The sequence below is a fragment of the Stegodyphus dumicola genome, chromosome 6, assembly GCF_044657685.1.
Source record: "Stegodyphus dumicola isolate Sdum_Otavi_A_Nest chromosome 6, ASM4465768v1".
Classification (NCBI taxonomy): domain Eukaryota; kingdom Metazoa; phylum Arthropoda; class Arachnida; order Araneae; family Eresidae; genus Stegodyphus; species Stegodyphus dumicola.
This window is the reverse complement of record NC_140773.1, coordinates 50611526-50717651: the sequence shown is the minus strand read 5'-3', so window position 1 is coordinate 50717651 and position 106126 is coordinate 50611526. Positions and strand designations below refer to the sequence as shown.

Sequence of the window (106126 nt, the reverse complement as noted above, 5' to 3'; positions counted from 1 at the left end):
AGAAATTTGCAGTAGTATGTCATTAAATAGAATTCAAACGATATTATTTTTAATCATTCCAATGAAATTACTTTTTTAAGAACATCTTTATTTAAAAATTAGAGGTGGGACAAATTTTAAATTTTCTCGAATTTGAAACCGAACCCTGAAGTTTCTGAACCCGAGTTTCTCTCGAATCGTTTCTAAAGAATCATAATAAGAAGGGAAAAACAAATTTTGCTTAAAAATAAAAGTTTTTTAATTAAAAAAAAAGTTTTGAAATTTCAGTGCAAAACAAACTATAGTTTCTGAAAACGTACTTATAAAATACAAATAACACTCAGTAAATTAAATACGCAATGAAAACTATTAAATCTTGTTATTTTTTACTTCCTTGTACGAATACGAAAAATTTCGGTTATCATATATCGAAAGGAATATCCATTTTTACCGTTCCTGAATCCATTTTTCCCGAAAAAAGTTTATAAAGTAGATTCATAGGAGATTTTTTCGGGACTTCTTTCGTGCCAGATTATTTTTCGTGACGCTTCGTTTATATATGACCCACCCACCTTACCCGATGGCCTTTATCTTCGCAATCGCTTAATACGGTCTCCCAGTTCCTATATTTATATTTAGGAAAGTTTTATACTCGTTATCAAAAAATAAAATTATAAGAAGTTTGACTCCCGTACAACAAAAATTAAACGAGATATTTAATTTTTAAATCTGAAAATTTTTTATGTCATTTTCAACTTGTCTTGAGGAATTGGTTAATCAACTTAATAATAGAATAATTCCAGAAATAAATTTAAATGAAATGCAGCAAGAAATGTGTATAATTTAATAGGCCGTTCAAGGAAGTCATGTGGTATCTACATTAGGTTTTTCATTATAAATTTGCTATTACTTACCCTACTTAGACTAATTGCTAGGCCTGTTATTAAAATATTATTAATTAATTAAAAGTATTGATACGTTTTCCTATGGAATGTCACTTCATGTTCTAGGTCATGTTCGATTACGATTGAGAACACTGTGAACTTTTCAAGATTTATTCTAAAATTTCTTTTGTTTCACATTAGAATTTCAAATAGGCAAGCAAGTTACGATCACCTAAACTGTAATGTGCAAATTTCGAATGTCGCCTAAGGTCGCCTAATAGCTTTAGCAAGGAATCACCAGAATGAGCACTCAAATAACATGCAAAGTTCTGCATTTATTTGAGTGTCAATTTTGATTTATGCCTTTGGTGCAGCATTTTAGAACTCCGCCAAAAATGTCGCCAGGTTTAAATATAAACAAAAGTTTGGTTTGGTTTATTAGATTACGGCAAAGCACTCGAGGGCTATCTGCCTTAAGGAAGGGATGCCTTCGTGGAGGACTTTTTAAGGGAAACTGGCTCGTATACACGTTACACATGGGGAAAACCACGAAAACACCCATGCCACCAGCCCGTTCGCGGGATTCAAACCTCGGACCGAACTACCAGTGTTCAGCGACGTTACCGCTCGGCCGCTGGTGGGCCTATAAACAAAAGGCTATTGCCATTTGTGTAGGAAATTTTTAACAGCTTTCTCAAATATAAGCGCGGAATTTAGAACAAATACAGTTATAATTTTTTTTTAATTTCAGATCAATTAGAGAATATTAATTTCCTTTCAGATTTTTACACTCAACCTAAAAGGATGTTATTTTAAAAAATCCCATAACAATGCAATAACCTGAGAATTTAAGTAGGTATTCTAACACTCATTCGTTCCACCAAAAGAAAAGTGCTGTAGCAAATGTTTGAAATTACTTCTTTTGATTTAAGAATAAATTACCTTTTCATCAATAACAAGAAATTAGCTTAATGTTTCACAAAAAAAAAAAAAAAAAGTGTATGGAATTTTCCTATGAAGAACTCTATTTAAAAACCAGCATTTTATATTATTTTTTGCGTAAATGAATCACGTAAAAAAAAAAGAAAAAGAAAAAGAAATAGCACCTAAACTATCACACAGAATTCAATTTAAAATCTCTATAATTTTATTTCAGTTTATTTAGCACAAAAATAAAATACACGGATTGTTTTACTTTGCTCTTGAAGTCTTAAATAGCAGGAAAACATATAGAAAATAACTTTGTTATTAAATATTACAATATTTATATATTTTTCAGGAGTTTTATGAAAAATTTCCATACCTGGTTATCTCCATATAAAAGTGGATATAGTTCTTCAGTCATATCCATTAATTCATATCACAATCACATCTTCTTTCAAACAATTCCGTTCCGTCCAAGGATAAACACATTATGATACTAATTTAAACACCAGAATAACTGTGTCTTTCCTTTCCCACTTTTTTAAAAAAAGGGTTCAATTATTTTCCGTTTCATTATTCTTCAGGAAATGTACAAATAGATCTTTAACTGTACCATTCAAGAACTTCATTCTGAAGTATAAATATTTCAATAAAGAACAAACTTCATAAATATTTGGAAAATAACCAAACTCTCAATACGATCTAAAAGGACTAGGAAATAAAGTCTGAGGTAACATTCATAAAAACTGTAATTCTGGCAAGATTTTGAAAGAATAATTCAAATATATTACCTCCCCCTTCCAAAATGACATAATTATTTAACTAATCAGACAATAATGTTATAAGGTATTTCTCCCGCCTTCTTAGTATGCCTTCGTGGTGTAGTGGTCAGCACGCTCGGCGCGTATTCGAGAGGTCCGTCGTTTGAGTCCCGGCGAGGGCATTGCTCATTTTTTCACGTCTCCCAGCATCAAAAATACCTAATGTCTCTATAAGGTTACAAGATAATAATAAAAGAAATTGAAACGCGGTATCTACTTTATCAATTATCCTGAAATTTGCAATTTTTGAGACTTATATTGGTACTATGTCGCAGGAACTATTCAAAACTTTTTCAGACGGAGAATAGAAGAATTTTCAGAGTTCTTAACAAGTGAGCTTAAGAAAAATAAATCAGTATAAATTTATGATTCCTTCATGAATGAAGATAAAATAAATAATCTGTACTACAGTAATTTTGTTTTATTCTTAGCCGAATGTAAAAGCCTGATGTAGTTTTTTAAACTTGGCAGAAAAAAAAAAAGTCAAGTTAAAACACAAATAAAAAAAAAAAAAAAAAAAAAAAAAAACTTCTGGCCGTTCATTAAATGAGGAAACCTTTTTCCTTCAAATTCGCTGGATCTGTTATATAGAAATGATACTTAATTATGAAAATAAAAAGTAAATAATTTTGTATATAGAATACGAAAGTTATCAAAATTTGATCAAATAGTGCGTATAAATTTTAAGTGGTTCATTTTGTAACTCTGATAAGCAATGCACTTCTGAGATTTCAAAGATAAAATGAAAGTTTTTCAGCATAAATTAGTAACAGCTTCGTATTTTGCCTCCTCTTAATCTAAACGAAATGAAAAAAAAACAACACCCGAAAGAATTTTTGAGGTAATAAAAATAAATTAATAATTGCTTTATCTATTAATAAAATTTTAAATACTAAAAAGTTCAAATGATTCATTCTGCAAATTGTCTCTAGTTTCGGGTAAACAGTCCGGTTTGCTTAGTTCTATTTTGTTTCATTAATAGATATCCCTTTGACAGGGTATTTTTCCCTACGAGTGCACTTTCGAGTAGGGATTAAACGTCGGCAAAAATTTTGCGATGAAAAAAAATCTTTCAGAAGCCGCAGTAAAATAATTTCCGCTCCAGGACGTGTGAGCGCAGAACAATCAAGATTATAAATCACCGCACTTAACGATTATAAAGAACTCGTTTTTTATACTCTCAGATGTGCGAATGCAACGTTTCATCTTATCGAACGTATGGTAATGTCACCTATTTTTATTATTCCGTTGACAGTGGAACACTTCTGAATTAGTAAATGTTGTTAGACATCCTACGAAGCTAAAAAATGGTTTGTTTTAGGAGTGATAAAACAGGAATACCTGCAATAAAAGTATCGATTTTTTTATTTTATTCCTAGATGAGCATTAATCGTTTGAGGAAGTTTTTTTTTAATTAACACCAAAAAGTAAGTTAATTTTTTAGTTACTTGAAAACTGTGAAACTTGTTTATTATTATAAGATTTAATGCAAACTGACTTCTCAGCTGCAGCAATGTTTGGGTGTTTAAAATCTTGACGTATATATATATGTATGTGATAATAAATCAAAATATGTTATAACTATTCAGGCAAATTTCAATTTAAAATTAAAACTAAAGTCATTTTCAAACCTTAAAAAAATTGAAAAACTATAATCTTACTCTGAAGCTTGCTTTACCGAAAACGATCACTACTGAGGAAAAGAGTGGTGCAAAGAGAGTTGAAAGTTGGAAACTGAGCGCTATTGCCGACTTGCAATCATTCTCAGTAATACTGGCGACAAAGCCTGCTGCAAACTTGGAAAACTATAGAAGTTTACTAAAAATTAAATTTTAAATTCTAGCTTGTAAGTATGGAAAAATGAAGAACGAGGGAATAGAACAGGGAAAATGTTTTCACCCTACTGGGGGACGCTGTAGCGACTTTTATAAAGAAAATGACCTGTTAGTCAAAGTGCGAGAGAAACTATGTTACATATTTTACAAATATACATTACATTTTACGTATTAACAATAGTTTTGCACATCTACCTCTATCCTCTTTGCGGTTTACAGGGCTTCATACAGGGTGGAACAGGGTGAAAAATCCCAAAATACTCTAAATGGCTCCTCAGTGTAACGCCTCTTCTGAAGTGAGAAATCTCCAGATGCTGTCTCTCCTCTTCACAGTGTTTTCCTTTTTCCGCGATTCCTGTTTCCGCGGTTGTCAGAAATGTTCCTGTTTCCGCGAAATCATTAATCTTCATTACCCCCTTCCCAAAAGGGTTACATAATGAGGGGGCCTAGTGGACCCTGGCCTCTTCCAAAATGTAGGAAAGCAAAAATTTTTAAAAGAAATAATTGAAAAATATTTACGATCTCGGAGCTTCACATGAATGAAGCAAATACTGTATCTAGAAGGAGATACAGAGATGTTCAAACTCTGCGATGATTTTGTCAATGAACTAAAAGATTGTTTCCTAAAGTGAAAAACAATATTCTTCCAAAATTCTGCATAAAGGTGAGTTATAATAAAATGTTTCAGAATAAGTATTCGTTGTAAAGCGACGGTCTTTCTTTTAAAACGACGGTCTAATTGGTAAATTTTGGTCTTAATTGCGCTTTTGCAGCTTTTAATTCTTTCCGTTTTGCAAATCCAATAAACTACATTTTCCTTATTTTTATACTGAATTCGATATTGATAACCTTTATAAAGGGCTAAAAGTTTTTTCCTTCCAATAATGTCTAAAACATCCATATTGATTAACAAAAGATGTGAAATAACAGCTAATATTGTAGCAGAATTACAAATGGAATGAAACTAAAGATTTCGAGAGCAGCCTTAACTAAAACACGTCTTCAATTTAACGAAGACTAATTTATTCACAAAGAAACTGCCCAGCTCATCTTAATGACTCATTGTGACATCTCTTGAGGAGCTGTGGCAGGAAGACTGTACGCTCCGATTTCGTGGGAACAGGAAGAATTTTGAAAAACGCGGAAAGAGGAATCGCGGAAACAGAACTAATTTTTTTCATACATTATATATTTTCCCGAATCCTTAACTCTAACACTTTTTCCCTTTCCTCCAAACAAGCTGGCAGAATTTAGAAGTTTTCTCTAATATGCACTGGCTGGCTTACGATACATTTGAATCAGAAACTTGGGAATAAACGTTCGTGGTGTAATTTAAAAGCGTGCCAGGTTAGCAGTCGGAGGTTCAGAATTCGAACACCACGACAGAACTGTTCATTTTTTATCTTTCTTATACCAAATAAACTTGAAAACTCTACAAATATATACACCTTGCTAGCTCTAGCATAGGAATCTGCATCTTTTTTTTTAGGAGGCTTCATAGGAAAGGGAAGACGACAGACACCTGGATTTTTTCAAGGCCAGTAGACAAACAATACTAGGCTCTTCTCAATGTTAACGTCATTTATTTATTAAGTTTGAGAAAGCAAGGCACAAAAAGAGTAACTGCTTTTTAGCATACCTGGAGTTAGTGACGTCACATGAGAGCAATCCTATATGGGATAGAGTAACCTTGAATTTTCAGGTCTTAAATACAGATTCTCCCTTTTTCATTTAAAAAAAATAATTAAATAGATTCAACGCTAAAAGGACACAAATTAAGGCAAATATAGATGTTATGCATACAGAAAATAAAAGTTTCTTCTGTAAAGAATATCCCTCTCCTTACAAAAGGAGCGCACGGCCTTGGATTCGGGATTTTGCTAAACTCAGCATAAAAACAAGGAACCCTAAAATGAATGGAACGCCAGCTCGAGTCTCTTATCTACAAGTAAAGCAAATTAAGACTAAAACTTTAAGCAACAATCATATTATTGAATTTTTTATCTATGTTGAGTTTTCCGACGTCCTTGCGGCAAAATCTTAGTGCTGCAACCTCCCCGTCGTTGAGAGTTCCGCAGAATAAATGATAACTTATCAGAAATTACAATTTTCTTGAAAATTTCTTTTCAAAAATTTTATCAAATTTCAAGATAAACCAATCTAATTATATTCAAGATAAACCAATCTAATATAATTGTGACTTATATTATTCCCAAAGGTAGAAAAGTGGCCAGTGACATTTTAATTGATGTGAACTCGCAGCTCATTGCAGAATTTAAAATTGAGAGACATATATGGGTTCCAGCAATGACAGAAGCGAAGTAGCCCTTTTAAAATGTTTGGAAATCGGATAGACATTTTAAAGTATACTCCGTCTATTCTCCCCCTGGAAGTACCCCGGACTTTTCATTTCTTGATGCTACAAGGAACACCATATTTATTGGTGACTTTAACACCCATTCTCTGAGATGGGGTTATGGTGGTTTAAATCATACCGGCGAGACCTGTTAAATACAAAACATTTTGAACTCATTTATAATGAAGATTATGTGCATACATACTTACATTACAAAGGTACTATAAGGTATTTCTCCCGCCTTCTTGGCATGTCTTCGAGTGCGGTGGTCTGCACGCTGGGTGCGTATTCCAGAGGTCCGTGGTTCGATTCCCGGCGAAGGCGTTGCATATTTTTCATCTTTCCTGTTTCCAAATAACATAATATCTCTACAGTGGCAGTGTGGTGGATGATAATTTTCCACACCCAAGATCTGGGGACTGGGTCCCCTAAAAACCCCAGTTTGAAAGGGGGAGTATATAAGGTATTTCTCCCGCTTTCTAGGCATACCTTCGTGGTGTGGTGGTCTTCACGCTGGGCACGTATTCTAAAGGTCCGCGGTTCGATTCCGGGTGAAGACATTGCTCATTTTTCATCTTGCCTGCTTCCAAAAATAACCTAATGTCTCTACAGTACTAAAACCAGCCCAGATTTATTGCTGGTCACTCCTGACCTGAAGGATATTTGTGAGCGACGTAATATATATTTAGGCGTAAATTTTGACAGAAAACTTTTGCGTAATTCGCATATTGAAAGACGTCATCAGTCAAGTATCAAAAAGACTGTCTCTTCTGAAGACTTTAGCGGGTTCTAAATGGGGTTGCTCTAGATCTACCTTAAATCAAACCTATAATGCTTATATATTGCCTGTCATAACTTACTGCTGCTAACCACTTATTACTGCTTCTAAGAAAAATTCGATTCCTTGAAAATTTTCAAAAGCAAGCCTTCTCCTTGCATCTCATTACCGGAGCAGTTAAATCCACCACTATTGATTATTTTTTGTTATGCTTAAATAACAGGCCTCTGAGTCTAGTAATTAAGGAACGTGCTCTGCTGTTATGGGAGAAAATTATTAGAACTCCTGGTTTAACCATGTGGGATCATATCTCTACTGAGACTGATCGTAATGTAAAGACTCAGAGAGAGTTTGTTCAGGGGGTCATCAATCTGATTTCTCAACCTGATATCGATTTTGGAATACAGAAATTTTTATAACCCTGCTGTCCCATCGAAGCCAAAACATTTTCTATCTGCCTCGACTTAAGTCAGAATGCGTTAAAAGCAGAGGACTGTAATGAAATCCTAAGATCTGTGACATTTGAAACTATGAATAATCATTACCTTGCTTCGCATTGGCTCAGAGTCTATACAGATGGTTCTAGGGTGTCAGATTGTGCCAATACAGGAGCCGGTGTTTTTTGTGAGCTCTTCTCATTGTACTCTGCTGCTGGTGCTCACATGTCTGCTTTCGACGGAAAAAACTCTGCTATCTGATTGGCCCTTCTTCAACTGCAAAACCGATTGAAATGTTTTTCTAAGGTGGTGATTCTCTCGGATTCAAGAGCAACTCTTCAGGCCATAGACACTGCTGGTCCATCCCGAATGAAAGATGTCGACGACTGTATCAATCTTTTGGCATGTTTATATGATTGTAATAAAACAGTTTTTTGCATTGGATCCTGGCCCAATGCCGAATCAACAGGAATGAGACCACTGACTTTCTGGCGAAAAAGAGGGCTTCTGTTTTACAACTAAATAGCCAGAAACTGGCCTTATTAAGACAATAATTAAAAGGACACTAATGAGTTCCTTCTCTCAGAACGTTGACGCTAGACGTTTTCAAAAGCCCTGGTTCAATCATATTCAAGATATTCCTGAGTGGCCTCGTTATAAATCGGTAGCACTGTTACGGCTATTTTCTGAGCATGATTGTCTCCGAAAACAACTTTATAGAATTAACTTGGCTCTTGATCCTGCTGTGCGACTCTGGAGAGGATTTTGACATTTCTTACCTTGCCTCCTGTCCTGCTTTACCTCCTGTGTCCTTATAGAAGCGATATTCGATTACCAGACTTAAGTTGACGGATTAACCGATGTCTTTCCATCTTTATGTTCATTTTTTTCTACGCTTATTTCTTTTTGTTTTAAAGATATCTGTTGTCGCAGATCTACCTTAAATCATTACCCTATTTCGCATTGGCTCAGGGTCTATACAGATGGATTTTTTTAAATATTGCCATTGGAATTTTTTAAAAAATACTTCTTAATTTGAAACTAGAAAAAGTAAAATCTAATAGAAAAAGTTCTGAAGTAATTTTATGGAATAATAAATCCTTATTCAAAGAAAGACAGAACTACAAAACTATCCTGTGTAATACAAAGCAATATTGTCAGAATATTAAAATAATAGAAGACTGCACGCTGCTCAGAGGAGACCATAAACAGGTGGCTCAACTATTAATCTAGATAATTATTAAAATAATAATCTGATGTACTGGGTTTCTCCAGATAACAATAGAACAGAAAATTTCGTCTTTCCTTCTTAACGTTTATGAGAAACTAAACTTGTGAGCATTATAAGGAGATTATAACTAATGAAGGACGACAAATTTAACATTTTTGCTTAGGATGATAAGTTTTTAGCATGTAGAAGACTTTAAGGAGTATTCCGAAACATGAATATGAATATAGTAGTAGAATATGGAAAGAGAAGAATTATGTTATAGGATCGCCTACTAAAATCATAATGTCATGTTTGTACAGTGATTAGGCGCTTTTATTAGAACCGAGAAATATCACGAATAAACACTGCCGTCGCTGGGATTTAAATTCTAAACCTTCGGTTACTAGTCGAATATGCTTCCGATTGTACCACGAAGGCATGCGGTAAGGAACAAAATTTCTTACTAATGTTTTTGTGGTGTGTATAAATATATTGATAATTTTAAATGTAATAAAATTACCAGTACAAAATTATAGCCTACGAAATAATTCCAGATTCTACCAAGGCAATCGCCTTGAATATTCAGCTATGTATATGAATGGCTGCTATTTAAAATAAATTTTCAATGAATGGACTTGAGCACCACCGAACATATTTTGCAGCTACTGGAATAAAAATTTTAAAATAAAGCATAGCAGTACATTACATAGTTCAGATAATTGGCCTCGCCAATATCCTTAAATTTGAGAAAATATATACATGCAAAAAAAAAAAAAGTTCCAATAAAAATATTTCTTCGTCGTTTTCAATAAATAAAACCCAACTGATAAATTTAAATGTCTTTATTGGAAATATTTTTAAATGTATGTTCTTCGTGATTCACTTTATATATATATTTCATTTTATATATATATATATTATTTATTTAATCGCAATATCGATGCCTACACACGTTTCTTCTTTGGCTTTTTCTCTTCGTATTGTTACGTGCGTACGGGCTCATAATATACACTGGTGTGCAAAAATTAAGGACGAGACGGTTTTTTTCAATATAACTTTGTACAAAAGCTTTCCAAATCAATACATTTAATACCGTAAAATCCCCAATACGTAAGGACATGAGTAATGTAAGCAACACTTACTAAAAGAGAAATCAGAGGGATAAAAAGAAGCTTTATTGAAAAAGTAGCATGGAGCGCAATGAGACTGAAGGCCGAAACATCCCTGTGATGGGTGTCCAGCAAGAAACTTCCGGTCTTTAATAGGGGATATGGTCTTGCTAGGCAGGTTTCACAGCGTCTGCCCATGCTGAGAATGAGGGTGTCAATGAGTTGTTGAGGCATTGCTGCCCATTCGTCTTGCAGCGCCAATCGAAGATCCGGAATCGTTACTGGTGGTAAGGTACGAGCTACCAAGCGTCTGCCTAGAAAATCCCATACATGCTCGATGGGATTGAGATCCGGAGATCGTGCCGGCTAATCTATACGTTCAATATCCTCACTCTCTAAGAGCTGTTCGGCAGCTACTGTGCAATGACATGGTGCATTGTCGTCCATGAAAAGGAACTGCGGACCCATAGCGCCTCTAAAAAGACGCACATATGGAAGAAGAATCTCGTTACAATAACGGGTCCCGTTGACTGAACCTGCGTCGAAGATGTGAAGGTCTGTACGACTACCAAGCATGATGCCTCCCCAAACGAGAACACCGCCACCTCCATACCTGTCCCTTTCAATGATGTTCGAGGGATGATTGCGGCTTCCCCGTTCTCTCCAGATGAGTATGCGATGAGAATCGCTACTCAGACTGAATCTGCTCTCATCTGTAAAGAGTACTCGTCCCCATTCATTGTCTCTCCAATTCCGGTGTTCCCGGCACCACAGAGAACGCCTTCTCCGATGGGCAGGCGTTAGAGGTACACACCGTACAGGGCGTCGTGCAAACAGACCCCCACCGTGCAGTCTTCTGGCCACGGTAAAACGCAATATCGGTCGTCCAGTCGCCTGTGTCGTGTGTCTAGCGATTTCTCCCGCTGTCTGCCGCCTGTTTCTTCTGGCCTGTAAGGCAATATACCGGTCATCTGCGGGTGTGGTTTCTCGTGGACGACCACTACTAAACCCCCGGATAGCTGTCCCTGTAGTTTGAAATTATGTCCAAAGTCATGAAACGATGCTTTGAGCAATTCCGAACTCTGCAGCCACACTTGTCACACTGCGGCCTTCCTCCAACTTCCCAATGATTCGACCTCGGGTAAAAGCATCCAGATGTCGTCTAACAGATTGATTATTCGCCATTTCTCTCTGAGGCAGCAACTCGGTGTGATTTTTAACTGCTATACGGCGTGCAATCTCTTTGCCAGAAATACTGATCTTACACCGACAACATGCTTTATACTACTCAGACACTCCCCCAATACGTCTACCTGCATATCTGCGCATGTGCTACCGTACATCACCTTACTTAATCTCCTGATTGGTCTTTCTGTCCGCTCTGCCTCTTCGTTCAGCTGATATGCTAATTTTTCGACTTCGTCCTTAATTTTTGCACACCAGTGTACTAAATGCACACGAAACCAATACTAACTTGATGAAGTATATTTTTAAAAATTAAATAAATAAATTTTTAAAAAATCTGAAAGTTTTCAGATTTTACATTACGTCCAACGGGGCGTTTTTTTAACGTTTTGTGTCTTACCTTTATTTATTAAATATCGTGTTCTTTTCACTTAAACCATAAAATTCAATTCAAGAACAATATCGCAAAAAAATTTTAAAATGATCATAGCTTTAGAATTTCCGATACACAGTCTCGCAAGCTGGCGATATTTTTTTTTTTTTTTTCCTTTTTTCCCGTGCAGTGTTGCTATTGTTTGGTTTGAAATCGTTCAAAAATTCGTTAATTTGTTATAAAATATGAAATCGATAATAAAACAAATTCGAAATTAAAGCTTCCATATGCCCAAATTCGGTGGAGGATTACGTTATTCAAAATTCGATGGCTCTATGTACCGTTGTTTTATCACAATGCAAGAAACATACATACATTTATGCAAGATTCTTCATTATTTAATTTCTTTAAATATAATTCAGGGCGATAATATTTGGTGGCAACAATTTGAAAAGTGAACCGACATTTATAGTGAACCAACGTAAAATGCCAAAACGAAATTGATAGTCCTTCTGGGAATATTGCCCCTTTTGACTAATAAAAACACTTTGTAGATCTCGGAACTTTTCCCACAAAAATACTGGCACAGGTCTTCTAGGTATGACAGAGCCCAATCATTAGATCACGATCGCGGTTAATGTTATAATTCGGTTATTGCTATTGATTTACCGAAGTCCCTCCCGTTTGTGTAGGAAAAAATGGAAAATACATCGCTTACTGATCAAACTATTGTGATCAACATTACAGTTATTATGGTTAAACTATTATGAAATAAATTTTTAAAACTAAAGTCAAGAAATAAAAGATAGATTCACTAAATAAGGTCAAAAAAGATTATAAAAATTGTCAAGTGAATAAGTTGCCAAACAGCTTGATTTCGATTTTAGCCAACCATTTAAGATTAGGCAAAAACTCTAGTTAATTTGTCAAAAAATTAGATTGAGCTTTTCGACTATTAATATTAAGGGTAAAATTCTGAGCAGTTTGTAAAAAAAATTTTTCCTTTTCCAAATTGAAATGTTGTAAGAATATCTATTTACTAGAAAGCCCGGCGGTCATACGAAATGACCGCTGTTCTAGATATTATAAATTGTAACTAAAATGATTTGTGGAAAGGTGTCTGTTAATTCAAACTGAATTACCCAGGGCAGGCGGCGAGGACGCCCCTTTGCTTATCCCACTTCTGCTTACTTAATCGCTTAAAGTAAAGTGCAATGAAGGAACCCACTGGAGGTACATTTCTTAAGAGCCACCGCTTGCTCAATCAAAAAAGGTGACTTAAATAATGAAATGTTAATTCACATGTCATAGATCTCTTTGTACACAACATTTCTTGTGTAGATCTTTCCATCATTTTTAAGCTTGCCTTGCGGAGGGCCATCAAGTATTTTTAATTTTACGTCCGTTCTTTCACGAACTCTTGAACAGGGAACATAAAGATGACCGTGTCCAAATGCAGGCTCACGTAAAAAAATGCCAACACGCTTAAGCGTTTGAGACTTATTGATAGTCATAGCAAAAGCAAGTTTTACAGGAAATTGTCTACGTTTCAATTGAAACGGCAACCCTGTGCCGTTTCAACTTCACCCCACTGGCTAGTACAGTTACGCAACAACCAATAAACTATGGGCGACAAACAGACACTTAAGCCTCATATATGTATGGCGTCAAGTAGCATTATCTCCTCCGAAACGGCTGGCTCCGTGGCTTAGCGAAGCACACCGTTGGATTCCGCAGGTCCGTGGCACGCCATGTTGGAACTTTAATTAGCCTAGATATTAATTAAAAGCTAATTTTCCCCTACATTTTCCACTTTCTTTCTTGGGTTTTCCTATTAGAGGGATTTGGCTACTTTCCAAATTCTTTATTCTCGAATACCTACGGAACGGCGCCGAGTTGAAATTCGAGATGCGTATCCTCGGATTCCAAAAAATTCTCCGAATCCATCGATATCGTTCTCTTCTTCGTACGACTTTAATCGGCCGAGATATTAATTAAAAACTGCGCAAACGTTAATTTCCGCGCTCATTTTTCCGAATGGCAACAATAAACTATCGGCGACACACACTTTAGCCGCTTATATATATATAAAGATATGATACTGATTTTTATATTGAATTACTTAGTCCTTTCCTAATTTGAAAGATACTTTTTGCATCGTTTATTGTTATCATTCGGTTAATGTTATTAATATAAACGTGAGCAAACGTGATCACACTATACGACGCCTACTATATTTTAGTAATTTGCTATAGTGGTCCCGGCTATTAATTCTCGTGTTGATTGTCTGTGTTCTCCTAACCTTTTCCAGCAAGGAAGTTTTTAAGATTTTAATGGTCGCCCAAAAAGGCTTATTACCTTTTTTTTACGCTCTCGCTGAACTCGCAGTCTACTTAGTCTGTCCTTGCACTTACTCTAGCTAAAACAATTTTGTCTTTTTAGCTTTATTATTTAGCATCATTTTCTTCGCATTTAGGCCACATTTCAACAACAAAATCGCAACATTTTTAAAAGCTCCGTTGCAGTATATATTGTTTACAGTCTCCGATGCAGTGTTAAGTGTTGACATAACACTTTTATAGTTTTTTCGGTCTTTTCTCAGTTCATCATATCAATATTCAATTTCGTTAGTAAGATGGCCTTTTTTTTTTTTTTTTTTTTTTTGTATTTTTTTATTAACATTATTTATTAAATATAAAGAACTTCGCACTTACGCCAAATAAAATACCATTTAATAGCAAAATCCCAAACTATTCAGTAACAGCATATCTTTAGAATTACCGATAGAGTGCTGCCATACATATTTTATATTCGGCATATTATTTTTTTTTAAACTAGCCAGCCTAAAATAGTTATCATAAAAAAAAAGAAGAAGTATAAAATGATTTTAATTAGTCCCACTAGTGTAATTTAATAAAAATATTGAACACTTAATTACAGATTTCATGATTTTAAAAGAAGTTCAGTCACATTATAAAGTGGAAAAATATATTCTTAAGAACTGTGTTTATTGCTTTTATTTGCTTATTAAACTAAGCGATTAAAAGCAATAAACACAGTTAACACAATCTGACAATAAATAGTCAATGATCTTTCAGATTAAATTTGAAAGCATCTTAAACATTACTTAATGGCAACATGTCGGCGCGTGGGAGGTAAAAGTCTTTTGTTTCCAGCCGCGGCAACACACTGCTTTCATACAGCCGAGCTTATTAATTAAAACTAAAAGATTAAAAGTTTACATTTTTCTGAATGGCAACAGTCTCCTTCGCTGAAGGCTGGAGGATGTAAAAATGTTTTAATCCGAACAGTGTTGCCACTGCTCGCTGTCAAATTGTTGAGTTTGTAAATAAAAAATTCATCAAAGTGTTGCAAAATATGAAATAAATGATAAAACAAATTCAAAATTCGGGTTTCCGGGTGCACAGGTTCAGGTGGACGAGTACGTTTTTCAAAATTTGATGGCTCTAGATACCGTCATTTTTTCACAGTGCGAGGAAGATAGTACATGCAGATTCTTCGTTACTTAATTTCATTAAAAATAATACAGGGTGATAATATTTACTGGCAACAGTTTGAAAAGGATACACCAGGAACCAACGCAAAACCTCATATGGAGACTAATAGCCCCTTTGGGGCTAAAAAAGATCTAATTTATTCTATGCTGAAAGAATTAAACGGTGTTTAAAAAATTAACATTTATTCGACAAAATATTATAAAATCTTTTTAAACAAGTTCTTTTTGTTCGTTTCCAGAACAATAAGGGTATAATTATATGTTTCACATCAATTTCCCATTTAAAAGAAATGATATTAATTTTTTAATCCAAAATTTTATTTTTAAAAAGAATGCTTTATTGCTTAGTATACATTTTAAAAAGAATACTTAGCGTATTTTATTTATTGAAAAGAAGATAAAGCATATTCCAAACATTATTTGTAGTTTCACTGCAATGCGTTCAAAATATTTGACAATATTTTTAGAAACTGAACGCATCTTATCATTTTTGTGAGACGTTGTATTTCTGAAAGAGATTCTAAAGCAGCAATGATCTTCAAATTAGGAGCAGAACATATACGTATTACACTCAGAAAACATAATAATTAGGTTGCATGTTTCTAAAAAAAAAAAAAAAAATCCTTAACTAAAAGCCTGTTATACATGTTGTTCAGCAGAAGATTCAATCAAACTTCACGACGAGATTTCAAGTCTGGTTTTTAAAATTTATTCATGGACGATATTACTTAGATATAAATTTCATGTAAAAAATTTATACAATTTTTTAAGATATTCTATTCGATGAGAATGCACGTAAAGCACACACAGACTGCAATTTTTTTGGCAAAAATTCAGATTCAACAATAAATAACAAATTACGTATGAAAACTCAGCACATCATTGGCCTTACTTCAAAACTTTCTGCCTAAAAATCCTAATAATCTTATATGCATATAAAAATATGAAATAAAATCTTTTGCTTTTACAAAATTTAAATGAAAGCCTTTTTTATGCAGAAAGTTTCTCAACTTCCACAAAACGGTGAACATGGAATACACTGCTAGTATTCCCTTCTTTCGAATCCTAACATATCTCACTATGTCCTATTCGAATGTTGTATTCCTTTCGCTTAGGCAGAGTAATAAAAAGGACGAATTCTGCAATACCTCCAAAGAGAACTTTTCTGTGGAAAGAATGATGGGAACTGAATTATTCAAGATCTTATAAGGCTGAAGTCAAAAATATTGGTGATATTGTATGACTATGCACGTACTTGTACGTATACTCGCTTGTTGCCCTAAAGAAATCCTGACGTGGATACTACACGATTTACATAAAAGTGTAGCATCACGACAATGTTTGAATAAATTTCTGTACTTACGTGTGTAAGCTTATAAGGCAAAGTTCAACAGAATATAATGAATTATTGAAATATTAAAAGTTAAATTCATTTAACGTATCATAATTACATATGATAAATATAACTGAAAATCATTTCAGTTTCCTTACACAAAGTGTCAAAGAAAGTCATGCATGATACCAGCATCTCGAAAAGTAAGGATTTATTTTTTCAGGTGTATACATGTGCAGTTGTACAGATCAGCGCGCTGATGACTAATATACAAATGAAACTCTTATAAATGGGTCCGATCTCTCACATCTTCTTTATATTTAAATAGTACCCCTGCGCAAAAAATATTCTCATATAAGATTTCATCACTTGACGAAAGCTGTGCCATTGTAATAAAAGGTAAGTTACATTTAACTGGTTCCCTCTTATCATTACATTTGTAACTTTAATATAAACCAGTTTCCCTTAGAAAGTCTTCACCTAACGCATCTTTCTTCTTAGACAGATAGCAGACTGTAGATTATGTAAGTCTGTGGTTCATGCCGCCCAGACGGGAAAATGGTTAGTGACCCTGACTGCCGTACTAAAGTGCACGGAATCGAATCCCGGAGAAGGCATGGATGTAAATTGTCTGTTCCTTCACAGGAGGAAGCGGTGGCCCACCTATTAGGTACCTCCATAATAAAGTGACCACCGCTTCCGGCCTTAGCAGTGGCCAACGCCTATGGCTATTGCCCACCATCGGAAAAAGAAAAGGTCTGTGGTTTTTGTTCGGCTATCGACTCGTCCCGAAGTTCAGTGAAAGTCCTGAGATGTCTCTGAATCATCTTCAGTTGTAAATGGTCCTTCGATAGGCCAAGTCCGAGGACTTTGTTGGCCAGGGAAGAGGACAGAGCTTCTCAGAATATCCATCGAATGAGTTAGTTTCGTTTCGGACGCTATACATTGTGCAGCTGTCGTCTTAAAAGGTCTGTTTGGATCTGAAAAGTCTGTTTATTGATAACCCTAAGTGGATTATCGGTAAGATAATAAAGAAAAAAAAGAGGTATTTACGTATCAGAAGTCTGTTTATACAACTGAAGGTTTAAATGAAAATTAATTGAGACAAGAAAGCCCATTTTAGAATACATAAAACGTCCCAAAAGCATCAAAGATCTACCTTTTGTTTGCACCTCATGTTACAAACAATTCATTTGCACTGAAGACCTCTTTTAACTTTCAGTGAAAATGAATGCACTCTACGTTTAACAGCTTTTCCTGACATTGAATTAAACATATGTAATGAAATGTAACACAGGGCCGTAATATTTGGTGGCGGCAATTTAGAAGGTGATACGCCGTTTACATTTTCGAGACTAATAGTCCTTATGGGCTAATAAATGACAATAGTAATAATAATGTGATTAGCACCACTCGTTATAATTCTAAAGTAAATTGTTTGTTCGAAGGGAAAATACAAATTATCAAGAAGAGGGGGAAAAAATTCCTTCTCTTTCTGCAGTAATATCGTATTTCCTTATCTATTTTTCCCTTTATTTAACTAATTTTATCGTTTGAAAATCGATAGAGTAAAATTATGGGAGTAATAACTTTCGAATAACGTGGTTACAGTAGAGCATAACAAATGAAAAACAGTCATGGATAACCTGCTGTTAACTATCACAATATTGTTTAAATTATCAAAAGAAACCTATATTACAATAAAAATACATAATAATAAAAACATTACAAATAACTGGCTGATATTAAGCGGATATCTCATAGTGATTTGACGTGTTCGGCTCAGATATTCTGTAAAGCCCCAGTGAGACCTCACATAAATGAGTCTTCACCACAGTTCCCAAGAGGTATCGAAAGAACAAAGGAGAAAGAAGGCGAATTAAAGACTCGTATTTTGAAAGAAAGCAGAAGATAAGGCTACCATGAGCTGAAACGTAAATTGCAGAATTAAGGTGAAATCACATGTTTGGAAAGTTACTGAAGTAATTAGAACATCTGCCACGTGCCAGAAGCTTAAAGGAAAAGCTGCACAAACTTTACATTTCAAATATTAAATGCAAGGCAAAGTAAAATGGATAAGATGCTAACACAAAAATGAAAATATAAAGTGAATACACTGAATAAATATAAAAATAATCAAGGGAATACAATTTACCAATAAACTAGCCCTCAGAGGAAAAACCTATTACAATAGAGGAAGCGGAAAATTGTACGAATATTTTAAAGTTTTCAGGACCTAGGACTAAAAAGCTATGGGGAAAAGAACGTGAAAAGATACGGTAAATATGAATGCTATTTGTCTGCAACGCTTGATATACTTTATTTTTTCCTAAATTTACTACTGAGCTTGTTTTCTAATTTTATCGGAATTCCTTACCTCTGCGAAAATTTCCCAAATATGGTGGGTTTCGTTTAGTTAAATATGGAATTCTTAAATTGCTTACTCTCAAACTATATATTTGTTGAAAAAATGAATTATTTTATTGTGTTTAAATAATTACGATGCAACGATAATAATAAATGCCGCGCACTCGCCACACATTACACGACCTTGATTATTAATAAAATGGCAAAATGCCAATAGAATTGTTGGGCGGTCATCAGTTTGCATTACCCAAAGGAATACATTACACGCTTTAGCTTCTTCCTAATAAAATCAATTACTCAGAACAAAAATGCTTTCCAAAATAATAATTAAACTTCCGTTGAGAACTATTAGGTAACTTGCTGTGTTATGCATCTTATTTCTATTTAAGAAAATAATACAGTCGGCTTCTATTAAATATGGAACTAGATTAATTAAGCAGTAGCTTTTCTTTGGGGGAAGGCAAAATTTAAACAACAAATCATAATTTTATAATGCAGCAATATTTTCTCTTATTTGGAACAAATGAGACATCTACTAAACCAACAATAGACAAGTCGATCGCTATCGACTGATTGAGCACGAAGCAATTTTTGCTGGATCACACTCTACAAGGATTTGAAAACGCAACTTTATCAAACGGTCATCTTTCGTATGATTTGATATTGACATTTTGCCTTCCGCGCCAGCCGTCGAAAAAGTAAATTAATCTTCGGTATAAGAATATATACGATGGCATTCGTGTTTCCCTTGTTTCGGATGTTACCGTTGTCTTTTTCACAATGCGGGGAAACATACATGCATTAAATATAACACAGGGCGACAATATTTCGTAGCAACAATTTTAAAAGTGATAGAGTCGTTTATTCGACGCAAAATGCCGTTTAGAGACTAATAATCCCTTTGGACTTAAAAAAAGAAGAAAAAAAAATCTGAAGGCTTTGAGATTTTATATTACATCCAAAGGTGCGATTTTTAACGTTTTGTGTGTTACCTTTAGTTATTAAATATTATGTACTTCGTAATTAAACCATAAAATTCAATTCAACAGCAATATCACAAAATATTTAAGAAAAGCATATTTTTAGAATTTCCGATACACAGTCTCGAGCGCTGGAGATATAAATGGTTTTTTTTTTTTTTTTTTTTTTTTCGTACAATGCTCCATCGTTCCCTTTGAAATCGTTGAGTTTGTTAATCAAAAATTCGTTAAAGGTTTACAAAATTCGATATAGATAATACAACAAATTCCAAAATTGGGCTTTCAGATGCCCATATTCGAGTGGAGGATTACGTTATTAAAAATTCGATGTCTCTAGTTACCGCTGTTTTCTCACAATTCGAGAAACATTCATACATCCATGCAGATTCTTCATTATTTAATTTCCTTAAATATAATTCAGGGCTCTAATATTTAGTAGCAACAATTTGAAAAATGAAGCGCCGTTTTATAGTGGACGACTGAAAATGCCGAAACGAAATTAATAGCCCTTCTGGACAAACTGTCCCTTTAGGCTAATAATAAAACAAAAAACATACAGAAAATAAAGAGGACGAAAAATTTAAAAAAGGAAAAATAAAAATCAAGTATTATATTTCTCTTTAAAAATGTAAAACCATGAAAGCAATAACAGTATATTTTTAAATGCAGTCACTCTTTATAATATGTTTTTGACTTTGTCATTTTACAGAATTATTATATAAAATGATTTTTCAAAAGGTAACAGAATTTGACAGTACGTTATCTGAATAATGCCTTCAATTACGTGAAACTATAATATTTGCCCATGATTTTATTTAAAACAAAGCATTTTAGAATCCGATAATGCATCTGCATTCGCATTATATTTCAAAACTCACCGAAGCTATGTGAAATTGAGAATGATGCTGAACACTGTAGTTTCAGAACTCATTTTATTTAGGGCTCCGGTTGGAATTGCAACTTATCTAAAAAATTTAAAAGTTCCGCAGACGAATTTCGGTGTGCTCCAGGGCAATTAAAGCACTAACTCTGATGTATACACACAAGATTTGAACTGTTAGTTGGAGATATGCAGACGCAGACATCAAATTAATGATAAGATAATAAAACTTAATCCGTATTTTTTTCTGTGGCTAATTTTCAATTAATAAGTATTATTAATAAAATATCATACTGGTTAAATACTATCTTTCCCTAAATGCTCTCTTCTCCACTGTCACTTATTTGAAACAAATTTGAAACCCACGACAAATTTGAAAGTTTTAAAGTAGATCGCTGCACATTTTTTTTTTTTTAATTCAATCATATATATGCAAAACTTAATCAACCCTGCACTAGATAGTAGAAAGAACTACATTCTAGCTATTTAATGACTTCAAAGCCTAGACATAATAATATATCTAAAGTCTTATGTAAATTAGAATATTATTGTTGCGTGCATACAGGTTCGTGATATTGAATGCACAAGTCGATAAAATGTTAATAAAATTCATTATCCCACGAAATAAAACAAAATGTCTCGAAAGCGCGACTTAGGATATATATGTAAAGCATTGTTCTAGCATAGATATTTTGACACAGACTTTTCTGATATAACATATCAATTTTTTTCCATATTTCGATTCTACGACTCAAATTATGCCTAGATATTAAATTTTGTAAAATTTGGTGCGAAATTTACGGAGAAATTCAAAAATTTATCTTGGCACAATTTTTTTTCAGTTTGCGCTAAGAATAATTCAATTGGCGAACTTCTTAATATATTGCAACCAATTTTCCTTTCCCTTCCATTATGACGGAGCGGGAAAAAGGGTACCTCCTTCCTGCCTTTTTATATTGTGCATGAGTGGAATAAAAGTCACATCGTTTCTATTCCAAATAATTTTAGCAAAGTGTCTAAACCACATTTGATGTTTCATCGCTTTCAACAAATATGCCAGTATATAAATTCGCGCTTATCTTCGGAAATTTTGAATAAAAAACTGTAATTTTTTGCAAGTATGCTTAGAAATACATCTACTTTAAGATGATGGTAAAAATTTTATAGATTATAATTCAAAATTTTTTTTGAAAAATTTATAAAAATTATTTAAAAATCAATCATAAAAAATGGGTGAATTTTATTCGGAATGAATCTGAATTTCGAAATGTGAAAGGAAGAATTAAATAAGTTTAATAAAAAAAAAAGAGAGATTAATAAATATATACCAAACTCAATTAACATTGAAGAGCTAAAATTTTGAGAGTTAATTTTTTAAAAACTACTCGTACGATTTTTACAAAACTTGGTAGTTTGGCGTAATATGAGTCGTAGAATTGAAATATGGAAAAAATCGGTATGTTATTTCAGAAAAAGTCCGATTTTGAGTTAAAATACCTATATTAGATCAATGCTATATATAAATTTAATACATACCCTAAGTCGCGCTTTCGAGACATGAAAAACGCAAGTTGAATTTCGTCAATCATCCTAGTAGAACGAGAGATATAGAAATGTCCCCCCTTTTTTGCGCAGTGTATGTTATTACTGTTCTTCCAGACGTCCGTTATCCGGCATGATCTATAATCCGGACCTCAAAGCCACAAACTTACGCATGCGCGTTTATTGCGCGCGTCTGCTACGCATTCACGTAAAGCATTTACCCATGCGGCTTCCGATAGAAAGTGACAGAGAGGTTATTGAAAACGAAAAAATTTCGATTTGCAAGTTAGTCGGTATTCTCAACACAGCAATTACAGGACTTGAACAGTTGAACTTTGTAACTGAACAAGAAATTATGTCTGTTTATAGAATTAAAGAGAAAGTATTAGCACAAAAAACGAAGCAACTTAAACAACTTACATTGAAAGAAATGTTTAATATAGTAAACAAATAAATATTAAGCTTTTTTTTGTAAATTTTAATACCCTTTAGATCATAATTGCTCTTTATTTCATAAATTACAGTTTCATATGAAATTGCATAAAACAACAACATTTCAAAATTCTCAAGCAGTTAATTACACCATTAAGTCAAACAAAATTAACATTTGCAATAGTTTATTACTTGCATCTTCTTAAATAGAAACATAAAACTAGACATTAAAATATGCCTTAATTTTATAAGATAAGTATAAATAAAATACCAAGTGTTTGTTTTTCGGTAATTTCCTATTAGTCCCCCCCTCCCCATAAAATGTCAACAACTACTTTGTCCTTTGTGAAAAACATTCTTTGGCTCTCTTCGCAAGGCATAGATTATTCATAAATAATAAATTGGAACATTTTTTATTAAAAAATAAAAAATTAAATGAGAAAAAAATTTTACGCTAATAATTTCAAACTTTATAATAAAAAATTAATCTCTAAAAATAATAAATTAATTAATTAAAACACTGCATCTTTTATATTAAATTCACCACACAACAGTGTCTTAAGAAATGTAATCTCGTGGTAACACAAATATACTGCTTCCACTGACTGCAACCCAAATCTAGTGCTTCCATGCACCTCTACAAAAACACTATTCACCAAAGAACACGTAATAAAGAAACGCAATCTCATGTCAAGAAATGTCGCAGAAATGCAATTACAAATACAAGGCACTTTATTAACTATAACAGTCTTCTCGGTAATGCTATCAAAATGTAAACAAATGGTATGAAGGTGTTCCAGGCACACAGGAAATAATGTCATCCGAAGGCATACCCAGTAATGAGGACAGATTTTCTGCTATACACTAGGTGCAGAGCAGAATGCTTATATGTGTCCCGGCTTCGAATCCAGAAGGAGGTTTGTTCGTAAGTATATAGTGTCTTTCCACAGGGGGGTCTTAAAACACACAGGGAAATCAAAAGTTTTCTCAGGTTGTTTGCTTTTGGAGGGTCAATAATCGATCACAACTGGACTTGCGAATTAATCAATGAATAACTTACATTTACATAGCATGCAAGCAACGAGTACTGAATGTTTAGAGGTTGCACAAAGTTCATAACAGTTTTTTCAACAGAAACTGAAGCTTCAACCATATAAAATTCAATTCAATAGCAATATCGCAAAATATTTAAAAACAGCATATCTTTAGAATTTCCGGCAGACGTGTGCTGAAGATAAAAATGCTTTCTTCCATACAGTGTTGCCATTGCTCGCTTTGAAATCATTTACTTTGTTAACGAAAAATTCCTTAAACTTTTACATAATGAAATAGATAATAAAACAAATTCCAAATTCGGGCTTCCAGATGCCCATATTGGGTGGAAACGTACGTTACTGAAAAATTTGATGGCTCTAGGTACAATTTTTTTCACAATGCAAGAAACATACATACATTCATACAGATTCTTCATTATTTAATTTTTTTAAATGTAATTCATAATGAAAATATTTGGTGGTAGCAATTTGAAAAGTGATTCTGCACTTTTAGTGATTCAACACAGAATGCCATTTTGAGACTAATATCCCTTCTCGGCTAACACCCCTTTAAGCTAAAAATTACCCTTAATTGATACGGAGAAATTTTTGAGCATTTCTAAGCTACCAAAGCACACGAATACATGAAATCTAAAATAATACTAAAAGAATAATTATGCATAAAGTCCAAATAAACAGAAATAAATACATAACAGAAAGCATAGAAAAGGGTTAGAAAGTAGAGGTATGTCCATACTCTTAAATTAATTTATGAGATAATATATAGTGAATGATGTATAAGACTACAATATGTAAGAGAGATAATCATTATTAATAATTATCAGAAAATACATCTGCAGTTCCTCTGTCTCTCTTAACATCTAAAATCAAGTTCTGTCACTTGCTTTGGCCAATATGAAAGCCCTGATGTATAACAAATTGTTATGCTTTTATTTAGCTCACCGTTGGTGTTTCTTACAATGGTCAAACGTTTGTCACTGATTTTTTTAATTACTTCTCTTGATAAGCTTTCAAGCTCAAATTTTACACACTCACTTTTTGTGGATGACAATAAAAAAATAACTTTTTCAAATTTGATTTATATTTTTTTAAATTTAATACTGAAATGATTTTTCATAAACATTTTTGTTTAACAAAAAAAAATCTCAGAATTTTACAGTTCATACCATTAAATACAGCCAAAAAAATCGTTTCAATGAAATTTGCATGAAATATTTTTAACCATTTGATGAAAAAGAGTGATTTTCAGCTCAAGAATGATTTTTCAACTGAATAACTTGATTGACAATGTGTTCTTTGGCTTATGTTAATAGATTTATTTCACATTCTCTTTTTGATGAAAATAGCAACTGCCCATTTTTATTCATAAAGATAATGGCATCACATGTTTTTTACAGAGATACTGCTTTTGTTTTGTGCATGTAAAAAATGAAACAAATAAGGTACAAAAGATGATGCAAAAAAATTAAACAAATGAGTAATGATGATGATTAAAAAAAAAATAGTTCTCCTTGTCCATTCCCTTCCCAACTGCCAGATCCTAGACTTTGTCTGGATATGATATGCAGAATAGTACATTGTGGTTCATAGTCCAACTCTGACAATTTCATGCCTTTTGATATATATCATGAACACAGGATAGTATACCTTAGAAATGAAGGAAATATTTCAGAAAGCATTCCTCCCTTTAAGTACCTTCACATATTTCTCTGTATTTATTTTAGCAGCCTAACTGAAAATTACTGTTTATCCATGTATCAAATTTTCAACCTATCAAAAAGTCAATCAAAAATTTAAAATCTACACTAATTTAAGAAAGATTGGTTTCTGCTCAATTCTGCATGGGTTTGGAGGTTGTAGAGAGCTTCCCCCTGTTTAGTCCAAATGAGCAATTTGCCCAGAAGGACTACAGTCAAAAGTCATTAATCTGGACACCCATAATCCAGAATCATCTATAATTCGGACCCCAAAGCTACAAACTTTCTGCGCATGCGTCAACGCAAATTTGCGTTGATGCATGCGCGTAACACCTTTATGCATGCGCATGTGCGTGTACGCATGCACGCTTAATGTATAACGGACGGTATAAGCTAAGCTAAAATTATCTACTTATCTATTTCAGTTAATGTTACAGATTGCATTGCTCCTTAATCTTCGAATTGGAACCGGCTTATTATTTTTTACAGACTGTTAAAGCAATTTTATAAAAGTAAGTTGGAACTTTCGATTATGTCAAATAGAATTTCCGATGCTGGATCTACAAAGGGAAAGCATGTTTTGATATCCGTCAAACAAAAAGTGGAATTGCTGCAAAAAATGGATAAAGGCTCCTTTGTTTCTCTAACCATTCCGAAATCTGTTTATCAATTTCAGGCTGCTCTGTGCGGGGGGGGGGGATGTCATGGCGCGCAATGGACTTGAAGTTGATCTGTCAGCACTATCCTTATCTTCAGGGCAGATGTTTTTATTTTATTCGGCTTATAATGTATTTCATCTCGATGTACTCTGTCTTTGATATGATTTAAATTAAATTCCTCGTCATTATAAATATCACGAATACAAATCAAATAGTTTTCTGGTTGGAATTTTCTAATTTCGACTATGCGTAATGTATGCTTTACGCATGCGCGCGCTGAAAGAAATATTTAATAAAGTAAACAAATGAATATTAAGCTTTTTTTGTGTAAATTTTGATACCCTTTAGATCATAATTGCTCTTTATTTCATAAATTACGGTTTCATATTTTCAATTTTATAATTTCTGCATGCCATCTTACCAGATTTAAACTGATAATTCGGAAAGATTGATAATCCGGAATCGCCGAAGTCCCGACGAGTCCGGATTAAAGACTTTTGACTGTATTAATTTTGTTCTGGCATTTTGCGTTGACTCACTACTAGCATTGTTTCACTTTTCAAATTGTTGCCACCAAATATTATCGCCTTCTATTATATTTAAAGAAATTAAATAATGAAGAATCTGCATAAATGTATGTATGTTTCTTGCCCTGTGGTAAAACAATGGTACCTAGAGCTATCAAATTTTGAATAACGTAATCCTCCCGTGAATATGGGCATCTAGAAGACCAAATTTGAAATTTGGAATTTGTTTTATCGTCGATTTCATATTTTGTAAAACTTTAACCAATTTTTGATTAACAAACTCAAGGATTTCAAAGCATGCAATGACAATGTTGTACAGGGAAAACACTTTTATCCCCAGCGCGTGAGACTTGTGTATCCGAAATTCTAAAGATATGCTGATTTTAAAATTATTTTGCAATATTGCTCTTGAACTGAATTTTATGGTTTAAGTGTGAAGAACATGATATTTAACAAATAAAGTACTAAACAAAATGTTTAAAAAACATCTCTTTGGACGTAATTTAAAAACTGATTTTTTTTTTTTTTTTTTTCATATGAACTATGCCATAGCTGCCAAACTTGAAATATGCAAAACTGAGTGGTTCCTTGCACAATCAAAACTTTACAGATTTTTGTGCTGCATGATTACACCATTTCAAATGAATCCAAACTGATTTACATCAATTTTACAATATTCGATTCAGGTTATTAAACTATTTATAATCTAATTCAGATGTAAAATATATTAATATTCAATTAGCTATTCTGAATTTTATGTTCTTCAGTTAATTTTATTTTGTAAGTTTCATTATGTTTTTATGTAATATATACTAAGACAGTCATGAGCAAGAAAGAAAAAGGCAAGAAAAGAATTTCTTAAAATAATTTTAAATATTATGTTATAAATTTAGCAAAATAATAAAATATTATCAACAATCAATGTACACTGAGCAAAAAAAAGGGGGTCAGTTCTATATCTCCCGTTCTACTGGGCCTATTGACAAAATTCAAATTGCGTTCTTCATGTCTCAAAAGCGTGACTTAGGATATATATTAGATTTATATATAGCTCTATTCTAATATAGTTATTTTGACAAGAAATCAGACTTTTTCTGAAATAACATACCAATTTTTTTCCATATTTCGATCCTACGACTCAAAGTATGCCTAAATATGAAATTTTGTCAAATCTGGTGCAAAATTTATGGAGAAATTCACAAATTTATGCTGGCACTTTTTTTTTTTTTTTTTTTTTTCAGTTTGCGCCAAGAATAGTTCATCTGGCAAACTTCTTAATATATGTCAACCTATTTTCCTTTCCTGTGAGAAGGGGGAAGTCACAATCATTCCTTTTTTCAAATAATGTTCTTTATATTATATTTTTAATTATACAGTCAAAAGTCTTTAATCTGAATGTCCATAATCCTGCATAAAATGCATAATGCATTTACGCATATGCATAATACCTTTACACACGCACATATGTGTTTATGCATACGCATAATACATTTACGCATGCACATTTAATGTATAATGGACGGTATAAGCTAAGCTAAAATTATCTAATTATCTATTTCAGTTAATGTTGGAGATTGCGTTGTTCCTTAATCTTCTAATTGAATCCACCTTATTATTTTCTGCAGACTGTTAGAGCAATTTTATAAAAGTAAGCTTGAACTTTCGATTATGTCAAAAAGAATTTCCGATTCTGGAGCTGCCAAAGTATCTACAAAGCAAAAGCATGTTTCGATGTCCATCAAACAAAAAGTGGAATTGTTGCAAAAAATGGATAAAGGCATATCCTTTGTTTCCTAACCATTCCAAAATCTGTTTATCAATTTCACACTGCTCTGCAGGAAGGAGGACGTCACGGCGCGCAATGAACTGGAAGTTGATCTGGCAGCACTATCCTTATCTTCAGAGCAGATGTTTTTATTTTATTCGGCTTATAATTCCTTACTAAATGTAGTATTTCATCTCGATGTACTCCACCTTTGATATGATTTAAATCAAATTCCTTGTCATTATAAATATCAGGAATACACATTATTTTCTGGTTGCAATTTTCTAATTTCGACTATGCGTAATGTATGCTTTACGCAAGCGCTCGTTGAAAGAAATGTTTAATAAAGTAAAATAAATATTAAGCTTTTTTTTGTAAATTTTGATACCCTTTAGATCATAATTGCTTTTTATTTCATAAATTACGGTTTCATATTTTTATTTTTATAATTTCTGCATGCCATCTTACCAGAATTAAATTGATGATCTACAATCGGGAAAAACCGATAATCCGGAATAATTTTCATGATGATATGATGTTCTATAACGTAATTTAAATTTATACAAACATATAGTCGAAAACCAGTTGCTCTTCACTTTAACTGAGAACTCTCGAGAAACTTTGCGCTGATAACTCTGCCCATCATATCCACTGGCACCATTCTTACAACTAGACACAGCTAAGTTGTCTAAGTGTACTCCATCTCCCTCAAAGTTTGTAGGATTTTAGCTGGGACATCCTATATATACTGATGGGTATATATCTTGAACTGGCAAGACTTAGCCATGTTAGCAGGAAAAAAAAAAAAAAAAACACAGTTTTAAGTAACTGCTATCTGAACTAAAAATTAATAAAAACAAAATTTTTTATTAATAATTATTACATTAAAGTATTGCACATAACAGCTCTTCAAAATAGTACAAAAATATATGAATTTTCCAAAAGATAATTTAAATTAATCAAATGCAGTAACAAATACTCAAAAATCTCTTGACAGAATTAATTCCTTGAATAAAAGCTGTCATTCATTTTGACAAACATCTTTCTTCACCAACTACCAAGCAGTTTTCAGAATTACAAGACACAAAAGTGACAATTTTCTCTTTAAAAAAACTTGGAATTTCTACATCACAAAATTCAGAATCTTTCTTTTCTTCCAAACAGCTAGGATACTTTCCCCAACAGAACAAGTAATTATCTGAGGAAATTAAGAAAAAAAGATTAGATCCTTTTTACAAAACATGTACTTACTGGACAAAAAATTAGACCTCTGAGGTAATGGTGTAGGGGCTCAATTATAGCATAAGTGATAACAATTTTTAATTTCAAGTATTTTGTACTTTTGCATATGTAAAATTATTTTGTAAAAGCAATGTTTTGTTAATATTTATATTAATTTTATGTTGAATGGCAACAAGTACTAGTTCATGATAATTTTGAGTTTGAATTTTGATTCTAATGTTTATGTCATTTTAAGTACAGCTCATTTTAATACTTAAAAAATTAAAGCATTAAATTTAACTATTTCAGTAGTCATTCTTGCTGTTTCTAAATTATAATATGATTTGAATACTGGTAGTCAAAGGCTACAGTAGCATGAATGACAGCAACAATTTACCACCACATGAACTCTACAAGTTTGTGAATGATATTCATACTGATCTGAATACATTCTGCTATTAACAGGTCCAGAAGTCGGTCACATTTCTAAAATATTGCCGTCTCCTATAGATTTTATATTTTAAGTAGCAAAAAAATTTTCAATAGGATTTTGCTTCCAAAGACTATGACAAACTAAATGAAATATTTGTTAAAGAAGTGAGAGACAGTTCAAGCCTGGTACATTTTACAATTACAGTTTCTTCAAAAACTGTTTTACTACTGCTTCCCTGAAAAACTGAACTATCAGCAAGACAACAGAAAAAAGAAATACCTTTTTATCAAAAATATGAATAAATGCCTGCTGCTTCAAGTGCATGTTAACTGCAATAACAGAACACAATTCAGAGAATGTGAAGCATTAAACACATAAAAGAGCTACCTTCTGCTCATGTCAACACACTGCATATAGTTTTCATACAGCCTACGATGTATTCTGCACCTTGCATTTTTGCAGCATTTTTGTTATAAAATGGGAGAAATAGAACTCATTAGATTATATGGCTCATTTCCAATCTTCTACTATTCAATTTTTATAGAATTTAGCCCACTGCAGTTGTCTCATTTTGTGCACATATGTTAGCACTAGTTTTTTCCTCAGTACTCCATTCTATACCCATAGCATGAAATTTTCTGTATAATTTTTCTAAAACTGCAACATGTAGTCCATGAATGGTGTTTTCAGGCAGTTCTTTTCTTAACACACCAGTAAAGACACTTCATCTGACAATCTCCAACTTGCATTTCATTTTTGCTTCAATTTAGGTCAATATTTATGTTCAAATTTCAAACTGATCTTCAGTCTAAATCCAGTTTGCCCATGTATAAATGCTTAAATACTTTTGCATATGATGTATATCTAAGTAAATCTTTTTGTCATCTGTGGAAACATTAAAATATTCAGAAGTGGTTAAAAAAGGATATATTATTGTCTATCTCATTAAAATTCATGAAAAATAAAATATGAAGCATTAAAAAGAAATTTAATTTAAAAACTTAAAAGTTTTAATTATAAATAGGAGAAAACAACAAACCTACCTCGATCTTATTATAAAAATACATCAAGTAATAACTCAGTTGCACTCAGAAATTTATTTTCATGACTTAAATCTAATATATTCATTAGTATTTATATATATGGAATTTTTCTGTTAAGAAAACCTATTAGATGTGCTGTATATGTTCACCAGTGGCAACTAATATGCCTATAACTTTTTCCATTCCCACCCACAGATATATAGTGGTTAGCAGAGACAGTTATTATAATGTTGTCTCTCCCTCAGAAGGCAAAGATATATGCACCTATCTACCTCCCTTTTATGCAAAAGTAACTGTCTTGCATGCTGCAGCCTGGGCAATATCTTAGGTGATGAGATGGCTAAATGAAAAATTGATCCAGACATTTTTGATAAACAGTTAACCAACAAGTATCTAGCAATTGGAGTTTAAAAAAATACCAATTGTATCACTGCTTTAAAAGCAAACAACCATTAACTACATAATGTTTTTACTGCTAACGATAAAAATTATAAACTAAGAATATTTATTTTAAAACTAAGATATTAATGAAAAATTATAATTTATTATACATTAAAATTAAAAAATTAAAGCAATGTAAATTACCTTCAGAAACTGCCATGCTGTAAAAATCGCTACAAGCCACCTGACCTATATTAAAATTTTCTAGTTTTTCTATTCTTTGTGGTAGACTGTAATCTAATCCAGACTTACCACAACCAAGTTGAAAATAATGATTTGAGCCCACAGAGAACACTTCACCATTTTCTGAAATTGAGAGATTTATTATTATTGCATGAAAATAATATGAACGTGCAATTAAAATTCTGTAAATCAATTTCTCTGCAATAAGAAATGTAATTGAATAACTGATGAATCAAAACTACTAAATCTCTTCAAAATCTCTTTTTCTCTACAGAGGATAAAGGATAATTTGTGTGTGTGTTACATATATATTATTCTTTAAATTTCCCAAACTTCGATTTTCATTAAATTCAAAATACATGGAAAAAGTTTTAAAAGCCTTTAAAAAATTAAAAATTATACTTTTCATTCCATCTACATTTCTCAATTAATTTATAGCAAAGACACAAGAGATATGTCATGAAATTTTCAAATTTAAATCACTATAGTATCACCCATTAATAAAACATTCAGAAAAATATACTGTATCCTGACCATGAAGGCATTCAAGCATATTATTTTGCAGGGTTTCTATAATAAACGGAAACTAAAGTACTGCAGACCTACTAGACTAATAGCGAGTTATTGCTTCATCTTAAACAACTCACAAAATACTAAATTTTCTTTAGAAGGTTAAAATAACTTTTCTATTTAGACTTAAATTGAACAGAACAGGCATAACTTATGCTACAGATGATACTTCTACTACTTGTAGGTATTCAAATTAACATAATAGGCAATTACATTAAAAAAAAACAGATGATGTAATCTAAGACCTCACTTAAACTGATTAAATTAAACTGGCTCAGAATTTTACTGACACATATTTTAAAACATCGGTCAGCGAGATGCTAAAGCCAGAATACAAGTTTAAGTAGAGCTCACCCAGCAAGACACAGTTGTCAAGCTCTAATCTAAACATTCAAAACCCTCAACTTAAATATACACACACCTAATTTGCATTCTCGTGAAAAATATGGAAAGGAGAAATTAAAAGACTTCAATCATAATAACTAGTTAATTAACATAAAATACCTTGCAACTTTAAAATAAATAACCAAATTATCAACAAGTGTATTATATTCAACTCGCTCTCTCAAGCTGTCAATAAGGAAAATGATTGACTAATGAACAACACTTGCATCAATGTTTACTAATTAGCTTACTTTTTCCTTTTGATTATAAATTAAGGGAATCAATTTTTAAACAACATTTTCCTTCCATATTTCATCTTTATATTTGTGTAAATTTCGACTTTCTATAGTAAAAATAATATTTGGGTTGAGAAACAAATTAGTGCATCATGAAAATGATTTACTTGTCTGTCTTAAAAAAACTTCCAAGTTCTTTAATAGATAAGAAATATATTCAGTTTTAGTAAGAAAATCAATGGAATGATGGGGCAATTACATTATTAACAACAGCATCAGTTTTTGTTTTGCCATGCTAGTTTATTTGTAATTTCAGAATATGAAAATAGTCATTTTGTTAATTTGAAATACAGTTTACCAAACTGTAGAACTGATGATGAAGTGCTAATGATGCTTCCACTGTGTGAAATTTTTCTCCTATAGAAGAATATCGGGGAAGAGGGAGAATTACTCAGTATTGCATAATGTAGCAATAAAAGACCTAACTGATTTTAAAGGTCACCAGTACCCTTATATCCATTTATTACAAAACAGTTACAAACATCTCACTTTAGCTCAGTTTCATTATGATTGCTCTAAAACAAGGATATTTTTGTTTCTCAGAAATTTTACACTTTCTCTTCTTTTGATTTGCATTTTTACTTTCATCATTTTTAATTTTTACATTTAGGAAAACTGTTTTGCTTGACCCTTATCATTACAATACACAAACAGGTGAAATAGTGCAGTAAGTACAAACACAATACAAGCAACCATATACACATTGTTATACTGCTACTAAACTTGTGTCTATGAAGAATTAGATCTTACTGAAGAGAAAAAAAAATTATTTTTCCATGTCAGACACTATACTATGCATGTAACATGAGCTTCCCTTGGATATGTCTGTTACTGGTTCAAATGTACCTCTTTTCTACAACACAAAAATAAATTAGATATTCACTGTCACTCATATTAGAACATGGCCATGTTCCATTATGTTACAAATATAAAATTTTATGCATTTCATTCATTTCTTGTCTTAAGAAAAAAAAAATGTGAGGAAGTTATCCCAACAAATTAATTTCTGATCAGTATGATATTACATGTAACCTAATATTCAAGTTTTATTTCACACCATAACCACCCTTAAACAGAACATAAGCAACAACCTGTTAACACATATTATGTATTGCCAAGATTACATAAATATGTGTAAACCTTAGATAGCTACAAAGAATATTTAGGTAGTAATTAATGCAACTAAGTTATTTACATAGTATTTCCTTCCTCCCAATCTTGCAATTGAAAAGAAAAAGAATTTACTAAAAATTCAAAGAAGATAATACATTTGTGCTGCGCAACAAACCAAGGAAAATTAAACTGACCCTCAGCAAAATCAAAACTTGTAAGAATAACTAATATCAAGTTTTAAAATTATAGTTCATATAACCAGATTATTCATAAAACATGCCAGAAGCACAAAAGTATGATCCAAAACAAGTATACATATTCGACAATTCAAACTTTCTCCTGTAAAAAGTTCCATTTCCTTTAAGATATTCAAACTTGTTTTAAACTTCTATTTTCAATGCGGCAAAATGCTGATATAACATGCAGAGATATATTTGCAAAATGCTTAGAGAGGCAAAAAGAAACATGTATTCTTTTATGCATATTTTCCTATATAGTCAAGAATCAAAATAAATTTTAAAAAGTTATTATGATAATATTTCATGAACTTTTATTCTTATTGTTCTCAATTCCTGAAAGAATGTTTTCTGAGTATCTTAAACTGGATCTGAAGGTCATGAGAATTCATCCCATATAGGTCTCTCCCTCAAACTTTTATATAAACAAACTTTTCACCTCTAAATCTACTTATATGTTTAATAATAATAATAATAATAATAATCTCAGCATATTTATCTATTCTATGTAGAAATATTTTAAGGTAACATTATAATTTTTCATCATAGAGTAAACTATAAAAAATCATGATTTCTTCATTTCATCAAAAAAAGAAAAAGAGAGAAAGACTAAGATACAGAAGATATTTTCTTGAGCTGATAATGCATGTAATAGAATGTCTTTTAATATACATAAAATACTTCTTTGGCAATATCTCATTTTAGATATCCATGCAACAAAAATATGAACACAAATTTACATGTAATCCTTAATGGTAACATCAACAGTTTCATGAGCTAATTATGAAAACCATAAGATTTCTTTTTCAATGCATATGGTACTTAGCTGGCAATAAGGTACTTCACTAGCAGTTGTATAGTTCAGTTGGCTATACAACAATAACCCAAAAAAAATTAATTTAATATTTCTAAATTGTTAATCAACATTGTTGTTAAAAATAGCACAATGATCAATTTTAAAACAACTCTAATACTTTTTTTAACAGTGGCAGTTAGTAGCAGTTGTATAAAGAATAATAAATTTAATTTAAAAAGTCATTCTACAAATTTGCCCTTTCCGGCAATCTATTTTTGCACTGCAAAAATTTTACCTTTGATAACAAAATAGGTTACTATAGTTTAGGTATACCACATTTAGGATGATGTTTCAATCATACTGAAATAAATTTACAGTTTTATTGTTAATTATTTGAAATAGCAAGTGAAGAATATATAATGCACTAAATGGCATATGGGTGTATTATATTTTTTAAACAATAAACTCAATAATGAACACAAAAAGATACACAACTAATACCATCCTTTCCAGCATGCACCAATAACATACAGCTGATCACTGATTAAGGCAAAAATAAAAGAAATTATAATAACAATAATTATACCTTTAAGAAAAATAATAAACATGGGAACTGTTCTGTTATCAGACCAGGTCCAGAAATGTATGTATGTATGTATGCATGGAGGGATGGATGTGTTCATGTATATATGTACATACATACGTATGTGTCTATATGTGTACACATATATACACACATACTTATGTACACATGTGCATACATATATACACTTCTGAATCCAGTCCTGATAACAGAAGAGTACCTAAACATGTATTATTAAAAATCTAAATCCTATTAAAAGATTAAAAGAAATGTATGAACTTTTCTTTTTATATGTACAAGACAAAATCAGTATGAATGATGTAGATATTTACCACAAAGAAAAAGAGTATGAGATTTTCCAGCGCTAATAGAAACTATTTTGCATTCAGACAGAGGTTTAGATTCAATTGGGGTAAATTCTCTTACTTCTTCTACTTGATAACCTTCTCCTGAATCCATACCTAATTTGTTGTGTCTAAATTTAAAAAATATGATTTTAATATCATTAGTACAAAATTGTTTTTAAGTAAACAGTACAAAATGCATAACCCTTCTTTTTAGGCATGCTGAGTTAAGATCAATGAGTAATATTTTTGCAATATTGAAAATATGCTGCTTAAACTGAATTTTAAAAAATCATTCCAACATTTCAATTATATTCATGACAATCCCCCCCAATTCAGAAAGTTCATCTTACATAAAAAAACAGGTAATTGGTATTTAAATTTATTATTCATGCATTTGAATATTTCAATTATACTAAATTTGCAATTTTGTGAAGTATTACATACTACATACCATATGAATTTCACAAAGGAAGAAATGAAAGCAACATTAACAAATAGCCATCATTAACCCTCCACGTACAGCCCTCACGATTTCCAAGTGATATGAAATCTGTCTCATAATATGGGTCACGTGAAAGTAGCATGCATAAGTTTATTTCCCTTTTCTCCCTCTCTCTATTCTTATTATTTTCAATATAGATCTCACTTTTCCTCCGTTTAGCTGAAGCTATTATAATATTCATATTTCATGCTTCCTTTTATACCAAATGGCACTACAGGTTTATATCAATGTAAGGGAAAGCTATTGTTTCTTCACAGCCAAACATGATGGATACTGTTGATTCTTTCATTGTGAAATGATAAGAAAATAGTAAATATGCTTAGTTCTGTTCATGATGTGTCACCTGTATCAGTTTATTCAGGGACAACAAAAGAAAAACCAAAGATAAAAGTGATTTATGATTATAATTTTAAATTTTACAATGGTGTCAACAGATGCGATCAGGAGATGTCGTACTACCCTAGTACCCGAAAAAAACTTTGTAAATATTACAAGAAAAAATTTTTTCCATACATTAGATCGAACAATGTGGAATTCATATATAATATACAGAAAAATAACAAACATGAAAAAATCCCTTCTTGATTTCAAGCTAGCTGTGATCGAGGAAATCTTTGACAAATATTCTTCTTTACACTCATCAATACGGTCTAGAGATGATAGCATGAACTTTATTTGCCATGTAGGGAAGCATTCTGGAAGCCACATACCACTAAATTCTATAAAAAAAAAAAGGAAACTAGAAGGCAATGTGTTGTTTGTTGCTCCAAAAAAACAACAATGAAAAAAGTATGCAAAGACACTCACATTTGGTGTGAAGAATGCAAAGTTAGATTATGTTTAGAGCCATGTTTCAAAGTTTAAAACAATAAAAAAAAAATTTGTATACTAATAAGTGAGTACAAGTAATATTATTATTAGCTGTAAAAATTAATTAGCATGTATATTTATGAAAATCAAAAAGACCATAAGTATTTTTAGATTTTTATTCCATGCAGGATAAAATCATGTGAGCCGTATTGTATGCTTTTTAAAAATTAAAAGCTATTAAAATTTCTGCATTATACTAATTTTGTTTATAAAGATGCAAATAGTAATTTATAAAAATAGAACAAATTTATTTAAAAAAAAAAAAAAAAAAAAAAAAAAAACCACCCCATTTTTTTTTAGGGCTAGAAATGCATCAAAATTGAGCAGTACGCGGAGGTTTAACAAAGGGCATCCAAAACAGTAGACTTGTGAACCTGTAAGAGATCATTTTTGAAATTTCAAAGACAGTGATTTCTTTTCAAAGGACTCTCAAAGTCCTAAAAGATCATCAAAAATCAATCAAATGAATCTTTGAGTTTAATTGAGAAAAATCAGATGCTGCATGTGTAAAATCAAAGGAATGTAATTAAATCATATTCTTATTAAGAATCAAAACCTGTAGTGCCATTTGTTTTTTTAATTTTGTCCAGACATCAAAATGCTCCTTTCTTTGATGTGATAATTATGAGTGGGTTTGTATTAAATATCTATTCTTAAATAACAGTGATGATTAGCAACAGCAGATGCTGCATGTATGAAACAGACATGACAGGAATTAATCATATATTCTCATTAAAAATTAGAAACTGCATTTCTATTTGTTCTTACATTTTGTCCAGACATTGAAATGGCCCTTTCTTTAATATGATAATTATGAGTGAGTTTATATTAAATATTTATTCTCAAACAACAGTGATTATTAACTGGTGACAATTAAAAAACAAGCCATGGGGCTGAAAAGGTTTATTGCATGTCTGGATGAGTTAAGAAACTGTAATTCATTGTGAATTCCTTGAGTTTGGTGAAATAACAAATTGTGAAGTCTACTCTTGGCAATTCACTAGCCTGCATTCAAAAATATAAGTAAGACTACATACAATAGCCATACGAAAAGGAGTCCTACTTTTTCACGGTAAGGCAACTCGTCCAAACAGAAACATGGGAGAAAACACTGAATTCAGAACACCTGCTTCACAGCTAATTTTCCATGCAGGGTTGCTTCAGATTATAATTAATAGACAACAAAAAAAAATTTTGATGATGGGCTATATGGTATGTATCAATATTTGGAGTCTAAGAAATTCAAAAATTATTTACAAATTATTTTCTAGATGGGAAAAAATTATAGACAATAACAGCAATCCCATTACTGACTAACTTTCATGTCTTAAGACATGTTTAAGCTCATGAAATGTTTAAGTTCGTGTCTTTTACTTACTTGACAGTCCTAACTAATGTATCTAGAAACATTTGCATTCAATAGCATTTAAGATTATTAAACTTAATCTACATGGATATGTACTTGAGACTTTAGAATTTTCGATTTCATTTATACAGTTCTACTTTTAAAAATTCATTTATGGTATCAAAACTTTAAAATGTACTAAGGAATCATTTGATTTTTAAAAATTTTTAGTGAAATTTATATAAAAAATTAAACAAATACATTGTGATTATTAATAAACTTGCATATTCACAACATGGACTAGTGAATAATGTGCATAATTATATCGAAGTGCGTGTAAATTATTAAGTATAGGAAATATCAAATTGTAACATTATACTATATCAATGAAGAAAACCATAATTTATTTCATTATGAATAAAAATTTTAGAAACAGCTTGTACAAGAAAAAATTTTAATGTCCACTTCATTTACTTATGTGAAACTCTGAACTTGCAAATTATACCTTATTCTTCAAAATTTCTATTGAATATTTTATTTTTTATGAATTTATACAGTTAAAGAAAAGTCCAAGAATGAGAAAGCAAATGTAATTTAGTGAATTATAAAAGCACAAAATGAAATTATTACTGCATTTCTTTTAACATTTTAAAATGCACATACCGGTTATTGCCACAAGCAAGTAATGATTTATCATCAGTAATTAAAAAAGAACAATCCACTCCACAAAAAACTTTTTCAAGCTTCGATTTGCTTGAAATTTTAACCAGCAAAGGATAAATTTGAAATTCAGCTTTCTTCAATCCAAGGCAACCTATAAATATATGCAACAGTTATTTCTTTTGACAAAGAAATGATAACCAGAAGCAGATTTATGGAATCATGCGAGTTGCAATCATGAAAGCCCTGCTCTCAAAAGAGCTTCAAAACCACTTATTTACTTTATAGCAAACATGCCTTATAGAAAAAGGTTTCCAAATGTTCTGATGCTCCCCTCCTTTCATAAATCTGCCACTTTTAGTAACTGAATATTTTTTCACAGAAAAATAATTAGAACACTAGAAAATTACAGAATAGTATCAAAAAATTTCAAAATGCTTGTTAGCAATTTTATTTTTAGATTTCTGAAAACTAAAAATGCTAGTGGTGTTTTCTATTTATGCACTCCATTCTTATATTAATTATCAAACATTAATTCAAAATATCTGCAAAAGTACACACCTAAAGGCAATAACTTTCAACAATATCACCATGAATAACTACCCAATTCATATGAGATATTTGAATGAATAGATGATGTAGTTAATTTAAAAGACAATTTTTTAATGCCAGAGCTGTTTTTTTTTTTTTTTTTCCCCACTTGAAAACTCTTCTGACTTCTGCCACTTTTCTATGACTTCTTGCCTGACATAATTTAAGCTTACTATAGAAATCATCCACCATTTTATAAATCCTATTTCTCTCCTGAACCCCCCCCCCTTTTTTTTTTTCAGATTGATTTGGTATTTACAATTCATTTCCTTCTGCTAATCTTTAAAAAAAAAAAAAAAAAAAAGTTTAAGAATGATAAGTGTTTAAAATTATTTGCAATGAAATTTATTGTGTCATTTTTAAGTTCTGTTTCATGAGTTTATATACATTTTTCTTGGCATTTCATTATAAAAGTTGAATTTTATTGTGGTACATAACATTATATTCTTTTATGAGAATTTAAAATTTTATCATAAAAAATGTATCTGTTATAATAATTTCAAATTTTTGAAGTTATAAAACATACTCTTCACTCTCTTTTAAAACAAGAATGGGAAAAGAATATGTATTATGTGACACTGGTCTTTTTTACAAGACTTCTGAATTACATGAAAAGGCCCTTTCCTGAAGATATAGCTTTTTTATTGCCTCTCAATACTGAATAATCCTTTTTCCTAAATTTAAATATGTGTTACTTAAGAAAGAAAATAATATTCATTATACACTGACTACTTAAATGGAAATCTTAATCACATAAAAAACTTCAGTTGAAAATGAATAAATAATAGCATTGCAACATGAAAACCTGTGGCAATCAAATATCCATTCAACAATACGACTTATGCCAAGCCATATAAATTATATAGACAGAGATTATCTAACATCATAAAGAGGGATTACTTTCTTCATTCTTCTGCTGAAATGACTGTTGCAAGATTGGCATGATCTTTGTTAATTTTCAAGGTCAACAAGAAAGTACCCAATTTTTTGTCCTCCTTTGATACAAATCAGATAAGTTTTTTTACTAGAGTTATTTCGTTCAAGTTTTCAAGTCAAGAAAAAAATAAAACATAAGTTTCCTTTAATAACTTTCAATAGCAAACTTTCAAAATTTAACTGTAAAAATTAACTAAAAAGAATAATAAATAAATAAATACAAATTAATGTTCTGATTACTTAATTTTATTTCTATAAATACAAAATAAACACATTAAAACAGTAATATAACTCCTGATAGACATAAGAAAAGATTTAAGCATAGTTGTATTTGCTTATGATCAACATAACAAAAAGTTATAAAATTACATATATCATTACCATGAGTATTATAACCCCAGGCAAAAACATCATTCTCATCAGAAAGTGCTAACACATGCCTAGGACCACATGCAATTGATTTTATATTGTAGCTAAAGAGAGCTGCTAGAATTCTAGGCTAGAGAAAAAATAATCATAACATTAAACACAAAGAGTATATAGTGGGAATTTCATCAATGATACATACAATAATATGTTTTACATGATGCTAGAGTTTCATTTAAATCTCTAAAATTTTTTAATTAACATTCAAACACAACTAAAAAAATAAAACTATTTATTAGTAATGTAATCACCATCATTGTCTGCAATCTCTGCCTATCTGGAAACCGGGGTGACAGCACCACATTTGAAAAACTGATGTTTCCTAGAGATATGCAACAAGCAAATGGTGTATTGATCAGCCTAAAGAAATTATGTCTGGGAGTAACTGTGTAATTAATAACTATGTGATTATTAATTATGTTAGTTGGGGTAGGAAATCTCAACTGAATTCCATGATTTTTTTGTTGCATACTTTAGAAAGAATAAAGCTGTGTACATATACCACTTAATATGTTTTTCATTCGATAAATCAATTTTCAATCCATTAATCACAAAATTGCAAATTTAGTATGGTTTAACACACACCTCCATAAGAAGTACTTAAACACTAATAATTTTATTCTGATCTAAACGAAATTTAGAAGTCAAACAACAGAAATCAGCGTTATATTTACAAAATTTTCACAGGACTAGTTTCGATGGTTTTACCGAACCACCATACTCAGCTGCAAAACCGCAAATGAACAAGATAGGAAATAATGATTAGATAAGATAAGAAAGCCTGGACAAGAATAAGCAAGTGGCGCCATCTGTTGGTGAAACCAGAACTAAAACATAATTTCTTTAAAGGCCGAAGGCAAATTTGGATTGGAATTAGGATCGTTAACTAGAACAGAAAGATTTTTATGAATGTGAAATGCCTCTAGAAAATCCAGTTCTCCAATGGAAGATGTTTTTTGAATAATTTTGGCAGCAGAAAAATTGAAAGTGTGGTTTTCGGACCAACAATGTTGAGCAACAGAAGACTTCTGTGTTTCCTTTTTTCTGACATATGCCTCATGTTCCTTGACTCGAAATTTTAAGGCTCTCTTAGTTTGGCCAATGTAAATTAAACCACACTGGCAAGGAATCCTATAAATACCCCAGGAATTCATATCCGGAATGGGGTCCTTGAGTATGGAAATCGGAATTTTATTGATGGGAGAATAAACAACCCGAAAGTTAAATGTCTGCAAAATATGTGCAACTTTATAGCTAATTGATGGAAAGAAGGGAATGACAACAGAATTTTTATAATCTCCTAAAACAAGAGTATGCCTTTTAGTGTGTTGAGATGAGAATTTTTTAACTGCTTGATTAATAACGTTGGGTGAAAAGCCCCTGTCAATAGCTATTGCTTTTAAATAATTTAGTTCTTCATCAAGGGCTAGTTTGGAGGAGCAAACTTGAAGAGCACGGAAAACATAGGAATGAAATGAAGCTAACTTTTGTTTAGTCGGATGGTTCGGTAAAACCATCGAAACTAGTCCTGTGAAAATTTTGTAAATATAACGCTGATTTCTGTTGTTTGACTTCTGAATTAGTATTTATTCGGCATGTTATTGTGTCTTAATTAAACGAAATTTCTTAGAAAAAAGTGCGGCCAGAAAATGATGGCAACAGCATTTACGAGTGGGCTGATATTACAAGTGTCATTTCAAACATATTATATCATAAAGTACATTCTTGCTTCTCATAAAGTACATTCTTGCTTCACATCTCAGTTTAAATTAAATTATTCATATATTTACATGCTTATTAATTCTATTCTATTTGAATAATGAAATATCATATATAGGATGATCAGATACACTAAACCAGCAATTCTCAACCAGTGTTACATAAGAGAAAAATAGGTGGTATGCAAAGAAACAAAGAATTCTGACTATTAAATTCAAAAATTAAATGCCCCAACATCCTGTTAAAGTCTTTCTCTAACTCTCATAAATTTATATGATCTGAGTTTTGATAAAGGTCAACATCCACTCATAGATTTTAGCAAAATGCTCAGTTTTTATATTCACAAACATTCTTCTAGCCACAGACATAACACAATTTGTCATAAATGATATTTCAAAAGGAGTAACACAAATGGATGCTGTATTTAATAGGAAATAAAAAATAAGTTCCTATAAAAACATAATAATATATCATTAATTCTTCTAAAGTTGATCAATTTATTAGCATGTCTACACTTTACGTGACCACAATTTCCAGGCTCACATTGCACTATTTTCAATTAGAATCATATTTTTATGTCGATTTGCTGTCCCTAACAGCACGTATTTTGTCTTCTTTTTACTTTGTATTCCTCACTTTTTTACACAATTTGAGAATATCATCGTTTGTTTTTAAAGAACTTATAATATATTGTGCATTTAAATATTTATGAAAGAATGATAAAACAAACCTAGATTTTCATAATGGAAAAAATGGCTAGGATTAACTAAGCGGAAAAATGATGATTCACAGGTGATGGATAAAGGAGAATTTACTAGCACTACGAATACTGAAAAAGAAAGGAAAACGTTTTCTAGAAAATACAGTCAAAAGTCGTTAATTCGGACACCCATAATCCGGACCTCAAAGCTAAAAACTTTCTGCGCATGCGCTGCGTTGGCACATGCGCACAGGCATTTTACGCATGCGCGTAAGACCTTGACTACTGCGCATATGCGTGTGCACAAGTGCAGAATACGTTTTCGCCTGCGCGTTTAATGTATAACGGACGGTGTAAGCTAAAATTATCTAATTATATATTTCAGCTAATGTTAATGATTGCATTGTTCCTTAAACTTCGAATTGGATCCTGCTTATTATTTTTTGCAGACTGTAAGAGCAATTTTATAAAAGTAAACTTGAATTTTCGATTATGTCAAATAGAATTTCCGATGCTGGAACTTCCAAAGGATCTACAAAACGAAAGTATGTTTCGATGTCCAACAAACAAAAAGTGGAATTGCTGCAAAAAATGGATAAAGACACGAAGAATGTGACAGAGAGGTTAGTGAAAACGAAAAAATTTCGATTGACAAGTTAGTCGCTATTCTCGGCACAGCAATTAACGGGACTTGAACAGCGGAACTTTGTAACTGAACAAGAAATTATGTCTGTTTATAGAATTAAAGAGAAAGTATTATCACATAAAACGAAGCAATTTAAACAACTTACATTGAAAGAAATGTTTAATAAAGTAAACAAATAAATATTAAGCTTTTTTTTTTTTTTTTTTTTTTTTTTTTTTTTGTAAATTTTGATACCCTTTAGATCATAATTGCTCAATATTTTATAAATTACGGTTTCATATTTTTAATTTTAGAATTTCTGCATGCCATCTTACCAGATTTAAACTGATGATCTATAATCCGGAAAAATCGATAATCCGGAATCGCCGAAGTCCCGACGAGTCCGGATTAACGACTTTTCACTGTATAATGAAAGTTATTTATCATTTGGGCTTACTTAGAACGAAGATGAAATGGATCCTTAACCTCAATGGGTTGTCTGTGGTGAACTATTATCCTCAAGGCAAGAAACCATTGTTTCTTAACCCATTAACCGCCAAAAGGAATGTTTCTTTTCTCAAGAACATAATAACAAATACTAAATTAAGCATTTATAAAATTTACATTGAAAATTTAAAAAATGCTCTTACCTGTGGAAAAAGTGAGTGTTGCGTTCATGCAACGTCAGCGGAATAAGACTACGGATGTTTAGTGAGTAGGATTGGACTCGTGTGATGTTTCTTTTGAGTGGAGCACAGGATCACTTTTTAGCTGTATAACGTTTTAAAATCTACAAATCACTTTACTTGTAATTAATTTAATATTAAAATATACATTTTATTTCTTTTATAAATACAGATTATTTCATTTGAAAGATTCAAGCATGAAAAGCTTGATTATAATCATGGTGTAAAGCTACATTACATACTTTGCATCTATAAACAGTCTGGCTATGGTACTCTTTACAACAGTCTTTTGTTATCAACGGACTTTACAATAAAATGTCTACCATCTCCATGCAATGGTTTTTGAATGCTGAATTTACTAGGTCTTCCTGTTGCTGATCTATTTCTGGCTAATTCTACACTCTCAATAGGAGTTTGCAAAAGGAATAATGCATTCTCGTGTCTGAAATCTGAAAGAGACTATATTTCCAGTAGTAAAAAGTGGTGATATTTAGTAAGTTTAGATACGGTCTCCCTTCATATAATTTATCAGTATTGTCAAATGCAAATTCTGCTTCATATTCCTGTACTGCAAACGTGATATCAATTCTCGTACAACAGGAACAGAAATGTCCTTATCAAAAGACCAATACATTTTTTTCTTGAGGTAAAGAATGATATCCTGTAAGCAATTATATTCCAATAAATCTTCTCATATAGGCTTCAAATGCAATAAATTCTGGGTTTTTCTTTTTTTTTTTTTTTTTTTTTTTTTTTCCCCTGAGCATATATAGTTGTCTGTTCAACGAGAAGAGAGTAAATGTCTAAACCAAAAAGAAAATAGAAAATCTGTGCACTAGTTTTACCTTGTGTTTTGTCTTTTATAATTTCTCTTCTATCTCTTTCTTTGTGTTCTTTCTGAGACATAACTAACAGTTCCTTTTTTATCCACTTCAAGATTTCAGTCTTCTGCTTTTTAAACTTTTTAGTATGACTATAACTGCTTTTAGAAGGCTGAAACTTAACTTCTAATGTGAATTTCAACTTCCCCAGAAGTATCATTTGGTAAAATATCATTATCATTATTTAAAACATTGCCATTCCTTTCTTCTTCGTCTCTAGCCTCTGCAATTTCTGGGGGAACAATAACAATATCAGTTTCATTTTGGTCATTATTAACATTAACATCATCTGTTTCTTCATCAAAAAATTTTTGAAGGGCTTCTTCTAATGTAAGATACCTCATTTTAGACATTTTTAAACAACCAGAACATCGAAAGGAATGAGTGAAAAAGGAGATTGACTACCCGTTTCCTGCTGACGTTGCATCAACGCAACACCTGTTTTCCCCTTCCTTCCCAACACAAATATAAACATCTGACTGATGTAATGTTCTGATAAATGGTGACCTTGACTAAAAATAGATCACTCATAAAGACCGAGATTCTTTCGTTAAATATTTTCAGCAAAAATACCCGGTCAAAAATTTTGCTTAAAGTATGAGATTAATTATTATATACAAAATGGTTGTTGAAGGCAAATATTTTTTACAGAAATAATCTTCATAATATTCCCTACACAAAATCATCTGCTGGTATAAAATATCTTAAGTAGTTATATTTATATACACATTTATTTTGACCGTTGCGTCAACACAATACCAGCGGCTAATGGATTAAAAGACATCATGAATCTAAGCATACCAATTCAAAGGATGAATGTAAAGAGGAAATTATCAGAGTTCAAAAGTAGTAAAGAAGTAATGAAAGGTTTTGTTGCTTCATGTAAAAAAGCCTTGGAAGCTAGTTCCCTAGTAAGCCTAAAAATTGCCAAGACAAAGCAGGCTTACACTATTGGAGACAACCTTATATTGCCAGAAGCTAAAGGTATCGTTTCAACATTATTCAATGAAAATGAGGCTAATGAACATAATAATATTGCATTATCAAATGATACAGTAAATCAAAGAATTCACGAAATGGCAAATTACATTAAAAATGCACTTGTTCAAAAAATAAAACACAGTAAGTTTTTCACATTGCAACTGGACGAAAGTACTGATATAATGAATTTTGTTCAATTATTAGTTTACATATGTTTGGAAGCAGATAAACGAAATGGCAAAGAGTATTTTGTGAATCTCTTCATGATAGAGCAACTGCAAATGCAATTTTCAAAGTAAATGACAATTTTATATCTGAGACTGATATTCCTTGGAATAAGTGCATTGCCATATGCAGTGATGGAGCTTGGGCTTCAACAAGAAAACATTTTGTGTTATTTCTCAAATAAAGAAAGTCACACCTGAAACTAATTTTATGCACTGCTCCATTCATTGTGAAGCTTTAGTAGCAGAAACAATCTCCCAAAACATGAAAATTATTTTGAAAATTCAAGAATATTTATGATTTTATGCCAAAAGATGTGCTGCGAACATGAAACGCTTTTGTTATATTCTGAAGTACGGTGGTTATCCAAAGGCAAAATTTTAAATCATATTTTTGAACTTTGATCAGAAATTCAAATTTTCTCCGTGATTCAAAATTTTAATTACAAAAATGTTTATTTAGTGAATTATGGTTGGCAGATTTAGCATATTTAGCTGATATTTTTGGAAACTTAAATGAATTAAATTTAGGATTACAAGGACAAAGTGTTACTTTGTTTACCACTAGAGATAAAATAAATGCAAAGATAAAAAAACTAGCAATAATAATCAAAGAATTGAATAATAATATTTTAAGTTTTTTTTTCACTTTTAGAAAGTTTTCTAACCAAAAATAATTTGAAAATAAAAGAAAAATTAGCATCCAACATTAAAAATCATTGTTTTTCATTGATAAATACGTAGCGTATTTGTAAACTAAATACCGTTTCCTTCTAGCACCGTCGCAGCGCTGTGGTAGGCGTCCCGCACATGCGCACTAGTCTTTCTTGTTCACTGACTTTCAATTGTCGCCTTTTTGGTTGTTCTATGTTGTGTTTTCAGTTTGCTGTGCACATGCAAAATGTTTAAGACAATTAGTTCTCCCGCTGACTATGAGATTCGTGCTGTGATTAAATTTTTGAACGCGACGAATGTTAAACCGGCCGAAATGTATCGTCAAGTGACAGAAGTTTACGGTGAATACGCGATAACTGATGGAATGGTGAGAAAGTGGGTAAGAATGTTTAATGCAGATCGAACAAATGTCCACGCTGAGGCTCGGAGCGGTCGGACTTCTGTTGTCACCGATGATTTGGTAAGGAAAGTTGGTGAAGCAATTCATGAGAACAGACACTTCACAATGACAACTCTTTCAGAGGCATTTCCACAAACTGTTTTGTTCGAAATTGTGTCTGACCACTTGAATTATCGCAAACTGTGTTCCCAATGGGTTCCAAAAATGCTCACTGATGTTCACAAAACAAAGCGACTTGGTAGTGCCCTGACATTTCTCACACGGTACAGTGATGAGGGAGAAAACTTTTTAAACCAAATTGTGACAGATGATGAAACCTGGGTGTGTCATTTCACACCAGAATCGAAACAACAATCGATGGAGTGGAGACACACTCATTCTCCAAAAAAATAAAAGTTCAAAGTGACAATGTCATCACAAAAAATCATGTGTACTGTCTTCTGGAATAGGTAAGACATTTTGCTTACTGAATTTCTTCCCAGAGGTGAAACCATTAATGCGGCACAATATTGTGAGACTTTAACAAAACTAAGGCATGCCATTCAAAACAAACGAAGAGGAATGCTCAGTAAAGGAATTGTGTTGCTCCATGACAATGCTCGGCCCCATACTGCTGGTGTCACTCAATCGTTAATTCGACAGTTTCATTGGGAGCAGTTCGATCACCTGCCGTACAGCCCGGACTTGGCGCCGTCCGACTATCATTTGTTCCTGCACATGAAGCGCGAGCTTGGTGGCAAGCGCTTTGATCTGACGATGACACGAAACATGCTGTGGAGTCGTTGTTATCGAAACTGGCAGAAAGTTTTTTTGACGATGGTATACAAAAACTAGTCACCCGCTATGACAAGTGTTTGATCATTGGCAGAAACTATGTTGAAAAATAGTTATATATAAATAGACATGTATTTTCATGTAAAAATAAAATTGGATTCGAAAAAGTTTTACTATTTTTCTTTTTCAAAACGGTACTTAGTTTCCGAATACGCCTCGTAATTTCAGCATGTATTTTCCAGAGGATTATGAAAAGAAAACTGGATTAGAAATCCATTTTGTTTATTCGTAACTGAATTTTTTTCTTGTGAAGATAAATGCAAGATAAATGCTGCAAAAAGATGTATTTAAAATAAAACTACATAAAATATTAAAAAGAATAAGAAAAATCCCCAAATTTATTTCCTATTAAATTGCAAATATGCAAATACAGTTTAAAAAAAAAGTACCTGGAGTATATCTTTTCGTGACATTAAGCCCAAGCATCCAGATGAAACTTTTCCAAAAGTATATACAACACCAGTATCTAAAATATTAGAATATTATATAAAAGTATTAATAAGTGCTTGGAAAATAATAATGTAAAATTCAACTGACTTAAAAGTGATTCAAAAGTATTATTTGTATAAATAATTTTAAATATATTCTTGCTCTAGTTCAGTGGGCTTCAAATTCAGTTCCAAAGAACCCCTGGGTTCTACGAGTCAAACCCTGAGGTTTCGCAAGTCAAAATAAAAACTTTAAAAGAAAATCATAAGGCACTCACACTAGTTGATGAGTGCTTATTACCTAAAAAATATAAAGATGTGTTTAGTTATTTTTGAAATACAAGCACAGCCTAATCACTAAATATAATGCAAGGGTAAGTAACACAACAGCACACATATGCTATTAATGAGAAAATTACATTGATTTTATATTAAAATTATTTAATAAAAACACAATACTTTAATTATCTTACATAGAATACCTATAATGTATTGATTTACTTTATGTACATTTAAGACTTTTTCTAAGGGTAAGATGGGCTAGTGTGCTGCAGCAATATTGTCTTCTCCCAATATTTATGTGATTTTCTATAAATAAAAGCACCTGAATATGCATTTTTAACATTCAATATAATTTTTTAACTTTTTAGGGTGGCTGAATGGCATGACATTTCATGCATCACTCGGTTAAAAAAAAACAGGTCAAAAGAATATATTGTTGCTTCAACAAAAAATAATATGTCCAGAAAAAGGGGCAACTTTTTTCAGGGAGAGGCAGGAGAATAGATTTATAAGAATTTTACCATATGATAGATGCCTGTGCATGCTTGCATTGTTCCCCATTTTGATCCCACATAAAACATTTTCTAAGTTATCTTTTTTATTTAATGGTGTTTTAATTTCAAAATGGGCCTATTTTAGAATTCAATCTTTTGTAGTAATAATAATTAATCACAGAATATTCCAAAAAAAAATATTATAAACACACTTTGAAATTTTTAACAACTTTTTTTAAGCACAGTTTTAATTTTTAATGCCCATGCTTAATGTTGAAATTTGGTTTTTATTGTTTATTTGATCAGACAATATGCCCTGGCATTAATCAAACATAGTCATGGATCTTTTAGAAAATTTAAGTGAATTAGATAAATGTCATGCTGTGAAAACTAATGTTTAGCAAGAAAAATTAATTTTTAAATGCTGTTGGTGAAAAGAGAGCATAGCACAAATTATAACAAATGTAATTATTTCTAAGTGATAAATCTGAAGGTATTGAGAAAATATAGAATAAAATTTAAACTGAGAAGAGTCTTAATTTAAAAGTGAAAAAAATGTAAATAATAATGTAAAATTATAATTATAGTTTTAAAATCGCATGTTACCTTCAGAAATTTGGCATTTGAGAGGCAGTATACTTGGGAAACTGATATAAATAAATTTCACTTCATTCCACATTATTTGAAAATATGAAAACAGTACATCACATAATCGACAAACCATCTCTATAAAGATACCTATATCAATCAATGGTCAAATGGTTAAAATTGATAAACACTGGTAACTCAACCCATATTCAAATATCAGCTCATGAACTGACTGTATGAGACTTTTTGTTTTTTCTATGAAAAACCTAAATATAAGCCAATTTCATTTAGAAAGTTTACCATAAAGATATCACCCTTTAGGAATAAAAGATTTCATAAACTTTGCCTTAATTAGCAACTTAACCTATGATACTTCAAGCGCAGAACTGAAAATGAAGGATAAAAGCCATTAACTAACTAGCAATGATGGTCTATTTTCTGCAGGATGGAAAAGGCTGACACTACTTTCATGACCAATTCCAGATATACATACCAAACTGCACTTAACACAAAATGAAATCTTATCTTCCATTAAATGTTTTTTGTCAGAGCAATGACATTGTTTTCAATGCAGTGGGATTAACTTTCAACAGGACGTGCCTGTTGTGTGGCCAGGCTAACATGACTGCAAACTAATCTATAATTGTCCTGACCTTAATGACATTGCAGATAGTAATTCTGCAGATGTTGAATTTTTTCAGGGGAGGGGGGGGGCTTGTCTGAAAATTTTACTGGGTTGCTCAATAAAGACTAAGGGCTAAAAAGCACAGGACTGGCATGGGATTAAAAAAAAAAAAGAAAAAAAACTTTGAATGGGATTAATACTTTATTACGGCTTCTCTCAGATAGCTACTCAACATTCACTTTCTAAGACACTGAGACGAGGAGTTGTAGAAAACAAACCAGGATGACTTTATCTAATACTAATAGACTTTTTATTATTGGGATATATTAAAATATACAACAAAATGGATTAGTCATAATCATGCTGAAAATTTCCAAAAATATATATACAGTACAAAGTCCGTAATCCGGACTCATCGGGACTTCGGCGATTCCGGATTAGGGGTTTTTCCGGATTAAATATCATCAATTTAAATCTAGTAAGAAGCATGCAGAAATAATTCAACTAAAAATATGAAACCATAATTTATGAAATAAAGAGCAACCATGATCAAAATTTACCAAAAAAAAGCTTAATATTTATTTGTTTACTTTAGTAAACATTTCTATGAATGTAAGTTGTTTAAGTTGCTTCGTTTTTTGTGCTAATACTTTCTTTTTAATTTTATAAACAGACATAATTTCTTGTTCAGTTACAAAGTTCCACTGTTCAAGTCCTGTAATTGCTGGATCGAGAATACCGACTAACTTGTCAATCGAAATTTTTTTGTTTTCAATAAAGTTCTCTGTTACTTTCTTTACTATCAGAAGCGTGCATGGGTAAACGCTTTACTGGCTTTACGCGCATGCATAAGTTTATGGCTTTGAGGTCCGGATTATAGGTCATTGTGGATAATGGACGTCCGGTTTAGAGACTTTGCACTGTATACTCTGCTTAAGGTCTTGTTTGTATAATATAAAAATTATGATAAGGGATTCATACCAGATAAGGAAACTGTAAAATCTTTCCCACATGCAACAAAAGAAATGTTTACAGCAAATTTTTCATCCACTATAGATGCTATGTATGTATTTTCAGCTGATGATTCTAGCTGATCTGCTTTGCTCGTTGCACTACATGATTTTTGCCTTGCCTTTGGACATAAATAAAAATACATTTGACTATAGAAATTGCTATAATATAAAAAGTATAGACAGCATTATCTGTAAATATATCTCAAATTATAATTTTTGCATTTGTTTTATTTCTAAATTTGAAAATAACTTCAATATTTTATTTAAATAATGCCCAACTGGTTTAATTAAAAGAAGCATTGCATCCTGTAATATAAAACTATCTTGCTAAAATTTCTACACATTTTCTATGCTGAGAGAGACAGGAAGAAATGATTAAAAACTATGATTATGATGATTAAAAAATATTACACTGCAAATTTAAGCTAATCTATAAGTATTGTATTCTATAATGCAACTCTAATTTATTGAAAATTTTTTACATAATTTTCGATACATATAAGTACTGAAGTATGATAAAAAGAATAAATAAAGTAGATTAAGGTTAATATATAAATTATACGTAAAACACTTAAAACAGTTGCTATAATCACAATATTAGATATCATACCAGAAAATGAGATTGGGATTTCCAACTTATAAGCAATCCATTTCGTGTTAAACCAATTTTCTGATTTGACCCCAATGAAACGCTCTTAATATCACCTTTAGGAGGAGATGGAAGCAAAAGTATACTTGAAGATTTATTATCCAGGTACCAAGTATTAAAGTTTCTTTTCTTTTTCACAGAATTTTCATCTGACATAAAGAGATCAGAATCTGAAATATAACAGAAAGATCACATTTACAGAAATAAGAAAACATGAAAGTGGTTAAAAAACATAGATCTAGCATATTTCACGATACAAAATACATAAATATAAATTTAATTGATCTCATTAAATTTAATTGATCTCATACATTTAGTATTGATAAAAAATCTGATTTAAAAAAATTAAAACAATTACTATTTTAAGCCTAAAATGAAATGTGTCTTTTTTAGGTTCCTCACATAATAAAAAATAAATATATATTATGAAATATAATTTAAAATGTATACATTAGAAAGCTTTTGGGGTAATAATGAAATATAAATTACAAAATTAAAAATTATAACTGAATGACAGAATCTTAAGTAACACACTTGTATTTCTTAATCATTAACTATTTAATTTACAGTTTTAAAATAGTAGGTCAGCTTCGGTATTTAAATATTTTATAATTTCTTTTATTACAATTTGCAGCTTAAAGATATCTTTGCAATGGCAATTTTGAAAGTTAAAACATTTGTTTTTGAGCAAAACTTTGTGCGTAATATAATTTAAATTTTAGTATCATACAATTTCTTGTTTTCTTTCTATGACCTCATGAAGGACAAAAACCTGCAGTCCCAAAAATTTCACAAAATATTAAAATTTGTTATTTTGGAAATGCTTTTTTATCTGCAGTTCATCATCACCAATCATATTTATCTTCTTCAGAAATATTTTCTTTGCTTTCTTAATCATGCATTTTTTAGAGGGAACCATAAAAGCCCCCTCCTCCCCACATACTCATGCACCAGAAAAATGACTAGCATTTTCAGTGAAAAGAATTAGCCTAATAGCTACGTGACAACTTTTATGAATATCAGTGCCAGAGCAGCAGCCTGGAAGCAGTAATGTATGTTATGCATGCCACTGTAAGCAATCTGTTTGAAGTTTTTTGTCAGAGTTAAGCCCTATGAACAGCTGATTGGTCGATAACGTAGTATCAGTGGATTCATCGATGTTATGTTGTATATATACATGGAGATCGTGAGCATGAAAGAGTTTGCTGGTTTTCTTTTCTCATCTGTTGTAAGGTTACCATTACAGCCTAGTTTATTTTATTTAAGGTCATGAAATAAAGATTAGTTTTATTTTTATATTAGTCCGGGCATTTATTTAAGCAAAGTATGCTTTTGCAACTGCTCAAATGGCAACAAGCTGAAGTGTGATTGACTGAAGGCATGTGATCTTCAGCAATGAATCCCAATTCAGTCTCAGTGAATGACCAATGCACACACACATGGAGGCAGCTAGGCCAGCGGCCCGATATAGCATCTGTTGTCGAGTGGCATACGGCGGTTACACAAGGTGTGACACTGTGGGAAGCGATTTGTTGAGACACACGATCACCTCTAGTCATCCTTCAAGGCACTATAACAGCTCGCAGTTATGTGGACCACATTTTTACACTGGGTGTACAGCCTATACCAGCAGTTCTCAATCTTTTCACTAACACGCACCTTCTAATCCAAAAACTGAAAATCTTTAGCACCACCACATTTTACAATGATTTTTTCAATTTCTGAATAGAAATATTAAATAATAATAATAATAACAATAATAATAAAATATGAAAGCTTTCTGATTTTACATTACGCCCAAATGGACGCTTTTTTAGTCTTTTGCATGCTATCTTTATTTGCATGTTCTTCACACTTAAACCATAAAATTCAATTCAACAGCAATATCGCAAAATAATTTTAAAATAAGCATATCTTTAGAATTTCCTATTCACTGTCTCACACACTGGAGATAAAAAACCTTAAATAAAGCTCAGATCACATAAATTTAGGAGTCTTGGAGAAAAACCTCAATCAGGATGTTGAGGTTTTAATTTTTGGATTTGTTTTATTATTTTTTCACAAATATTTAAATGCACAACTTATTACGAGTTTTTCAAAAACAGATGACGATAGTTAAAAATACTTTGCTTCTTTGTGTACCACCTATTTTTCTCCTGCGTACCACCGGTTGAGAACCCCTGGCCTATACTATCAAGTCGTCCAGGTGCTATTTATCAGCAAGACAACACTCGTCTACGTACTGCATGAATTTTCCAACAATGTTTTCAAGAATATGACGTACCCCTGAGACCTCTCGCCAATAGAGCATGTTTGGGACATGCTTGGAAAGGAATTACAGCCATCCCAGAATATTGGTGAATTAACTGTCTAGTTGCAAAGATTGTGGCATGATCATGGTTCAAATGTGACCTACTTGATTTGATGCCATGCCGTGTTTCAGCTTGTATAGCTGCCAGAGGTGGCTATACTGCTTACCGATTTGTAACCTTTTTCATGCAGTAATTTCTTAATAAAATAATCTGTTGTTCAGAATTTGTAATTATTTGTTTACATCTTCATACACTATACAAATATTAAGTTTCATGATACTAATTCATTTCCTTCTAGCTGTATATCTTTTCTTTTTTTTTTTTTTTTTTTGTGTGTATGTGTGTGTGTGTGTGTGTGTGTGTGTGTGTGACAGAGTGTATAATATATTTAATATAGATTTTAGAAATATGTGTTTAATTAATATTTCATTGAGAATTTTATTACATAGCAGTAAAACTAATTTAAGCACAATATATGGCATAGTCAAACTAATAGAATTTGATGTAATAAAAATGAAAATTTCTAAGATGGTTGACTTATTTTATGCCTCTACAAAACTGAAGGTACACTTTGATCAAAATTTTAAAACATTATTTACACAAAAAAAAATTATGCATTTACTCCTTTTTAAAAATATTATTTCATTAAAGAACAGTAGCTTAATTTTACCTCTCTAATGAATACACTGTTTAAATCATTGTAGTAGTGAAATGAAAATTAAAATGATTAGAAATATACATATGTATAGATATGTATGTTAGAAATATATGTATATATGTATCCATGTATAATTTGAAAAGACATTGAATCAAAGCTAGACTTAAAATTTAGATCTAAAAGTGGTAAACTTACACATAACAATAGCAAAGACTGTGTTATACATCACTTAAATACAGCTATATAAGAATTTTTTAACTCTAATATCAGCTAAATTAATGACATATTTTATCCTTACACCAATACAACTTTTAAAAGGCTCAGAAACTATTGCATATTTTAAACACAAACATAACATCTAAGTAAACTGTAAATTTGCTTGATTAATTAGTTAAAATAAATATTTTAGTTCAATTAATACAGTTCTTATATTAATTGATACAGACTTACTGTTCCTATAACAATCGTCTTCCTGTATGTATTGCATGTCATTGTTCGTTCCATATAAATTTTGATAAAAGTCACATTATTTATTCCTGCATCCTTCATACTCTAATCACTTAGTGTGCCCATCATTCTCTAATCCACTCCTACAACCATAATTATCTTTACCACCATAATCATCTGAAAATCACATTTCCAATTGCAGCACTTCCCCTAATTCTAGAGCTAAGGGCAATAAATTTATTTCTGATAGTTTTCATTAGTTTTTTCTTACATGTTTTTAAGGGTATCAGGATAAGTTTTCACATATGGTCAACAAAGACTGTGAAGAAGGAAAATAAAAATAAATAACAGATTGCTTTGAGCTCCGATTAAAATTAGGAAGTTCTACATAAAATTAAGGCATTTTTCTGTGCAACAACGTGGATCATGGAAATATTTTAAACCTTAAAAAGTTATATTTTTAGCTAAGACACAGTTCAGACAAGAAGCAAAAAATAACGCATGATTTTTTGTTGTTGTTGTTGCTAAAGAGCACATTTTTAAAGTATGGTGTTCCTGTTGAAATTAATAAGTGTTATTATTTATATAGCATAAAGCTTTCTTGGCTTCTTCATTTATCATTTTTTAACTCCACCCTCCTGGCCTATTAGTGGCTAAGAGATAAAGTTGCTTAACACTGGTAATTTGATCCAGGGTTTGAATCTCAGCAAACAGACTGACTATATAGGTCTTTTTATGGTTTCCTCATGTGTAATATATATATGAGCCAGTTTCCTTTAAAAAGTCCTCCATGAAGGCATCCTTCCCCTTAGTCAGATAGCCCTCATGTGCTTTGATAACTGATGTGCTTGATTCATCTGAAAAATTATTAAATTTATATGGACTGCATGAGATCAAGATATCTTCAAGTAATATGAATAGCTAGAAAAAGACTTCCAAAAAAATAACTATTCTCAAGTTTAAATAATTTCAAATCCAAAATATTTCATTCTACCTGAGGAAAAAAAGTATACAGGAAACTTGACTTACCAGATTCTAATTTTAATTCACTATCATCCAATATATTCTCATTTGCAAATGATGATCCTGATGGCAACCTTTAAGATTTAAAAAAAAAAAATCTATGCATAAAAAGTTTCAGTGCCCAAAAAAGATTGAAACTGAAGAGATTATGAAAAGTAAATACATTAAAAAATAACAAAATAAAATTTTTAAAACATGTAATTCAATTAAATAATACAAATCTTGGAATGAAGACTGCTGACTACTATGAAATTTGTCCTTTGTTTAACCCTCCTAATATCCAAAGATTTGACCCCAATATTCCGAAGTTTCCAAAACACCCACAAGAAGCTATTTTTCTTGCTAATATATCCAAAATGGTCCTATTACTTTGTACTTGGTTTTTCTTTCTCGCTATATGATGACCTAAATAGTTTGGGAAAATTTCAAGATGCATGTAAATGCAAATCCTTAAATTACTAAGACAAATGCTGTTGAATAAATATGAATTGTTTCAATGGTTGGACTACTGTCATTTAACATACTAAATCCTTCACTTAAATTTTCGCAAATGTCTTTTTTATACTTCATAAGAATATTAGAATTGCAAACAACAATTAAATAATAACTTGCAAATGTGATTATGAAATAAATTCAAAATTCCCATCTGACAGAACAGAACACTACAAAATGTTCTACTTTGCAAAGCTTTAAAAAAAAATAAATAAATAAATAAATAAATATTTCACTTTACTTCTATTTCTTTTGACTATATTTATTGGATCTTGAACTATGCAAAGTGACTTTTTATCATCTCCTTTAAACAATCAGTTTACACAGCAACACACCAGTTCCCACATATCTGCTATTACTAGAATGTGTATTTAAATCCATTTTAGGTGATACATAATCTTTTATGGTTCATAGTGGATCTTGCCACTGCTGATAGCCCTGAACGTGAAGCTATCCACAGCACTCCACATCTTGGCATACTGCAATATGATGTTTCTTCTGCTCAGAGATCAGCAGATTGGGGGAAGGGAGGCTGGCAATAACATGCAGCATGTTCAGTTCCAATGAGAGAACTATCTGCATTGGCCAACTGGACTATAGAATGCATCAACAATGTTTGCAGTGTTGCAGATCATCCTCCAACGATGTGCAAAAATTTCTGAATTAATTCCACATTTTCAGGGATAATGCTCTTGGAAGGTCTTCCAGATATAGTTCATCTTCAATGGATATTTTCCCCCCTTTGAAGGCCATATGCAACTCGAAACATTGTGTACAACTCATTGCTTCATCACTGTAAGTTTGTCTAAATACATATAATCACTAACACCCAGGGCTTAATTTCTAAGATTAGAAGTGCCGGAGCCCTATGAAAGACCGTCAGCAGAGAGGAACAAGAGTAAATAAATAAATAAAATGACTATTAAACTCATTAATAAATTTAAAATTAAATAGTTAATTATTATAAAATTAATTAATAGCTATTTAATTAATGTTTATAAATTGTTATTTAACCCGGGAAGACGTGGGGTTTATCGGCACCCCACGCTCAAATTCGCTGGCAATCTCCCCCTATAATGCGAAATGCTTAGGTCCATCAGTAGCTGCCTTCAAGGTCATGTTCTATACCTCTCGACAGGAAACGGCAAATTCCAAGCATTTATTGTTGTTTAAATAATAGTTTAGCGGTGTACCGACACCCCACGCGCGCTTTCGTGTTACTATTTTTCAGTGTGAGCCATGGTGTGTGCAAGTCTCTCTGTTCGGTCTTTTCCTCATTTGACGTATGATCAAGAAACGAAAAGACTTGAAAAATTATTAGAGGGTGTTTCGTCGGATGACGATTCGATAGAAGAAGAATTAGAAGATTCAGAACATAAAGATATATTTAGTGATCATGAGTCTGAATCAGAAGAAGAGTGCGACTCCTCAGAAGTCCTTGGGATCAAACTGACTATTTTATAGGAAAGGATAAAAATTAGCTCCAATAAGAGATTTATTTGAAAATTTTGTCAAGAATTGATAGAAATTATATCATGTAGGGGAATACGTGACTTTGAAAGAAAAGCTAGAACCTTTTCGAGGACGATGCTCCTTTCGGCAGTACATACCTAAGAAACCTGCAAGATATGGTATAAAAATATTTGCTGTGGTTGATTCTAGAACCTTCTATGCTTTCATGTCAGCAGCCAGAAGGGCCGTACAAGATAGTCAACAGTTCTAGTGAAACAGCACAGCACATCCTAGCTCCATTATACAAATCTGGAAGAAACTTTACTACAGACAATTGGTATACCAGTTATGAATTGGCCAATTTCTTACAGAAAATGATTTGATGAACCATAAAAAAAGGAAAAAAATATATATATAATACAGGAGATGTTACATGTGCTGAAGGAAAAAAGACAGAAAATCAAAAACTGTATATGTGAAGTGTAAAAAACATATGTCAAAAGCACTGTGAAATAGTAGATGCTTCATGTATATATTACAAGATATATAATGCTTCTTGAGCCTAATTGATTTGAATATTAATTATATAACTCATTGTTCATATAATAATTCTGCATAATTTGGATTATAAGTGCATTCACAAATAAAAAACAAACATTTCTCTTAGAAATCAATGAATCCTAGACATCTGAAAAAAAATTTTCTATTTGTTATTAATTTTAAAATTAGCATTATTTTAAGCTATTTTATATAATAAATGTTGCAATTAATAGAGAATGCATTCTTTTACCGAATTGTAATAATATGTTTTGTAATAATATGTACGTCATTTAATTGCTTGGGGTGTGTTGACACCCCATGCGCGTTCTTGTGTTACATAATACAGCACGCGTCCTCCCGATTAATCAATAATTATTATATAATTAATTATAATTTAATCAATAATTATTAGATAATTAATTATTATTTATTGAAATAATTAAAGATTGAAGTAATTAACTAATTAAAATTAAATAAAATGTAAAGAGATAAATTGAAATTAAACACGTGATTTTTAATATAATTTTATTGTTAAAATAAAATTTTTGAGATAAAATTTCTACTGAAATTGTTATTCAATTATATAAAAGAAGTGCCGCAGCCATCTTATTCAGGGCTCCGGTACGTTCCGGCTAGAATTATGATTTATTACAAAAACTAAAGTACCGTAGCAGAGATCCGATGAGTTCCGGCCCAATTTAAGTTCTGATCATGGGAGGGGGGGGGAGTTCTTTTATCATCACAAAAATTAAATAAACTTAAAGTATAGCTGATGAAAATTCCCGGGCGAAACAGAATGAGGGTATGAGTGGGTGGAAAGAAAAAATGAGGGGAATCTTGGTGAGAGAGAACGTTTTCTTTGACCGCAGCTCTCTATTGATATAATTATAGCCATCAAGCAGATGGGTGTCAGGGGTAAATGAATCGGACTGAATCAGATGAGAGAGAACGTTTTCTTTGACCGCAGCTTTCTGTTGATATAATTATAGCCATCAAGCAGATGGGTGTCAGGATTAAATGAATCGGACTGAATCAGACTCCTAAACATAAAGTTGTTGGTTACACTTCCCCCCCCCCTTAGTGGATACTGTGGGAAAGACGGTGTATAGGACGTGCTTGAGCAGTTTATCTCAGTATTTCCCTCTTATTGTACTCACTGTCACTTAATGCACATTTAAGAATACAAATTTTCCTTCCTGGGAGGATAACTAACTGTAAGCATCGGTAACAATACATTAGATATAATGGCATGGCGAGAAATTTAGACGTTCGTAAACAAACTCCTCCAAATTTATTGCTTTTCTTAAAGGGAAAGGTTTCCTCATGTGAGTGAAGGGACTTTACTTGAACGTCTCATGTTCTCATGAGTTCATATTTCTAGGGAAATAGAGTATTGCAAGGTCTGCTTGTTGTTACACTAAAACGTTTAGGAGTTCTAAACTTTTTTCCTTTAAATTGTGGTTCAGTTTTATAAAATGTACCAGAGCTCATCTTATTTAAGGCTCAGGTACGCTCCGGCTAAAATTGTAATTTATCTTAAAAATTGAGAAGTGCCGCAATTTAAGCACTGCTAACACAACTATAATAATTTCCAATGTTGATGCAGTGATGTCTCTTGCACCACTGCCTTATACACACAGAAGCTTATTACAACTGCCATGGAAATTTTACAATGTTATTTGCTAGTACATTACTAAGTTAGTTTGGAAACTATTTAATACACTTTTGTAATGATTAAATCCTGTTGTAATGCCAAGTAAATGCAGCCTTTCAAAGAAAAATCATTATCAGAGATAGCTTCTAATATTATGAAGTCAAGGCATTAAATGAATATAAAAAGCAAAAGATACTACCTACATTTTAAGGGACTTTTAAAGAGAAAATATACATCAAGGAATTTGTACAGTTCAGAATCAAATGCTGTAAAAGTTACTGTTGATTTTATAAACTAATAACTGTAATCTTCTTTTATGTAGAGCATCTGTCATTTAAACTGAGATCTAAAGAAAAATAACTTCAAACTGTTAGTGTTAAATAGAAATATAAGACATCAGTTTTTCTGTTTATTTCAAAATGGCCTGCCAAAATAAATACATGCTTTCGAATTCAATTATATTTGTTAAAAACTCTTAAGTAATTTTTTTAAATTAATTAATGCTGCTGAAGGAAAATTAATTAGCATATGATAATTAATTTTAAAAACAAATACCTGTTTTTTGAAGGTATTGAACCAATATCAACATAAAGTTTGAATATAGCATTCATCATAACTGGATGGCACATAATATGAGCTGCTGAGGGTCTTTTATGAGGGTCTAGAGATAACATACTCATCAACAGTTTTCGTAACTCAGAACTGTAGATATCTGGCACTGGATCAAAGCAACCTCTCATAATTTTCATTACAAGAGCAGGTAATGTCTAGAATGAAACATATAATACGTTCAAGAATATTTTTTAAAATATGCTATAACTATAAATGTAGCCAATGGATTAGAAAAACAAACTGACATTAAAAAATTATGTATATATGTGTATATATGGTGAACAAGATAAATTTCTGTATTGCTATATATATATATATATATATCATTTATTACTCTGTATTATTTTTACTCTGTATTACACAAATTTCATATTATCTAGTGACATATCATCATTTCAATTATTTTAAATTATATATGTATATAAATTATACAAATGTATTAATGACTTTATTGAATATGATAAAAGATGACCTAACCAGCAACCTAACATATTTGCCAAGCCATCTCTATGCTTACTTGCAAGAATAAAATGAAAATAGGTAGTGAATATTATTTAATATTTTTTACTTAGAAGTTTCTGCAGCAGATTTTACAGCAACAGTCCTTAATGACAAATTTACAGTTATTTAACTTATTTAACATATATAATATATAATATCAAGTGAATTACTTTGATGTAATAATGATGTTTTTATAATAAAGATATATTTTTTGTAAAATTAATCAAGTATTAAAAATATTTTTAAAGAATTAATATGATGCAGAGCATTTTCTCAAAAATAAATGCTTTATAAATATCAATTCTAAGAGAATTATTGAAAATGTACTAAGTAAACTGATAAAAGATGAGAATTATTTAATTATATACTTTCAATATATATATATAAATACTATTTTCTCATATAAAAAGTGTAAAAATATTTTAATTTAATTATAACATAGCTTATTTTTTAAATTACATTCAACGTAAAAACTGCCCCAAATTTAGTAAATTCTCTTAAAAACTTTATTTTTCACAGTTACTGGTAATTCAACAATCAAAATAGCAGCCACTAACTCATTTTAAGAGAATTAAAACTTATAACTTCATATTTATACACATATCTAATTAATGTATATCAGTTTCATAGCAATTGAAAAGCATGAGAAAAAATTTCTAAATTCAACCAACAAAATATACATATGTACATGGAAAAATATTATACAGAAAACTTACACTAGCTTCAAATGGCCTCTTCAAAGTCATTAACTCATATAAGATGCAGCCAAGTGCCCAGATGTCACTCTTCTGGTTATATCTTTACACTGTTAATGAATACTATTTTCAACAGCATTTTTGAACAAATCTGAATATGTCAGGAAACCAAAAGAAAGAAATCAAGTAGCTTGCACAAGAAAAGAAAAGCAAGGCAGTTAGCTGTGAGGATCATCTAAAAGAAGAAAGAAAAGGTTAGTAAAGGAGAATAGAAAAAGGCATACTGAAAGACATAATAAAGAAGTCAGACTACAAAAAGGAAACTTGTAAAACATATTCCTTAAAGGACATTTTGATTTAAATATCAAAATCACAGCTAAGAAATTTCAGATTTTATGATAAATTTTATTTATTTAATTTGTCATTTAAATCAGTTTGTAAATTTATTACACATACATCTTTAAAAATGTTGAATGATTTCATTGTAAAAATCAAAATCATGATGCTATAAAGTTTTTGTTTAAATAATTAATATTTTAATAAATTAATATAAAATTTTCAACAGAATTTGCAATAAAAAAAAAGAAGAGATTATATTCAGTATCACATGCTTTCAAAGATACTTATAGCAAGGGCAAAGAAAACCTGAAAACATTAAGAAAGCTAAATCTAAGATACTCTTCTGTTTGCATATTTCTTCTCAATGAACATTGTTTTAGAAATAACTATGCAACATTAAGATATTTATTCCTTTTTTATGATAGTCTATGTAAAAATTTCAAGTTACTTTACTTATAATTTTATGAGCATTTTCTTTTTCCACCTGTATGTAACTGCAAGATTAATGTAATTCATATGCCCAGTTGCAAAACAGTATAGTGGTTACTCACTATGACCAATATACCAAAGTGCCCTGGCTAGAATCCTGAAGAAAGCATGGATGTTGTAAATGTATAGTGTTTCACATCCCCTTCAATGTTAACTTCACACTCTGCAATATAATGCATTCATGGCATGTCTGCCAGATATTAAAAATAGATTTCTGCATGGTTCCTTTGTCGCCAGCCTTAATAGCTCGAAGTGATGCTCATGCTTGCCTTTCAACTGAGATAAAACTGTGATGATTTATTAAGGTACAGAGCAAAGGAGATTTTGCTACTGTTCCTCCAAATAATTTATGGTTCACTCCATATAATTTTATGGAGCCTTAAGCTTTAAATTAAAATTCCCCCCCCACTCGTTTGGTGAATTTATTATGAATAATAATACATTGATGTAATATGGCCTTCATTCTTGTTTTGTAATCAAAAGAGAAAACTTATGCTAAACATGTCGTTAACATCAAAACCACGATTATGATTTAACACTGGCACTCTAAATACACTGATCACCAAAATGCAAAGATAATGAGAAAAAATATGCCCAATGCTGTAACTACTTATGTTAATTAAATACAACTGAACACAAAATTGCACTTCCATGCATACATTAGCATTGGAAATATGCAAATTCGGTGATTCATAATGTAGTGCACAAAGAAGGCTTAATGAAATTAGACTGTATGTGAGAAAAACCAGTGGTTTGTGTTCCACTCACTCTAGCATCCAGAGCAGCCCATTTAAACTAGTGCCGTCGTCATGTTCAATGCATCCAAGATGACTGCACCTGAGTATTGTTTACTGACGAGTCCAAACATAGTCTGAACAGTGATTCTAGATGTGTTTTTATCTGGAAAGAGGAAGGGACACGCAACTTGCCTTCCCTTGTCCGTGAAATATCGTGTTTCCCCGATTGCAGTTTAATGATTTAGGGAGGAATCATGACAAATGGCCGCACCAAGCCGCATATCTCTTACGGAGGTTCTATAACAGCACAGAGATATGTGGAAGAGGTATTGGACCCTGGGTTAGACTGCTTAAGGGTGCTGTTGGCCCAGAGTTTTTGTTAATGGATAACAGTGCTCAGCTTCATTGAGCATATGTGGTGTCAGAATACTTGAAAACAGAAGATATTACTTGAATGCACTCACAATCTTACTCAACCGACTTCAACCCGATTGAGCATGTGTGAGATGGCTTATGGTTCCGAATTTCATCATGCCAAATTCCACTCAGGAATGCACATTTAGAAGAATGACTAGCAATTCCACGAGACTTGATCAATGTCTATGGAGTCTACGAAATCAAGATGTGAGGTATGCACATCTGTCCGAGGTGACAAAACACCATATTAATCCTTTCCAATACAATGTACTCAGTCAGGGCAGACCCAAAAAATTCTCTCTGTACACACAGAAAAATGGAAAGCTATAGGTTACTAAAGTTTAACATTTAACCTTCTTTATTAATATTAGGTAGCTGCACAACACAAACTAGTCCATATGTTTCAGCCATGTTTAGTTTTTAAAGATGCTCATTTTTCAAAGAAATCTTCCAAATTTTTTTTAGGCTATAAAAGAAATTGTTTCAAGAACAATTTCTACGTTATTTTCTTGGCTGTATGCTGTTCTTTTTATTCTAATATTAGTTTTAAATTTTTACCTTGAAATCTTTCCAAAAATCAAACAACAAACATCCGGTGTGCCCATAATGGGATCACTAAAACACCAGACCAACAACTGTATTTGCTGTTTCACTGCAGATTTTTTTTTTTTTTTTTTTTTTTTTAAAGCCCATTTACAACAGAAAGGTTGATGCACTGTTGTGTTTCATTTTCAGCTTTTCTTTTGCTTTTTTTTGGGGGGGGGTGAGGTTAGGTTATCCACTAAGGAATTGTTGAGATGTTTTTCTGAAGGTCAGGAGTAATTTTATCAGTCAGATCTTCTGATTTTCACTAGAGTATTTCTCTTTTTTTCCTCACTTTCATTGAAATAAGTTTTCTTAGCTCTACATTTTGATAGTTTTGAGTTGAAAACGTTTATTTAATTTTATTTTATAGTTTATAATTTCTTAATTGTAGATATAAGTTTCTGAAGAAATGGAGTTCAGTAACCTTGAACACATACCAGTGAAGGGTATGAGAAGAAAATGTGCTTACTGTAGCACCAGACAGGAGCCCCACAGATGACCACAGTACATGTGCAAAACATGCAATGTTGGGTTGCACTTCTTCAAAGGTGGTGTCACTAGCTTCGAGAAGTACCACCATGAAAAAAATTAAAGGGAAGTGTACATATGAAATGTAAACAATGTAAATATCATTTTGCCAAGTTACCTTTTTTCCAGTTATTATACATATAATTATCTCAACTAAGAAGTGTTTTTTTTTGGGTGGAGAGTGGAGAGTAGCAGACTTCAACATGATGCATCCTGTGTAATTTTAAATCTGCTACAGTAATCAGAATCTGGTGTTTTTTAATTTTAGGCACACACTTTTACTCTATTATGTGTTTCCCAACAATTCTCACTTCAGTGCTCTTTTTGAAGCTCCATTCATTCAGTGAGCTTGCCTCAAGCACACCCACAAAAATTAAAACAGTAAGTTCTTTCTTTACAAAATTTTACCTGTGAACTCCTCTAGGCCTGATTAGATTGCCTTGAAATTCCAAAGGTAGCGTGCGTACTGGAAAGGGTTAAAGAAAAAATTTTCGCAAGAGGTCACTTAATTTTTCCATCATTTTCCAATTTCTATAAATTTGGTTTTAATTTCAATATTTTGTGAATGATCAATTTCCAAACGTTGAAATTTATATTAACTAATGCTTTTGTATAAATTTCTATTAATAAAATTTCTATTAATATTAATTGTTAAGTATCAGTTACATTTTATTTCTGTCATTATCCTTCAATTTTGATTACCAGGGTATACAACGAGTCAAAAGTTCTCTCGTCTGGTTTGGTAGTACGGAAAGATATGTAGCAGACCCTCAGACTGCTTCTTCCTGGGGTGCTTTCTCTCAAAATTGTGTTGGAAATGGGCAAAATCATACTGTCATCTATATGGTGCCCATGGTTCTTGCCAATGACAAATGCAGTCTTGTACTCCTTGCCATAATAAAATTTGTGTTCCTGTTCTGATTTGGTCAGAAAAATGAAAACAGTCAAAACAACAATTCATATGCCACATTAACTGGGAAGGGTGTGTGCTCTTTTCAGTTACATGAGCATGCGCCCTGGGTCCAAAAGACCCGGCTCATGTTTTTTGAAGGAAAAAACTGTTACTCTTCAGGTAAAAATGTTACATTTATACCAAAATATTATGATCAAACTTTAAAAATATGCAAATTATGAAAGTTAAAATTTTAATTTTAATTTCTATAATATTTTTTTATAAAATAAAAATTTTTAAAGGAATAGAAAAGCGTATTATATTAATAAAGAATTTATTAGGAATTCATTATATTATTATTCAGCCTATTCAGAAATTATTATTCAGGTTTATTAGGAATATACTGCCTGAAAGAACATCTTCCTCGGAAAGCTTCAAGTTTTTCATCAATTGTTATGAGCTCACCAACAGTGTAATATTTCTGGCAGTTATTCAAACTCTTCAAAAAACTCTTATAGGTGCAAGTTTATCTGATTCTTTCTTGATGATGTGAGTTCCTATGTCATCAAAACACAAACATCTTAATAAAAAAAGAAAATGTTTGTAGGACATATCTCTAAAAGCGTGAATCTCAATTAAAGTTGTGTGACGAGCATCTCTTTCTCTTTGAAAGCTGTCAGAAATATATGCAATATAAATATTTTTATGCCTGACGACTTTCAGCAACATTTGTTCACTTAGTTCACACGATTCATTTGGAGTCAGCACATATTTTGCCTTACCGATATTTCCAGGCAATTTAGTAATAATATTATGAGTAGGAGTTCTAACATCAGCTTTAGGCTTTTCTTTTGAAAAAAATTTTTTTTTTCAATAAAGCAATAAATGTCATTCTCATTTTCGTTTTCAGAATGCATCTTGATTTCTGAATCAGTATCATGAGAACTAAAAAATTCATTTTAACTTTCATTATCAGTTTCTTCAATGGAGTCTTCAACAGTTCATATATCTAATAATTTTTGCAAACATAATATTTCTTCCTTATAGGATAAATTACATGACATATTTTCAGCTTTCTGTGCTACTACAAATGAACTTCGTTACAGAATGCGAATATGCGCGCTGGATCTGAAAGACCCGATCCTGTCAAAACAAAACTTCAAATCAAATTTTCAACGAAAAACTTTGGAAACATAAAGACAATGGCCTTGGAGGAGACTACACTGAACCACAACTGCTAGGGAAAAATAGGGACGTTTTGAGAAACGTTTCTTTAATCGGGCGGATCCATTGGACCCGCGGGTTAAATGTTAGTTTTTACAATCTATTTTAATTTCAAAGGGGATTAAAAATATACAATTAAAGATAAGAGATATCTTTAAACAAGAATTTATTTATTTACTTGTTTAGTTTCATAATCTAGCATTTGAATTCAAATCAGAAAAACATTTTTGAAGATTTCCTGCGATGGATCTAAAACGAGCTATCAAATCAGGCAAATAATTGATAGCTACAGTTTTGACATCAAACTCCTTGGAGAAACAATATAAAACTGAACAAATACAAAATTTAGCAACTTAACATTATTTCATTCACTAATAAATTTTTTAATGTGATTTCGAAGAACAAAAAATTTTTTCTTAAAATACATTTATAAAAAAATTCATTTAGAGAATATACACTGTTTATATCTTTCCTAGCATTTTCAAGTTAACTTTGCTTCAAGAATAGATAAGCATATATTTAATTCATAGGCTAAGATAAAATTTACATTTTTTATCAAGCAAACTTATTTTATTGCATCTTGACTAAAGTATACACTTACTTATGAGTTTTTTAAGTGCACTGACTATTTCCAAAATTCCGAATTTTTAACACTAAATATACTTTTTATTTACTCTACCAAATAAAATCTCAAAACACATTTGAACGACTAAATTTTCTTATTTTTTAACAGTTACGGATAATATGAATCTAAAATCTGATGTTTTAGTGAATTTTGTAATTCTGTAAAAATTCTGAATTCAGTAAAAAAATAATCTTATATTCTGATTTTAATAAAAATTAATTTATCAATGACAAAAATTACATTTCATAAAAATTAATTCAAATAAAGGCAAAACAGTGGCAACAATCACCAATTTTTTCCTTCTTAATAGCTAATCTAGGATTTAACACACACACAGATTCTTTTTAATACTTACATTCTGCATAAAGATACAGTAAAATACAGAAATGGTCATAGTAAATCAATGTATATAAATTTTATTTACACTTGTTGAAAGGCAAAATTATCTGTACAATGAAAATTGTCAGTAGATTAAAAAAGTGCTTTATTAGTAATTATCTACTCAAAATAAAACATTCAAAAGCTTACATGTATAGAATGAGTATATTTTGCTCAAAGCAATTGCATTAAAAAAATTCTATAAGGACAGAATACATCTCATACATTACTAGCAAGTCAAAATACTATACGCTATAGGAGCACATGAAAATTAGATACAGAAGAAATGATGCCTATCCAAATTACAATATTATTTATAAATGTTAATGATCTTTTTTATTCAAGAATTTTTTTAAAAATTCAAAGAAAAAAGTTGTGTACTATTTCTAAGCAAAAAAAAAAAAATCATTATTGAATTATTATAAACAGATGTTTAAGTTCCATATCTATTTTAACATTAAAATTAATATATAACTAATTCAACCAACTAAAATATCATATAAACGGAAAAAATACACTGTTTTTAAAAATTAATCACAATATTAGGTTAATACTTCCTTTGTTCCTCAAAACTCTTTTCGAAAAATATATTTATAAAACTAAAGAAAGTTTAAATTCACAAAAATAAAATAAAATTTAACATGTAAAATTATAGAATACATATCAAACAATTTTCATATACATATATATCAAGTTATTTATAAATCTGAGAGCGTTATAATAGTCACAAATTGAAAAAAGAAAGAGTTCCCTAAGTCATTAGCAAGTCAAAACAGGAAAGGAAACAAAGAAATGGAAAAGAAGAATTTTGTTAAGTTTCAAGAGGATACGGTTTACCTTCACATAGTTCAGGAGATATATAACATGGAGTTCCCACCACCTGGAGATATTAAGATAGAAAAGAGCATACTCTTTTTTTTTTTTTTTTTTTTTTTTAGGACACACAGAGAAATTTCAATATCAGGTAGAAAATGAAAGCTATTTTTATATATAAATCTAAAATATATGCATTAACATTAAACAGATATAAAACTTAACATTAAACATAATATAAAAAAATCTGATGTGTACACCACGACTTAATAGTATTGGAATATTAAATTGGAATATTAAATTATATGCATTTTTTCTTGGATTTCATTTAAACTTATTGGATTGAATTAAATCTACTTCGCCGACAGCCCATAAACCACAATAGAATAAATTCATTCTTTAAAATTCACTCTAGTATTTGTTTACCATAGCGACACTCTGGCGCTAGATTCACTTAACAGTATTAATAATTATATAACAGTTAACTTATATAATAATTATATAACGGAAACTAAGTTAACTGTTATATAACAGTTAACTTATATAATAATTATAAAACGGAAACTAAGTTAACTGTTATATAATCCAATAATTATATAATAGTTAACGTATATATTTCGTTCATATTATAACTCATAATGCATAAAATTTATATCATTTAAAGAATAGAATTATCTAATTGTTGCCACATGTTCTATTCAAATACTATAATAAAGCTAGAATGATGTATAAAAGAAATTAAGCAAACAAAACAAAAAACAAACAGTTTTTCACAGATGATTGAGTATTTCTCATTTAATTAATTCAGTTCTCACTTCGCAACAAGGCAAAAATTCCTAAAAAACTCAAAATATCTATATTAAAAATTACGAAGTAAATTTCAAACACTTATTTCCTCGCAAAAATTCCAGAAAGAATTAAGCATGATTTAATTGGCAATAATAAATGAATGCGTTATCTTCGTTGTTGCGAAGCTAAGTTTCTCTAGATTGGCAACAAATCCACTAGCCTCCTGTTTCATATGTAAACATCAATGGCCGCCATTAAAAACAGGCTTAGCAGCAATTAAACAACTTTAAAATTGCTGAAAATTCTAAAAATATTGCACATGGATTTACTAAAGGTATAAAATCCTTAACCAGAAGATAAAAACAATATAATTCAATGATTTTTAAAGCAAAAAATGTACAATTTACAAACATATAAGAGTAAAGAAACTGAGACGACTGAGCCGGGTAACAGAGTGGATATATATATAAATATATTTATATACGTTTGGTGCGGCCGATTGCAACCAAAATACGAGGTGCACATCTGCATGTTATAGCAGTCCTATATACAAAATTTCAACGTTCTGAGGCTACTCGTTTTTGAGTTATGTGAGATACATACGTACGCACGTACGTACGTTCGTACAGACGCCATGAAAAATTCTCTTCAGAATTAATTTTAAAGCAGTTTTATAATTTTTTTGAAGGAAAAGAGTATTTTATTCTATCCTTACGTGCAGATATCACACAAAAACATCGTTCAATTGCATTCGATAGCGGTCAGAATAGATATTTTCGTTGAAATATGCTGCCTGAAACTTTTCGCGATTACAATACTTCCTTTTTACTTCGTAGAAGGAAATGAAAAGCCAATAGATTAAAATAGTTAATATAAAATCAAAAAAAGCATTTTTGGAAATACAATTCAGATAAGTCTATAAAATCTAATTAACATTCTTAGGTACTACATGATTTGCATTATTCCAGATATACTGATACAATATTTATTTTATAAGCCTTTTAATTAGCATCGTTACTAATACATGCAAACCCTCTATCACAATGCCTATAATATCTTTTTTCCTCCAACTCGAAAACTGGAGAAAATTACTCTATAATAGAGTTTCTTAAACTGTGGGTTACCAAAAATTTTAACAATTTTGATATTTCTTTAACTTATTATAATTTGACAATTACCAAATATTTTCACATAATGCATCTGAAATAGCTAAAGATAAGACAATACAGACAAAGAAAAAACAAAAATTTTTCAATGCATTTTTTCATAATAGAAATGTTCATTTTACTTTAAAAATTAAACTTAATGACCTAAAACTGCAATAGTACATTACATTACAAGTGAAGAAACTAACAATTTTACTCATGCGTGTGTGAGATTTCTCCAATGTTTATGGGATTCCCCAAAATTTTTTTTAATATTATGGGGTCCTCACACCAAAAAGTTGAAGAAACTCTGCTCTATAACATCTCAACATATTATTTTCCTGGCTGTTTTGAACAGTTAATTCACAGACGAAGGAAATTGCCATTAGAGTAGCTATGACAGAACTGTTGATACCATAGTGTCATAGCATGGTACTTGTGTATTAACACAACCACCTAAGCATAGTTTGGCAATTTTTTACGGATGAAAAAGAATGACACCTAACTGCAAAATATCATTTATTACGTGCATGCATATTGTTACATACATATTTAACTTCTAGGTATTCTTTCCCAAAATCAATTTAACTACTTATTAGTAAGTTTTTGTTTCATCTGTTCTGTGGAAATTTTGTGATCATCGCTTTAAAAACAGACTCAAAGCCATTGTTCCCTTTAGCAATTTTGGTGCAAAATACTACATTACTGCAGTTACTACCATTGCAGGCAAAGTTCACATACTAAATTTTAAGACAAAAAATATCATGTATGTTTATTAAAAACCATTAGAACTTGGAATACTATATAAAGAACATACATGAAAACGGGAATGTTCTTTTTAAAACTGAAGAATTGTCTTGCATATGGTTTCAAGAGGTTGGCCCATTTTTTGAGAATTTGACAGCTTCTAATAAAAGTGGCTGCAGTAGTACATAGGTATCCATAACATATTAAGATACAACAAAGTGATGAGCAATTATCTTTAGAATAACAATTCAAAAAGCCAGAAAAAGAAATAGTTGCATGTCTCACTTAGCATTACATTTTCTAAATGAAGCTTCTTTCACTGAAAGAAGCAAACAATTTAAAAGAAAATTTTATAAGCACTTAGCCGCATTCATCAAAATTTATTTATAAACATCTGTCAGCTAAGAACAGAATATGTGATTTATTTCAAAAAAAATTAATATGAATTTAAGCAGCTACTGAAAAAACTCAGATGAGCAGGATATTTTGCCGAAAAGAAAACAATCTTATTTAATAATGATTATACAGTCAAAAGTCGTTAATCTGGATTTGTCGGGACTTCGGCGATTCCGGATTATCGATTTTTCCGGATTATAGATCATCAGTTTAAATCTCGTAAGATGGCATGCAGAAATTCTAAAATTAAAAATATAAAACCGTAATTTATGAAATAAAGAACAATTATGATCTAAAGGGTATCAAAATTTGCAAAAAGAAAAAGCTTAATATTTATTTGTTTACTTTATTAAACATTTCTTTCAATGTAAGTTGTTTAAGTTTTGCTTCGTTTCATGTGATAATACTTTCTTTTTAATTCTATTAAACAGACATAATTTCTTGTTCAGTTACAAAGTTCCCCTGTTCAAGTCCTATAATTGCTGTGTCAAGAACACCGACTAATTTGTCAATCGAAATTTTTTCGTTTTCACTAACCTCTGTTACTTTCTTCGCTATCGGAAGTGAATTATTATGACGAGGAACTTGTTTTAAATCATATCAAAGACGGAGCACATCAAGATGAAATACTAATTTGGTAAGGAATTATAAGCCAAATAAAATAAAATCATCTGCCCTGAAGATAAGGATAGTGCTGACAGATCAACTTCCAATTCATTACGCGCCCGCTGCGGCGTTCCCCCCGCCGAGCAGCGTGAAATTGATAAACAGATTTCGGATTTCAAAACATACTTTCGCTTTAGATCCTTTACATATTAACAAATATATATCGGAAATTCTATTTGATATAATCGAAAGTTTAAGCTTACTTTTATAAAATTGCTCTTACAGTCTGCAAAAAATAATAAGCTGGATCCAATTCGAAATTTAAGGAACAACGCAATCATCAACATTAACTGAAATAGATAATTAGATAATTTTAGCTTATACGTCCATTATACATAAAACGCGCACGCGAAAACGTATTCAGCACTTGGGCACACTCATATGCGCAGTCGTAAAAGGTCTTACGGGCACGCGTAAACGCCTATGCGCATGTGTCAACGCGGCGCATGCGCAGAAAGTTTTTAGTTTTGAGGTCCGGATTATAGATCATTCCGAATTAACGACGTTTGACTGTAGTAATAAAGAAGAAGGAAATATCAAGTAAAATTAATATATATTACTTTTGATCAATTATTGTTTAAACAAACATGTATCTCTCAGATACAAATGAAAATAGTGTACATACAGATTCGCATAACATGGCCCTTTTTAGGAACCTAACAACCCTGTTACATCAAAATTACCAGTGCCATTTATAAAAACATCATGCTATATATTTGAAATGCACACTAGTTGTGTCTATCTAATACATTAAGGGATGATTATCAAAAACTTTAAAAATTTGTCTTCTCCTATGAAAAATTCTAAATGAAATTTTGAAAAATGAAATGATACCATAAAATTTAACTTTCCCTGCTCCAAAATTTAATGATGGCATGTTATTATAGACAATCAACTTTGTCAATCAATAATATAAAAGTGAAGCTTACATATAAAATTTTCATTTCAGAAGAAAGCAATATGTAAAATTAACAATCTCACTTTCTTTAAGATCGAATTACTATTTTTTTTTTTTTTTTTTTTTTTTTTTTTTGTTCAAAAAAAATTATGAAAATTTTACATGTTGCCATATTAGGAAACAAATCTTTATACAAAACATTTAAAACAGAAAAAAATTATTAATATATCAAACCTTTTTCTATGTAAAAGCAAAATATAATTAATTTTTCTCAATTTTGCTTCAAAGATGATGTTTTTATATGTGAAATATAATTATTCCTCACAAGTAACGTTATTACTCTTATTTTAAGAACACTGTGAACATGTTACATATTAATATCATTTTTAAACATACTTACAGTGTAAGCCTTGCTTTTGCTACTTAAAACTTTGGATATTCCAAAATCTCCAATCTTTACTACGGTTTTACTTTCATTTAGAAGAACATTTTGTGATTTTAAATCCCTGTGTAAAATTAATTTTGCATGAACATGTTGCAAAGTATAAACCATCTGACCAAAATAGTGAAGAACTGCCTAAGATTGAAAAAAAAGAAAAGGAAGGAGATAGATTAATTTATAGCACACATTTAGAAATTTAAGAAGTTAGATACTGTATGAGGAAATAAATACTATATAATAAGATTCAAATTAAGAATAAAAACACAAAATAAAAATGGAGATATATTATAAAATTATTGAAGAACAATGAATAAACACAAGAGACAGTATAATCTCACTCATGGACAAAATATTTACATGTATTTCAGACAGTAATTCCATAAGATTTTCAAAATTACAGATTAGATAAAGATATGTGTTTCTCTACCCTCTATCACAAGAAATATGTTTAAGGTAAATCAAATTTAACTAGCACACCATAAGCTTTGACAGAGTTCTTCCATTATCATCTCACATAATATAACTGACTTAAAAGATTATTTGACCATTATGAATGATAGTTTCTATACTGTGTGTGTGTGTGTGCATGTGAGTACCTTGTCATTCATAGTACACAATGACAGCCAGGGAAAGAAAATCTCATGAAATTTACTTATGTATAATCAACATTCAGTTTTGTTAAACCACTTTTTTTTAGTAAGATCAAGCAAAATTTCAGTTGTTCAATCATTATATTTAATTTAATAATTTTAATTTAGCTCAGCAAATGTCAAAATGAATATCATTCAAAACAAAAAGGAAAACACCAAACATTTCATAAATAGCAATAGAGCTGCATATGAATATACACAATTACAACTATCACAATAAAATCCATGTTCAACTATGTCTAGACTCCAGAGTATGCCTAGCTCCAACTACCTGGATCAAAAGCTCTTTCAATGCTAAAAATCACATGCAAAAGAATGCCACTCTAGTTATGCCATACACTGATGGACAAAAATTCCTTGCATGAAAAGAAAATTGACATAATCATGTATTTGTTTAGTCTGCTCTTCGAAAAAGATTTTGTTGTGTACAATGATTGGTTGAGTAAATAAAGGGTAATTGGGTTTATGCAATATATAATTGTTTTCATAAATGTTTACAGACTTCTAATTTAATAAACTGTAGGACAGTTGGTACTTTTCAGTTACCTTCACTCACATTTTCTTGGCAGCAAAAGATATTTCCTCATTGATATTTGCCTTTATTTTTGTTTCCCATTCTTTTTTCAGTGGCTTCACTTAATTTTATGTGTGATTGTTCCGCATATCATTTTTGCATGTTATGTTTTCTATGCTTGATTTAACATTTTCTTATTGATTTACTGTTTGTTGCATGTTACCCCCAAAGTGAATATAAAAACAAATTTGAAATATCCTGTATAAGCAATATACCTGAAAGAAACATACTTGAGCCTCCCTTATAATAATCACACATATAGTAAAAGAAAGAAAAATGGTATGCACAACAAAAGATAAAATAAAAAAACTTTATATTCCTACCAATTCTGTTAGCAGTTCTCCATCTCTCTGTTTTAGGAAATCAAATAATGTTCCACCTACAAAATTACATCAAATCATTACTGCTTAAAATAATAAAAGGAATGATAAACAAAAGTAACAGAAAATAGCAATTATGAATCCCTCTTTAAACATTAAAATGAATCCCTCTTTAAATGAAATTATTCCTCTTTAAACATTAACGGTACAAGAATGAATCCCTCTTTAAACATTAACGAAATCCCTCTTTAAACATTAACGATACAAGAGTAAAACTTGTACCTTAATTTGACAAACTCTTCTTCTGATCTAATATCTCAGTACAAGAAACTTCAATACTTAACCTTTGACATGTTTGCTGCCAAAGCTGATATGGTGCATCCCTTCACATGTGCCATGTTCTTTTCTGCATGTTCATGCTTTTAAATTATTTTCTGTTTTATTTTATTATTTAAATATAGATATAACAGATTACTTTTGGCAGTAAAGTAAATAAATTCACACCAATATATTTATAGCTGGCATAAGAAATAATATTTTTGCTCTCTGCGTCAATTAAGAGATAATTTTGAACTAGATATATAATAATCACCTGTCTAAAAACATGTAAAACAGAAGTATTCCAACATATGAAAATTTGAACTATAAATTATAAAAATAAAAAATTAAAAGAGGAGTTGATTCTTAAAATCTGTAACACTAAAGCAATGAAAGTTTTGAAATGAAATTTAGCATATTATAAGGCTTAGCAACAGTATTTTGCTATCAAAAAGATTGAATACATATTTTTTTCATTTCAAAACTTGCTCGAATGTTACAGATTTTACAAACTAGCTCCCTTTTTTTATATAATTTTAGTTTGAAATATTCTTATACTTGACTATTTTCGTTTTACGTGTTTCTGGACTTAGTCCACTTAAACTGAAATTATAATTATTAAATTTTGAAGCTTTTTTGCTTCCTTTAGATTTTGTCGCTAAAATTTTTTTTTTCAAAAATTTTAACCTAATTTGTGCAGACTCAAAATTTACTTACATTTTTATTTTTTCATGTATTAGATTCCTTATATTTGCATGTTTTGATTTAGTTTTGGAACTCAGTTAGATTACTATAACTGTTTTCCCAAGATTATTTTAAGTTTTAAACTTTAATATGTGTCTTTGGTGCTTCAGAAACAGGCTGATTTATTTACTTCTTTTGTTATACCAACACCCTGATGACCAAAAAGTGAAAGATAAAAATTTCTTCCTTAATTTTTGGGTTTCACATATCCACCTCCCCCTTTTCTTTTTTTTTTTCTTGCAGTTTGCCAGATGCTTCTTAAATTCCTGTTTGAAACACATTCAGAAATGGTAAGCCACATATAAACTAAGTAATATAAAAATGCAATAGTAATGCAATGGGCAACATAACTTATTTTAAATTTATAAAATTTATATTGAATCAAGCATACTATCATAAACAAAATTTAAATTACCATTCATGTCATTTTTGACATTTCATAGTACACACAAAAAAAAAAAAATAAATAAAAAAAAAAATCCAATTTTTAAAAAAACCTCAGTGGCACAACAGCCCTTAGTAAGCCATGGCCTTCAGTACCCTGATATCTGCTTTCTTGACCATGGGCCCTGGAATGCATGAGCATATAGCCTGGCCAAGTGGTCAGCTACAAATCCAATAAAGCAGTAGCTACATAGATATTAAGAACTACACAAAAACTGGTAGTCTTCTGTTATCAGGAACAGATACAGAAATGTATGGATGGATGTAATCATGTATGCATATGTGGTGTGCATATACACTAACACATATATGTATAAACATACATATACATGTGCATACATACATACATTTCTGAATCCTGTCCTGATAACAGAAGAGTACCTATAAACTGTATGGAAATGCCTAAAATGTAAATAAAATCAGCTTTAAAGGCATTCAGTGTGTAATTGAGGGTGGTTTTTAACAACATAACACTGCAAAATAGAATGCAGTTACTGAATTTTTATTAATTATGTTGTTTGCATTATTCATGCTTATATACAAAATTGAATACATCTGAAATGCATTAGAGTACATAGAGAAAATTTACAAAACTATATACAAATTATTAAATAATTTGAATACAAAAAAGTTTAATTTTACCTCGCACATACTCCATAACAATAACCATCATCTTATCACCCAAAAAACTTTCATGATATGCAATAATATTTGGATGATCCAGCATTGAAAGAACTTTAGCTTCATTCATCGATGCTTGCCTTTCTTCCAAAGACATTTGATCAACGGGTATTTCCTTCAAGATTACTAATTTCTTATCTGAAATTCTGTGGCTAAGATACACAGCCCTGTAAGCATTAAAATATATATGTATAAAAATTAAAATCATTTGAGATGTTTAACTATAATATATGAAACAATTAATGCAAGTTAGTTTTAAAAAAATTTTAAGCAATAAAAAAAAGGAAAAAAAAAAAACATTATTATTTAATAAACAAAACATAATAATAGACAGTTTTTTTTAAAAAAATTGTTTGTTTGCAATTAACTCAAAATGATCTTTAGAATTCATTTCATATAACTGGGTATGCTGGCTTCCATTATAGCAAAAAATGCAAGAGCTATCTGCTAAGTAAGAGTTGCCTTTATGAAGTACATTCTAGAGAAAACTTATTCCTATTCAGATTACACATTAATAAAAAGCACAAATATGTCCATGCAGCCAATTCACTGGAATATAAACCTTTATAAAATTATCAAAGTTCAACGGTTTATGGTTTTAACTACTCAGTAACTGATCAGTCATGTTTTACTATGCCTGATTTCAAATGAAAAGCTGCACTGGCTTTCAAAAGATAATTAAATAAATCAAGTAATTCTAAAAAATACTCCTAAGGTTGTTAAGTTCAAAACTTAACAATGACCATCGGTAAATTTTGAAAAGTGAAGCCAACTTCATCAGAGCTTTGGAGGGCTCTTGAAATGCAAAGCCAGTTACTGCAATCTGTACAGTCATACATATCCACTCCTCAATATGATAATAAATATATGCATAAGGAAACCTTCACCAGCTACATTTATTGAATAAAGAAGTTATCAATCAAGTTAATAAATATGCATGACACAAAGTATTAAAAGTACCAAAATCTTTTACCTATAACAAATACACCACAGTATAACTAAAGCTAATAGTTTAAATATCTGGATATTTATTTAAAAACTATTATATAAAAACACAATTACAGGACTTTACTTATAAACTTATGAACATGATTTCTAACTGAGAAGTTTACTTGTTTTCAAAATATAATGATCAAGGCTTGAAGACACTAAATTTCTCAAGAAATTTATTCTACTCAGTCTTAAAAAGAGAAGAAATATTTTCCTTCATCAAGTCCTTAAATCCAAAAAAATAGTAAAAAATGAAACATTTTTTACAATAACATAATATATTAATATTATTTAATACTAAAAGATTTGTTGTTTGATTTCAAAATTAACAAAAGATCTGTCATATTTGTTTAATTTCATCTGCCAATTCATTTCCAATAATTAATTGTGTTTTCTTCAAACAGCTCACGCTTGTCAGCAAACTTATTCATTAATTCAATCACACTAAGAATATGCAGATAGAATTTACCATCAACACATTACAAATGAAAGAACAATATATTAGTCAAAGCCACTTACATTTGTTTACTAATGAAAAAAAAAAAAAAAAATCTTTACCCAGCGATTCCTGTAAATTGCTTTATTCGTCAGAATTTTTTGACAGCAACGTTAAGATGCAAAGTATATCTTTAAAATATTATATTAATAATCAAGATTATGTTATAATCCAACGAGAAGTACATTTAAAATTTCATAAACTGAAAATAAACTCAAAACTGTCTCGGAAGATCAAACTTCAACGTAAATAATTATGCAAGAATCAAGATATTAAAAAAAAAGTCTGTACTTAAATAATTACCCATAAGCTCCTCTTCCAATAAAGCGTATTTTCTCATACTTTTCCATAGCTGGGAAATATATATTTAACAGTATTATTCTAACCGTATTTTACGCACATTATTTTTCTGGGTGGTATGTCAATACCGCCAAGGATAAGACTCGACAGCCGGTATACCGCCAAAGATCTAAAACAAATTCGCCAAGATAATGAAAAATGATGAAAGCCATGTGCTGTTGCGAGATGTTTATTGTAGTCACACTAAACATAAATATAGAGGTGAAGATGAAATATATGAAGATGCTATTATTCGGATTGTAATTATTCAAAACTCAATTATTCGAATCGGTTCTTTCTTGGCCGACTAAATAAGCTTGTTTATAACTTTTCATGGTTTCAAACATTAAAAGAAAATAATATTATAATGAGTTACATATTCCTTAAAGAAACTATTAATTTAATATGTCTTACATGAGTAATTACTTATTGGAGTAGTGAATTTTATTTACTTTGTGAATCTGCTTAGCTTTAAAAAAGTGTTCCTTTTCAAAAAATAATATAAACAGTCGTGATAACATTAAACTAATTCCATTTCTAAGCAAGAATTTTTCTAACTATTTCAACAGATACTCAACTTTTTCCTTTGCGAACAGAGTATAAGAAATAATGAAATCGTTTGGCCAGAAGAAACATCGGCCAAAACGCTTCGTTTGGGATTCTTTTGCTTTACGGCAGTTCTTATGAAAATATCAGAAAATTCTATAAAAAACGTTATGTTAAACTTCTTAAGAATTCCTTAGAAATAACTATTGCTAAGTTTTTATATATATATACGTATATATATATAAATTAGGTCATAGATTATGCATCGAATTCCATAAATGTTTTATGCATCGAATTCCATAAATGTTTAGATATAGCTTCTACAGAATGATATATAGATATTCTACATAGATTTATGCAGGAGATTCTAAAAAAATTTATACAGAACTTCTAAAAATCCCACTTCTAAAGATTCTCCCTTCTAAAGATAGAATTTTTACATAGTGAGTATAGAATCAACAAACAGAATTCTACAGAAAATATAAGATCCAGTTTATAGAATATTGGAGCATAATTCTAAACACTTCTTGCTTAAATCCAAAAATAGTCAAAACCTTTCATCTTCTCACAGAATATGTTTATTTAAAACAAAAATCCTGTAGAATCTTCTGAGTTTTAAAAAAGAAACTTATTTCAAAGCATTCTAAAATGAAAATTTGTTTTTGAATTAGAAAGAATGAATTAAAATTTTACTTATGTGTAGAATTTAAAAAATTTTTAAAAGAAGGAAGATATAAAAATTTTTCACACAGATGTAATTTTTTTTTCCAGTAAATATTTTGATTTTTAAAATATATTTAAATAAAAATCAATGCATTGTAAATAATTAGCCATTTCTTTTGTTATGGGTACATATACAGTAATTAGAAGCATTAATTTCAGGAATTAAAGTATTATAATTCAGAGCAAAAATTTTATTTTAAATTAATTTTATGCTTTTACAAGATTTAATTTTTCTATTATATAAGCAAGACTCTTCAAAAAATTGTAAAAAATGTTAAATAATTCAATAAGCTTGTAGAGTCTTAATTTCTTTGGAAGAATAAACTAAAACAAGACTTAAACTGAACTTGAGCAACTTAACACTATATCTAGTAAACAGACAGAGAATATACAGGGTGATCAGCGAATAAGCCCTGATTTCAAAATTAAATATGTCTACAACAAAAATCGATAGAATTATGCTGTAAACTGTACATTTATTAGCAAAACTGTAAAAATGATGTACAAAAGTTTAGAAAATTTAGTTACGAAAATCGTTAACAGATGGCGCTCTGCGCTGAAAACTTTCTCTGAAAGGAGTAGAAAAATTAATTAAAATAATAAAGTGAAGCAGCCTTTGCAATCAAAATACAATTTTTTCAAAATGTTCACCGTTCGAAACAATGAGATGTCGTAAACGAACAATGAAATTTGACATCACGTCTTGCAATGTCTCGACGGAAATGGAATCCCATGCAAGACCCATGAACGATTCAAGCTCATCTAGAGTAGCAGGATTGTTTCGATAGACAGCGTCTATCAATGCGCCCCATAGAAAGAAGTCACAAGGATTCAGATCGGGAGAATATGGTGGCCAAGCTATTCCTGTGTCAGTAAATTGAGCATAATCTAACGCAATTACTCTATTCCCAAAGTATTCATGAAGAAAGTGAAAAACTTTATTTGTTCGATGTGGTCGAGCCCCATCTTGCAGGAACCAGTCGATCCTTCAACGCTAGTTGAGTGCTGACAAATTGTTCCAAAATTGTAACGTAACGTTCAGTAGTTATCGTTTCTCGTACGAAAAGGGTCCGATAATGCCTCTGGCGCATACCGCAGCCCATGCCATAACTTTAGGCGAATGCAGTGCTTTTTCTTCACACAAATGAGGATTTTCAGTACCCCAAAATCTCCAGTTTTGTTTATTAACGATTCCATTCAAATGAAAATGTGCCTCATCTGTCAACCAGATGCAGCTGACATCAAATCTGTCGTTGTCGATCATTGTTAGAATCTGATTCACAAAGTCAACCCTTTGTTGCACAGCTTTCATGGGTATGGCCTGATGACTTTGGATTTTGCATGGAAATAGCCGTAGGCTATTTTTAAATATTTTTTTGTGTGTGTGCTACTTCAAACCTGTCTCTGATGCAATCCGTTAGATGCTTTTCCTAGGATTTTGCTGAAGAAATCCAGAAACTTTCGCTGCATTTTCAGGAGTGACTATAGTTTGCTTAGACCCAACATTTCCCTTTCGATCATCAGCCACGCTGCCAGTCCATTCGAATTTCCCGAAGAGCATGCGAATGGTTTTCGCATCGGGTCCAACTGGAACATTGAATCGGTTTTGAAAACTGCGACGTGTTGCCGTAGGACTCTGTTCTAATTGGTGAAATTCCAGAACCAAAATACACGTTGTTCAATGGAATACATTATTTCACTTTCTACGCTAGCCTCTTTTCACTAGTCAACAGTTGTACTGATCACTTTAGACCTCGAAGCACATTTTAAAGGCTATTGATAGGTAATTGCGATTAGAGCGCCATCTGTTAAAGATTTTCATAACTAAATTTTATAAACTTTTGTACACCATTTTTACAGTTTTGCTAATAAACATACAGTTTACCCCATAATTCTATCGATCTTTGTTGTAGAGATATTTAATTTTGAAATCAGGGCTTATTCGCTGATCACCCTGTAAGAAGGGTGTTGTAGGCACTTGTGTTTGCAAAACCAGCGATTAATTATGGCGTAACTCAAAAAGTAATGAATTCAAATTACGGAAAACGGAAAGCGAAAATGACATAAAATAGCTGGTCAGATAAAAAATAAATAAATCCTTACAACTTTTTATGGATGTCAGAATTTAGATACTCGCAAAGAAGTTCTTTAACGACCTCGTTAAAACTTAAATTATAACTAAACCATGAACCAGATTCTTACAAGCACACAGAACTTAACTTTATCTTACAATAGTATGTTGAGAAACATGGCCTCACTAAACCTCAAAAACACTTTATTTTCAAAACTGCACCTAGTGTGCTAACAAAAAAATGATTAAACTTTTATATTGGCTGCAGAGCTTAACCTTAATTCTAATGTATACATTTTCGCCAACTTTTCCTCACATCAGTCTCTTAGACTAAAACAGTATTCATGTTTCTAATCTAACTTAAAATCAATGTGAATAATTGCAAATTTAAATTCAGAATTTCTTGTTACTTAAGAGTATTGAAAATGACCTAACTTGATGCAAAATTCAAAAACAAGAAAGCAACTGTTGCATTTTTCGACATAAAATAGAAACTGTTTCTGCGAAGGAAAAAACAAATTTTCATTTTTGTTCCCCCACAGCCCGGGGTCGACGTAGAGAACTTCGCGAAACTACTGGCTAGGATCTGTACCTAGGCAGTCTCGGCCGGATAAAGAGCAATTGGAGGGATTGGGCCCAATCGGGCCCCGCATTTGGAAGGGCCCAGTGTTGCCATCAAAATGAACACAAAAAAATTCGAAATTTAAAGCAAATTGCTTTTGACGATAATGGATAAATTATGAATTATTCAAATAATTAAAAATATATTTATTTTAAGTTCGCATTGCTGGATGAGATTTATTAATATGCTTATTATTATTAATGTATACTTTATAATATAGAAAACTGATACCCGTAAAATTTCATGTCAAATGTATTGAATTTAATCGGGATAGACTTATATTAGAGAGATTTTGCACTACGTACGTGAACTACTTTACGTACGTAAACTACTATGCAGGTATATTCACGCGCAATTAGTTTCGCAACCGTACCAGCCAGTGGTAGATGTATAGCTAGTGATGGATGTATAGCTAGTATCAAATGTCAATTGTTTCTTGCATTTGTTGTTCGCTATTCTTCTAATCGTTATAATTATAAGAGTCGTATTTTGTAACTACAATTACTAATTGTTAAGGTAAGTACTCATTATATTACATAATTTTTATTAACAAACAATTATTTTTAAAATTAAAAATTTAAGTATATTATGTGATTAAAAATGGATACCTAATCTATAATTTTATCATTAGATGTCGAATCCACGGAAACGAGAAAGAGAACACATGAAAAATTTTAAAAAAATCAATTGGTAGCTATGTTAAAATGTACAGAGCTTCAAAAAAGACTTTCTGTTGAGCAAACAATAAATAATGTTCAACAAAAGTTGTTGAACCAAGAAAAAGTTCGTGAAAAAATGACACTAACTCTCTTAAACTCTTACAAACTTTTGAAACTGCGAAAAATTTACAGCAAACTCGTTGTGCTGTTTTCCTTATTCCCAGATGAACAGAAATCGACGAATCATGTAATTCATATAAAATGCTTAACCTTAAACTATATGGGATAACCGGTCTGAATTCGTAATTCTGATTAGTAGTTTTTACGCAAAAAAATTATTATCAATAACTTTCTAATTCGCGGCTCTATTCCTGATGGCCGTAATGTCCTAATACTTAGAATGACCAGGATCTTTCAGATAAGAATAAAATGCCTTTAAACTCGGGATCGCTTTGTAATTCTGCTACGATAGTTTCACATGAATCAAGAATTTTTCCAGTAAGATTAGCACATTTTATTGTATTCCCTTTCTCATCCAGTTTTATTTTTGATAATGCATCGGCCACCATATTTTCATTCCCGGGAGTATGCTTAATGATTAAGCTGAATTCTTGAAACTTAAAGGCTCATGTAATCAATGCTGGCGATAAATTCTCTCCTGAAGGCAAACGACCCATGGCCACATGATCGGAATAAACTGTAATGGGAGCTTTGTCAAAGTATGTTCTAAATTTTTGTACTGCTAACGAAACTGCGAATGTCTCTCTCCTAATGGAGGTGTAATTTCTTTGTGTATGACTGAAGATTTTGCTACAGTATGCAACCAGTTGACTTTTCTAAGTCAGAACACCACCCACTGCGTAATCGGAGGTATCCGAAGTGATCTCCAAATGTTCATCGCCTTTATAAACTTTAATACCGGTGCTTGAATTAATGCTTGTTTCAGCTGTTCGAAACATGTATTGACCTTGTGAATGTGCTGACCACGTGAATCGGGCTTTTTAATTGTAATAATGACTCAGCTATTTTAGTGAAGTCATTAATGAAAGGCCTATGATATGAACACATGCCTAAGAATGAATATAACTTCTTTTCAGTATTAGGCAGAGGCAATGGCGTAGCTAGGGTGGGGCAAGGAGGGACATTTGTCCCCGGCGCAGCATCCAGGCAGCGCCCAATTGATGCTACGAAATTTTTTAATGAAATGTTTTCCATTCTTGGCACACAAAAATGGGGCGCAAATTCTTCAGTTGTCCCCGGGCACTGGAATCCTAGCTACGCCACTGGGCAGAGGGTAATTTCTGATAGCTATTACTTTAACATTTTCGGTCTTAATAGCTTTCTTCGATACTTTATATCCTAAATAACGAATTTCTGAAGCAGAGAATTTGCACTTGGAGGCATTAACTTTTAATTATGCTTCGTTTAAAAGCGACAATACTTCGTGTAAGTCTTGAATGTGCTATCGTTTAGATCAGTGTTTCCCAACCTTTTTTGTGCTATACCCCACCTAATCCTCTCTAAAATTCTTATGCTTCCCATAGCATATATATAATTTTTAAAATTCAAAAATTGAAATGTTCAAGAATGAAACTTGAATGACAGGTTTTACGAAGAAATATCTAAGCATTTAAATGTCCATGTCTACAGCGGAAATTCTTCATAAAATATTTAAAATGTACCGCAATTTAAACACCTTTTTACGTATACGTCAGTTACATCATTCTTTAGTTTTGGCAATAAAAAAATGAAATTTTGAAAAATTTCAACTTTTTGAAGAAGATTTGAAAATTTGAACTTCCTTTGCGCCCCTTAAACTCTGGACGAGTCCATTTTTGAATTGCCACCCCCTATGGGGCGTGGGCCTGACGTTGGAAAACACTGATCTAGATAAGCAAACGTACTGCGGGGGCTCGGCATAAGATTATTTTTCGCCCTATACAGCACCACCGGGCTAGCATAAGGGCTACTTATTGGTGTTATAATGTTATTTTTTAGCATTTCCTAAATATGATCTTCTATTTGCTCTATAAGGAATTTTCTCCCTCCTTCGTGGTGTAACGGTAGCACACTCGGCGCATGTTCGAGAGGTCCAAGTTCGAGTCCCGGCGAGGAAATTGCTCATTTTTATGTACTTCTTCAGAAAAAAAAAAAGAAGAAGAAGAAGAAACTAATGACTCTACAGTGGCGTCCGAACTAAAAGGTGGTGGAACTAAATCCTGGTCGTCACCACCAGGATTTGGAGACTGGATCGCCTACAAAGCCTGGACATTTCTTTCCTTGCCATCTGTTAGTACCACCGTAATATTTTTAAATTTTAAATCTAAATCGTCGATCTCTTAATAATTTATAGAATCTTTCACTTGCATTGGAATACGATGCTCCTGTACCGGCGCAAAAAGCTGCCCTTTGTCCCTAGGCTGTTGAAAAAATGGAGCTGGTCAGCAGATCGGATAATTCAGCTGCATACAATTTTACACAATTGACGACAATTGTAGTTTCTTCTTCTAACGTATTACACTTAGGGCACTTTGATTGTAAGAAACCAGGATATCCACAACCATAGCAATAAACAGGACTTTTTTTTTTTTTTTTTTTTTTTTTTTTTTTTTGTCTAGAATTAATAAATTTAGAACTCTCAAAGTTTGTATTTTTAGTCTGGTTAACGTTTCTAGGATCAGGAGGTTTAAACTTTCTGGAACAAATTTAATATAATCTTAAAACTGTTTTTCAATGGGAGATGCATTTGTCTTCATGCCACGTCTCACATTTTCGTAATAATCGAGCTTTACTGAGAGCTCCAACGGATAATTCATTTCTGATAAAATGTCCAGAAAATGTTCTTTCACATCTGCAGGTGTTCTTTTCTTTAGCTGATCTGCAATGATAAAGTCTTATATTTGTTAGAAAATAGAGATATTCAGTTCTTTAACTCATCCTTCAAAATAAAATTCATTTCAAAAGCAAAGTCCTTCCATGTTATTTCTGCAGATTTTCTGGGTTGAAAAACCTGTACTCGAAACCTAGCAGCTGTGTGTCTACATTGCTTTAAAAGCATATGTTTTACTTTTGCAGAATCTTTTGGTAATGTATTAAGTATGGGATCCAATTAATTTCAGGCATATTTACGAACTTCAATTGATGCTCAAACACTGGCAGATAAAGTCCTATCTCATCTTCCCTTTAGAATAAATTTTGGAAGAATGCGACTGAATTCAAATTTAGGCCGATCTACTTCTTAGCTACTTGAGACTACTAGTAATGCTATGCTACTTGAGAAATAGATTCCTAAGGCATATTCTTATTAATTTTTCTAATTCAAATGGGCGTTCTTTCGCTAATCTTTTTTCTTCTGCTTCATTTTCAGCCCTATCTTCAGCTGCATTTTGCTCAACCCAATTTGAGTTTTTCTACTTCTTTTTCGGCTGCTATGCTTTCATCAAAAATGCTATTTAACATATTCTTTATAAATTTTTTCTAATGGGTTTTAGAGCTCGTTATCAGGTCTCGCAATTGTACGATTTTTAAGTTATCTGTATCTTATAATCCAAGCTCTAAAGCTAGTATTTCAAGGTTTCTCTTAGCAACCTTTGCCTAAATACGTCATTTCGAAATAAATTTACGTTTTTTTTTTTTTTAATACGAGTAGTTTAAAAATCTCTAATCTAAGTATTGCTTTCATTAATACTTAAATATTTACAAAATTATATAGACTTTTCCTCTATGTTAAACTATCATAATCAAATAAGCTGTACAGTTCGATAAAAATCACTTTCTTAATCACTTTCTGGAGCTACAAATTCTCACTTTCCTTATTTTCATGAAAAAATAATCATGCTGGGCCACTTTTAAGCTGGGGTTCTAAGGACATCCTTGTGGTCAAAGTACTAAACAAATTCTGCTTGCAGCGCAGAAAAACTGCGATTACACGTTGTAGAGACATTACGTATTTTTTGGAAACAGGCAAGATGAAAAATTAGCAACGCCTTTGCCGAGAATCGAACCACGGACCTCTTGAATACCGGCTCAGCATGCAGAACCACTACACCACGAAGGCGCGCTAGGCAGGCGGGAGAAATACCTTATAATGTTTAAAATTGGCAAGAGGTATTGTCAAATTCGCGAATTTTGATATCATGACAAATAAAATATAAAAATGTGTTACTCAATGAAATTCATAGTTAACGCTTTTGAATTGAAAGCACAATTCCTTTGCGTTTAGGTTTTGTGATTGGCAATGCATAATCACATAAAAAAAAAATGTATGCTATTGAAGGAGCGATCAGAAAGTGATCTGACATTTCTGCACAATGCATCGTCCTCATATCACCTCTGAGGGATACGCTGGGGGTGACCTTCTTACAGGGCATCACCTCTGAGGGAACATGAAATTTTCTAAATGGTGAACCTATCAAGAACAACAAATGACACTTGCGTACAGTCGGTCAACAACAATTAATCAGAGTATGATTATTCACATGATTTTTCTTAGATCTAGATAGATATAGGTATCAAAATAGATATAGGTATTGCAAGTGATGTTCTTCGGCATCTTCTGATCGATTTAGAGGCACTTCCGCAGCAATAAATAACTTTGGATGAGTAATTATAGTTTGTACAGTTTAGTGGCACTTCCGCATATTCTTGATTTCTTTCGATAATTTGGCACGACGACTTTGATTATTAATTTGCTTTACAAAATTTTAATCTACTGGACTGGGCAAATAATCAAATATAGATTTTAACAAAATATTTTATTATATGTGCGTTGACATTTAAAGAATGATGAATAGTTTATGGAGTCAGATATCTTTAAAATTCAAAATGTCCCAAAAATGTAACATATTTTAAAGTTCAATTTATAAGTAGTTGGTTTATGAGCATGAAATTTGTATACTTATTTCGATACCCTTGATAGTGTATTTGTTACTTTAATATTTTAAATATTAAAATATTTTAAACATAATAACGCTTTTGCCATCCACGTATGCCAATATTATGCACTGCGAGCAGCATTACATCTAAACAAAATATTTTTTCACTAATATATCTTTTGTAGAGAAAAATAATGGACAGTTAAAATGATCTACGCTAAAAATAACAAAATTATATTTTCTTTATTTTTTTTAATTTTTTTATTTTCGAAATTCCAAAGTCGATCATTTTTTAACATAATTAAAGATAATTTCAAAAATTTTTAAGCGACAGGCATAGTATTTACTTATTTGAAACTCATGAGAATTTATGTAGTTGGTCAAATTTTTTTCAAAGCTGGTCAAAATCCATACCAATGCTTTCGGAGAAATCGTGCACTGTAGGAGACAAACTGCAGTTAGGAAAAATCTCAACTTCAAGATATAAGTACCATCAAATCCTGTGAATGCATATTAAGTTTCTTAATAGAAATGTAAAAATAAGTTTACAAATTAAAGTTCGAAAATATGCGTAGTATTTAAATAATATTGCGTACATAATTACCACACTGCAAATTTTATAATAGTAGTTCTAAAAGCTGTAAGATAACAAGCATAATAACTGGCCATTTTGTGCGAATACTGTGTTTACATAATTTATAAAAATTTCTTAAAACTCTAATCAGCCAGTACAGATAAACCATGTGCACAAACAGGAAAAATCTCCTTTCGGTGAAATCTTAATTTCTTCTTCCTTTCATGTGATTTTGACTTTCGTCAGATCATTCCTTCCTGGTGTTACAATTTTAATGGCCAGCAGTTTATAAGCATTTTGTGTACATTAAGGAAATTTAATACGAGGAATTTTCTAAAACGCAGATATTAACAAACCATCTGATCTTTAAATGGCAAAAGCTTAGAAATATTTTTTATCACAACTTTAGTCCTAAAGTAAAATTTTACATTCAGCTTGTTTTAAAATTTCGAGTAAAAAACTGAATTTATATATAAAAGCATAAACAAATTTCGAATTTTTAAAATTGTTTAAAGATAACTGAGCCTTTAAATGTATCTTGGAAGCACTTTTAATTTCCTTTCATACTTTATCTGAGCTTCCGAGACTGGCAGCAAAATACTGACATGTTTAAAATTCGTCAAGAGGTAATTTTCGTCGTTTTTGAAATAAAAATTAAAAATGTTTTCTTGAAATCTTGAGCACAGGGCCTAATTTCCATAGGAATAAAAAAAGCTTTTAATGCTACGTTGTCACCTTAGAATTGGTAGATCTAAGAAAAATCATGTGAATAATCATACTCTAATTAATTGTTGTTGACCGACTGTACGCAAGTGTCATTTGTTGTTCTTGATAGGTTCACCATTTAGAAAATTTCATGTTCCCTCAGAGGTGATGCCCTGTAAGAAGGTCACCCCCAGCGTATCCCTCAGAGGTGATATGAGGACGATGCATTGTGCAGAAATGTCAGATCACTTTCTGATCGCTCCTTCAATAGCATACATATTATACATTTTTTTTTATGTGATTATGCATTGCCAATCACAAAACCTAAACGCAAAGGAATTGTGCTTTCAATTCAAAAGCGTTAACTATGAATTTCATTGAGTAACACATTTTTATATTTTATTTGTCATAATATCAAAATTCGCGAATTTGACAATACCTCTTGCCAATTTTAAACATTATAAGGTATTTCTCCCGCCTGCCTAGCGCGCCTTCGTGGTGTAGTGGTTCTGCATGCTGAGCCGGTATTCAAGAGGTCCGTGGTTCGATTCTCGGCAAAGGCGTTGCTAATTTTTCATCTTGCCTGTTGAATGGCTAACCAATTTTTTGGGCAATCGAGGCTCCTCTCTACCTTGAAGCAAACACATGTTCATCAGCACATAATACTCGTGAAAAGTACAAATCGTTCAGGATAAGAAAAGTGATAACATTATATTCATCAATAGAGAAAATGATTAATTATGTCTTGCTTTTACGTTGAATAAAAGCCTTATTAAGTGAAGATACCTCGAATATTTCTGTTTAAGTAAATTGTCACGTAAAGTAAAACGTATAATTGGAGCAACAGAACTATATCGTATGTTTAAGAAGCGATAAAATCTACCTCATGTCTTATTTGTGACATAACATTATACCATCTTCTCCCATTATTATGCAAATAGCTTTTCTATCCGCCGAAAACCTGGTTTTGTGTGCCAGAAGTAAAGACTAGCATTTAACGAAGACCGTAAAATGCATTTCAAATAAAGAACAACACTTAACAAGGAAAGAAATAGCCATAAAATGCATTGATAAGAATAGAAGAAAGTGTTTTAAAAATCATTTTTCAGGATCTTTGTAAAAATATCATATATTTCCAAAAGCAACTATCTTTTTATGTATTTCCTGATATGAAGTTGCTTTGAACTAAAATTCCTTTACATGTTAGCTTGAATTTCATCTAACGTTGTGCCTTAAACTATTCAGGTATCAAATAGAGTTATCGCCAACACGAGAGCAAAGCACAATACAAATACGATAAGAATAATTTTAAATAATTTTGAGCTACATCTTGCATTCTAACTTCGAATAAGGCACAACACAAACTTGCAAAAACATTTGCCTAATTTTAACATCAAAATCAGACTTCTGGAAGTATTTTAGTTCTCTAACTCGAACCTTTCTTCACTTCCCCACTTCTCCATTAAGAAAAGGGCTGTTAAAATCATGGTAGACTATCAAACGAGGAGCCTTTTGACATAACAAGCAGGAATTCATCTCACTAGAATTGCAGTTAAGGGACAACGGCGTTTAAATTTATTTTCGCATTAGTGAGATTTGCATAAAATTTCTAAAATGAACGAATTATTGTGCCAGAAGCGAAGAAAAAATAGAATAGCGTATTAATTCGAAACTTAACTGTTAAGAAAGTAACATAACTGTCACATAGAACGATCTTGTGATAAAAAGTTTAAAAAAATAAATCAAATAAAATAGAAAACCTCGAAGAGATGTTTTCGTTTCGCAGATCTCCCGTCCGAACAAAGCACTGCCACTTAAAGTAAATATTTGTTATAAGTCTCATGCGCAAATAATCCAGGAAAATTAATGCATAGCTACGTCTTAAATAATAAAATGTTTTCTTGAATAAATAAGTGCACAAATCTCCACGTTGAGTTAATTTATGATGAAAGATTTTCACAGAAAAAAATTTTCCCTACCATTTGGTTTTGTCACTTTGAATATCTCATTTTAAATGTAAGATTTTATGTTCGGTATTTTTAATTTCTAGAAGACTTATGCTTAAATTAGACTCATGCTTAGCTTAAAATTGTTAAAGCTGTTAAAACTGAAATCTGCCTACCAAAATTAGATTTCAGTTTCTTTTAAATCTGGTAATTTTTATACTTATTTATTTTTTTATAAATACTTTTTTATGAAACTTTAACAGTAAACTCTTAGAGTGTTAGACTGTAATCTGAAGTTTTCAGACTGCATTTTATTCAGGTTTGATCAGGCTGGTTTTGCTTAAGAAAGATTGGTTATGTTCCAAGACAATGCTAGGCTCCATATTGCTGCTGTGGCATTAGAAGCAATGAATAATATCAATCTGTCATAACCAGAATACCTTACATATAATCTAGGGTTCTGGGAAAAAAGCCCACAGGAATAATGCTCACACGTATGATGCTCACAAAAAAAAAAAAAAAAAAAAAAAAAAAAACCAGAAATATGCCCACAACAGAATAAAGCTCGCATGAAAAAATGCTTACACGAAAAAAGCTCACATAGATATATGCTCACATGAAAATAAGCCCACTGATAAATAAAACACGTAGAAATATCCTTCCATTAATCAATCAATAATTAATCGATCTGAACATCATACACCTACTTAACTTTTAAAAAAAAAATTATTTAATAATTTGAAAAATTTATTGGATAAATGCTCACATTAATCTTTTCAGGGGCTATACCACCTCTGAAAATAAACTATAAAGAATAAAAACTAAGTTATAAGAATAAAAACTATAAAAGTTTGCATATTTTATACCACTGCCCCTGTACGACATTTTTATTCATGTAACTGTCAATAGTTATTTTTTTTAATTATTATTTTATTTTTGTATGCTTTTGATGTGTACCTACAGGAATTGATGTTGAATTGATTTAAGTTTGGATCCAAAAAAAAATTCTAGAAGACCACAGTTTCCAATCGAAGTGTGGAATCATTATGAAGCAGCCTTCGAAAAATCTCCTAGAACCACAAATCGTTACGAAAGCTTTCATAAGGTACTAAATTCATTATTTAATTAAAGCTATCCCAGTATGTGGTTTTTATTTGACGGACTGAAAAAAGATTTAGCCTGTCAACATTTATTATTAGCTATCGTAAATACAGGGTGTGCTGAAGTTTAAAAAATAAAAAAAAAAAATATGAAAACTTAACATTTGGTAATCGCGAATCATGTAAGAAACTAAGATGAAATTGATGGTAAAATTAGATATTTACATATATTAGCTAATATTCAGTAATTTTATGTATTTATAACTTTTTGAAATAGGTATTTATGATTTATGTATAATAAGGTATTTTACGTAATTTAAATAAAATAATTATTTATATTTGCTTATAAATGTTTATATTATAAAATGTGTAACATATATTTAATATTATTTTATTTTTTTAACATTTAAAATTGTAATAATTTTTTACTGTATATTCTGTTTCATTTTTCTTCCTTCCTCCTCTCCTTTTCATAATCCAAAACGGTCCATTTGTTAATCTTATATAGCTGCTGAATCTACACATAAGTTATACAGTTTTTAATATATATATACCATAGATGTTTTGGTAATTTAAATAATTTTTCTATGAAAAATTCAAGTAGGTGTATGATGTTCAATTCGACTAATTATTGATTGATTAATGTAAGGATATTTCTACGTATTTTATTTCTCAGTGGGCTTATTTCCATGAGAAGCCTATATCTATGTGAGGTTTTTTTTTCCGTGTGAGCAAATTTCTAAGTGAGCATTTTTCCATGTGAGCTTTTTTCTATGTGGGCATATTTCTGTGTGGGCTTTTTCCTGTGGGCATTTATACCTATGAGCATTATTCTGTGAGCATTTTTCCTGTGGGCATTTTTCCGGTCACCATAATCTAGACTTAATAGCATATTCTGGTTATTATCAACATTTAAAAAAATATTGTGTTGGATGAGGTTCCTTTCAAATGAGAAATTCAAAAACATTTACATTGCTAAAGAAGATATCGTAAAGCAGTTAGTCTCAAGTTCATAATGAAAGATGTAAATTATGAAAAGCTCAAATTTTGAAGGCTGATAAAACCATCTGATCCTGATTAAAAGAGCCACTCTTAAAAGTTTACAATTGGTAATATATTTTTAAAATACAGTTTTCTTCTTCCACATAAATCTATTATCTGAAAATAGAATTGCTAATTACCTATTAATTACAAACACCTAAATTAATTGCATCTCTATTCCAGCATTTTTTGGTTAACTTGTTTTTATAAATGAAAAGCACTTTTCGCTCGGACATAAAAATTTCATGTCAAAGAAAAACAAGAACTAATAAAAATGAATACATAAACAGCTTTTACAAAAAGTGGTTTATGACCGACAACCTTCAAAAACTTTATTTAATTTTATTCTATTATGCATCCACCAATCCATTATGTGACCTAGAAAGAGAAGATGGAACTGTAAAATTTGCACAATTTACTCCAAATAAAGATAATTTTGTTCACGGTTAGGAACCATAAGAGAATGCTTTTGTTCCCAAGATTTTTCGACTCAAAAAACATATCTCCAAGACTATATACATTGGAACGCTAAACAGGTTAGAACGGGAAAATTGTCTTCTTTTTTGTTCAGAGCAGTAAATCAGATATGGTTCCATTTATATGCACAGCATACTTTAAACGCATAGTAATTGCTGAGAAAACTGAGAATTTATGTAAAAATGTAATAACGGAATTCGGACCAAATCCCAGAGGGTATGGAAATCTTAAGAAGTATTAAAAGTGCATTTATAAAAAATTCACAATGTTAAAAACCAGCTACTATTAACTGCCATCAGATCTAATTGTATGTGGACGATATGTAACTTGATATTAGCCCTAGTTTTTATTTAAAAACTGTATAGAATGTAGGTGACTTGAGGAACATGGCATAATGTTGAAGATGTTGACTTGATTAGTTGAATGGTTTGTTGAAGGAGCTGACAGTAAATAAAATATTTAAAACGAATTAATCTAAATACTATTTTAGTAGCTTGATTAACACTAAAATTTATGAAATAAAACATGAGCACAACACTCAAAAATTGCAAACATAATTATAAAGATGTTAAGAGCAACTGCAATTGTTGAGTGTTTGTAGTCAAGAAGTCACTTTTTATTTCATACATTTTAGTGCGAATCAAGCTAATAGCAATAGCCTTTAGATTAATTATTTTCATATTTTATTTTTTGAAATTTATTAAGCATCGTTTTCTGTATTTATTAAGGATCAGATGTTCATTAAGCAACTGTAATTTCACTTAGTTTTAATTAAATTTTGCGTAATCGATTATTTTTGGAAATTCTTAATGTTTTGTTTACCTGATTTTAATCATTATAATCGTAATCGATTATTTTTGGAAATTCTTAAGGTTTTGTTTACATTTAACATTTGATTCAGCAAGCAGTTTTTCAGCCCGTCATATTTTATTAGCCAGTAGTGCGCCCCATCTATTAATGAGACGCTACACGAATCCTTTTGCGTGGCATAGCACGCAAGCAGATTCGGCAGAACGTACTTTCATGACAGAGATTTGAACCTTAAAAATAGCCTTTAGAAAGATGATATAATCCATCTTCTTCAAGGAAGTACTAGAGATGAGACGAATTCTAAGTTCTCTCGAATCCGAGTTCTAAAGGGTTCTTAATCTCTCGAATACTTCATATAAAAATGATAAGAAGATGGAAAACGGAATATTTTTTTCTTTTACATTAGAAGCTTTTAATTAAAGTAAAATCTGAAATCTTCGTGTACTGGAAAAAATTTCAAGAATACAAAGCCTGTAAAATAGTAGCTTGATTCGCACTAAATAAATACGTCTACATTTATTAAGACGACACAAATGAAATTTAGCATACAAAGTATGCAGTTAAAACGCTTGTATTTTGATACTGATTTTCTTAATGTAATTTCATAAAAGTTCAAATTTCTTAACGTTTTGCCTGAATTTTTTGAAATCAAACATATGAGCAGAGACTAGGATTGTTTCAAAAGATGAGCATTAAACACGAAATCTGAAGTTATCTTCAGAAAATTAAATGCATAGTGTTCAGAACTATCACAGCGTGATATTAGTAATCAAATGGCAAAAAAGGAGCGAAAATTTTTAGCTTTTGAATTTTTTTCAAGATTCGTGGTTTTTTTAATTCGTTTCTCACTTCTAAAAAAGCACTTTTCCCTACTAAGCTCAAAATTTGTCACTTAAACGGACAAAGTAAAATCTATAGAAAAAATATAATAGTGCAATAAATGTAGAGTGTTACCACTCTGGCAAAGTGTAAGATATCCATATTTCAAATTTAAATAAAAAACTCGGCGATAAAAAAAAGTGTTCTCCTTTTAGCCCTTAAATTATCATATCCATTTTAAATAAAATCTTATTGTATAAAAATCTTTTTAAAATTGTATTTTATCTTATTTAAAACAATTTAAAATGTGGAAGATAAAGCAAAATAACAAATACAGTATCAAGGATATTACAAAATTTCACGATTATAAACCAAGTAGTTCTGAAGATATAGAACTTTAATAAATTGTATTATATTTTTGACATATTTTGTCATTTTATGGAACTTATATTTATGATACTATCAAAATTACAATTTTTTTTTTATTTTGCTGCATTAAAATTATATTTGTAAAAAAGGGAAAAAATTGAGAAGTCTGATGTATTTAACAAATTCCTGAAAGATTCTTATCGATGATAAATGATATGGTCGAATTTTACGTTAATAAATCTGAAGATCAGCATCACATAATATTTTCCTCTGGCTCCTGTTAAAAATACTTGCTGGGTCCGTGATCCATTTTCAGTTAATTAGGTTTTCCGTAACGTTTTATAAAAATTATGAATTAAGTGTATTTGAAGTGACATGAAATGTGTACACAGTAAATCATATTATTTAGAGGTATTGTTAAAAATTAAAAATAGATATAAGTTATTAAGAAATACTTATATTGCTTTTAAATCGCTGAGTTAGTTAAATATTTTTCTTTTTAATTATTTTAAGCATCATCTCACGTGGCGTCGAACGGTATCACTGTAAGAGAAAACAGCTTACTATCCTGAGTGGAAGATAATACGCTCTAGCAATTTAACGTTGAAAAAATGGAAAGGCTAAGCAATAAAAAGCTTTTATTGCTTAGCCTTTCCATTTTTTCAACGTTATTTCAACGTTATTCCATTTTTTCAACGCATTTCGCTTTGTATAAATTTCTCAATTATTTCAAGCATGCATAGGCATAAGAAGACGATATACGGATATATATATATATATATGCTTGATTTCATTATTATTTCTTTAAGCCCTTCCAAATATGGGCCATACATAACTGATCTGAGTTTATAAAATTCTGTCCGTCCGTCTGAACACTGTAGACGTTGGAATCTCCTTTGACGGCATTATGCAAGAGAAAATTTCTTCTGTTGCGCAGCTGTATTCAATTGAATGATTGAATAATAGAAGCCAACATTAGAGGGAATAAAAGGAATTGAATTAAATTACATTTTCCTCCAGCGTTGTTTCGTGAAAGTACGATTCAGGACATGAGACGTGTTGAAGTTTCAAAATGAAGTTTTAAAAGGAGTCAGTCTGATACAAACGGGTGTTTTTGGTTTGATCTAATTTATTTGATTAGGGCAAACCACACAAGGGATTTCTGCCTTGTGGGAGGGATGCTTTCGTGGAGAATTTTTCTAAGAAAAATTGTCTCGTATGCCCGTTACACATGGGAAAAACCACGAAACGCCCATGCAACCAGCCCATTCATCGGGACCCGAGTTCAAGTCGAAATACCAGCGTTCAGCGATTTGACTTTTCAGCCACTTGAGGATGGGTTAAACTGAGTTTTTTGTTAAACTGAGTTATGTAATTCTTGAATCTCGACTTTTAAAAAGATAGTTTCACAGTCCTGCAATATACCAAGGTTATATCTTCTTTCTAGAACTTCTTGATTATTTAAGCAACGCACTTTTCCTGTATTTCCAGCGCAGTTTAAAAGTTTTTGCTTCACGTAAAAATCTATTTTCATATATCAGTGAAGAAGCACTATACCATGTTTAAAGTGATGTGGCCCCCCAAAAATAATAAAATTAATTTCCTTTTTTCTATGTTGTTGTTTTTGTTGGCTTGCTTGACAGTAACACCAGAACAAGCCCGTGAAGTACTTCGTGGCAAGGAAAGCAAGATTGTGCCAGTCGTTGGCAAGAGCCCATATAGGTGACAGTACGACCTTGCTCAGTTCCGCCCCCAATTTTGATGGAGAGTACCCCGGGGCAGGTCCGATGGTTTTCCACCCTCTTCCCCAACCATCAATCTATCGAGAAGACTTTCGGTTCGCTGCTTATTTAAAGTGTACCCATGCCGCACAACCACTATATGTTTACAAACATCCCTGCCTTCTACAGGATTCGAAGCCGGTCCATCGGTACGGCAGTCAGCAACTACTATTCCGGTTGGGCGACCCTTTTTTTTTTCGTTGTAATAGCTAGCCATTCCGCCGTCAAGCTCGATACATGCTTGCAATCGGTGGCCGATATGTCTGCATGCATTAATGCACAAGACAACTGGAATTTTGTTGAATCACTCGGTGACTGCTTTAAATCAACGGTTTTTGAAATATCATGGTAGTAGATTTTATCCTTAAGGTAGCCCTAAGAAGAAATTTGCTGGTATCAAGTTAAAGACATTGTCTAAGTCTTCTAATTCATCGGTGTGAAAAGCTCTTTAATGTGCATGTTGCTAAATGTATTTATTCCAGAACTTGCTAATATTGTATGTTAATTCTTCCCTTGTGCAAAAGGCTTATCGAGGTCGTTTTTCTTTCTCATTACGCAGTTATATCACTTTAAACATCATAAAGTTTAAAGAGTTCCTGACTATCTGATTAATTTCTCCTGCTAGCCAATGTTAACGGTTACCTCCTTTTGCTTAGGCTGACAGTGGAAATAAGGGGAAATAAAAATTGCAAAATTTAAACATTAATTCCTCACCGGTGAGCAGCTGAACTTAAAAATAATTCAACACAAAAACCAAATCTCCAAGACTAAGCATTTTCTGGAGCATTGAAACATGTTAATTGGTTAAAACACCAGTGATCCTAAGTGTGGCTGCAATGCTATCTACGTCGAACAACCTAAGCACTACTAATGAATCACCAAAACCGTGCCAAACGACATTCGCTGGCAAACGACATTCGTTGGCGTCTATTCCGATCATCAGCTTTAGCTCTAACAGAGAAGCAGACTGCAGTGGCAAAAGTCAAATCTGTACCACATATCTAAACAATTACAGTTTTTTTCTCTCACCTTAAACTACGCCGTTTGCCATAAAATCTGCGTAATTCTTTAGACTGTGTGTGCACTTGACGAAACAGGGGATAAAAAGAAAGAATCAAAATAAATTTTAACTGTTAGTAATACTAAAATGAAATTCACAACTTGATATAACTGCTGTGCCAAACCAAATTTTGTGCCGATATCACCTTCAAATTTTGCGATTTTGCGTCGATTCACTACAAACGGCGAATCACTTTTCAGACTGTTGCCACAAAGTATTATTGCCCTGTGTTATATTTAAAGAAATTAAATAATGAAAAATCTGCATAAATGTATGTAAATTTCTTGCATTGTGATAAAACAACGGGACATAGAACCATCGAATTTTGAATGGTGTAATCCTCCTACGAATATGGGCATGTGGAAGACTTAATTAGAAATTTGGAATTTGTTTTATTATCGATTTCCTATTTTGTAAACTTTTAACGAATTTTTGATGAACAAACTCAAGGACTTCAAAGCAAGCAATGGCAACGCTGTACAGAGAAGACATTTTTATCTCCAGCGCGTGAGTCTCTGTATCGGAAATTCTAAAGATATGCTCATTTTAAAACTATTTTGCGATATTGCTTTTGAACTAAATTTTATGGTTTAAGTGCGAAGAAAGTGATATTTAATAAATAAATGCAACACACAAAATGTTAAAAAAGGCCGCTTTTGACTTAATTTAAAAATTGAAACATTTCAGATTTTCTTTTTTTTATATATATTCTTATTTATTTTGTTTGTTTGTTTTTTGTTTTGTTTTTGTTTGTTTGTTTTCGCTCAAAGGAGCGTTAGACCCAAAGGGCTATTAGTCTCAAAATGGCATTTTGAGACATTTCACTTTCTGAGTTGGTTCACTTCTACAACTGTTGCCATGAAATATTATCGCTATGTATTATATTTAAAGAAACTAAGCAATGAAGAATCTGTATGAATGCATGGAATGTTTCTCGCATTGTGAAGAAACAACTGTACCTATGGCCATCAAATTTTGAATAACGTAGTCCTTCAACCGAACATGGGCACTTGGAAGCCCGAATTTTGAATTTCGAATTTGTTTCATTATCTATTTTAAACTTTGCAAAACTAAGGAATTTTTGATTAACAAACTCAACGACTTCAAAGCGAGCAAAGCAGCATTGTACGAGGAGAAAAACACTTTTATCTCCAAAACGCGAGACTGTGCATCGGAAATTCTAAAGATATGCTTTTTTAAAATATTTTGTGATATTTTTGTTGAATTGAATTTTATGTGGTTTAAGTGCGAAGAACATGATATTTAATAAATAAAGATAACACACAAAACGTTAAAAAAATCGCCCCTTTGGGCGTAATATAAAATCTGAAAGCTTTGAGATTTTCATTTTTCAACCCACCCCCTTTACCCCCTTCCCTGAATTTAAGTTTAAAATTGGCGCGTTTCTTTTCTAATTAGATTTCAGTCTGTTAACTCTAAATCTAAAAATGAGCATTCGAATAACAGAAAACTTCATTCTTCTTTTTCGCCTATCGATAATCGAGGGAGATGATGAGACAACTAGATATTACTAGTCCGTTCGGATTTGGATTCCGGCGGACGGTTTGGCGGTACGGTCGTTTTCATGGTTTTCTCGATGCGTAACATGAATATGATCTAGTTTTCCTCAGAAAATTCTCCATGAAAGCTCTTTAGCTTAGGCAAATAGACTTCCCGTACTTTACCTTAAATTATTAAACAAATAAACAAGATTTGTCTTAATATACTTTGCTGTTTAAATGAGTTTGTAAGATCACACATTAGATGCCACGTAACAAGTATGTTGGCCCAAAATAAATTTATTGTTATCATATAAGAAAACTTATCTTAAATCAGATCTGTAATACGTGCTAATTATGCAATGACAGTTACGTAAAATAAGCATTCGGCTATTTCATTATTTGCCTTGGCAGGATACTTTCATGGAAAACTTTCTTAAGAAATTAATATGCGTTTAAGATTCGTAGAAGCCATTAAACAATTCAAGCAACTTTCCCATTTTCCTAAATTTGAATCCCGAATGAAGTTACCAAGGATTCTGTTCTTGAATCTTCTCGTCTGCCACCCGTAGACATAAGCTTCAGCGGTACGTAACCTGATCGAATGATTGACGAAAACATATTGAAATAATATACAATGGCTAGACTATAGATTGGCCTTCTATCCCATAGGAAAGATGGTTTCATTAAATATTTTAAAGCGAATAAAGATTTAAAGCTTTCTGTTTAAGGAAGAAAGCTATATAAAAGTTTGAAAGTTTATTATTAAAAGTTATTTTGTTACACCCTGAACTTCAGCACTTTATAACACACGATATTTAAACAAAAAAATTACAGAAGCAAAAACTGGAACTTTTTTCATGAAAATACTCTTTATTTCTGATTTCTGGATTTTAAAGCTCTTTCAAAAACGGTTTCGGCAATATATTCGGCAAAAAATATATCCGTATTGCCTTAAAATATTACCTGAAGGTATAACTATGCATTTTGCTTTTAATACTATTTTTTTAGTTGAGGTCCCACTCCCACTCAATCATACACTTCTGTCTATTACATTTCATTCCATTCCAGTTACCACAAATTCCATTCCAGTTACCAAAATTTCATTCCATTCCAGTTACCAAAAAATTAGAAAGTAATAAAAAATAGAAAGTAGTTTTTATTACTTTCTACACCCAGCTTCTTCTAATTTAGCATTAACGCAAACGCTGAGAACAACAAAGAACTTTTAAGAGGAATTTTTTAAGTAAAAAATGTCTTCGTTTAGTGCACTAAATAATGAAATTCTACTCATCAGTAACAACATTCTCTTTTTTTTTACATTTTTATTCTGGTGGTCTTTTAGCGATGTTAAAAAAAAGTATTATCGTTAGTTACTCCCTCTAACAATTCAAAAAAAAATCCTTTTTAGTTTTTAGACTGGAATCCAAAGATTCCGTCCAAAAGTTTCGTTGCCCTTATACCTTAGTCTAAAAGTTTTTAGTTCAAATATAAACGCAAACGAAATCAGAGATGCCCAGATAAAAAGGTTTAAAAGGTAAGATATAATGTCATACTAGTAAAGAAATAACTGCCTTTATACTTGCTACTTTTTTATACTCCTTCAATAAAATAGTTTGGTTAAAAATATATTAATAGATTGTTGTTCTAAATTGTATGGTCGTTCGAAGGTAACTGAAAATAGAAAGTAGTTCTTCTGCTGAAGGAACGCTCAAAACTGAACTCCAGGTTTATAATTTTATGAGGACATTTTTAGAGAAACATAATCCTTAAAAAAAAAAAAAAAAAAAAAAAAAAAAAAAAAAAAAAAAAAAAAAATCGTTATTAAATCGTCTTCATCAAATTGCGGCTGCAGGAGCAGGTTTTTCAGCACCCAAGGCAGAAGATACTGTACCATCAGGACAGCAATTAATTGTGATGATGATCCAGGCCGTCATCGAACGAAAGTTATTTTTGTCGTCCTTGTAAAGTGATTAAACAACTATCTAAAACTGGGGGAATGAATACTAGCACTGACCTTATTCGATAGCCCTAAATTAATGGCATTAATCGCAGGGATGAAGCGCAAATAACCTGTAACTCGTCTCGTTTCCTGGTCTTATCCAAAGATAAAATCGACATGTCCACCCTTCAACGGCGAAATCAGCAGACATGGTGTTGAGTCTCTCAATTTCTCTCAGCCATTCACCTGCTTGGAAGCACTAATCGGTCAAGCAAGAAACATCTGTCAAGAGGAAGACAGTTTTTAACCTCGGGCAATAAAATTCTTTCAGATATAATCCCTTGTTCACGAATGTAAGAAATTATATACTTCGACATCTTCAGAGCTCAAATAGTTAAACACTCTTAAACTCAAATACGTAATAACAACAGATGTACTAAACCTAAAACTGAATTTGTGGTTGAAAGGAAAAGGTGCCCTGAGCGTCTGCATTAAATTTATTTAATTAATTTATGTATAAATAAATTAATAAATTTATAAATCTGATGAGGAAAAATATTAGAAAAATATCCTCTTACTTCTTCATAATTTTTCCACAAGTGGTCCTGTGGATAATATCGTTGATTGCTGATACTTCCATCCATCCATCCAAGTTCAGATGACAAAAGCCTTGGTTGTGTGGGAATAGAGGCTAGTCTCAGAAAATCATCCATCCCTCTCTTAAGACAAGTAGTCTTAACGGGCTTTGCCATAATAATCTAATCCATTTCAAAGGCTTCGTGTCGGTCGGTCTAAACATAACTTCACTTTCAGCACAGCCGCCCAGACGGTATGCTGGTTAGGGGAGTAAACCGCTGAGTTGGCTTCCGACCCAGGTATAGATATATCCATGCAGTACTGGTTACCAACTCAATGGGAGCTAACCACTAGCTGCCAGGCAGCCCCGGCTGAGCAGATGACATTTATAAAATGCAAAAAAGAAATATACATGTGCATACAAGGCACTTGAAGAAGAGTATAATTCAAAATAT

General features: G+C 31.3%; 1 protein-coding gene across 3 annotated transcripts; it reads right to left on the bottom strand.

Annotated features, from left to right (window-relative positions):
* Positions 1–29492: 29492 nt before the first annotated feature.
* LOC118187926 (serine/threonine-protein kinase Nek8-like) lies at positions 29493–105877 on the bottom strand. Of its 3 annotated transcripts, none has more exons than XM_085818304.1 (16): positions 105674–105877; positions 79614–79819; positions 77469–77524; positions 75880–76056; positions 70856–70905; positions 63833–63914; positions 62559–62770; positions 57872–57939; positions 53387–53595; positions 52745–52895; positions 49736–49812; positions 41577–41694; positions 39672–39822; positions 36277–36419; positions 31928–32089; positions 29493–29843 (listed from the first exon to the last, which is right to left on the bottom strand). In XM_085818304.1, the coding sequence occupies exons 1-16, from the start codon at positions 105733–105735 to the stop codon at positions 29671–29673; spliced, it is 2097 nt and encodes a 698-aa protein (XP_085674430.1). In that variant the 5' UTR covers positions 105736–105877; the 3' UTR covers positions 29493–29670. The 3 variants fall into 3 exon arrangements, with proteins under 3 accessions (XP_085674430.1, XP_085674431.1, XP_085674433.1); XM_085818305.1 differs by lacking the exon at positions 105674–105877 and adding an exon at positions 81442–81591; XM_085818307.1 differs by lacking the exons at positions 63833–63914; positions 70856–70905.
* Between the last annotated feature and the right edge of the window lie 249 nt (positions 105878–106126).

What these genes read in the sequence shown, in the direction of transcription:
- LOC118187926 (XM_085818304.1), bottom strand. Translation starts at nt 105,735, where the DNA reads ATGGAAGTATCAGCAATCAACGATATTATCCACAGGACCACTTGTGGA. An exon ending in GAGAACTGCTAACAGAATTG is followed by an intron (nt 76,057 to 77,468) that starts GTAGGAATATAA and finishes TTTCAATCTTAG; the next exon opens with GCAGTTCTTCACTATTTTGG. An exon ending in GAACTATGTGAAGGTAAACC is followed by an intron (nt 63,915 to 70,855) that starts GTATCCTCTTGA and finishes AACAGTGTAAAG; the next exon opens with ATATAACCAGAAGAGTGACA.